General features: G+C 50.0%; 3 protein-coding genes and 1 pseudogene across 4 annotated transcripts in view; 3 read left to right on the top strand and 1 right to left on the bottom strand.

Annotated features, from left to right (window-relative positions):
• Window positions 1-18,528, top strand: part of POMT2 (protein O-mannosyltransferase 2) — a 47,739-nt gene extending 29,211 nt beyond the window's left edge. The window contains exons 10-21 of the mRNA XM_025391801.1: window positions 2,178-2,244; window positions 4,736-4,805; window positions 6,736-6,814; window positions 7,901-8,052; window positions 8,492-8,583; window positions 9,653-9,729; window positions 13,080-13,151; window positions 13,454-13,513; window positions 13,606-13,711; window positions 14,671-14,811; window positions 14,988-15,102; window positions 15,993-18,528. Of these exons, the coding sequence (XP_025247586.1) occupies window positions 2,178-2,244; window positions 4,736-4,805; window positions 6,736-6,814; window positions 7,901-8,052; window positions 8,492-8,583; window positions 9,653-9,729; window positions 13,080-13,151; window positions 13,454-13,513; window positions 13,606-13,711; window positions 14,671-14,811; window positions 14,988-15,102; window positions 15,993-16,098 (1,137 nt within the window). The 3' untranslated portion in view covers window positions 16,099-18,528. The remainder of the gene's footprint in view (window positions 1-2,177; window positions 2,245-4,735; window positions 4,806-6,735; window positions 6,815-7,900; window positions 8,053-8,491; window positions 8,584-9,652; window positions 9,730-13,079; window positions 13,152-13,453; window positions 13,514-13,605; window positions 13,712-14,670; window positions 14,812-14,987; window positions 15,103-15,992) is intronic.
• Window positions 18,529-21,899: 3,371 nt separating this feature from the next.
• Window positions 21,900-27,602, top strand: NGB (neuroglobin). The gene is made up of 4 exons (XM_025392438.1): window positions 21,900-22,351; window positions 23,759-23,870; window positions 24,499-24,618; window positions 26,414-27,602. Exons 1-4 carry the CDS (start codon window positions 22,263-22,265, stop codon window positions 26,546-26,548), a joined length of 456 nt encoding a protein of 151 aa, XP_025248223.1. The 5' UTR covers window positions 21,900-22,262; the 3' UTR covers window positions 26,549-27,602.
• Window positions 27,603-33,560: 5,958 nt separating this feature from the next.
• TMEM63C (transmembrane protein 63C) lies at window positions 33,561-117,731 on the bottom strand. 2 transcript variants are annotated; one of them, XM_025391471.1, is made up of 26 exons: window positions 117,608-117,731; window positions 94,720-94,879; window positions 78,199-78,258; window positions 77,046-77,108; window positions 71,542-71,704; window positions 70,920-70,999; window positions 70,387-70,468; window positions 64,853-64,890; window positions 61,759-61,901; window positions 60,016-60,064; window positions 57,209-57,317; window positions 55,296-55,369; window positions 54,573-54,653; window positions 54,339-54,462; window positions 53,453-53,586; window positions 51,603-51,725; window positions 51,013-51,166; window positions 49,293-49,399; window positions 47,721-47,807; window positions 47,073-47,138; window positions 45,221-45,383; window positions 44,858-44,963; window positions 44,271-44,438; window positions 41,482-41,591; window positions 40,022-40,093; window positions 34,649-36,516 (listed from the first exon to the last, which is right to left on the bottom strand). In XM_025391471.1, exons 5-26 carry the CDS (start codon window positions 71,689-71,691, stop codon window positions 36,316-36,318), a joined length of 2,421 nt encoding a protein of 806 aa, XP_025247256.1. In that variant the 5' UTR covers window positions 71,692-71,704; window positions 77,046-77,108; window positions 78,199-78,258; window positions 94,720-94,879; window positions 117,608-117,731; the 3' UTR covers window positions 34,649-36,315. The 2 variants fall into 2 exon arrangements, with proteins under 2 accessions (XP_025247255.1, XP_025247256.1); XM_025391470.1 differs by lacking the exons at window positions 78,199-78,258; window positions 94,720-94,879; window positions 117,608-117,731 and adding an exon at window positions 110,373-110,508 and having other exon boundaries at window positions 33,561-36,516.
• Window positions 117,732-119,792: 2,061 nt separating this feature from the next.
• Window positions 119,793-120,466, top strand: LOC112628415 (annotated as a pseudogene).
• Window positions 120,467-141,387: the final 20,921 nt, after the last annotated feature.

Below are 141,387 nucleotides of genomic sequence, written 5' to 3'. Positions count from 1 at the left end.
TATTTGTATTAACTTAAACATATCTAAACATGGAAATGGTGTAGTAAAAATATGGTATTATAATCTTATGGGACAACCATCATATATGCAGTTGGTTGTTGACCAAAATGTCTTTATGTGGCATATGACTATAAATTGGTCATATTTTGTCCAGTTGGGGTTATAAAAACTCATTTGTAAGAGTTCTCTACTTGTTTACATAATTGGCATAATTGGATGTATCTAGTCTCTATCCTGGGAGCATTTATTTAGCTGCCCTGGTTTGAATTCTGTCTCCCCAACTCATGAGCTGTGTGACCTTGCGCAAATTACTTAACGTCAGTTTCCTTGTAAGTAATGTGGGGATAACCGTACTACGGCATAGAGCTGTAATGATGGTTAAATGAGAGAAGACTTGCCCAGGCAGGAGCAGTGGCTCACGCCTGTAATCCCAGCACTGTGGGAGGCCAAGGTGGGCGGATCTTGTACAAGGTCAGGAGATCGAGGCCATCCTGGCTAACGTGGCAAAACCCCATCTCTACTAAAAAAAAAAAAAAAAAAAAAAAATCAGCCCAGCACAGTGCCTCGCGCCTGTAATCCCAGCACTTTGGGAGGCCAAGGCGGGCAGATCACGAGGTCAGGAGATCGAGACCATCCTGGCTAACACGGTGAAACCCCGTCTCTACTAAAAGTACAAAAAATTAGCCAGGTGTGGTGGCAGGCGCCTGTAGTCCCAGCTACTCAGGAGGCTGAGGCAGGAGAATGACATGAACCCAGGAGGCAGAGCTTGCAGTGAGCCAAGATTGTGCCACTGTACTCCAGCCTGGGCAACAGGGCGAGACTCCATCTCAAAAAAAAAAAAAAAAAAAAAGACTTGCCCAATGCTTAGAACAGTGCCTGGTAATAAATGGTAGCCATTTTCAGCATCAGCATTTCATGAGTCTTCTCCCATGTTGCTAAAAAAATGCTCTGAAACATTTTTTATGGCTGTATAATATTCTATCCCAGGACATACTATCATGTTAACTATTTTTCTGTTATTAGACAATCATACTGTTTCCAGATTTTTTGTATAAAATGTGAGTTAAGGCCGGGCGCGGTGGCTCAAGCCTGTAATCCCAGCACTTTGGGAGGCCGAGGCGGGTGGATCACAAGGTCAGGAGATCGAGACTATCCTGGCTAACATGGTGAAACCCCGTCTCTACTAAAAATACAAAAAAACCTAGCCGGGCGCGGTAGCGGGCGCCTGTAGTCCCAGCTACTCGGGAGGCTGAGGCGGGAGAATGGCGTGAACCCGGGGGGCGGAGCTTGCAGTGAGCCGAGATCGCGCCACTGCACTCCAGCCTGGGAGACACAGTGAGACTCCGTCTCAAAAAAAAAAAAAAAAAAAAAAAAAAAAAAAAAAAAAAAAAAAAAATGTGAGTTAAATTCTAGGAGAGGATATCTGTGGAGCTTTTTAGTTTCATTTGGCCACATTATAGAAAATATAATAGCATGAATTTTTCATTTAGAAAGTTTGAGGCATGATCTTAATTACTTTTTTTTTTTCTAGATGGAGTCTTGCTCTGTTGCCCAGGCTGTAGTGCAGTGGTGTGATCTTGGCTCACTGCAACCTCCACCTCCTGGGTTCAAGCGATTCTCTTGCCTTAACCTCCCGAGTAGTAGGGATTACAGGCGTATACCACACCCAGCTAATTTTTGTATTTTTAGTGAAGACGGGGTTTTACCATGTTGGCCAGGCTGATCTCAAACTCCTGACCTCAGGTGATATGCCCACCCCGGCTTCTCAAAGTGCTGGGATTACAGGCATGAGCCACCACACCCGGCTTTAATTACTTTGAAAATGCACTTAAATACTCATTTTGTTTTTGTGCTGAAGTCGATTATATAAGGCCTCATGGTTCCTCCCTCTAGAAGGCTGGATAGAACTTTTAGGACAAGATGCAGAAAGATACAAAGAGACAAAAAGGCTCTTGTGGGACAAGGCCTCTAAATGCAGAAGGAAGGAGAGAATTTCACTCACCAATGCTACATCTGAGCCCCGTTGGGAAACATGACCCCTCAGGTTGGTGGCTAGGGATTCTGAAATTGGCTTAAGCAATGTTGGTTTGATGTTGATTGTTCTTGGCCAGCTGTGCTGATAGTGATGGTATTCTCCCTCCTGCCTCCTCTTCCCTCCGCCCCCACCCCCTACCCAGGTCACCACCTATTTGCACAAGGACTACAACAACCTGTGGATTATCAAGAAACATAACACAAATTCAGGTAATGTGGTCAGAGACTGATGCTTCTTGTGCTGTTACTCTCTCTGAGCCCTCCTTAAGATTTCTCATGCCTGCAAAAGAATGATCCTGAGATGGGCTTTGCTAACCATCTTTGACACCTTTACTTATCTCAATTATCCTTTTGATTATTATTTATTAAGCACCTACTGTGTTCCAAGCACTGTTGTTGGCATAGGGGATAAGCATTGAACAAAACAGGTAAGAACTTGCTCTTAGAGCTGTCATTTTGAAGACAGATAGCAGAGCCCAGATTTAATCCAAGTAGAGGTTACTTGAGCATGCCACTGGGGGCTGGTGAGTGGCCCCAGCTGAGGGCACCTGGCTGCTGCTCTCATTTCTGACATAGAGCACACCAAACATTGCACACTGTAGCATGTGGTGCGGCTCAAGTTGTCTTGATAAGATAGAATTCTGCCCACTGCTCAGCCCTGGCCTGAGTCAGTCAGTTGGAGATCTGAGGGGCTACTAGTCCTGTGACTGGAATTTGTCTAGACTAATTCCTGGGATGTGACTGAATGCCTGCTGATATGTTCCCAACTGGCCTGGGTGAAGTAACTCTGCAGCACACCTATCGGGCTCTCAGGGCTTTATGACAAGAGTAAGACTGGAGCCAGATCTTCCTTTCTTTGGTCAGACAGCTAGCTACCTGCAGGCTGTGCCTCTGCTGCAGCTGAGGAGAGAACAGAGGGCATCTAACACTCACCTTCTGAGCCTGTCATCTCTGCTGATGGTCTTGTGCCACAGGTATCTCTGTGACTCCTCAGCAAATCCCACCTGGCTTAGCCTATCCCAGCTTAGCTGCTCCTGGGCCTTTGTGGAGAAATGGGCAGCTACTCACCTAAATCCACCTCCTGTTATTGCCATGTAGGCTAGAAACGTGGTGTATACAACCACTTTGCATTCTGCTCCTTAGTAGGATAAATTATGACACCATTGGGCAGAGTCTGTTTCTATACCTTTATAATGGATATTGATTGATTCAGCAGGCCAAATGTGAGTGTTCTATCGCAGTGAGAAGTTACAAGGGAAGACCAGTTTTACTTCCATTGTGTGGTCATGAACCGAGTCTTTGACATTCCTAGTCTGTTATTCTATTGTGACTTCTGAGTTAAGATGGTTGCATTTCATCGAAATGATTAAGGATTTTGTGGGAGCTTTATAGACTAGGGTCTTTGTGTTCTTGACGGCTATAAATGCCCCTCCCCACCAAATGCATATGAAATAAAGCCTCACTCCCTATTGACTTATTTGATTTGTCATCTTGCTAATTAATGCTTTTAAGAGACCCTAACAGGCAGCATGGAAATGGGCATCTCTTCAGTTGAGTTATCTGATTCTCTCAAGAGCCAGTGATTTGCACTGGCAAATTTATCTTTCCTGACCTTGATCTATTTATAGTGTGTTGGTATCTCACTGTTTGGGACAGAAATTTGCAAGGATCCATTCTGTGTTGCTATGATTACTGCCAGCTCCTTTTCCATGTCATCACCTTTCTAGATCCTGATTGGTCTTGACTTTGAGATGATACAGAAGTAGTCCCTTAATCATTTCGTCATTCTTCGCCTCACATTTAGCAAGTTTATTGCCAAAGACAAGATACTCGCTGGCACAATTGTCAGGGTTTATTTGATTTTGAGGAGAGTTGGGCAAGTGGTCATTTGTATGGAATTACTTTTTAGAAGACTATTATTACTAATAAAGTCTTATTATTCCCAGCTTAAGCTCCAGTGGGGCTTCAGTGCCTATTGGGTAAAGGCCACATTCCCGCCTGGAATATACAGTCTGGCCGCACTCGTTCATAGCCTCATCTGTTCCCACTCTCCCCGACCCCACCCAGCCTTACGGTATGAAACCCATTTGCTGTTCATCAAAGGAGTTTTTCTTCTTCTTCTTCTTCTTTTTTTTTCTTTTTGGAGACAAAGTCTTGCTCTGTCACCCAGGCTGGAATGTAGTGGCACAATCTTGGCTCACTGCAACCTCCGCCTCCCAGGTTCAAGCAATTCTCCTGCCTCAGCCTCTCGAGTGGCTGGGACTACAGGTGTGCGCCACCACGCCTGGCTATTTTTTGTATTTTTAGTAGAGATGGGGTTTCACCATGTTGGCCAGGCTTGTCTCAAATTCCTGACCTCAGGTGATCTGCCTGCCTCAGTCTCCCAAAGGACTAGGATTACAGGCGTGAGCCACTGTGCCCGGCCAGAAGTTTTCTTCTTTCACACTTCTAGTGCCTTTCCCCCGCTTGTCCACCTGACAAAATCCTCCCTTTCCTTTAGGAGACTTTTGAAGCATTGTCTCTGGGACAGCCTTCTCTAGTCCCCCAAGACAATTTAGGGGTCCTTCCTGTCTGGTCTGAGAGTACCTGGTTATACCTCTAGCAGACACTACATGGTACTGTAACCCTTTACCAGTCAGCCCTTGATTAATACTAGCCTCGTAAGTGATTTTGGATATCAATCCTTGTTTATTTTTGGCAGATCCCCTAGACCCTTCCTTCCCAGTGGAGTTTGTAAGACATGGAGACATTATTCGACTAGAACACAAAGAGTAAGTCTATTTGCAGTTTGGATAAATAAATGGTATGGGCACCAAGGGGAGGCAGTTATTTTAAGAAGTAAACAGAAGTTAGATTTTGATAAGGCTCTGGTCAATGGAGCAAGGCTGCAGTGCGAGAATAGGAGAAGCATTTTATGAAGGTGATGAAATTGCAGGCCAGCCTTTGCCCCTGCCTACTGGGGACCTTTCAGTTTCCCATTTCCTAGAGGAAAATTTGAGTTGCCCAAGGCTGCTGCTGCTTTTTTTTTTTTTTTTGAGACAGAGTCTCACTATGTTACCCAGGCTGGCCTCAGAGTCCTGGGCTCAAGCGATCCTCCCGCTTCAGCCTCCCAAATGGTTGCTATTACAGGCATGAGCCATCACACCCGGCTCCCAAAGCTGCTTCTTAAGTGGCTGCCTTTAGAAAGATGTAGGAGTCTGTTTCTGAGAATATGGCAAGCTAGCTTATTTAACCAGTGTTCTCACTGAAAATGACTAAAAATGCTGGAATAATATAAAGACTTCTTAAGAGCATAAAAAGGCTGACAAGATATTAAAGAGTTACCAGGCCAAAACCTAAGTGAAATGAGGAATCCAGAGAAATAAGTGAGACACTGAAGCCACTTTTGCTTTGATCCCACAATCTTGACTTTTGGCTGCCTCCTGAGAGAAGAGGTTTTAAAGTCAAACCTCTAGGCTCACCCAAAGTGGTAAATTTATTAAGTTATCCTTCCCCGTATTTGGAACCCCCAAAGGCTTAGGGTAAGGGTAAATCTGCCCTATGCACCTGTGCCCAGGAAAAATTACTTTAGGACCCAGCTAAGTGTTGGGGGTTGGGTAGTGAACTGTCCTTAGGTCCTGAGAAGTTGGAACTACCATTTGATCCTCACATGAACTTGGGGCTCAAATTCATGTCACCCGGATGATCTCAGAATCTCCAAGCCATGAATTTAAATGAACATGATCCTAGATTGGTCATGTCTCCTAGGTACATGGCTAAAAGCAAATGTAAGCCCTCTTTGGAGAAAGACATTGTCATTCATTCCCATAAATAGTTTTTTAGTGACAATAGTACATGCCCAAAAGTAACAAAGCACACAAGAAAATAGGGCACTGTGTGCAAGAACAAGCTGAAATGACAGAGAGCAGGAGCAGACCCGTAAACATTTCATAGACTGGAATTATCGGATACAAATTTTTAAATATCAAGGGTGTGTGTGTGTGTGTGTGTGTGTGTGTGTAGAGAGACAGAGAGAGAAGCAATTAGCTGTGGTTTTTTTCCGAGTCAGCTGGATTTTGAATACTTAAAATTTTTATTTTATTAAATAAATTTCATTTTGTCATTAATACAAATTTATTGTAATTAAATTTTACTTTTGCAAATTTTCACAAATTTTATAATGAACATTTATTACTCGTTCCAGATAAAAGTGAGAGTTGTTACATAAAACTAAATAAATAAAAGCTAAATTAAACCCCTCTCATCCTCCACAGAAGTCTACTTAAAAAACCTGGTGATGGGAGCAGAAAGAGTAAGTGGCAGTGAGGAGGTTACCTAGCTCAGGCCATGCAGATTACAAGTTTTAATTTTTCCTCTCCTCAAACCTGCCTCCTAAGTCAGGCAAGCTAAGTGCTTCAAAGCTACTAAATGTGTGAAAGTCGCCCCCCACCTCCCTGCCAGCACCTAAAGTTAGCCCCTTTCTTGGCATGCCGTCCAGTGCTCCTACCATCTGTCTCTCCTGGTTTGGGCTCATCTCTTCTCCAGTTCTCATGATATTTCTTGAGAGTAAATAGGAAAAAAGTTCCTGATATGTTGGATTTAATAGTTCAGATTCTAATTTTTCTTATCCTGACAGATGACTCTGAACATCCTTGGTAAAAGAAGAAATGTTGCACATCTTCTTTCTATAGGATAATGACACTTCTCTCTTCTAACTTCTAGAACTTCCCGGAACTTGCACAGTCACTATCATGAGGCCCCCCTGACCCGGAAGCACTATCAGGTCACCGGCTATGGCATAGTAAGTAAGCAACAGGGGTGTGAGCAGGATGTAAAAAGTTATGGGCCTTGGCTCAGGGTTGTGTGGTGGGATATCTCCTCCCCAGAATTCTGGAATGTTCCTGAGGATAAGAGGCTGCACAGGGAGTCTCTTAACATTTGGGAGCTTTTTGGCTAGGCTTGTTGTGGGAAAAGCAGCCTATGAAGTCTGTTTGTCTCCATCTCTCTCCTCACATAATAACCATGCCATTTACATGTTTTGATACTTAATAAATATCAAATATGAATACTATTTGGATCTCTTTTAAAATCACCTTGGACATAGAAAACAAGGACCCACAATATGGCCCCCGACGAACATGTATGTTTATCTTTTGCCAGATCCCAAGTTCTCATTGGCTTTATTTTAAGTATCACTTCCCTGTTCTGCAGCTTTTGTATTTTACCACCTCAAAGAGATGCAGCTAATAGAGTAAAAGCTCTATGAGTACTTATGGCTTTGGGAGTAACTGAAGACAAAAACTACTAGTGGAAAACTGTATACAGATTCTGGCCTTCAGGTGGATTTCCCAGCCCTCTTTCTGTTTGCTTATCCCACATTGTGCTAGGTCAAGACTGTGAATGTTCTGATCTTCTTTGTGGGCATCTTCTGAGAAGAATTAGACATACACGTCTTAATTTCCAAAGTGCGATAGCCAGGCCAGACCTTTCTGGCTTAGATGAGTGAGTACCTAGATGGCCAAGGTAATGGATGCAAATGGCCCAGATCTGTTTCTGTTGGCTCAGAGTGATGTCTTGAGTTTGAGTGAAGGGCAAAGACATCTATTTAGAACTTGAACTGCAGTTCTATGAAGTGAAGAGTTGGACTTCTGGTTCCAGGGGTCATACTACTGTGTTTTGGTTGTAATAGTGACTTTTGGGACAATGCCAGTCACCTGGGATATTTCTTTGGCCGCCTTGTAACCTCGCCCATCTCTATCATTGAGCCCGATTTGGTCTTTGACCTTCATAACATGGTGGCATCTGAAGGTGGCCATTTCGCTTTCTGACATATTTTCTCTAAAGTCCCCTCACTTTCTTTGTATTTTTTTCTTGGTTTTTGTGGCAGAATGGAACAGGGGACTCAAATGATTTCTGGCGGATTGAGGTTGTAAACAGAAAATTTGGAAACCGGATCAAAGTGCTGAGAAGTCGAATTCGCCTCATCCATTTGGTCACAGGTTGTGTCCTGGGCTCCTCGGGAAAGGTTCTGCCCAAGTGGTAAGTCTCTAGGGTTTTGCTGTCCCAATCAAGGGTCCTGATTTTCCTTTCACTCTACAAGGAGTATGCCAGAAGCTTTCGTTTTCCCGTGTTCGCCTCCTGTCTGCTTGTTCTTAGTGGCAGATGGAGGGAGAGTAGGCATCGGGTGTATTATGGAGCACAGAACTCCAGGGCAGCTTTGGTGTTTTATGTGTTCTGATAGTTCAACATTTTCACATCTGGCTGGTGCTAATAACTCTCTGGGTCTATGTCTCTTTCAAAAATGGGACTACTGTATGCTGGACTATCCTAGGATAGTTGTCCAACATGGAACATGAAGAAATAATGGCCACCAGGTGGAAAAGAGAAGGAGCCTGTGGATTTAAGAGCAGAAGACAGTGCTGCTCTCTGGTGGATTTCAGGTCTTCTGAGAGACATCTGTGACTTCTGCTTTTCACAGGGGCTGGGAGCAGTTGGAAGTTACTTGCACCCCATACCTGAAAGAAACCCTCAACTCCATCTGGAATGTGGAGGACCATATCAATCCCAAGTGTGAGTGAGGTCACTTTCTGGGCTGGCTCTGGAGGGAAACATGTATAAGAAACCCTTATCTTAGAAAAGTAAGCGTTTGTAGACTCTGCTATCCCTTCAACTTGCTGCTGTTTGTTCCTTGTTAACACTCTCTTTCTGGAGTTGTCTGTACCTACACAGCATACTCCTTTCCTTCTCATCTACTCCCTCCGTAAACTCCTCTCTGTAAAGTGGCCAGTGGCCATCTGCAGGTCCATCTGTCTCGTCTGCCTCTGGGCTCCTCTCTCCCCTGCACCATGGGCACCTCCCCAGCCTCCAGGCTTGGAGCAAGCTGGTACTTTCCCTTTATGCCTCAGTGTGGAGTCGTTTCCCCGTCCCCCACATATCCAGCCAACGCTTTTATAGAAAGTGACAAGCACAACCCTAATCTGTGCCCCACTCTCTACACCCAAGCTCCAATTTGATATTTCCACTGCATTGTCAGCTTCAACTCAGAAAGTATTTGGATTCATCATCTGTTTTCCTAAACTACCCACCTCAAGCTTATGTGTGCCTTCATTTTGTTCTTCCCACCCAATCTAGCCAAACCCACTAATCAACTAATTCAACAACTCTTGTATCAAGTATGCCAGGAACCATGTGGGGCCCTGTGGACATATTGGTGAGGAGACAGACTTGGTCCTTGTCCCGACAGCAACTGCTCCAGTGGTCCAGAATGATTCATTCCTCATTCCCAGGCCCTTCAAAGGGCCACAGTGACCGGGGGCTGTGCAGCTGTCCCTTATGCCTAATAGGAGAGCAGCATTTGAGCCAGTACCACAGTGAAAAGTGATGGTGCTGAGAGCTGTCGGAGTACCAAGCAGGTGAAGCCTCCTTGTCTGTTTCCTTTGCATTTCTCAGAATGCCTGATGAGTTCTTCATACAGCTAAGTAGATGATCAAGAATTGGGCCAAGCTTTCTTCTGTCTCTTCAACAGTTGTCAACTTGTCAGCAAGGTTGCACTTGTATTCTGGTGGGAATGTGGGTACCATGGACAGACTGAGGAGAGAATGTATGACAAAGGCTTTTCTCCTGCCTTTTTTTCCCCTAGTGCCAAACATCAGCCTGAATGTGCTGCAGCCCAGTTTTCCTGAGATCTTGCTAGAATCCCACATGGTCATGATCCGGGTATGTGTCCCCTTCTCATTTCATGGCATCTCTAAGAGCTTTTGGGCAGCCATGACTTTGGATCACAAGTCAATGCCATGCTACAGATCCATTCCCCCTTGTGGAGGAATTTGAAAGCGTCTTCACTATGGCTTTCCGTGATCCTCAAAGGCATTTCCCTCACCACAGAATGAGGATGGTGGTGATGTTGATGATACCAGTGAATGCTTGTACAGCTCATGCCAGGCACTACGTGAAGCACTGTACATTTATCAACTCATCTGATACTTACTACAATCATGTGGAGGTTGCTGTCATTCCCAGTTACAGGAGAGGGAACTGAGGTACAGAGAGGTCGGGGAACTTGCCCAGGATCACACAGCTAAGTGTAGGAGGGAGATCCAGCCCTCAGAGCCAGGCTGGTAGGCTTTTAGTGTTACTGCTAGTTACCACTACACTCCTCCACCTCTAAGTGATCTGTAAATCTGTCCAAGTGGCAGAGCCCCTGAAAATCATAGTGCTCTTAGTTGAAGATCATGAGATCCTGATAGTTCATTCCATCATACGAAATCAGGATCAGTTAGGATGGATAGCTAATTTGAGTGTGTTGTTTATATGCAGCATGAAATCCCAGCCACAAGCCCACTCATATTCCTGGACAGAAACTGCTTAGGCAGGGCTTGGTTGATTCTTTTTTAAGATTTTCGAAGACATTGTTTGCGCTGTCTATCATTAGTGGCTGACAGCAGTTGTAGCATCAAAGGTTTAAGAAAAATTCAGAGAAGAAATCTTTAAATTGAGGAAATTCTACTCACTAGCTTAAATTTTCCCTGGCTGTCATCCTGCTGTTTAGTGGAAGAGCCCCTTATTCTGGCTTATGGAAAACCTGTGTTCTGCAGGAATAATGTTTAAGAATCACTATCTCAAGCCAGCTCTGTGATTATCCCTCTACCCACAGCACTGCAGGGAGGTGGAGCGCTTGTTATTTTTCCCCTGGTAAGCCACTGTCGAGTGGACTTTCCTGGAAGTGATTATGTAAGCAGTACTCAGGAAATATAGTTGACTTATTTCACCAGATTAAATTTTTAAAATTGAAATTTTGTCATTTTTGCACATTGGGAGGTGATGAGTTGACATTAAGCATCTCTGGGTCACTTCCTCTCTGACTCTCTGCTTGTAGCTGTCACTGTGGCCTGACGGCTTAGCTCTTTTGAACATGTGCCTGTCAGTCAGAATATCATTCTGGGCCTGGGTCAAATTTTAAGACTAAATCTAGGAATTTCATTTTGTCTTTCATCATCTAAGAAGTAGAGTCAGAGAAGAAAAGGGAAATAGGAGAGCTTTCTTATTCGGCCAACAAAGAGTCAGGGAGGGGAAAGAGATGAGAACACTGAGTCCAGACTACAGAAACTGCAGGCGCAGGGCTCTTCTGCCGGCTGAGTAGTGGCCCGGGACCTGGAGGAGAAGGCTGCCTTGCCTGGTGCAGTTGCAGGAATGAGCCCATCCAGATTTCAGCCATAGAGAACAACTTACAAGTACATATGCCTGTGAAGGTTGCAGATTTTTCTTTCCTCTCTCTCTTAGTTTAGCAACAGAGCAGGATTTCTCAGAGTTTAATTTAGTGAATAAGATTCCCTTGGCTTGGTACAGTTCTGACAGGAGTCCTTGGGTTTGGGACCAAACTGTACAATGTGAAGGAACTGGTTTCCCTCAGCAGCTGCTCCAGGGGTCCAGAATGATTCATTCCTCATTCCCAGGTCCTTCAAAGGGCCACAGTGACTCAGGGACTGTGCAGCTGTCCCCTTTGTGTCTGATGTCCCCAGTGCACTTTTGACCTTGGAGGCACAACCTCTCCAGCATGCAGAGGCCTGTAAACTCTTCCCATCCCCTTGACAAACTGGATTCCTAAGGCACTGGGTGGCAGTCCACTGAACTTTCTGGATCTTTCTTAGGCTATCCCAGTGGTTCTCAGTTGAGGGCAATTTTGCCTCTCGGGACTTTTGGCTATGTCTGGAGAAATTTTTGGCTGGGAAACGGAGGGGCTGAGGGTAGGAGTGCTACTGGCATTCAGTGAGTGGAGGCCAGGAATGCTAAACACTCTACAATGCACAGGACAGTCCTCACAACAAAGACTCCTCAGCTCGAAATGTCGGGAGTGCTGAGGCGGAGAAGCTCCGGCCTAAGTCATGGCAGCTGACTCCCCTTCCGGGGAAAGGCCTTTCCAGTCTGTCCCAGTGATGAGGCTGACCCCAGTCCTAGTGGTTAAAATCCCGGATCCTGACCCTACTCCTTCCTGTTTTAGCAAAGACCTGGTTTTCCCTGTAGAGACAGGTTAGCAGATGTTCTTGGCTGCTGGATTAGGGAGGCTGTGTCTGGGTCCTTCAAAGCATGCATTGGGGTTGATTTCTCTCCCAGTAGATGAAATGTGTTCTTAGAGGGGAAAAAAAAAAACCAAACTTATTTTTTATGTATATAGCACAAGTGAGATGTACAGTATAAAGTATTAAAATGTCATGGCGAATGTTTAGGGAAACACTTGTCTAGAAGCGCTCCTGGTAGAGGGGCAGTAGTGGGAAAAAATGGTGGAGAAACACTAGGCTAACGTAACCTCTTCCAAGTCTAGGCATGCATGAGAGTTTCCACTTTTCTATTTGAAATTGGCCCCTGAAGGGAACAAATAAGTAAGCCTTATTTTTAAAAAAATTTTTTAAATTTTTTTTGAGACTGAGTCTTGGTCTTTTTGCCCAGGTTGGAGTGCAATGGTGTGATCTCGGCTCACTGCAACCTCCACCTCTCGGGTTCAAGTGATTCTCCTGCCTCAGCCTCCCGAGTGGCTGGGATTACAGGCACCCACCACTACGCTCAGCTAATTTTTTGTATTTTTTAGTAAAGATGGGGTTTCACCATGTTGGCCAGGCTGGTCTCGAACTCCTGACCTCAGGTGGTCCACCCACCTCGGCCTCCCAAAGTGCTGGGATTACAGGCATGAGCCACTGTGCCTGGCAGTAAGCCTCATTTTATATCCCCTCTCCGATCATTTTCACACCTTGTCCTTGGCTTGGCAGATGGGTATATATTTTGTGCCCATTGGAACAATTTCCTCATTCCCCTTTCCCTTCTTTTTCCCTAGCGTAGAGGGTTGGAATGGACCCCTTATGGGAAATGGAGGCTTGTTTGGGAGAAGTAAAGCAATTGTTGTAGGCAGGCAGACAGTGGCTGCAAATGATCCCTGATTCTTCTCTGCAAGGGAAGGGAAGAAGAGAAGGTTGTGCTCGGCGCTTGGCCCTGTATCAGAGAAACCTGGGCCTCACATTTCTGTCAACCCTCCAGATCTCCATCTTGACTAGCTTTTCTTTGCTACCTTCATGCAGGGGAACAGTGGCCTCAAACCCAAGGACAATGAGTTCACATCCAAACCCTGGCACTGGCCTATCAACTATCAGGTAGGATCCGAGGCTGGGGCTCCTCCCAGGAAATGGAGCCAAGAACGAGACCAGGGAGACGGGTGGAGGTGGGGGTGGGTATGCTAGGGCAGGCAGATCCTGGGATGGGTTGGCCAGAGGCAGGGCTCTGTTTTCTGCCCTAATTCTGACCCTGCCTTCCCAGAGAGCTCATGTAGAATTTGCATAGCCTGAGCCTCATGTCCAGCCTCCCTATCTGTGAAGGAAGACCATCTTCCTCCCCCTAATGGGTGTGGCCAGGGATGGGCTGGACCTGGGTCAGCAGGGTGATCTCCGTTCCACAGGGTCTACGCTTCTCAGGGATCAATGACACAGACTTCCGAGTCTATCTGCTTGGCAACCCGGTGAGTGCCTAAACATTCCTGGCTCAGGCCCTGGAGCACTTGCCCATGGAGAGTGGCTGCGTTCTCATCTGCCCATTCCCATTTCTGCACAGGTGGTTTGGTGGCTGAATCTGTTGAGCATCGCCCTCTACCTCCTCTCAGGGAGCATCATTGCTATAGCCATACAGAGAGGGGCACAGCTGCCAGCGGAGGTTGCAGGTCAGGTCCCCTGGGGCTCTCCCTCCCCTGACCTGGTGGTAGCAGAGCGCCTGCACCCCTGGGGAGGGCCGGCTGCCTGCTGATGGGCCATCCTTTATGTTTACCACCCCACACCTTCCCTTATCCTTTGCTTTTGAAAGCTAACGACCCCCAAGTACCCAGTGCTGTGTTAAACACTTTACTTCCTCCCAACAACCCTAGAGCATTGGCAATTATGACCCCCATTTTATGGATTAGGAAACCAAGGAACCAAGAGATTAAGAAACTTGTCCCAGGATATACAGCTAGTAAGTGATAGAGCTGAGGCTCAAACCTGTGCAGTCTGACTCCACCGCCCTCACTTTTAGCCCCATGCTATGTACACAGCTGCCCATCTTTTCTCTTCTGTCACCTCCTTGTTCCATGGCCCTGTCCTCTCTGGGCTAGAGAGGAGCCTCCAGGGTTATTGGGTTCCCATCCCAGTGCTGTTCTTGGTAACTCTGGCTGCCAGACCATGGGCCACAGCACCTGAGACAGTCACACAGGCCCTTTTGCCTCTGCAGCTGTCTGTCTGAACAGTCATAGTCCCAGACACCCCCTCACTCCATCCTCACCTGTGACCTCACCTTAGCGCTTGTCTGCCGCTGCAAAGATCTGTGTGGCAGCAAAGATGTGGGAGGTGGAAGTAGGGAGTGAAGCTGTCTGCAGGTGTAGAGGGGTTTCTTTAGAGGTTGGGCTGCCTCCTGCTGGTGCTTGGTGTACCTGTCATTGGTGCCCAGGCCTCACTAGGCTGGACCCTGACCAGAGTTCTCAAGCTCCAGCTTCTCTTCTTCCAGTTTCTGTAGCGTGGTTTGGGTTGGTCCAATGAGGTGATGTGACATATTCAAGGTCACACAGCAAGGAAGGGGCAGAGCTGGACCAGAGCCTGGAATCTCTGCCCACTCCTTGTCTTCTGACCGGGCTGTGCTGCTTGGGCCCAGGGTTGTCCCAGGTCCTGCTGCGAGGAGGCGGCCAGGTCCTGCTCGGCTGGACACTCCATTACTTCCCGTTCTTCCTGATGGGCCGGGTCCTCTACTTCCACCACTACTTCCCAGCCATGCTCTTCTCAAGCATGTTGACAGGTCAGTGCCACCCACCTGGACTTGGGAGACAGAGCAGGTGGAGGGGGGGCCACTGTGGGGCAGCAGTGCTGGGAGTGACTCTCTGCTCCTTGACTTGGAGTGGCTCCTTCTTCTGTAGCCCAGAAGTCATCCCCTGCCTGGCTGACTCCAGGTTTCTCTCCTCTCCTCTGCTCTAGGCATTCTGTGGGACACCCTCCTGCGGCTCTGTGCCTGGGGCTTGGCCTCTTGGCCCCTGGCAAGAGGCATACACGTGGTGGGAATCCTGAGCCTGCTCCTGGGAACCGCCTACAGGTGAGCATCCCTGCACCTCACGTGCCCTCCCAGTGCGGGCTTAGTGGTGCCTCAGCCCTGATGCATTCAAGAATCCCCTGTGGTGCTTTTAACAGCACCAGTGCCCATGCCCAGAGGTTCACCCTGGCCCAGGTGGGGCCATGGCTTCCAGAGTCCCCCAGGTGATCCTAATGTGCAGCCAGGTAGGAGAAGCAGGGCTTAATCTGCCTTTTCCCCTTTTGCTGGTGGTTCAGCTTTTGTGCCATCCCAGCACACCTGGAAGGGTACCCCTCTAGTCACAGTGACTCCCTGCCAAAACAGCTCCCAGAGGGGGAGGGTGGGAATGGGGGGCAGGGTACCCCTCTTTAGTCACCATGGCCCCCTGTCGGAACAGCTCTTGGGGTGGGGGGGCACTGGGTGGCAATGGGAGACAGGGTACCCCTCTTTAGTCACTGTGGCCCCCTGCTGGAACAGCTCTTGGCGGGTGGGGTGGGAAGGGTGGGAATGGGGAGTGTGGGGATGAGTGGCTGGAAGGGAGAGTTGTTTGGAAGTCTCCCCGGTTCCCCACTTGGTGCTGGGCCTGTGACCTGCGAGCACGTGCCTGCCTAAGAGGGCTACATTTACATGTTGACAAACACTCCGGGCCAAATAGCCCATAACGAGACCCCTAGAAGGGTTGCCCTCCTGGGCCTCTTGGGAAGAGCCCTTTTCACGATTGTCACTGAGTCAGCATCTACTAAGCTGTCCAGCTACAGTGTGCCCAGCGGGACTCAGACAGACAAGGCCATGAAAGAGAACTGGGCTTGGCGATGGGGAATTTCTCTGGAGCTCCAGCAGGAGGAATGGAATTCAAAGCCCCTCAGCTGAGGCACTGGGGGTGCCAACTGCTTCCTGCTGGTTCTCTCTCACAGCTTCTACCTCTTCCACCCTCTGGCTTACGGGATGGTTGGTCCCCTGGCCCAGGACCCCCAAAGTCCGATGGCAGGACTAAGGTGGCTAGACTCATGGGACTTTTGAGGCCACTGCAAAGATTCCATCCTGGGTCCAGGACTTCCCAGGAGAGCCAGCTGGGGAGCAGTACTGGACCCTTCCAGCTGTGAGGAAGCTGCCTAAGGAGCCTGAAGAATTCTGCCCACCAGGACCCAGCTCTGGGAGTGCAGCGGGAATGGAACCCAGCATTGGAGAGAGCCGGGAGAGAGCCGCAGCTCCGTCCACAGCACCACAGAACCACAGCACCACAGAACCACAGAGAGGACGGCACCTCTCAGGCTGCTCCCTCGTGCACAGCGTGGGGGAGGATGGGTGCCAGAGGGTGGGTGTGGGTGTGTGTGTGTGTATGTGAGGGCACATTGTCCATATCCCTGTGGAATACAGGCCATGTAACTGTGGACAGCTGAGTGTCATAAACTAAAATAGTCCAGGCTACAGTATTTTCTGGTATTTTTTTCATGTTGGATTTCTTTGGTTTTAGTTTGTAAGATCCATCAAAAATTCTCAGACCTCTAAGAGGGCCTTGAGGGCAGAGAATACTGACCTCACCTTGGGATGTCACCAAAGGCAGAGCAGATGGGACTGTCAAAGTTGTGCTGCCCTCCCTCCCACAGATGAATCCAGCGTGGAGAAAGGCGTACCGCCCCGAGCTGGAGGGCCTGGCTCCCACCACGCCCCCAGTGGCTGCAGGTAGCTGGACTTCCTGCCCCTGACGCACAGAGAGCACCGGACTCAGGAGCGTCGGCCTGCCTTAGTCCTTGGTTCCTCGTTTTTTGGGATTGTCACACTGTGAGACTCAGAGGAGGAATGATGTCCTATCCTGGGCTGCTCAGTGTTTCCAGGCCCTGTGTGCCAGAGGCCGGGTCTCTCCAAGTGCATCTGGCCTGGCCTGGAGGGCAAGGCAGATGCATTCTCCTGGCTGCTGGGAGAGCCCTTGGGAACCTTGCTTAGCGCCCAAGGTAGATGAGAGACAGGACAGGGAATCTGCGTGGTGCTGGGGTATGGGGACTCTGGCCTTTCCAAACTAATGTTCCTGTCACCTGCTGAGCTTTCCCAGTGTCACTTCTACAGTCCTCCTCTGCTCACCCCTCCCTCACTCTGTGGGCAGTTCCCTTTCTCTCTGTCACTGCTGCAGCAATGAAGACCCACGGCACCTAGAAATGCATCCCAGCTTCCTGCATCTACCACGCTGCAGCTCGAACGAGAAGCTCAGAGCTGCCCCTTCCACTTCCTCCCCGAAAGGGATGAAGAAAACCCTGTGGTAGAACCAAACCACCCAAGGCCAGCCCTTCAGCCTGCCTCCTCCTTCCTGGTGCATGACAACATATTTCTTTTGTCTCAGAGGACTTTGGTGCTTCAAGATTTAATGATGAATCTGCCACACTCCATTTTCCCCCCTCTGTAGCTCCCAACAACTGTGACAGGGTCAGATCTCTTTAAAGCATCTTCAGGAGATGGTTGCCACGGAGACTGGATATCGGTCCCAGGGACAGGCTGTGCTACCTACTGGGTGGTGGGGAGGGAAGCTTCTGGCCATGCTTGGACATTCAAACCAACCATCATTAATGTTAATAGAGGAAATACAGCAACATCAAAAGCAAGGCAGGTTGGTTAATTAGATCTGGGGCCTGATGACCTCCCTCTCCCACCGCTACAGCCCTTTTGACTTCCCCCAGCAGGAAGCGCTGTCTGCGGCTGAGTCTGGGCTGCTTGCTTAATTGCATTTCTGGCAGGGAAGGAGAGGAGGGATGCAGAAGCTCTGCTCCCTGCTTCCACCTCACCATGTTTCCTCCCCTCCCCTCCCTCCCTCTCCTCCCCACAGGCAGAACTGCTTTCTTCTGAGCCGGGTGGGCTCTCCTGCAGGTAGAATGCAGGGATCTGTGCTTGGCTCTTAGCAAAGCAGGTGGCCCACAGTGACCTCCAGGAGGTGGCTGATTTTCCTTTGTGCCTTCTTGTTTCTCAGTAGGAACTTGGAAGGGAGGAGCTCTGAAGGAGCCAGAGGGGCAGCCACCCCGCATGAGGGTGAGGAAGGAGAAGCCCAGCAGCCTCTACCCATCCCTCCCTCCCAGTTAGGCTGCACTGGGGCCGAACGCTTCCCTGGGCTCCCACTGCCTTCTAAGGAGCCAAGGAGAATTTCCTGCCCACTTTCTCTTCCTCCATGCCCAAACTGGCAGGTGCTTCTCTGGGGGCAAGGTCACATGGGTTGATGTAGCTTTGAGTGCTGAGGTTCTGTTTTCTGCAAGATGCTGGAGAAAGGCTGTCAGGGTGCTTCTCTGAATATGGGCTTTAGCCTTAGCACTGGCAGAAACGTGATGTGTCCCACAAACCGCTGGTAGAGGAAGATGTTCGTCAGTCCAACCTCCATCCAGCTTCTTGAGCCTATTTGGTTTAAAAAAAAAAAAAAAGGCTTCTAATCAGAAGCCACTGACTTTTATAATAAATAGCAGTTGTTTTGAATGCCTTGTTGTCCTTGTACTTAATTGAATCTGACTTGCCCTCTGGCTCCCAGAAAGGCCTCCCTGAGAAGAATGTTTTGAGTGCAGGAACCACCCTGTGTGTCATGTCTGAGGCTGATCTAATTCCAGCAGAGGCCCTGGGCTGGGCAGGTGAGCCTGATTACTCCAGGGGGCATTTGGACCTCCCCACGTATACAGTTATTTGAGTAATGTTGGTTGTCATTTTGGTATATTTAAACTGACTCCAAAATAAATAGGAAGCTGGACCTCTGATTTGTCCTCTTTCAACCTGCTCACACGGCATAGAAAGGAGTGCAAGAAGAGGTACAGCTGTCCCCTTCCCAGACAGCTGAGTGTCCCAGCACTGGAGCAACTTGCCATTCTGCCCGCATCTTGACAGGGGTCTCCTGTTACGAGGAGTGATGCTAAGGATCTGAAGGCAGCAGGAGCTGACCTGAGTGTTGGACAGAGAGTGGGGGAGGGGAGTAGCACTGTGCTGTGGAACTGGGGGGCTTCTGGACTGCCTAGCCACCCTCTGGTGGGGGCTGGTGGGGAGAGAGGGGTATGTGGGTCTTCAGGAGGTGGAACATGCCTACGACAGGCAGGTTAGGAAGGGACCAAGTCGCTCTTCCTTGAGTGGCACAGCTTCGTTTACAAAGTCTCAACACATCTCTGACATTGAATCCTCATAAAGGCCCAGTGAAGTTGATGATGTTTCTGTGCCCGTTCTACCCTTGAGAGATTAAGTGACTTGCCTTAAGGTCTCGCGATGGGTAAATAGTAGAGCCAGGACTCAGTGCCAAGTTGGGGTTTTTCTGCCTCTCTAGTCTGGTCCTGGGACTAGAAGCACCTTCCCAGAACAGCCTGGCAGCCCTAGATACCCGGGAGAGAAGGCCTGAGCACTCAGCCCGAGGTCCCTGAGCAGCACCTTGCCATGGGCCTTCTGCTTAATGCATCGGCAGCGGCTCATCTAGGGCCCAGGTTTTCCAGGCTCTCCCAGGTGCACCCAGATCAGTGTGTGCTGGTAGATGTTTAACAACAGGTGTTCTGGGAGGAAAAACTGGTGTGTATAGCATTTGCCAATTTCCATGGTGTAAATATTCCCAGTATGTTCTTTTTTAAGCTACCAACTTGATGCCACTGAAGGAGAAGTTGGAAAAAGATGCGTACAGTTGGTTCTTGAAAGCCATATAAATGCTGGCTCCAGCACACTGCTGACCCAGACCTGGTGACCATGGCTTGGTCCGAACTATGGTGGGGCTCTTGGCCACAGCCCATTAAAGCAAGGGAGGCATGGAGGCCTACAGGATGGGAAAGAGAGACCTGAGGTCAAATCCTGGCCCCACTGCTTATTACCTATGTGACCTTGGGCTAGTTATTTAACCTCTTTGCCTCTGTTTCCTGAGCTGTAAAACGAGGGTATGATAAATAGCACCTACTTCGTAGAGTTATTGTGAGGATGAAAAGAGGAAATGAAGTAAGGTGCCCAGAACAGTGTCTAGACATAAATGCCAGCTCTGTATTATTAATGATACATGGACCTCAGTGACCAGCACTGGCTCTGGGACAGTACTTGAACTCTCCTCTAGGTTCTTACCTCCTGGGCGGATGACCCACAGGGAGGAGACTCCTGTGACTTTTACCGAGCCCCTCAAATGTGGGCTCAGACCCTTGGTCTCCTGGTGGGGGGAATACATCACTCTCGTCGCTTAGGCCCATTCAGATTCTCAGGCCTTTCTTGAAGGAACCAGGGATAGAGTGCACTTACCTTGGCTTGTCTTACTTAGCACGTATCTCCTGGCTCTAGGAAGACAAAGAGTGAAGCCATGGTTTGAGTGCTGACTCCACTTACTAGCTAGGTCCATTAACCCCTACTACCTCATCAGACTCCAGACCGTGGCCAGAGGAGAGAGGAAGCAAGATGGGTCCTAAGTGTAGACTGCTGGCAAGAAGCGCAAGCTGGGTAGAGTGGAGTATCTTAGACCAGCCAGGTGGCCTGCACAGAGCACTGAGCATCTGGGCACTGAAGAGTGAAGCTCACCAGTGACACATGGCATTGCCCTGTGACCTGTTGCACCTGGCTGCAGGTCCACAAGACCCCAAGCTGGAAGTCTAATCACGTCTTGTCCCTTCAACCCCCATCCCTTTGTGCTCTTGCTTGGAGACCTCCTGGACCTTAGGACACCAGCATTTCCAGGCTGCCTTACAGCCTTGCTCTCCTGCTCCGGCCCAGAGATTTGTGAGGAAATGGGAAATAGAATAGGGGATACCACAAACTCCTGAGTCCTTGGAAGAGGGAGAACAGCTACATGGTTTCCTGGGGCATGGCTGGGAGCAGGAAAGAAGAGTTCTGCTGAGGCACTCAGTTCTGATTCAGGGCCAGAAGGAGACATTTTCAAGACCAGAACTCACCACTCCATGTCTAACACAGGGCTGGGCATGGAGCCCCAGCTGTTCATAACCGGGGACTTGGGAACACCCACCTTCTATCCATGGACCCAAAGGAGGTGGACTAAAAGGCCCCAGAGGCCTGGCCACCCAACCCCCTTGCTGCACAACTGAGGAAACAGGCCCAGAGAGGTGTGGACAGACAGAGGAGATAGGCTTGGAGACCCCTGAGGGAATAATGAGAGAGAAATAAAGGTGAAATGGGCTTGCTCTCCCTAACCTGGGCCACCAGCACTGGGCTGGGCTCTGAGGAACTTCTGCTTTGAAATAGAAGAGTTTAGTTCTAATTGACAGTTGGCCAACTGCACACCCTGAGTGAGGAGCATGGATTCTATCATCTGAACTTCTACTGAAAAATTAAACAGTACTTCTATTTAAAAAAAAAAAAAAAAAAAAAGATTAAAAATCATGGAAGTGGGGAGGGCCCAGGGAGGGGAGAGGTGAAAAATTAAAATTAAAATTAAATCATGGAATGGTAGAATGTTAGAGCTGAACTCCCTCAAGATTCCATCCTGGCCAAGCAGAGCTGGGATTAGAACTTGATCTCAGGGATTTCTAAAGATGGAGTCTCAGAAAAACCCAGGCCTGGCTGGGAATGGCTGTGGTCTTGGCCCTGTCCCTACGGCTGAAAGCCCTGGTGGTCCCCAACGTGTGCTGGTGCCCTAGTCAGACCGAGAACTAGGCCCCTAGGCCGCCTCCCAGGCCTGACCTGCAGGCCAGGTGGGTGGCAAACTCAAATGCCTCCAGCAATGCGTGAGTTGAGGGGCCTGTGGAGAGCGGGCGCACGCAGCGCCTACCTGAGGCGACCAAATTCAACACAGTGCCCTCGGGGCTCAGGAGGAGAAACTGAGGCCTGGAGAGCTTCAGCGATGTCTCTTACGTTCTGCAGGCCGGGCCTTTTGCAAGCCACCAGGTCGTCGCTGGCCAGAGCGGCTGGCGGAGGGAGCGCGCGCCTTACTGGCCTGGAGGGGGCGGGGGCCGCGGCGGCTTTAAAGCGCCCAGCCCGGGCGTCGCGGGGCGGGGCGGCTCTCGCGGCTGCGGGGCGCCGGGCGCAGCGGCCGAGCGGGGTCCCCGGAAGCACAGCTGGGGTGCCTCCACCTACGGCTGGCCGTGCGCCTCTTCTCTCCCGCGCCAGGGAAGGAGCGGCTGCGGCCCCCGCCGGGCGGAGGCACGGGGGGGCGTACGGGGGGCGGAGGGGCCCGTCGCGGAGGAGATGGCGCGGCACGTGAGGTGACGGCGCCCGAGCCCCGAGGGTCCCAGCCACGCGCCCCGCGTCCCCGGGACAGCATGGAGCGCCCAGAGCCCGAGCTGATCCGGCAGAGCTGGCGGGCGGTGAGCCGCAGCCCGCTGGAGCACGGCACCGTCCTGTTCGCCAGGTGAGGGCGGCCCGAGCGCCCGGGGGTGCGGGTGGAGGCTGCCTCGGCGGGAAAGGGGTCACGCGGCAGGACCGGCCCCGAAGGAGGGAAAACTGGCTGCTGCCGGGGCTCTGGGGCGGCTGCCAGATGTGCGCCAGAGGAGCGGGGCGCGGCGACGGATGGCACAGCCCCTCTGCCTCTCTCTCAACCGTGGGCGCCTGTTGCCAACCAGCTCCGCACACCCGGCTCCCAGCGGGGCTCACCGGGCCGGGCGGGGTCTCCTCCCGCGGATCTCCACACATCTGGGCGGGTGGACCTCCGTCCTCGCGCGGGGCCCCCACCCCGCCTTGTGCCTCCTGCGTGTGACTGCAGGGGTGCACCCCGCTGCAGGTATCAGGGTACTGGGGTGCCCCGGGGGCCGGGGAGGGGAGGTGTGCGGGGCGAGCTCCTGCGCCCATGTGTGAGCTGTCTGGCTCCAGGTGTGTGGATTCCTGACAACCAACAAGACAAACCTTTCCGAGGAAAGAGCCAGAGAGCCGCCGGGGAAGGGGTGACAGATGCGGGAGCCTCACCGCAGGGGAGAAGGGTTGGGGGGTGCACAGGCCCCGGGGGGAAGGGAAGGCCAGTCTCCAACCTCAGCTCCCCGTCTCGGTAACCCCTCCGCCATCACCAACCTAGCACTGCTTTCCTCACCGTGGTGTTCCCAATCCTTGGCACCCTCGGGCAGCCCAGAACTTCTGCCCAGGTTTCCGCAAAACCGCCCCCAATACAAAAGGGGAAAAAATTCAGTTACCCGGTGAGACTTCCCAAATGCCAAGGAGAGCCTCTGCTTCTGCCTCCAGACTCCCCCAGCTCACTTTTTTCTCGGGCACCCGCCGTGGCTCCACTACATCCAAGCTGTGTGACTTTAGACGAGTTCTAGCCTCGCCGGGCTTCTGTTTTCTCCTCTGTAAAACTGGGGTAACAGTTGTACCCACTGCTTAGGATGGTGAGGAATACAGTTAAAAGTTAAGCACATGGAAAGTACTCAGCACGGGGTTGGGGGGGGGGGGGAGAGAGAGAGAGAGAGAGAGAGAGAGAGCGCGCGCGAGAGCGAGCGCTCTCCACACAATGTAACTCCAGGTTTCCTGTTTGGGGACATCTTCCTGTCCCAAATCACACCCTTCAGCTATTCATCGAGGGGCTCCTGCGTGCCAGAGGCCCTGGGACACATTTGCCCTTTCTAGGATGCTGCCCAGAGCCAGTAGGTGTGAGGAGGAGGGCACTACCGAAGCTGACTAGGGAGCAGTGCCAGGTGGGAGAGTCTGCTGTGGTTTGCAGCTGAGACCCGGCTCGGCACCCCCGCCCTCTGACTGCAGGACAGCCAGGCTTGCTGGGGCTTGCAGGGGCTCACACCTCAGGGCTAACACCTGGGCCTCACCCCCACAGGCTGTTTGCCCTGGAGCCTGACCTGCTGCCCCTCTTCCAGTACAACTGCCGCCAGTTCTCCAGCCCAGAGGACTGTCTCTCCTCACCTGAGTTCCTGGACCACATCAGGAAGGTGAGAGGGAGGCAGAGCTTCTGTGACCTCTGGGATCCAGCAAAGCACCTCCCTGGTGGAGAATGGGGAAAATGACTTTCTGCCCCAGGCCTAGTTTTACTCCCCTCCTGTTCCCCCAAGCAGGGTATCAGCTCCTTTCCCTCTGGACTGGATTGGTCTGGGACATCAAAATCAGCCTCTTTCCCTACCCTGTGTTCAGAGAGCTGGTCCCAGCCTCTGTCATTGCCTTTGTCCCCTGGCTCCCATAGGTTGTGTTAGCACAGATCCTCGTCATTGGGAACGATCTGCCTTTGAAAACCAGGCTGGGTTTTCTTAGAATCTCATGATTCTCAAAGGGCCTCAGTTTCTCCTTGTCCCGGCAGACAACACTCTCCAGTAGGCGTGTTTAGAGATGTGAATTCCTCAGAGGAGAGAGGCTTCCTTCATGGGTGTAACATTAGTAGTTTGGCCACCATGTATCGTGTGCCCCCTATATGTAGTAGACACAGGCTGCCTTTGACCCCTGATCCTGGAAACTGAGGGTCCTGCTGGCCTCTCTTGCTTTGGGACCCTCATGCCTTGGGCTGTGATTGTGAGAAGATGTGGCTGCTCTGGCCTCTCTGTTTCACTGCTGCCTTGGCCTTGGCAGGTGATGCTCGTGATTGATGCTGCGGTGACCAATGTGGAAGACCTGTCCTCACTGGAGGAGTACCTTGCCAGCCTGGGCAGGAAGCACCGGGCAGTGGGTGTGAAGCTCAGCTCCTTCTCGGTGGGTAAAGGAGCTCTGACTCTCTCCAGAGCTCCTGGCCTGGGGCCACTTCTCTCTCCCAGACTTCCCCTAGCCACCTGTTCTGTCTCCCATTCCCATATCCTTAGATAACCAGGGCTGTGGGCCTGCATCTGTTACCTGCTGTGTGGCCCTGACATGGGCTTGACCTCTCTGAGCTTCCAAGTTCTCTTTTCTGATATGGCTTCTTTTAAAACCATAAAAGTTAAGGAGCCTTTGGGATTAGCTGGTCTGCTTAATTTCCTATTGCTATGTATCAAACAACCCTAGAACTATGACAATGCTTTCCGATTTCTCATGGCTGGGCTCAGCTGGGCAGCTCTTCTGCTCTGCATGGTGTAACTGGAGTTACTTGTGTGTTGTGTTTAGCTGGGAGTTCAACTGAGGCTAGAATGTCCAAGGCCTGTCAGCCTTTGAGCTCTGTCCCTGCGGTTTGTTGTCATTCACTAGTCTAGCTGAGCTTCTTTATAGAATGGAAGCTGAGTTCTGAGAGGGAGTTTTTAGAGGACAGGCCCCAGTGTGCAAGCGCCTATAAAGCCTCTGCTTGCGTCACTCTTGCTAATGTCCCACTGACCAAAGCCACTCACATGGATAAGCCCAGTGTCAATGTGGGAGGACCCTAGTCAAGGGCATGAATCCTTGAGGTGTGGCCCACTGGGGGCAACTGATATGACAGTCTACCAAACAGTCCAGTCACCTTGCCAGATGGTGAGCACCTTGAGGAAGGAGCTGTGTTGGTCTTGTCCTCCTCTCCATCCCCAGCACCAGCACAATGCCTGATCTACCAGGGCTACTGTGGATATTCAGTTAATATTTGTGAGATAAATAAACCTTATTTTATTATGAGTAATAATAGCAAATGAAAGCCATTATCTTTATTTATTTATTTATTTACTTATTTATTTTGGGGACAGAATCTTGCTCTGTCACCCAGGCTGGAGTGCAGTGATGTGATCACAGCTCACTGCAGCCTCAACTTCCCAGGCTCAAGTGATCCTCCCACCTCAGCCTCCCTCATAGCTGGGACTACAGGCATGCACTACCATGCCCAGCTAATTTTTGTAGTTTTTGGTAGAAATGGAGTTTTGCCATGTTTCCCAGGCTGGTCTCAAACTCCTGGGCTCAAGTGGTCTGCCCACCTCGGCCTCCTAAACTGCTGGGATTATAGGTGTGAGCCACTGTGCCTGGCCTGTTATCATTGTAGGCTTCCTGTATACAGATGCTGTGCTAAGAGCTTTTTCTGGATTATCCCATTTAATCATCCCAACAGACCCAGGAGGTGGAGCTTCTACTTTCCCTATATCACTGATGAAGCAGCTGAGGCTCAGAGAGGTTACATAACTTACTCAAGGTCACCCAGCTGATGAAGAGTGGAGTCAGAATCTGCACTCAGGTCTAACTGGCTCCAGAGCCCAGACTCTTAACCCCATCATTGCTGCCTTGCAGATGAGGAAACTCAAGTCAGGGGGCAATGACTTGGTTTGGTCTAAGCTGGAAGGTCTCAGGCAATGTCTTGACCCCACTCATGGGGTGTTTGCAAGACCAAGAGTGGGGTGAAAAATGTGAGGATATAAAGCCTCACATTTAGAGGGAAAGGTGGGCACAATGTGATACCCAAGGATTTGGGTAGGACCCTGCTCAGGAAGCATGGACTCCGTGCAGGAGGAAAAAAAGGCCCAAGAGCCCTAATCAACCCTAGGCCTCAGTTTTCTCACCTGTGGAATGGACCAGTGCCTTCCTGCCTTTGGAAGTGACAAGGTGCCTCTTGCCTCTGCAGACAGTGGGTGAATCTCTGCTCTACATGCTGGAGAAGTGTCTGGGCCCTGCCTTCACACCAGCCACACGGGCCGCCTGGAGCCAGCTCTACGGGGCTGTGGTGCAGGCCATGAGTCGAGGCTGGGACAGCGAGTAAGAGGCGACCCTGCCCAGTGGCCCCCATCTGTTTGTGTCTGTCTGTTGGTCTGTATCTGTTGTAGCCCAGGCTCTCCAAGCTTCCCTGCATCTTGGTCCTTGTCCCCTTGGCCACACTGGAGAGGTGCTGGGGCAGGGCTGGGTCTCAGTCTCCCAGAGTCCAACTGCAGGAGTGGCTTTTCCTCCAGGAAGGGGCTTCTGGGTGTACCCTCATCCCCAATAGCCTCTTTCCTGCCTTTTTTTTTTTTTTTTTTTTTACTTTTTTGGCACTCCCTCTGGCCCTGTGAGGAATGTTTTGGTGGCAGAGGTGGGATGGAGCTGGAAAGGTATGGGGGTGGGAGGGGATGGGGCTCTTCTGTCTGTCCTGCTTCTTCAGGTGAGTGCAGGCCAAGGCAGGGGTGAGATGGCTGAGCTTCCAGCGCTTTCTATCTTACTTGCCCAGTCCCTTCACTGCTTTCCTGCCCCAAGATGGCTTGCTTTTCACAAATAAAGAGAAAGGCAACTTTAGCCTTCTTGGTGGAATCCCAGGCGTGGGAGCAGAATCAGAACTGCCAGGGAAGGGAAGGGGGACCTGGGTCTCAATAGGGCTCATCTCAGTCATGCAGGCTGTGCAGATGCCCTGACAGGGTTGGTTTCCTTTGGCATCATTCCCTTTCCCTCGTTCAGTACTTCTGCCAGGAACTCCCTGACTATTCCGCTGCTGCGGGAACCCAGCTAGCTGGCCAGGTGGGGAGGGGCTGGGGACTGGCCAGGAAGGAGGGGTGACTTCATCCCAGAGAGACCCAAGTTCCCCCAGCCCTTCATCACCAACCCGCTCCTGCAGGAGTGAGTCTTACCTCCCCGGCCCTCCTTTCTGGCTTAGCCTGCAGCGACTGTGAGGCCACAGCTTCTCAGATTCACTGCCCGCTGTGTGCTGGTACTCAGGCAGCTGGAGAGAAGGCAGCTGCGGAGGCCCTTGCCCTCACCCCAGCCGTCTGCACTTTTACCGTTTGCTCTGTGCTGTCTGTGATCCTATAAACTCATGAGAAATAAACTGGTACTGTGTGCCTCTCTGACCCTTGGGCCTGGTCTTTTCTTGGGTCTTGGCCTGTGCCAGATGAAGCTGCAGGGCAGCGGATCTCAAGGCGGGATGGGAGGATGGAGTCAAGGAGGCCAAGGCCTGGGAGGAAGCTCTGGGAAGCCAGTGGCAGACATCTGTGGGATCTGTGGCCCAAACTGGCTGGCAGGTCACAAACCCAGCTCTTCTTCCTCCTGGGCACACAGCTGGATGTCATGCAGCCACCCTTGCAGTTAGGTGGGGTGTGTGACTGGGCTCTGGCCGCTGGACCATGCAGATGTGTGTGCCACTCCCAGGCCTGGTCCCCCAAAACTCCTGCATGCTCCTCCATGCTCTGTCATCCTTCTGCTGGTGTGATACAGACCTCACAGAGACCATGAGGGCTACGTGTTAAACATGGCAGAGCCACAGGTGAAAGGAGTCCTAACCCTGAATCGCTGCTTGGAGGAAGGTGTCCATTAATCAGAATCACCCATTTTGAGTTTTATATGAAAGAGACAAATTTCTCTTGTGCTTATGCCATTATACATTTTGGGGTTAGTTAAACCCATACCCAGACTGATCCATGGTCTGAAGCAGGTCATTGGTCATGGGCTTGGGACCCCACAGGCTGTGGGCTAGAAAGCCAGCCAGGGATGTAGGGAGGAGGAACTGCATTGAGTGGGCATGATAGGAGCAGGTTTGGGGTTACCTCCACGTGTTCCAGCCTCAGCAGTGGATCCAGAGCCCACGCATGGCTGCAAGGCCTGTGCCTGGGCTGGCTGTCCTCACCCTAGGCTTCCAGTTTCTCAGTTGACACTGAATGTAGCAGATGCCCATGGGGCCTTGCCAGCTCCCAGATGGGGCCTCGTTTTCTTTAAGCTCAGATGCCAGGCCTGCCAGGCTATGTGATGGCAGGCACTGGGTCTGCAGCATGTTAGGAACTCCTTGCCCTCTGTGGTGCCCAAAGCATTTTCTGGAGCCCTACAGGCTCCAATGAGGCAGGGCCTCATCTGCTGCATGACCTATTAATGGGTCAGGCTCAGGTGTCCATGTCTGGCCCACAGCTCTTGAGGTGGCCTGGCTTTGGAAAGATCTAATGCCCTCCTCTGACTTGTGTCTGAGTCATCCTAAGCATGGGTGCTTTCACCTTTTCTGAAAGCCACTCTTCTACTTAGGCGTGAGTGCGTGTGTGCATGGGCATGCACTGGTGTGTGTACACGTGTGTGTGTGTACGTGTGTGTATGCACACACGTGTCTGTATCAGGGGAGAATATCCCTTACCTCCTCCTCTGCTCAAGGGCTCAGCCCTCTCTCTCTCCTACATCCCTCCTCTGTCAGCTCATATCTCCCCTCCTATACAAAGAACAGCCCCTCACTTCCTTTCCTCTCCAGCTACCCTTTTGGTTCTTTACTTCCTTCGATAGCAAAACCCTTCTAAAGAGTAGTCTTTCCTTGCTGTTTTCATCTCCTCACTTCTTATGGGAGGATGGGAACCTGCTTCAACCAGGCTTTGTCCCTATTTTCAATCTACTACAGTCAAGGTCACCAACCACCCCCATCTTGCCAAATGTAGGGTCACATCTTAGTCCTTATCTTCCTCTCCTGCTCAGCAGCACTTGAAAAAGTTGGTCATGCCTTTAGTTTTACACTTTTTATTATGGAAAAATGTTAACATACACAAGAATCAAGAGATGAGGGCATCTCCGTGTACCCCAACTGCACCCCCCCCACCACCATTTTTTGTGTTTTTTTGTTTTTGCTGGAGAGTTTTTAAGCAAATTCAAGACTTCATGTTCTTTTACCTGTAAATTATTCCATGTGAATTTCTAGCTGGCACTTTATTTCACATATGAACCCACGCCACCAATATATCTAACAAGACGAACAGTATCTCCTCATCACCACCTAATTCCAATTCCCTGATGGCCCACATTCATCCACATGTAGATTTCCCAGACATCTCTCTGCAGTTGGTTTGTTCAACTCAGGATGCACACTTTGCATTTGATTGTGTCTCTTCACTCCTTCACTTTGGCCCAGCCCCTCTTGCCATTTCCCCTCACCATTGCTGTGTGGGAGAAGCGGGTCATTTGTCTAATGGTCTATCCAGCATTCTCCACTTGGCTGAAGCTGCTTCGTGGCATCTTTTGACTTTACTCCTCTTTACACCACATTTACTCTCAAGCGTGGTTAGAGCTGGGGACGCCGTCCTTCCTTTTTGAGTCCCTCCTGGTTTTCCTTGCCGGTTCTCCTCCTTTATCTTTGTGCTGGCTCAGCCCTCAGACCTCCTCACCTGCACCTGCTCCCATCAAAGTCTCAGCCAGTCCCATGCTTTAATCACCACCCAGGTGCTGATGACTGAAATGAACACCTCCAGCCTGACTCCTGTATCCAGCCACCTCCTTGACATCCCCACATGGCATCTCAACCGGAACACACTCAAGATGGAACTCTTGGGGTTTCCCTTGGCCTTTTTCTTCCCAGCTTTCTCCACCTCAGAAATCAGTGTTTGCTGAGTTCTTCACACTAAAGAACTGGGAGTCATCCTTGCATTCCTGCTTTCCCTCAGACCCCACATCTAATCATCCATGAATCCTTGACCTGTGTTCCAAATTTAACTGCTTCTTTATTCACTCCCTATCCTGGTGCAAGCTACCATATTCTCTCTCCTGCATGCCTCCGACACAGTCCCAACTAGGCTTTTTTTTTTTTTTTTTTTTGAGACAGGATCTCACTCTGTTGCCCAGGCTGAAGTGTGGTGGCATGATCATTGCTCACTGCAGCCTTGAACTCCTGGTTTCAAGGAATCCTCCTGCCTCAGTCTCCCGAGTAGCTGGGACTCCAGGTGCATGCCACTATGCCCCAGCTAATTTTTAAAATTTTTGTGGGGATAGGGTCTTGCTTTGTTGCCCAGGCTGGTCTCAAGCTCCTGGCCCCAAGTAATCCTCTCACCTCAGCCTCCCAAAGTGCTGGGATTACAGGTGTGCACCACCACACCTGTCCTCAACTGGGCTTTCTGCTTCTACTTGTCCCACCCTCGTGACAGTGACCATTTCAGCACAAGGGTTACATGAGTGGTTGCCAGGGGCTGATGGGGAGGAGAGAATGAGGAATTATTGTTTATGGGTATACAGTCTCAGTTTTGCAAGATAAAGAGTTGTGGAGGATGGCTGGTGGTGATGGTTGCACATTATGAATGTATTTCATGCCACTGAACAGGACAGTTACAAATGGTTAAGATGGTGGATGGGTGCGGTGGCTCACGCCTGTAATCCTAGCACTTTGGGAGGCCAAGGTGGGTGGATTGCTTGAAGCCAGGAGTTCGAGACCAGCCTGGCCAATATGGTGAAACCCCGTCTCTACTAAAAATACAAAAATGGTGGTGGCGTGTGCCTGTAATCCCAGCTACTCGGGAGGCTGAGGCAGGAGAATTGCTTGAACCTGGGAAGCGGAGGTTGCAGTGCAATGAGATCATGCCATTGCACTCCAACCTGGGCAACAGAGCAAGACTCTGTCTCAACAACAACAACAACAACAAACAAACAAAAAACCCATCAATGGTTAAGAGGGTGAATACGATTATGTGTACTTTACCACCACCACCACCACAACAAAAAAACCTGGAAAACAAATACCTAAGGGGGTCATCCTCCTCCCCAGAATCCTCCCGGAGTTTCTCAGGTGATGAGTGACACTTGGGAGTCCCAGCGTAGCCTGCACAGCCCATTGCCCACTCAAACCTCGCCCCACCCTCTCCTCCCCTCGCTCACTCTGCCTGGTTCTTTGGGCCCTGCATGTGTGCCCACAGACCCTTTGCTGGCTCTCATGTCTCACCCCCACAGAGCTTGTGCTGGCCCCCCTAGTGGAAAGCATCCCCTCCCCGCCTCCAGGCACCCCCCACCCTTATCCAGCTCTGTCTCTCCCTGACACCCCATTATGTCGGCCTATTTGTTGACTGCAGTTGTCATGTTCTATTGCACAGAAATGGGCAGGCGGTCATGGAAACCACTGGGGCTCTGTGTTTGGAGGGGAGGGAAGAGGGACTGTCTTCGAACCCTCGCTGAAGGTGACAAGGTAGCCAGAAGTCCCCCGACACCTGGTGTGTGGCCCTCGGGCCCACACGGTAGTCATACTTATTGCAAAAGAAGATAATGATGGCAGAAGCGTGCCTGAGCTAGGGAGTTGTCATTTCTAAGCTGGCAATGGTGAGATGCTGCGGCCACCCAGGGCATGTGGTGCCTGAGGCTGGGACTATTTTCCTTATCCACTCACCCCTCCCTGCACACTGGAATCACCTGGGGGACTTTTGTAAAATACAGGGTACTGGGCCCCACCCGAGAAATTGTGGTTTGTTTAGGGATGGGGCCTGGACATTGAGAGTGACTCCCATTTGTGGCTGAGATGGAGAACCTTGGAAATTGAGGCTGAGAGCTGCCGGGCTGCCGCTTGTCCAGGCCGAGGGCCTGGCAGATGTTCTGAAAGCAGCCTCTGTTGAGAAAGCCTAGAAACCTGTCTCCCCATAGACCAGGCTCTCCTCGCCTCCCCAAGGCCTTCCACAGAGCAGACCTAGAAATCTGGAATCGGCCAGCAAGGAGGTTCCTCAGGACAGAAGTGAGCGGCCCCAGGCTTCCCTGGCGGGCCCCATGCGGCCCCAGGCTTGGTTTCTGGGCAGAGGCACGGGGCACTCTCAGGCCCCGCTGCTTCCTCCCTGCACAGCGCTCGGTCACGTGCTCCAATCCTATCTTGGGCACAGCCCAGTGGCGCCACCTCCTGGGGCTCCCTCTTGCCTTGCCCCAGTCCCGTCCCCAGCCCAAGTAAATCCACCTGCAGGCCTCCAGTCCCTCCTTGCCTGCTGAGTGGAGAGAGGATCGACCAATGCTAACCTCCCTGGAGGACGTTCCATCCCTGGGGCAACCGCCCTCCCTCTTCAGCTTCTTTTTCCGTCTCTTTCTCAGTCTCTGCCTGAGAAAGGCCCCTGACAGGTTTGCTGAACCAGTGTCCCAGGCCTGCCATCTGGGGACCCTGGAGCTGCCGGCCCCTGGGAGGGGACCATGAGAGGCCGCAGCAGGGCGCAGCCCCTCCCGTCCAGTCAGGGAGTCTTCATGGCTTCTCTCCTGAGAAGCAGCCCTTGTGGATTTCAAGGGCTGACTTGACTTGGAAAATAATTGTTTTGAGGGGGAGAGGGGACAAGTGGACAGGTCTTGATCCCATGCCCAGGCCCACACCATGGTGGACTTTGAGTCAATGGCCACTGATGGACTGTGGAAGCTTGCGGAGAGGACCCAGCAAGGGAGATGCGAGAAACAGTCCTTAGGCAGCCACCCCGAGACTGTCATCCTCTGTCCCCATAGGAAGCACTATGGGAGGAAGTCTCCCCCTACCCAACACCCACACAAGATTCCCATCCTCTGCCCCCAAACCTGCTCTGCTCAGTCACGAAGCAGAACAGTCCGCCTCATGTCCTCCCAGCCCTACTGTCTGGATGAGGTGGCCAGCCTGGGTGATACAGCTGCTGGAAGGAGGGACAGAACGGGTCTCCTGACCCTGAGATGTGTCTCCCAGGGCAGGGAACTGTTGTCTGCTTGCCACCACAGCTATAACAGCCTTTGCTAACGGGTGTTTCTTATCCCACCTGGCTGCGCCACACACTTCCCTCGTGTCAACCTCTCCCCCACCCAACCTCTCCTCTGCCTCCCCCATCCCCGAAGTCCCCCACCCTCATCCTCTTACAGACCTGAGCCCTGTCTGCCGCTCTTCCTGGGGCCTCAGCTGAAATCTGTGTGTTTTGAAGTCTGGCCGCTAGCCTAGCCCATGGGCCCACTCATGGGGCTCAGCACTCACCAGGGACTTCTACTGCCTCTCGGGGCTACTCTGCTGGCTTCCTGGGTAGCTCAAGGACCAGAAAGTTCTCCCCACTGCACAGCGGAGAAAGGCCAGGCTGGCCCAGATGCAGAGGCAGAGGCAGGGGCCGGAAGAGGCTGGGAGGACTTGTTTATTCAAGGCACGGTCATAGCATTAACAAGAAGGTTCAGCATTCTGGCACATTCCTTTAGTGGTGGTGGCCAAGGTTAGCCCACACCCCCCCACCCCACTGGGGGCCCCAGATGACGCAACGCTGCTGATAGGCACTTTGCTTCCGGGGCAGTGGAGGGTCAGGCAGGTGGGCATGGGGCCACTGGAGGCCTGAGGAGGGCCCCTCCTGGAGGCTCTAGGCAATACCGGTTCCCAGGCGGCAGCTCCTTCCAGAAAGGATTAAGTCGGGGGGTGATTTGGAGGACGGAGTGGGGTGGGGCAGCTGGGAAGTGGCTGGCGGAGGAGTGGGATGGCAGTAGGTGGAGGGAGGGGGGCAATGGACGAGGCAGGTGTGGGCTGAGGCAGGAGGTGCCTGAGAGGGCCTGGATGTGGTGGTGGGGAGGCTAAAGGATGCCCCGCTCCACCACCCTGCAGTGACCATGGGAGGTCCAGATGGAGCCAACTGCCATGAGGCTTTGCTGGTTCCCCTAAGAGTGGACTATGGAACCTTCTCCTTCTCCACATGCTCACCACCTTCTCTCAGAGCCGGGCTACACTGGACCCAGGTTCAGAGGGAGAAGCCCCCAGCCACCCACCACATTGTCTGCCAGGACCTTTCCCATATGTGGCTTCCACAGTCTGGCAGGGGCTTCAGGGGCTGGGGGCAGGCTCCAGCAAGCTGTGACCAGTGAAGGAGAGACCCCAGGCCAGCTTCTGGAGTGTCCCACGCCCCATACACCAAATACACACGATGAGGTCGGGCAGGGTCGGAGCTGGCCACCTCCCCACCATGTGCCAAGCTCCTGCTGGGCCTGACTGCTGCGCTGTAACAGTGTCCTTTCCCCTTGCTGGTTGGTGAAATGCCAGTGGGGAGGGGCCTGTGGGACCTGGGTGTGTAGGGCCTGGGCTAGGATCATGTCCCCCTTAGTCCTAGCCGGACAAGGAATGGGAAAGACAGCCTCTCTCCAGCCAACCCAAGCTCTCTGGAAAGACAGCCCCATGCCAAAATGTGGGCCACGCCCTGGGGGTGCAGCAGTTTCTGCCCATGGAGCACAATTTCTCACCTGCGGTGACGCTTGGAGCGTCTGGGGCTGGGATGGGGCAAAGGTGGGGCAGGGACAAGGCCTAGGTGATCTGAGTTCAGGGCAGCCCTGTGACTGGGGCCTGGTGCAGGTGCTCAGGTGAGATGAGCCCACCTTCAGTAGGTTGGTGCAGGGACCCAGATCTTTGGAGGAGGGGGCTGAAGACGGCCCTGGAGAGCACACAGACCCCATTCAGCTTGGCTTGTTCTGGTTCACTGAGGCCCCCACTGGTCCTTCTCATGTCCTCCCTGGCTGGGCTACATGGTGGTCCCAGTGAGAGCCCATCCCAGAGGCAGAGGCCGGTTCCCCCCAGCTATGGCCAAGGTGCTGAATGTCGCCATCACTGTTTGGAATTCAGCTCCCCCAGGTCTCAGGTGGTGGCAGCCCTGGGAGGGCAGCCTTGCTTCTCCAGAAAGGGCTTCTCCCTGGAGCATGTGACCCTCCCCTCCACCCCACCCCTGGCAGGCCTGGGGCGACATCATGATTGAAGCATCTGCAGTGTCTGGACCAGGCCCACACTGGAGGTCGCTTGGGTGGTCTTCAAGGCAGGGTGCAGGGGCAGTCCCGAGAAGGGAGGAAGGGTCCTACTTGGGACTCAGGTGAAGGTCAGTCCTTCAGTTTGAAGCATGGGGTTCTTACCCTAATGTACTGCCCATCTTGACCAAGCTGGGGGCCCAGGCACTCAGTTGGGTAGGAGGCAGGAGACTCTTTTAAGTGGCCACATCTTTGGCTTTGGGGGGTCTTCTCTTTAGACCCTGGGTCTTGGGGAGGTATAGCTGGTTTCCCACCACCCAGAGTTTTGGGGAGAAAGCCCCCTTCCATGAATTCGGCCCCTGTCTCACCCCACTTTGTGTTACCCAGCAAGGACTAACCAAGGTTTCCTTCTGAAAAATGCACACAAGTCTCATTTGATGAGCCCTGAGTGGTCGCGCTCTAGCTACCCTCGTAAGAATAGAAAGGAGAAGGGCCTCTGCCCTGCTGCTCCTGGGGACATCTGATGAGGGCAGAGGAGCAGGAAGGGGCTGAGTTACCTCTTCTCAGGTCTGCGCTTTCAGTTGGTTCTTCCTCGGGTGGGTGCAGAAACTTTCTGTTTACAGATCCCCACGCAGGGAACCCCGTGATGAGGTGGTCCTCTGTGTCCTGTCAATGTGCCCCGTGCACGTACCTTTGCCTCCTCAGACTGCAGGGGAGGAATGGGCCGGGGCTGGGAGAAGGAGCAGCCGCAGAAGCTCCTTGGAAGGGTAGCTGATGCAGAGTGGTGATGACCCCAGAGAGCCTTCGGCGGCCTCTTTCTGCCTCCTCCCTTAGGAACACCTTCTCCATCGTGGTCCCAGGAAGGGACCCCAGCGTTCAGTCTCTGTGCTGGCGCTCCAGCCACCTCTTTCAAGACATGGGCTTCCCTGTATCCTCCATCCCTTCCCAGGTTCCCTCAGCACTGCCGAGCACCCCCAGTTCCAGCTGGGCAGCAGGTCAGGGCGCCCGTATGGCCCATGGCTGGGGTGGCAGATGTCTCCACTGGGGGCTTCTCAAAGTCTGCAGGAGGTAGTGGGGAGGTCCAGGCCACCCTCCTGCCTCCCCTTGCCAGGCCCTCCCCTGGCTCCTCAACAAGTCGCCAGTGGAGGCCTCAGGTCCCAGTCAGTGGTACTGGTTCTGGCCCTCCAGTTCCAGCCCTTCCTGGAACTGGGCCGAGTCTAGCTCCCTTGCAAAGCCCCTCAGACCACTCTCTTCTTCTCCCTCTTCCGGCTGGTTGTTCATGGTGCCATAGGTGTGCCTGGCTGGGGAGGAGGCGGGGGTCAGGTTCAACTCCGGTTCTTGCAGCACGGTGGCCACATATAGCTGCTTGGGATAGAGACAGGGGACAGGAGCAAGGTCACGTCCGGAGCAAGGCCCTGGGCACACCCTCTCCCCCATGCCCCACCCCCATCGCCTCTGTCTCCTCCAAACCTTGGAGCCTGCCTTCTTCCCCAGCAGCCTGGGTCCTGTCTGCCCCACCTACCTAATTTTTCTTGATCATTTAATGAGCATCCAGGTGCTCCCAGGGCTGCTTTAGTGGCAAGACTCCCCACTCCTAGTCCACTGCTCCTTTAGAACATGTTCCATTCACTCTCGGTTCCAAGTCAAGCCGCATCCAGGGAAGGTGACATGAGGCTCCCCTCAGCTGGGGTCGGAGAGACCCCCTTTCCTGAGCTAGTGTACTTTCTAATATAGCTTCAGCGGCACATTCAGAACACCCCTGGGGTCTGTCACTGGTTGGCCTGTCCTCAAGATGTGGAACTGCAGCCGGGCTCGGTGGCTCACGCCTGTAATCCCAGCACTTTGGGAGGCCGAGGTGGGTGGATCATGAGGTCAGGAGATCGAGACCATCCTGGCTAACACAGTGAAACCCCGTCTCTACTAAAAATACAAAAAATTAACCAGGCGTGATGGCGGCACCTGTAGTCCCAGCTACTCGGGCGGCTGAGGCAGGAGAATGGCGTGAACCTGGGAGGCAGAGGTTGCAGTGAGCCAAGACCGCGCCACTGTACTCCAACCTGGGCGACAGAGCAAGACTCTGTCTCAAAAAAAAAAGAAAAAAAGAAGAAAAAGATGTGGAACTGCTAGCAGAGACTTTGGTCATATGACCTGTCACACCCAGGAATGATCCCCATGCCTGGGACGGCAGCAGACTAGAAAAACACAGGACATACTAGGAAAAAGAGCAATTGTCATCCTCTGAAGTGGCTCTTAAACCATCTCTTTACTTTGAAAACAGGTAATTAGGGAATGGAATGAAACCATCCCCGTAGGAGTTTATTTCAGTGAAACCAAACAGCCCTGGTCAAAGGAATGGTTTTCCTACAAAAGAATCTAGACATTTGCATGGCACCCAGGTAAACCATCTAGATGACCTTTTGGTCATAAAGGGGAAAATGTCAACTGAACCATAGAAAAATCCTTCTGTCATTTCCCTAATTAGAGGGTCATGATGGCATCATTAATGAATGGGAATTAACAGGATGTTACATCTTGAGTATACATTGCAACACTACCTGCAATGTGTTCTAGCCCCATGTTGAACTTGAATCTATCAAGCCATCAGATCTAAATTCCAGTGTTCAGGGAATACAGGAGATCATGGAACCTGTCCTAAGACATCATGAACAGCCAGAAAAATCCAGGTGGAATATTCTGCAGGACTGCTGGCTTGGTCTCTCCAGTCATTTAAAAGGCACTGTGCTAAAATAAAAGGGACATGAAAACCTGATCATGCTAGATTTGATACTGGGTTGGACAAGTTCTAAAAGATACTTCTGGCACAATTAGGGAAATTTGAATATGGGCTGGGTGCTCAAAGAGATCAAAAATTGATATATATGGAAAGGGATTGTTAACTAAAAATGCAGGTTACAAGCCAGGCGCGGTGGCTCACGCCTGTAATCCCAGCATTCTGGGAGGCCGAGGCAGGTGGATCAGCTGAGGTCAGGCGTTCGAGACCAGCCTGGCCAACATGGTAAAACCCCGTCTCTACTAAAAATACAAAATTAGCTAGGTGTGGTGGTGTATGCCTGTAATCCCAGCGACTTGGGAGGCTGAGACAGGAGAATCGCATTAACCTGGGAGACGGAGGTTGCAGTGAGCCAAGATGGTGCCACTTCACTCCAGCCTGAGCAACACAGCAAGACTGTCCCCCCTCAACAAAAAAAGGTTATAAAACAGTATGTGCAGTACTATTTCATTTTAGCAAAACTATGTAAATCATACATAATTATCTGGAAGAGATACACAGTATATAAATATCTGGAAGAATATACACTACCAGCGGTCATCTCTGGGCGGTGGGAATATGGACTTTTTATTTTCTTATTTCTGCTTATCCTTTCCCCCTATAATGATGTGCAATGTTCACATAGCCCTGTTGTAATAAGGCAGGATTTAAAAAATAAATCCTAGTCGTGTTTTTTAAAAGCATAAGCTTTAGAGTCAGATGGACCTGGTTCGAACTTCGTCCTGACACTTCCTTGCTTGGTGCCCTGGAGTCTATATTGACGGAACTTCTGAGCCCCCATTTTGGGATGAAAACCCCTACTGTGTGGGTTTATCAAAAGATTAAGAGCGAAAACAGCAAAGCACCAGGCTCATAAGAAGATTTCAAAAACTTATTGCTAACACTATTCCAAGAGGGGTCCTTTCGGAAGGGTCCCAAGAAAAGAGAGACTTTCTTGCTTTGAAATCCTTGTCGTCTCTTCATTACCGAAGCACCCTCTCCTGTCCCCGCTCAGAGATAATCTGTGCCTGTATACGGGGTTTTTCAAAGTGAGGCAAACGTGACACCCCGGTGACTTGTATACGGGGTTTTTCAAAGCAAGGCAAATCTGGCACCCCAGTGACTTCTGTCCATTTGCTGGTGTTTTGTCTGTGCTTGTGTCACTGTGCACTCACACCCAGCTCTGCCCACAACTAAAGAAAGCCTTGTCTCCCATAGGGCCCTGCCGCCCACGCCGTGTACCCACTGTGCCGAAAACTGTCTTGAGTCCCCCAAGCTCTGGTCTGTCTTCCAGGCCTTTGCACAGGCTGCTCCTCTTCCTTGAAAACTCTTGCCCCACACCCTATTTCACCTGGCACCCCGTATGCCCATTCCTGGGGTCAGATTCGATGCTGCCTCCTCTGGGATGCTTTCGCCAAGTGCCAGCCTGGCACCCTTCTTCAGAGCTCCTCCCAGGAGCCCTGGCCTTGGGGCACGGGCTGACCCCAGTACCCACCTCAGTGCGTTCATTGGTGGCTCTGCAGCTGAATTTGTGGCAGGGATGTGGGTGGGTGCTCATGCCCATTCCCCTCCAGGCTGAGCCACCGTGTGAGAGCCAGCACCCCGCCTGCGGGCCCTGCACTCTGAGCCAGCCTCTCTGCATGCAGACAGGCTCGCTCATTCGGCGTCCCTGCCTTACCAGCAGTGCAGACTTCTAATAGTTCCCTGAAGCTCTGTCTGTGTCGCTCTGCCTGCCCCTGTGCCTCAGGGGCAGCCTTTGGTCCTGAGGCCAATCCTCAGCAGGCCCCCCTGTGTCTACATGACTGAGGTCGCTGTGGTCTTGGCCTCCCTGACCAAGTACTTCCTCTCTGGTTGCCTTCTAGACAATGACGAGTACATGGTGGCTCTTCTCTTTTTCTCACTCTTCATCCAGGGCCACGGCAGCATTTGGACCTGGACCAAGTCCTGCTCCATTAGAGGAGGGAGCCCAGGGGTCCCCTATCTCCTCCCCCGTACCCAGAGTGGGCAGCAAATGCTGGCATCCCCCACGATGCCACTGGAGTAGACCACCCCTGCAAGCACCGCCCTCCCGACCTGTCCCTGGGACTCAGGACTCACGAGGGAGGTGGGCGTGGAGGAGGTGCTGCTCGGCTCCATGTCAAACACCGTCTGGATCTCCTCCTCTTCGGGCTGCAGCAGGGAGAGGTGGTGGGTTACAGGATGGAGGCCTGCTCTTTGCCCCTCCCCCCACACCCAGAGGAACCTCAACTCCACACCTGGGCTTCTCGCCACCTTGGAACTCAACTCATCTTCTGTCTTTCCAGACCTTCAGTCTGGCAAGACTGAGGCCCGGGGGACAGAGAGAGGGCTGGGATGCAAGGGAGTCCCTTCTGGAATGTTCTATTCCCAAGGGCCATTATGGGAGGAAGTAAGCAGAGCTGGAATTGAAGTTCAAAGACAAGCCTGCTTTGACTCCAAGAGAAGCCTTGACTTCAGCACTGTCGTCTTTCCTCCTGGGGCTTCCCCTCTAATTTGGAAAGTGTCCTACACCAACACAGCCTAGGTTCCTGGCCATCCTCCTTCTCTAGCATGGACACCTGGCCAACCCAATCACATAATGCTGCTGTATTAGAAAGACAGAGCCAGCGGGGTCATTCACAAGACCCTTCACTAGTGTGGTGCTCCAGCCAGGCGTGGAAAAGGAAGGCTGGGCAGAGAGGACAGTGGGCGCCTGTGCCCAGAGCCCTGGACACAGAGACACCAGCAGCAAAGAGATCCGTCTCCGAGCCCCTCCTCAGGCTCAGCAGGGTGTCAGTCCTTAAAATCAGCTTTCTTTTCTTTATATACATTCATTTAAAAAGGAAATGATTCACTTTTATAAACAGAAAATTGTATTTCAGTTGCCATAAGCAGAAAGTTAATGTTAAATACGTAACCATGAAAAATGAAAAATTACATTGTGATCCACTGGAAATCATTCCAGTGCCCCAGGATAGATATCCATTCTGGGAAATGCTGAGCTAGAACATACAGTTGTTGGCATGGCTCTAAAAGGGCATGGATTGGCTCCCTTCTCCTAATGATTAGGCTGGACCCACTGCCAACAACCAAAGGAATCATGTGGGGCAGGGGCCACCTCCAAACACGGCCGCCTCAAGTTCAATAGCCTGGGGTCTTAAAGGAGAGAAAAGGACAATCCCCCCTTTTTTGAATCATCATCAACTCCCCCGCCAACCTCCTTTGCTCCATCCTGTCTCTTGACTTCCAGTCCTTGGAGGCTCACAGCTCAGTGACTGCACTGGACCCACATCACAGGAAGGAGGGGCCAGCAGCTTGCAGTTTGGAGGTGTCAGAGGGCAGAAAAGGAGAGGACAGCTGTCTTCTGGATGGGGGCCAGAGCCTAAGCTAGTGCAAGGCATGCACGCATGCACACTGGGCTCCACGCTCTACGTCAGAGAGAAAGGCGAGACCCTTTCGTCCTGTGGTGCTATGGGAGCCCAGGCATGGAGGGTATCCTACAGCTGTATCCCCCAAGGGACCAGGAGAACCAGTGGAGGAGGGGCAGCCTGGCAACTCACCTCGTAGTCGGCAACCATCCGAAGCTTCCCCAGAAAAATGCCAGCAAAGGCAATTAACATGGCAATGAGGAGGGTGGACAGGGAAAACATGGTGATGGCATGGAGAGAACCTGCCAAGGAGAAGAAAAGGCCATGGGCAGGAGTCTGCCAGCTGAAATGCCACCCCAACTGGCAGATGCCCAGGGACCGTCACAGCACCACTGCAAGGGCTTTGACCTTGCCAGTCCTCCTCTGATAACAACTGGCATCAAGGAGTCTGACACAATAACATCATCCCTTTGTTCCGTTTGATTTGAGCAGTTTAGAATTTGGCATCTATGGAGTCCATGGAAAAATGTTTTAATTGACTTCAGTACCCACTTCAGTGCCCATAAAAATGTGTCTTTCCTGATCTGCTGGTCACCTCCAACACCACGGTCCCTGGGAAGTACCTTGGAGTGACCATTTCTGCCAGTGCCCCCAACACCATCTCTGACCTACACCTTTCCCTGCAAGCCCTTTTGAAGTGAGGATGCTCAGTTATCTGTGCTGATGGCACAGAGAGGGAATCTAGAAGGTAAAAGTCATCTACATTGCATTTGGGAATATTTGGTTCCTTTTTTACGGCAGCAGTTTTCTAACTAGGTAAATATTTTTTAAATTATGCGTTACAGCCAAAAATCACTGCTTAATGATGCTTACTGCAGTGTTTTTATAGTAGCAAAAAGTGGCAAACCTCAATATCCAATCATGGAGAACTGACTAAAACTGGTCGACTTTCATGCAACCGCTGAAAGGCACCTACGTGTTCAGTCTTTTAACAACCTAGGGAATTGCTCAGAACATCATGTTCAGTACAAAACCTCAGGGTACAGGACTGAATGTTACAATATGGACGATCGCAGTTTTGTAAAGTAACAATAGACCAACAGCTCCCTCTCTACCATCCTGCGCCCAAAGCGCATGCCTGAAAGTGGGGGCTGGGAACAAGAGACATCAGGTTCTGGGTGAGATGTTGGGTCATTTGCATGTTGGTCTTTGTATTTTTTCTGTTTTTGATAATAAACATGCAGTCCTTTATTCTTAGAAAAAAACATTATGGAAAAAAATGAAGTCTTTGAGGTGGCAGGGAAAGGTTAGCGGGATAAGCAACTGGGGGTGACGGCAAATGGGTAAACCACATCAATGACTGAGAGTCGACCGTACAGATGCCACCATGACAGGGAAAGAAAAGAAAACACCGCCTCGGATTGCCTGAGCTCAGGAGTTTGAGACCAGCCTGGGCAACATGGTGAAACTCTGTCTCTACTAAAATACAAAAAATTAGCGGGGCGTGGTGGCGGGCGCCTGTAGTCCCAGCTACTCAGGAGGCTGAGGCAGGAGAATAGCTTGAACCCAGGAGGTGGAGGTTGCAGTAGATCGAGATCAGGCCACTGTACTCCAGCCTGGGCGACAGAGCAAGACTCCGTCTCTAAAAAAAAAAAAAAAAAAAAAAGGAACAAAACACCGCGTTTCCCTTCTCCCACCACTGAGAAGGTTAAGGTCAAGTATCTGAGGGAAGGGCAGTGGGGCTGGGGGTTGCTGGGGGGCACAGGTGCCTCTGACGGGAGAAAGCTGAGGGATTTCTAATCTGTGGCCTGCAGGGACTGCTTCTGGGAGGGTGTCTCTGAGCTCCCCTGGGCAGGAACAGTAGCTGTGTATAGCTAAAGAGTGAAGAAAAAGCTAGCCCCTACTGCAGGCTCGGGTTCCTCTTCCAGGTTTTTGGCAACTCATAAAGTCAGGCATCTACCACTGGGCGCCGGTGGCTCACACTTATAATCCCAGCACTTTGGGAGGCCTAGGCGGGTGGATCGCTTGAGCCCAGGAATTTGAGACCAGACTGGGCAACATAGTGAGTCCTCATCTCTACAAAATTAAAATTAGCCAGTCATGATGGCTCACGCCTGTAGTCCCAGCTACTGGGGAAGTGGCAGAATTGCTTGAGCCCAGGAGGTCAAAGCTGTAGTGAGCCATGATTGTGCCACTGCACTTCAGCCTAGACAACAGAGCAAGATTCTGATTCAAAAAAAAAATTAAGGCCGGACGCGGTACCTCAAGCCTGTAATCCCAGCACTTTGGGAGGCCGAGGCGGGTGGATCACGAGGTCAGGAGATCGAGACTATCCTGGCTAACGCAGTGAAACCCCGTCTCTACTAAAAATTAAAAAAAACTAGCCGGGCAAGGTGGTGGGTGCCTGTAGTCCCAGCTACTCGGGAGGCTGAGGCAGGAGAATGGCGTGAACCCGGGAGGCGGAGCTTGCAGTGAGCTGAGATCCGGCCACTGCACTCCAGCCTGGGCGACAGAGCAAGGCTCCATCTCAAAAAAGAAAATAAATAAGTAAATAAATAAATAAATAAATAAATAAATAAATAAAATTAAATTAAATTAAATTAAATTAAATTAAAAAACAAAACAAAAAACCAGGCATCTTATGGGATCCCAGAGGAAATGTCATGGGAACTGAGCCTCCCAATAGCTGATATTCTATTTCCTGCCCGTCTGGACTTAGAAAGAAGGAATATGAGGTTTCCTGCCCTGAGCCCTGGAAACCCAAATCCACACATGGGGACCGTGTTGGCCCAGGGCCTCCTCTTAGCCTTGAAGCTCTGCTGAGACTCTAATGCAGGCCCTTTAGGCCCAGAGAAGTCACTGGGTGTGGCCAGGTCTGGCGAGCAGTATCTTGCTTTTCTCCTGAACAGGGTCAGTGTTAAGGGACTCGCAGAGCAGTGGGGCAGGCGGATGTGGGGTCTCCAGGCAGGCTCGGTACCTACCTAACCGCAGGAGAGAGAAGAACAGCATCCAGAACAGACCCAAGAGTGGCGCAAAGATGGCCTGGGAGACGGCAGCCATGTGGATCTGCTCATTCAGTTTGGTGGGTGCGAAGGAGTAGTACATGTTATAGCGATCCGTCAAGTGCTTCATGCACAGGTAGAGCAGCCCTGGGGGGCCAAAGGTGGAAACTTATTCAGTGGCCCCTTCGAGTTTGGACCTTTGCAGCTCCAGTGTCTCCATAGGCCTGAGAAGCCAGATCCAGGGCTGTCAGAGTCAGCCTGACTCTGGATGGATTGGGGGAGCTCTGTGGTGCTCACCTCCGGGGCCAGCAGCTTTGCTTGAGCCCCCAGAACTGATTCTTTCAGCTAGGTGAAGAGTCATTCACTCATGCATTCATTCAACAAACATCCCTCGTCGGCAGCCATCCAACCTCAGCTCCTCCGTACCCCCGGCTTGGCCCCGGTCCTGACACCTCCCCCCCACAGGTCTCCTCATGCTTCAGGAGGTGGACTGATGTTGTGGGGCTCAATTCCTCCTCCCCATCTGCGGGTGTGCAGCCCTTGGGCATGCCTTGGAGATAACTCACCAAAAGGCACAATGATGGGGCAAGTGATGCTGTACGCCATCACCACACTGAACACGTTCATCATCCACGCATACTCGCGCCCAAACTGGAAGTCTATGGCCTGGTTCTGGGGCAGAAGGCAGGCGTCACCCTGAGGTGGCCCAGTCCCCTTGGCTTCACTACTTCTGTGGCTCCTCATCAGCCTGCTGGCAGCTCAGGCCTGGAGGCAGCCTCCTTTCCAACCCTGTAGACCAAGGTGCCCCACCGCCACCCATTCACACCGTCCCTCCCACCTCAGCCCCCTTGGTGCTTCTAGCAGGCTCTATCCCTGACACCCTCCCAAAGGAAACTGAGGGCTGTGCTCAGCAAAGGGCCAGCCTGTACCTTTCTGATGTTGACTCTCTCTGGCTCTGATCTAGAGAAGAAGAGGCGGGTGCTGTAGCAGAAGAGTGACCCCAGACGCAGCAGCTCCATGCCTGTGCCAAGTAAAGCTGCCGTGATGACATAGTTGACAAAGAAGGCGCCGTTGTCTGGCAGGAACACACACCTGGGCAGTGAGGGAGAGGGAAGGCAGCAACAGAAGCCATGGGGAGAGGGAGAGATGTTAACAGGGAAGAGAGAGAGGAGAGCAGCAGAGGAAATGGGAGTCAGGATGGAGATACAGATACAGACAAGGAGAATAACATTTGCTCTCTTTCTTTTTCTCTGCCTCTCTCCTATAATATATATTCCCCCAACCCAAGTAAGTTAACAAGCAGTCCTCTGAGCAGGGAGGGGCAGGGACCACATAAAGCATGGGTGTGTTAGGGGATTGCATTGACTTGATCCAAAGCAAGGGTGTCTGAGCCAGGTCCAAAGACTCTGGAGAATCCATGAGTGGGTTTCTGGGGGGTCTGTAAACTAGGATGGGAAAGAATAACATCTTTATTTTCACTAATCTCTAACTGAAATTTAGCAGTTTCTTGCATTAAGAATGTGGGCAATATGGCAGGGCATGGTGGCTCACACCTGTAATCCCAGCACTTTGGGAGGCTGAGGTGGGCAGATCACCTGAGGTCAGGAGTTTGAGACTAGCCCAGCCAACATGGTGAAACCTCATCTCTACTAAAAAATACCCTGAAGGATTCTGGTCCTTGCCTTATAGAGCAAGTTATGGAAGTCTGCATGTCATTTGCAACATATCTTTGAAAACCGGGATTCTCAACACTTCTTACCACTAAAACAAAAAAATTGAAATTGGCAGAATGTCCCACATGGTCTGCATGTTGCTTTGTCAACGATCCCCCCTAGTTTAATGTTCTTCTTCCAATAAGTAATATCAGTTTTAATACTGATGTTTTTAAGACAGTAAAATGTAACTTTAGCTTTCTTATATAAAAAATGCAATATTGGTTGGGCGTGGTGGCTCAAGCCTGTAATCCAGCATTTTAGGAGGTTGAGGCGGGCAGATCACTTGAGGCCAGGAGTTTGAGACCAGCCTGGCCAACATGATAAAACCCCATCTCTACTAAAAATACAAAAATTAGCTGGGCATGGTGGCAGGTGCCTGTAATCCCAGCTACTCAGCAGGCTGAGGTGGGAGAATCGCTTGAACCCGAGAGGTGGAGGTTGTAGTGAGCCGAGATTGCGCCACTGCACTCTAGCCTGGGTGACAGAATGAGACATGGTCTCAAAAAAAAAAAAAAAAAAAAAAAAAAGGGGGCAATATCTTGTTATTGACGTGTTTATAAAGACTATGTCAAAATTTTGATTTTTAAAATATCTTGGTAACTATAATTCAGTATAATCGGTTTTCTTTGTAATCCATGTATTTTGTGCACATAAAGACATCATTCAGAGTACATGTAAAACTGGCAGAATCAGAATAAGCGCTGTGGATTGGACCAGTGTCAATTTCCTGGTTTTGATATTGCACTATAGGTATGCACAACGCTTCCATTGGGGAAAACTGGATAAAGGGCTCATGGAACACCCACCCCCATACAGTTTTGGGGCAACTTCCTGCGAATATACAATTATTTCAAAGATATCATTCTGGGAAGGGGTCCCTGGGCTTAACTAGATTGCCAGAGGGATCCCAGCACAGGAAAGATAACGAGTCTGCCCAGTGAGGGTGTTCACAAGCATTTGTCTACACTTCTGTGAGCAAATTCAGGTGGTGGACTCAGGGAAGAGCACATATACCCACTCCAGTTTGCATACACAGCAGCCCTGGTGGACATGTGGGAGTACTCACTGGAACCTGATGGAGGCCTGCTCTAGATAGTAGATGTCAAAGAGCCAGCGGAGAAAGACATCCAAACTAGAAGCAAAAACAAGGCAAGTCTGTTAGTTAGCAAACCTGTGAGCTAAGGCTGAGGGTTCAACCATCCTCCCTTGCCCAGTCTCCAAAGAAAGACTCTTGCTTTATTCCAGCTGGCCAGTCCACACTTCCCCTCTTTCTTCTTAGTGCTGGGCTGTCCTGGCCCTGAACCCTTTGGCCTTTCAGCTCCAGGCCACGTTCTCCAGCCAACCTGGGCCAGTTTGCAAAACTGTGAGCAAACATTTCTCTCACAGTATTCACTCACTTCTCTCATAGTACTCTCTCCCTCTTCTGAATTTCTACTGCTCTTTGGCTGTGTTGTTCCCATGTGGGGCTGTCAGGCAGCTGGTAAGCACGCCTGTGTCCCCAGCCAGATGACAAGCTCTATGTGGGCCAAGCTCACGGCTGACACGTTAGTGTTTGCAGGAAGCCTGGCTCGCGCTACACCCATGACAGGCACGGGGCTATCATTTGAGGAGTGGGTTTGCAGCAACCATGGGCAGGTCTACAGTATCTGAAAGAGGAGGTCTTAACTCTAAGACAGCCTGGCTAATAGAGGAGGGATAATTGGAATTAAGGTACCTGGTCAGTCCCATAGAGGGCAGAATGACCACCATGAACACCAGAAAGATGTAGCACTTGTGCACCATGACAAGATTCTGACTTGATCTAGAAGGAAACAGACAGATATTCATCAATGGACGTGGCCTAATAAGAACCAAAGGCCTAACTATGTAACAGAGAGAAAGAGAAACACTGATATGGTTTGACTCTGTGTCCCCACCCAAATCTCATCTTGCAGCTCCCATAATTCCCACGTGTTGTGGGAGGGACTCATTGGGAGAAGATTGAATTATGGGGGGTGGGTCTTTCCCTTGCTGTTCTCACGATAGCAAATAAGTCTTGTGAGATCTGATGGTATTATAAGGAGGAGTTTCCCTGCCCAAGCTCTCTTTGTCTGCTGCCATCCACGTAACACGTGCTTGCTCCTCCTTGCCTGCCGCCATGATTGTGAGGCTTCCCCAGCCACATGGAACTGTAAGTCCAATAAACCCTTTTTCCTATATTAATTACCCAGTCTCAGGTATGTCTTTATCAGCAGAGTGCAAATGGACTAATACAGAGTCCAATGAAACCTCTTTCTTTTATAAATTGTCCAGTCTCGGGTATGTCTTTATCAGCAGTGTGAAAACTGACTAATACAGACATATGCAGAGTAGAGATCTGGGCTGGGAAATTCGTTTAATCGTGCATACTGATGCCATCTCCATATACCACTGTGAGCTGTGCTGCATCTGGGGGCAGCCGGAAAGAACAGCATGATCAACTAGTGATGTCTGTGCTGGGTACAGGAAGGGATGGGAAGGCACAGATCTGCCATATAGTTGATGTCTCTGTGTTAAAGAGACATTACCAAGAATACTCAAAATCCCTGCAGAGTTTCAGTCATCAATGTAAGTCTTGTTCTCGGCCAGAGGAAAAGGCCAGGAAGGATTTCCATTAGGACACACCTTTTGGCTGCTGCCTGGTGGAATGGTAGGAACTTTTGGTGTGGAAAGTAACTTTTGAGATGCATGCAGCTTTCAAGCCAAAGTACTGCCACCTGCCCATGGCATGGCAAATACTTTCTACCCAGTGAGCTGCCACCATAGAACCATCAAGGCTAACAAATGGGAAAGCTCCTGATTGGGTAAAAGGTTGGCATGGTGTGGGTCATATGTGATGACAGTCACAGTGAGTGTGTGGGCCCCTCTGTGTGGCCACAGCATTCTACTGACATTCCCACACAAGTCTTTCCTCCTATGCCTTCTGCGTGGAATGCCTGGGACTGCCTAGCTCATGCCTACAGCTCCATGCTTTCAGGATATGGCTGGGGGCTGAGGGAGAAGCCCAAGGAGGGCTTGGTTTTGGCCCCACGCTCTTAGACAGTGGCTCTATCTCAGCATCCCAGGGGCCCAGAGACAACGCAGACCCTCCTTCCAAAGACAGAACATCTGTTGGTCTTTGGGGATGGTTTCAGGTATCAAAATCATCCCTTATCAATCATCCTTCTTAGGCTAGAGGGGAGGCCCAAGCACCAGGCTAGCGGGGAAGCCAAGGCAGGGGAAGAGGCTGCAGAACCCACAGGGCTAGGAGAGGAGGCCCCCAGGTCACCTGGTCCAGTGGGCCTCCAGGAAGGCGGAGAAGTAGACAATCAGAGGCAGTATCACTGTGAAGCCCCAGAGCATCACAGAGGGGAAGAACTGGGTCACAATTGGGCTCTGCAGGGGGAGAGGGGAGGATGGCAGGAGAGACGTCAATGCAAGCATCCCCTTCCCCCTGCCTCTTCTCCTCCCACTCACTCTCAGGGCTGGCTTGCTCTCCTGGAGGCTGCAAGGGGCCTGGCCCTTCTCACTGGCCTTCCTGGCCAGGCAGAGGCTGACACCCAAGGTCAAGTGGTCTAGGTCACTGGAGGAGCAGCCTGAGCTTTCCTGAGTGACTTCCTCCTAAGGCCAGAGCTAGCTGAGAGATGACATTGCCTTTGCTGTGATGACATGTGAGTGGGTGAGGAGGGGAGGATGGAGGAGTCCCCAGGGAGAACTGTGGTCCTGGGGTTGGATGGGATCTGGGGCCTATTACAAAGTTTGCAAAGGAGAACAAAAATCAGCAGCAGAAGTGGTGCGGCTCGACTTGTGTGTGTATGTGCGCATGTGCGTGCATGTGTGCATGTATGCATACACACGTGTTTTTTTGTTTGTTTTTGTTTTTTTTCAAGACGGAGTCTCGCTCTGTTGCCCAGGCTGGAGTGCAGTGGCGCGATCTCGGCTCACTGCAAGCTCCGCCTCCCGGGTTCACGCCATTCTCCTGCCTCAGCCTCCTGAGTAGCTGGGACTACAGGCGCCCGCCACCACGCCCGGCTAATTTTTTTTGTATTTTTAGTAGAAACGGGGTTTCACCGTGTTGTCCAGGATGGTCTCGATCTCCTGACTTCGTGATCCGCCTGTCTCGGCCTCCCAAAGTGCTGGGATTACAGACGTGAGCCACCGCACCCGGCCTCACGTGTGTTGACTGTATGTGCATGTGGGCATGCACACGTGTGTTGACTCTGTGAGTGTGTGCATGTGTGCGTGTGTGCATGCGCGTGTGTGCATGCACGTGTGTTGACTTTGTGTGTGTGTGCATGTGCACGTGCACATGTGTGTTGTTGGAAATGAGGATGGGGAGAATATGGAAGAAGAGACCTTCCAGGCTCATCTTCACAGTCTTGAGCCTAAAGAATTTGGAAATAGGCTAGGCTCCCTCTGACCTGCACCATCAATAGAAGGTATCCCCTAACTTCAGAGATGGTTCCTCCAGGGCTGAGCGATCCCAGCCTAGAGTGCAGGTGTCTGGAGATGAGGGAGGTGGAGGCAGATCTGGAGTTCCCACTTCTCTGAGAGGGCTGCGTTGGGACTTACCTCACTCTTCCTCACCCTCAACCATACTACACAAACCAGGAGCCTGCTGCCCTGAACAACTTGTGGAAAGCAGAGCCACTCACATTTGCCACACCCTCTGGACTCCAAGCTGGCCTGGGATGACCCCATTCATGAAGACCTCTGAGCCCATGTTGACAGGACGACACCCCCTCCAACTCACCCCAGGACCTGCCTGTGGACTCTCCACTCTCCCTTCCTGTTCTAGCCCTGGTCCCTAAAACTGGCAGTCACCCACCTTCATCCCTTTAGAACAAATCAAGCCCTACCCCACCATTTGCACCACGGCCACCTCCACAATGTTCGCACTGTATGGGCTCCACAGCCGCATCCCAGGGGGCCCCCCCCATTCCATCCTCGCCTGAATTCTTCCTTGATCTCCCTGGGGCCCCCAGGCCTGGCCTGAGCAGAGGAGGCACCTGCAGCTTCTCGATGGGGCGGGTGACGTTGTACATGTCGATAGTGTTCATGATGATGGCAGGCGTGGTGAGGAAGAAGAAGAGGAAGAAGAGGAAGGTGTTGATTGCGATAAAGCGGGCCCACCAAAAGAAGCGGCGGACAGACAGGTGTTTCCTGGGGAGGGATGAAAGAAGGAGGCACACTTAGAGACATCAGTTCTTAGAGGCCACGTGCTGTTTGCTGCAGGCCAGCTGTGGACCCAGGCTGGCCTGGTCTAATCCAGCCTCCTGGGCCCAGACCTGCATGCAGTGGGCCCCTGGACCGCCCCCTGTCACACTGTTTGTAAAGGATCCGGTGCATATAGCCAAAAAAAAAAAATGGACCTGAGTTCCTTCTGCAGGAAAAACCTTTTTGCTAAGGGTTGGATGCCTCCCACATTTGTGGGAATGAATCTAGTGGTACACACGAGTTGTGGTGCTTAGGAAAGCATGGAACTTAGTCCCCTTGGAGTCTCTGTCGGGCAATCACATGGGGAGAGAAGGCCCTGTCCTGCTGCCTTCTTCAGTCTCAGAGGAGCTCAGAGGAGAGGGGAGGGATGGAAAAGGCTTACCAAATAATGTCTTTGGGGTGTGGAGCCATAGTGACCCTCCAGTAATAGGATTTGACGATGGTGGTCACTGAGGACTGCTGGGGTTGCACACCACAATGGATATATTTGTAATCCTTACGGACGCTGCAGAGAGGGGAGAAGAGGAGGAGACGTGGGTCTGGGGGTGGGGGATGGGTTTAGGAGGGTCTCATGCCAGGGGCTCAGGGTCACTATGGTGGTCCTACAGATGGGGGCTCACCCCCTTCCTGGGGATTCTTGAAGCCTTGGCTATGTCTTCAGGACCTTACAGGTAGACAGTTCCTAAGGCCCAGTGTCTGGAGGAAAGGGCTTTTGAGGGTGCCTTGACTGCCCAGGAAGGGCAGGGGTGCCATGTGGTTCTGTTTCTGCCTTTCCCCTTAACAGCAGTGACAGCACATAGACACACTCTTTCTTTGAGATTTGATAAGGGAGGTACTACTTTTAGCCTCATCTTAATATCAATAGCTACTAATTATTGAGTTCTGTGTGCTTGATACTGTGCTAATTGATGACCAGTATCATTTCCAATGCACAGATGACTAAATCAAGGGGCCTAGAGATGTGACCAAAGAGGAGCAGGTGCTGGAGCCCCACCTCTGGCTTGCTAGCTCATATTCCGCTGTAATTAAGCCTCAGATCCTCTCTACCAAATGATGATGTCTTAAAGAATGAACAATGTTACCTTAGGTAGGTGTATTGCTTTAAACAACACAGAAATGGAATAGAAGGCATATCACTTGTCAACCCTCCGGGAGGTGAACAGGGCAGATATCAGTAACTAAATTTTCCAGATAACAAGTTGAGAGTGTAAGGAAGTTGCAAAATTGTGCACCATTGTTTGTGAGCAAAATCTAGGCAGTTCTCTTCCTTTGTAGGGGTGGGGTGGGTGGGAACAATGTGCTGTACAGGATCAGTCTCCCCCAGAAAGAAGAGCCCACCCGCTCCCCACAATTCTTAAGAGATAAATTCTGGAGCTCCTTTAGGGCTTTGGCCCAGTCCTAAGGATCCTTCTGGAACATTCCAGAGTGGACTGAATTCATTCCTTGTCAATGCATGGGCTGCCAGAGGCTGGGGCGGAAAAGAGAGGGGACTGTAGAGCTATGAATTAGGGGAGGCCTGCAGCAGCAGAAGGGCAAGCAGAGCTTCTCTATCCTGATGCTCTCTTATGGTGAGGAGGGAGTGACGTGTGTGTTGGCTGGGCGCGGTGGCTCACACCTGTAATCCCAGCACTTTGGGAGACTGAGGTAGGCAGATCACCTGAGGTCAGGAGTTCAAGACCAGCCCAGCCAACATGGTGAAACCCCATCTCTACTAAAAATACAAAAATTAGCTGGGCTTGGTGGCGGGCACCTGTAATTCCAGCGACTTGGGAGGCTGAGGCGGGAGAATCGCTTGAACCTGGGAGGCAGAGGTTGCAGTGAGCCAAGATTGTGCCACTGCTCTCCAGCCAGGGTGACAGAGCAAGACTCTGTCTCAAAAAAAAAAAAAAAAAAAAAAGAAAGAAAGAAAGAAAAAGAAAAAGGGATGTCATTCTTGTCAAGGACAGAAGAGGAACCATGAGGTCAAAGTCTTCTGGGGCCACCTCTGTGCTGAAGCAAGGACAGGGAGTGAGAAGCCCTGGCCTGGGCACCCCTCGAGACCGGCTGGGCCCCAGCAGCTAGGAGAAGCAGGTATGGCCATCTCATCCTACTGGAGAGCCAGAGGGCAGCTGCCTGTGAGGAGCATGGAGGGCCCAGGGGAGGCAGAAGGGGAAACTGGAGGGGGAGAGGGACGAGAGTGCCGAGAAGCAGGGGTGTTCTTGGGGCTGAGTGGGGTGCCTGCCTGGTGCTCACCGCTTGGCCATCCTGGAGTCCTGGAAGGTGACGAAGATCAGGTCCAGGCGCTTGAGCGGCACACGGTTGAGCTCGGCGTTGAACTCGTCCGTTAGCTGCTCCTCTAGCTCGCTGTAATACTGCTCTGCATCCACCTGGGGTGGCAGGCAGCCCTCAGGGCTGGGGCCAGAGCCCCAGTAAGGCCTCCCTGGTCACGAGGTTCCTCCCCACTCAAGCCTCCCTGGATTGTGGTGGCCTTGAAGCACCTCAAGGAGCCCAGGACCCTGGCTGGCCTCCAAAGTCCCACCTCTAGAACAAGAAGAGGCGATGACTGCCTTTCACCCCTGCCCTTAGATCTGGGGAAAGTGAGGCATAGCTAGGGGTACCCAGGGGCTTTCAGGCTTGGGGTGGACCCCAGAGAGGTGAGATAATGTGTTTGCCGCATTTCCACAAGAGAGGGTGATTCTTTTCCTGGGATGGCAGAAGTTCGGTGTGGTCCTGAAGCAGGTGTCTGAGTCTTGACGCCTTCTTTGAGCCACAGTGGTCAGGTGATAAGACAGGCTGCTGCCTTCAAATGTTTCTGTCCTATCTCTTTGGGAGCCTGAGGCCTGGCAGCCTCGTGTAGCCTGCTGTGTTTTCTCTGGTCCTTCTCTCTCATTCTCCCATCCAAGACCAGAAAGGAGACAAGAGCAAGCTTCCCTGCATTGTTCTGAAGGTGGTCTCCAGAAAGGCTCCCATCTCAACAGAGAGGCAGGACATGGTGGATGGGGAGGGAGGAGCTGGGTGGGGAGCACTGGAGCAGACCTGAATGGGGCCTGGGGCCCAACAGTGTGGGTGAAGGCACAGATCCTAGAGCCCCAGGACCCTACCGCTCCCTTGCTGTGCTCCCGATGCTCAAGCCAGTTACCTCCTTGAAGCAGGTCCAGCACTTGCAGAAGCACAGGCGGGCGCAGGGGTGGATCCTGATCATCACCTTCCCAGTCTTCTTGGCCTTGGCTGTGTAGAAGAGCCGGCCCCGCATGGCGTGGCGCCTGCCAGCGGTGGGCAACGGGAGAAGGACCTGCAGGTCAGGGACCAGCAGAGCCCCACCCTCCCCTTTTACCCCCACCCCGGGCACCAAAAGGCCCCGCTGCAGCCTCACCTCTGATCGTCCAAGTCGATCAGGTTCCTGACGTCGTAGCAGAAGTGGACTCTGGTCACGACACTGCCTGGATAGGCCTCGCTGCAGCCACAAACATGGGTGCTGAGTTGGCCTGTGGGGTGGGGATGTGCTGCCCCTAGCCCCTGCCCAGCATGTCGGCCCCCAGGGCTGGGGGGCTCAGCTGCCTGGTGTTCCTGGATGGGAGACTCCATCTCTGCTTCTAAAGCTGAACCTCAGGGTTTGAACCTTGGTGATCTGAGAGCTGTCAAATCCTTCCTACATAACTCAGAACAGGGCCAAAGGGTGGAGCTCCACCCGAGGGGAACCCAGGAGAGAGCTGTTCACGAAGAGAGAGTCAGCTCAGTGAACAGTGTCCTTGGGGTTAGGAACTTGGGGTCACAAAAGATGTCTCCAGATGATCTGCTCTAAATAGCTGTGATCCAGGGTTCCCTGTGCCCAGTAGTTGGAGCAACAGCAGAAAGGAAAACTCCCATCACCCCTATCACAGCCATGCAGGAAGTCCCTGACTTCAGAAACCCTGCTCCAGCTCCAGTGGCCCTCCCCATTCTGCAAAGCTTTTCAGATCCTGAGCTCAGTCCAGGGAGAGCCACCCTGGGGTGTCCCAGTCCCACCATCCTGCACCAACTCACTACCCACTTGAGGACCCAGGCAGGGTTACGGGGAGGAAGCCATCCACGCCTCGGCCCACCCCAACCCACTTACTGAAAATGCTTAATGATGATTTCTGGGTCTTCAATGTCCTTGGGCACATAGGTGATCATTAGCGTCCTTGTGACCTGGGTGGGAATAATCAATGAAGAAAGAAGACTGTGCTTGCATAGGAATTCCAGACACCTGAGTCTTTTGGTGGCCCGGAGTCTCCTGGGAGCAGGCCTGCTCCCAGCAGGCTGCTGATGCCAGTGTCTCCTTGCTGAGACAGCCAAGAAAGCCAAAGCCAAGCTGGGACACTGTGGGCCAAAACAGTGCCAGCTTCGTTAGCCCACAGTGGCCCAGCTGAGCCAGGCAGCTCTGAGGTTGGACCATTGTGCTTCTGTTCTCCTCTGTGCCCAGCTGTGGGTGCCCTGCCACAGACCACTGTGGTGAAGGGAGGAAGGGCTGGAAGCCGCCATCAGGCTGGGGTGGAGGATCAGAGCTCCATGATTGGAAAGAGCTGCCTGAGCGACCCCACAGTGATTTCTGCTCTCCCTGTAGCTTCCACTACTCCAGCATAAAGCCTCACATCGCTAGAGAAATCCCTCACATGAGACTGGGTGGGGGAGCTGGGAAGTAAACAAGACTCTGGGGAGAAGATAGGGAAGCTTCTCACGAACTTCACATTTTATTCTGTGAATGGGAAATATCTTCCTGGGTCGTCACCGTTAAGATGACAGTCTGATAAACTGCGCTGCAAGAATCAGGGGTCTTGAAAGAGGCTTCTGGTAACAATAAGGAAAGCTGAAGTAGCAGAGACCAGACTGGTCAAGGGTGACCAAGCCTCCACGCCTGGCAGGCTGAAGCATTTGGGTTCACTTTTCAGGGAATGTGGATTCGCACTCTGGGGTGGGTTCAAGTGAATCAGGCCTTTTGAATGGATGGCTTGGAAGGAGCTGACTCCACACCACTGAACCATTGAAAGGCTGAGGACGGGAGCCAAGGATGCTCATCCTCGCTGTTGCCCCTCCCCACCAGAGCATGGGTACTGGTCCAGATGGGTGGCACTGCTGGTGCCTGCCCGTGGCCCCCCGTCAGTCATCTCTGCACATCAAAGCCTGCGGCATGCTGCAAACACAGCGACTGCTCTTTCCCGGCCTTGGGGCATGTTCAGCTTTTGTGCAGGGCAAGCAGTGGAGGAGTTAAAGCCCCCAAGTGCAACCCTCAATGAATGGTGGACAGGGAGCTGGTGGAAAATACCCCGATTGCTCACCTCCAGGAAAATTCTGGGGCATGTGTTCTACACCAACTCCCAGAATTCCCAGGTCATAAAGCTCCAGCTGCCTCCAGTGGTAAGCTGCCCCTCTATGCTCCCGTTTTTTTGGTTGCCTTTGCATCCTCACTCCCTTACTGGCCTTTCCTGGGATCACCTCCCATAAACAAGTGCTACTCAATCCAAGTCTCAGGGTCTGCTTGGATGGGGTCACCCAAACTGAGACGGTGGGGAAACACAGGTGGTCTCTGACCTCAGAGAGATTGCAGAAGGGCAAGGCATGGCCCTAGCAGGAGTGGGCAGGGCCAGGTACACTAAGTAGCAGCAGTTCAGCAGGGCCCTGACCACTTAGCATGGAGGCCCCCGCTGGTCCACTGGGCCTTGTTAATCCTTTAGTTTTCGGATGGTGGGAAGTCCAAGAGTCCCTGGGGAGGGGCGGGGCAGCAGAGGGGCAGGGATAGGAGGTACCTGGGCAGCAGCTATTTACCAACCAGTCTGAAAGTTCATTGGGGGTGATAGGGTGGAGGAGGGTGGAGGAGGGTGAGAGGTGGGGGCCAGATAATTGTTACTAGGGCTGAAGGGAGGAAGCTTGGCCCCTGCTCAGGTGAAACCGCCCCCTCCCATCTGCCACAGTCTCCCTGGACCCTCTGAGGGCTTCTCTGAGGGCTGGGAGTGGTCAGCCCAGTGGGGAGCAGCTTTGTAGGCCACTTACCTTTTGGCTATTCCTGGGCGCAAACCTCAGGCAGTGATGAGCCATGAACACAAAGTTGGTGATGAAGTAGAAGAAGGACAGCAGGCTGTGCAGCCACAGGAGCTTGCTCCTACAGGGAGGCAGGCAGCAGCAGTGAGGTCAGCCTGCGAGCTCCCCAGAGCCCACTGCACACAGACCCCTGGGCCTCCTCCTGCCATCAGTCTCCTGGGGCCTCCCAACCTATCACAATCTCCTCAGACCCCAACCCATCGCAGTCTCCCGGGACTACCCCCATCCATCACAGTCTCCCCACACCCCCACCCATCACACTCTCCCCACACCCCCACCCATCACACTCTCCCCACACCCCCATGCATCACAGTCTCCCCAGACCCCACCCATCACAGTCTCCCCAGACCCCATCCATCACAGTCTCCCCATATACCCCCACCCATCACAGTCTCCCCAGACCCCCCACCCATCACTGTCTCCCCACACCTCCACCCATCACAGTCTCCCCAGACCCCCCACCCATCACAGTCTCCCCACACCTCCACCCATCACAGTCTCCCCAGACCCCCACCCATCACAGTCTCCCCAGACCTCCACCCATCACAGTCTCCCTCACCCCCCACCCATCACAGTCTCCCCAGACCCCCCCACCCATCACAGTCTCCCCAGACCCCCACCAATCACTGTCTCCCCAGACCCCTCCACCCATCACAGTCTCCCCAGACCCCCACCCACTGCAGTCCCCCTGGACACCTCCCCCACCCATCACAGTCTCCTAGGGCTCCCTGCTCCCTCCCACCCATCACAGTTTCCCCGGACCCCCCATCCCACCCATTGCAGTCTCCCTGGACCCCCCAGCCGGTCATGGTCACAGTCTCCTTGGACCCGTTCCACCAGTCACAGTCTCCTGGGACAGCCCCACCCATCTCAGGCTCCCTGGACACCTCCCCCGACCCATCACAGTCTCCCAAGTCTCCCTCCCAGCCATCACAGTCTCCCCAAATATCTCCCCATCCATTGCAGTCTTCTCAGACCCTCCCCTCCCACCGATCACAATCTCCCAGGACCCCCCTCTCCCAGCCCACATGCAGTCTCTCCAGGAACATCTTCTTGGAGTCCAGACACTCAGGTGCCTTGGAAGGGGCATCAGTGGTGAGAAGGGGTCTTGCTCCAGCTCATGAGCGGGATGTGTATTGAGTGTTTACTCTGAGCCAGATCCAGGTGGGACTTAGTGCATGGTGTGCATTTTCTCACTAGACTCAACCACACACATAGCCATGCATGTGGTTATCTTCACTTCACTCAAAGGGAAATGAGGGTGAGAGAGGGTTGGTGACCCACCCAAGGTCACCATAGCAGTGGTGCACTGGGAGGTGAGCCCAGAGCTGCTGAAGAACTTAAGATTCATCACTGTAACACCATCCTGCCAGCTGCTGTGGCTCAGGCCCCCATGGTTGCCCAGCAGACCAAGTGAGGAAGAACCTGGGTTACCTGCAGGCCTTGGGGAAGGAGAGCCAGATGGTTTGCAGCACCGCCCCTGGGGTAGGAGAGTCATGGCACTTGGGCCATGTTTGCCATCCCTGCTTTCAACTCACGTGATGCCATCTCAAAGCATCTGGCTAGGATTGCTACTCAGAAATAGGGCCCACCTTATTCCACATGGTTAGAGGGGAGAAAGGTCACCTTGCTTCAAAAGGTGCCTGGCACCTCACACGCCATTGCCATCTGCTAGATGCCTCCACCCTCAGTTTCCATAGAGGGGCAAGGCTACTTGGTCTCTACAGAACGCTCCAGCTCTCTGCCAGGATGGATTCATGGAGACTGATGGCTTTTTGCTGTACTACTAGAATTCACTTTTTGTTGGGAAGATGTAGGTACCTCGGGCCAGCAATGGGCCTTGGGAAGGAGCCAATATCCCTGCTCTGGTTGGCATCCCCAGGGGAGGATATGGTGAAAGCAGAGATGAGAGGATGTCATAGCCCCTTTTTGCTGATTTCAGAGCTTGGGTTAAGCCAGTCTGCTCCAAGGTGTATTGCAGGAGAGCAGGGGCAGAGGGACAGGGGTGGGAGGAGGCGAGATGGGGCAGGGGTGTGTGAACCCCACTCACACTGGCTGGAACTGCTTCTGCAGCTTTGTCAGGAATCAGCCAAGCTGGCCTAGACACCTAGCCATGGCACGGCCCAACAGGGCCGCATTTGCCTCGGGGTAAATTGATATGCCACCAGCCAGGTCGGCTGATGTTGGAATCCACAGGTTCCTGGCCTGTGAGGGGAAGGAGCTTAGAGAGTATGTTCACCAGCCCTTCCCCAGTGATGGACATGGATAAGGACTGAAGCTCAGTGTTGGGGGCATACTGCTTCAGACCCAGGGCCAGTTAATGGCAGAGGGGGGACATGAGTCTGCTGTGGGACTCTGAGGGGGACTGTCAGGCCCGTGATTCACTCAGGTGTATGACGGCTGACTGGAGCCTATTGGTGGCAGGAAAACAATCTTCAATCTCTTTCAGCACAGGGCCTCTGCCTCTTGGGATCTGGCTACACGAAGCAAATAGGACCATTTCTCCACGTCTTCATGAGTGGCCAGTTTGGGCAGCTCCACTCATGACAGATGAGGACACAGGGTCTCATCTCACACCAAGAGTCCTGCCCCACCGAGAGGATGCAGCTTCCGGCATCTCACTCAGGACCCGGTTCCCAGGGAAACCAGGCCGTTCTTATCAGCAAAATGGTGCCCATGTTACAAACTGACATGTGAGACCTCCTCTCCACACCAACACCCCCAGCCAATGGAATGGGCGCTTCAGATCAGGTACCTACTCTGTGGAGACATTGACAATGGTGGTCCGAGCAAAGTGACTGCTCCAGTCTGAAAGAGAAAGAAGTTGCTGGCTCCTCAGTTGCTGTGGGGCACCAGAGCTCAAGGTTCCTGGACGAATGCCTGGGGTCTGGAGATGCTTGCCTTTGTCCTCCTCTTCCTTCCGGTTCCCCAGAGCTTGTCCCCAACTTTTAACAAAAACATCAGAGGCCTCTTTTCCCTGGCACTGCTGACTGGGGCTCTCGGGAGGAAAGCGTGCACACTTCTTTGTGTGGTATCTCCAGGGCACGATTGGCGCATAATGGACACCCAGTGAATGCTTGTTGAAGGTACCAGCCATCCAGCCATGAGCAGAATGATGACATTAGCAACACTATTACCACTGGCAATGTCCAGAAAAGGCAACACTGCCTTATTCAGAGGAAATCCTTCTGGCTAGGTGTATTAGTTTGACGGTTCGGACACTCCCTTGTAAAATGTGTCTAAAAATCCTGTATGATATTATCACTGCCAACATACCAGCTCTCAGGATAAGACAAGACAAGGACTCAGATGTTACTCTAGTAGTGGAATTTGGTGGTATGGACACTGTGTGCTAAACTGAATTCAGGTCTACCTCTGGCCAAGGACAAACAGGTAGAAACCTGAGGAATCAAGGTAAAGCTGGTTTCCACTGGGGCATTTAAGGTGCTATTCTGCACCACCCAGTTGTGCAGTCTTCACACAGCTCCGTTCAGCTTCATGATTCTAAGTGAAATACTACCTGCTATTCATTGAGCATCTACTACGTCTATCAAGCACTGTGTAGGTATGTGATCTCCCAATCCCTAAGACAGCTGAGGAAAGTGAAGCTCGGGAGACTGATTTGCCATATACAAGGTTAAATCACATGTTAGCGGCCAGGCGCGGTGGCTCATGCCTGTAATCTCAGCACTTTGGGAGGCTGAGGCGGGCGGATCACTGGAGGTCAGGAGTTTGAGACCAGCCTGACCAACATGGTGAAACCCCGTCTCTACTAAAAATACAAAAATTAGCCAGGTGTGGGGGCAAGTGCCTGTAATCCCAGCTACTCGGGAGGCTGAGGCAGGAGAATCACTTGAACCCAGGAGGCAGAGGTTGCAGTGAGCTGAGATTATGCCATTGCACTCCAGCCTGGGCGACAATAGCAAAACTCTGTCTCAATAAATAAATAAATAAATAAATAAATAAAATAACATATTAACTAGGCAAAGGTATTTTCTGGGGTGCAGGTGTAGGTAAACATTGTGGAGTCCTGATTTTTCTGTTTTGGAAGCCCAGGTCTCATCCACAATGCTGTTCTGTCTGAAGGGCTTACCCTCTTCCAGTGAGTGGGAGCAGAGATCCCACAAGACAAATTCTGCACTTACAGTGTTATGTCCAACAGAATGGGTTCAGGGATCTTTGCAGTGGGTCACATGTCACAAAAGGATCCCCAGGAACATCCAGCCAGAGTGGGGCCGTGAATGAACACTCAATTCCCAACTGAATTAATACTATGTGCCTGCTGTGTGCCAGGCCCTGGGCCAAACCTGTGACAAAGGAGGAATCGTCTCCAGTCTCCACCTGAGAGAAGTGAAGCATGGCTTGTCCAGGTTCACACAACAACAAACTCCAAGAGGCAGGATTAAAATAGATGTCTAGACCCTCAACCCCAGCCCTGACTGGCTTGCCTGGCTGCCTCTCAGGTCCAGCGGCTGCCCTGGGGCCCACTGAGCTCTGCCTACCCAGAACGGATCCAGTATAGTTGATGGGCAAAATGATGCCCAGGGAGGGGATGCAGATGATGAGCACGAAGATGATGAGGTGGTACTGGAACACGATGTAGATGCGTGCGTCGTCCCCACACTTGTTAATCAGATCCTCGTCCCTGGAAGAGACACATAGACAAGGACATGCCTCGGGAGCCAGTGTGGCCACCACTTGTTGCAGGGAGGTAGAGGGAAGGACAGCAAATGATCACCGCCTCCCCAAGTTTTTTTTTTTTTTTTTAAATATTGCCCTATATCTCAAAGCCTCTGTTATCCCTAAAGTATACCTTAACTGAATTTCACAGACATATCAAAGATAGGGGCTCTGTTACAGATACACACTCAGGAATCCAGAAACACTCTTGAAATAGAGCATTCATTCATCCTTTTATTACTTCTTCAAACATTTTGAGTGGTTGCTATGGTGCAGCCATACCACCAGACAAAGCATTCGTGGTATTGAAAGGCAGCCTATTAGGAAGAAAGGAACACCTGAAACCCATGATGAGATAACAAGCTATCGCTCCACACTGCCATATTTGCCAAAGTTGGAAAGTTGGACAACACTAAGTGTTGGTGAGAGTGTGGGGCATTGGGAGCTCTCCTGTTCTCACGGGTGTATACACTGGCCCAGTTACACTGGAGAACAGTTGATATTATCTACTGAAATGGAAATCAGGCACATTCTATGACCTAGCGATTCCAATCCTAGGTTTACACCGAACAGAAATGCAAGACGGGTACCCAGAGACATGTATAAAAATTTCATAGATGCATTACTTGTAACATCCTCAAACTGGAAACAACTTACATGTCTATCAAGGTGAAATGGACATGAGAACTGTGATATATAAATGATGAAATACTATACAGCAGTGGTCCCCAACTTTTTTGGCACCAGGGACCAGTTTTGTGGAAGACAATTTTTTCAATTGTTTCTGTGGTCACTGCCCCAGTTCAGGTCACCAGCACCTCCCACCTCGACCATTGGAATAGCCTCCTTAACTGCTCACCTTGACTTTGGACTTTCTCTAAGGCCATTCACTCTCCACACTTCTGCCTAAACACATATATCATTTTGACTTTCCTGCTTGAAAATACTAATTGACTCCCTGCTATCTCTAGATGAAAGCCCAAGATTCTCAGTATGCCAGTCAAGATCCCAGCTGAGGCCCAACGCGGTGGCTCATGCCTGTAATCCCAGCACTTTGAAATACTGAGGCAGGTGGACCACCTCAGGTCAGGAGTTCGAGGCCAGCCTGGCCAACATGGTGAAACCCTGTCTTTACTAAAAATACAAAAATTAGCAGGGCATGGTGGCGCGTGCCTGTAATCCCAGCTACTCAGGAGGCTGAGGTAGGAGAATTGCTTGAACCCAGGAGGCGGAGGTTGCAGTGAACTGAGACTGTGCCACTGCACTCCAACCTGGGCAACACAGAGAGACTCTGCGTCAAAAAAAAACCCCAACTGATACTTCCAGCCCAATCTTTTACCCTCCCCTGCCACACTTACCATGAAATCTTGCTTCTAACCACACCAGATTTACCATGTCTGGGTACACCCTACTCATCTCTGCAACAAACTGGCTCACACAGTCCTTTACTTTTTTTTTTTTGTTTGTTTTGTTTTCTGAGATGGAGTCTCGCTCTGTCACCCAGGCTGGAATGCAGTGGCATGATCTCGGCTCACTGCAAGCTCCGCCTCCCGGGTTCACACGATTCTCCTGCCTCAGCCTCCCGAGTAGCTGGGACTACAGGTGCATGCTACCACGTCCAGCTAATTTTTTGTATTTTTAATAGAGATGGGGTTTCACCGTGTTAGTCAGGATGGTCTCGATCTCCTGACCTCGTGATCCGCCCACTTTGGCCTCCCAAAGTGCTGGGATTACAGGCGTGAGCCACCGCGCCCAGCCACAGTCTTTTACTTCTGATGTGCCCTCCACATCCCGCGTCGCGCCTGTTGAAACTCTTCCTGTCCTCTAATGCTTAGCTCAAAACTGTACTTTTCCAGTTGGAATTCCTTTATCTCTTCCCCAGATGCCCTCTGCACGGCAATTATAACCCTCCCATTCTGAATTCTACGAAGGGAGTCTTGTTCACCTTTATTTCTCCAACCAGATCACATGCGTTTGTGCATGGGGACTCTGCTTGACTTACTGCTGCTCAGTAAACGCATTAAACTGTCTTCTATGACACTGCTCTCAAGGGGTGCTGGATGCACGGTGCAATGCCCTGCCTTCCTGCTTTCCCAGATGCTGAGTCCCTGACAGAGGGGCCTCCATGATAGGAGTCTTTGGGTAAGGGTGGGGTGGAGGGGTTTAAAGGACGGGCAGGATAGGACAGATGGAGCACACTGAGGGAGAGCCCGTGAGTATGTGGGGTCTGAGGTGGAGGAAGAGCTGTGTGCACACATGCTCGTGTGTGTGCGTGTATGTATGAGTGTGCACGTGTGTATGCCTATGCAGTGGGAACACAGAGTTCTGGTAAGTGTCTGCGCTGCTGAAGCGTCTGGCTGGTGTTGAGGAATCAGGAGAAAATAGGTAACTTGAGGTCGGCTTGCAGGAGAAAACGGGTGACTTGGGATCTGCTGTTTTGCAAAGTGGGGTCTGGCATTCAAGAAACCCAGAAGGTGAGGTGGGCAAGGGCTGCCCCTCTGCTCTCCAGGCACTGAGGCCGAGAGAGGCCTGCCCTTCCGCCGGATGTGTTTGCTTGGGCAGAAGGGCGAACACATGATACGCTGAATGATGTTCACAGAAATCAAGCAGATAGCACAAAGGAAGGATTTCTTTTTCCTCGTGTGGAGTTCACAGAAGCATTTCTATAAGCATGTGAGTAATGATTCAGCTATTAAAAGTGGTCCTTCCCTGAGGGGCAGTGGGCTGTGCCCAGTTCCCACTTCACCAATTGTCACCCAGGAAAGCATCCTTCACCGGTGATGGGCCGAGGTGGTGGGGAGGGTATGGAGCTCAGGCCCTGTCATCCCAGGCTGGGGGCTGCTAACTTTTCCAGGAGCCTCCACCCCCCATCCCCAAGGCAACACGGTCACAAGCGCACAGAGCCCGGGCACTTACTTCATGGTTATGCTGTTGAAGAACCAGGAACAGAAGCCCTGGGGGGAAAGGAGAGAAACTGTGAGAAAACTCAGGCCCCGGCCTACCCTGCCCAGCTCTGGGAACCCAGGCGGCCGGGTCATCTGAGGCAGCCGCGGCAGTGTCCGGGGCCTCCTTCCCGGGAAAAAGAGTCTGAAGGCTCAGTTGGGAACCAGTGACTGTGGAGGGAGAAGCTTCCTTGGAAATGAGGGGACATCTCTGCCTTCCTGTTACAGGAAATGGGGTTCAGAAGGTGACTCTTGAACTGGAGGGGGAGAAGTGACTCCTTCTGGGGTGAACATCTGTCGCTCTCTGTCCGTCCTTCATGCTTCCTTCCGGAGATGCCCTTCCCTGGATGCGTGTGGTCCAGTGGGCTCCTACTCTTACTCTGTCCAAGTGGGAATTTGCCTCCAGTGACTGACTGGCCAATGGGAACTTTACCCAAGCGGGGCCAATTAAAATTTCCTTAAGGAAGCCAGGCATGGTGGCTCACACTCTTAATCTCAGCAGCTCAAGAGGCTGAGGCAGGTGGATCACTTGAGCCCAGGAGTTTGAGTCCAGCCTGGGCAACACAGCAAGACCCCACTTATTAAAATTAAAAAAAAAAAAAAATCCCTTAAGGAGATTGATGTGGGTGTTGCAAGGGAGAAGGTCTCTTTCCCTCTGAATTCCTGCACCTCGGTAAACATCATGAAGCCTGGAGTGGTTTGGTGGCATCTTTGATGCCATGCGCTGAGGGTACTGTCCTGTTGATACCTTTCTCTTGGGGTCTTGCTGTCTTGAGTTTCTGGGTGGTGGGGAAAGGTGGCCTCAGCCATGGGGAGACTGGTGGGGGACTAGGGAGAGTCGTCTTTGGAAAGGTGTGTAAGAGCGGGGGCTAGGGCCTGCAACTCTAGAAGCTGCCAGCTCTGGTAGCTGGTGAAGTTACCCTGGTGCCTGCTTCTTTCTGGGATTCCAGAGGACTTAGCAAAGCCTTGCACAAGGTTACAGCTCTAGAATGGCTCCGTTTGGGTCATGTGCACTTCTGTGAACTGGGCAGACCTCTTGATTGATGGTCCTCTGGAACCACACGGACTGGGGAAGAGGTGTTTCCCAAAAGGAAGCAACTATCAGCCAACCTGACACAGGGAAGGGGCCTTAGAAGGTGGGCCTTATGCCAAGGGGAGCAAAGGACATCTGTTTCTTTTTTGCCTTTCCTCGTTGCTTCCTTTTGAGAAGGCACAAAAGAAACAGCGGTCCCTTGCTCCCCTTGGCATAAGTCCCACCTTCTAAGGCCCCTTCCCTGTGTTGGGTTGGCTGATGGTGACAATGGCCAATCGGTGGGTGTTCACGGCAGGATATTCCTCCAGCTACATCCTGGGGAACTAAATTAAGGATAAAGGTTCAGGTGTGAGTCAGAGCAATGAAGGCGAATAGCATGCTGGTGGCAGCAGCAGTGGGGAGCATCCCCAGAGAGGGGTAACTAGCAAGGCAGAGCTGGGCCAAGAGAGGTCCAGTCACCCCTCCTGCATGGAGAGTCTGTCTCCACAGCCCAGCTGGGCAAACAGGGTGCGACTGACTAAGGGAACAAGTAGCTTTCTTTTTTTTTTTTTTTTTTTTTTTTTTTTTTGAGACGGAGTCTTGCTCTGTCTCCCAGGCTGGAGTGCAGTGGCGTGATCTCTGCTCACTGCAAGTTCCGCCGCCTCCCGGGTTCCCGCCATTCTCCTGCCTCAGCCTCCCGAGCAGCTGGGACTACAGGCGCCCGCCACCATGCCCGGCTAATTTTTTTGTATTTTTTAGTAGAGACGGGGTTTCACCTGTTTACCAGGATGGTCTCGATCTCCTGACCTCGTGATCCGCCCGCCTCGGCCTCCCAAAGTGCTGGGATTACAGGTGTGAGCCACCATGCCCGGCCACAAGTAGCTTTCTTGATGGTCCCTCATGATTAGGCACCACTGGGGACACACCTTCCTGGGAATGTGTTTCTGCCCCTTCCACTACAGGTGCACAGGTGTATACTAGAATAGACAGAGGATGGGTCATCCACCAAAGGGCAGAGGTCATGAGTAGAAGCATGGCCATGAATATCCTGTATGGGTATTTCTCTGTGTGTGTGTCTGTCTTGTGTGTGTATGCACGCGCACGCGTGCACACACACACACACACACACACTCCCTCCCCTGAGTACCCACTGTGGCTCTGAAGGCATAAACCATTCAGAAAGTTCAGCAGCTGAACAGCCACATGAGAGGCAGACACAGGGCCGCAGTTCCCAGGAGCCAGCTCAGCTGACGTGACAGAGTGACAGCTGTCAGTTCACTTCGCCTGTCTGAGCTCCCGCCACCTGGGGGTAACAATGCATGACCCAAATTGCTCAGGGAACCATGGTGAGACCCATTTTCTTCACCCACACCACCTGGCCCTGGCTGATGTCTCCCCATCCTGGCTGGACACTGTGGGGGCCACCTCACTGAACTCTCTTTCCCCATTTAATTTATGCCCTCTTCAGTTTGTCCCCCTCACTGCTGCCATAGGGATTTATCTTCTAGACTTTTAAAAATAAAACTTTTTTTTTTGTCATTGTAATAAGAAAAAAAATCAAAGTGATGTTTCTAAAAGTAAAGCTGCGAGCCACATTGCAAGGTAGGTGTTGCTGCCCTTTTTCTACCTAGGAAGCCTCCAAGACATGAAGTCACTTGTCTGAGGCTCTGCACTTTGGAGAGGGCAGATCCTAGCAAGTGAAGGACCCAGCCTCTCGAGGATGACAATGGAAGGAACGTGGCTCCGCTTACTTAGCACAGCTGACAAATACGCATCAGATGCTAAGTACACGGCAGGCCGGATTGGACGTGGGGTGCAGTGATGAGCAAATCCAAGTTCAGGGCCTGTGGAAAGCAGACACACTAGACTGATCTTGCAGATGAGGGATCGTTACAGACAGGTTAAAAATGTTAAACAAAAGGAATGCATTTTCTGTGGCTATATAACAAGAGATCTGGACCCAGGAAGGGTGGTCAGGGCTCCCTGGGGAAGTATGCTTCAGCTGAAATCTCAACAACAGGTGAGCGACTCCGAGAAGGGCCACTGGGGAAGGGGGAGAGGGAAGAGCCTGGGAAAGGACTGGTGGAGGGAAGCAGGCGGCCCTATTGAGAAACTAAAAGGTGGACCCATGTGGCGGGGATAGGGGAGTTGGCAGGAGTAAGGGAGGATGGATCAAACTACCAGGACACGGCACAGCATCTATAATTGAGTCCACGGGCCCTGGGAAGACAGTGAAGGTCTCTGCAGCAGAAAATATGTCCCCAGGCAGGGGAATCTCTCTGGATGCAGGTGGAAAATGGATAAGGGCCCTAGAGTGTGGACTTAAAGGGATCAGTTAGAGCTACTGCAGTTGTCCAGGCAAAAGGTTGATGGAGGCCTGGACCAGGCAATGGTAGGAGGGAAGGAGAGAAAGAAAGTGGGGAAGGTCAAAGCAACACAATGTGGAGACACATTGGCCATGCTCGGGGGCCTGGGTAAGAGGGAGAGGAGGCCCTGGGGAGGATGGTGGGAGGTCTGAGACTAAGGTCACAGGAACAGGTGGGTGTGGTGGGATATCATGAAATGTTTTGGACAAATGGAACCCCAAATGACCACAATATCCATGTGGACGTATTTTGAAAGACATTGAATAAAGCAGGCTGGGGCCCAGTGAGAGGATTAGCTGGAGACAGGAATTTAAAAGTTTATGCATAGAGATGGCAAAGGAAGTTGTCAGTGTGGGCGTCACTGCCCAGGAGTCAGGGCGAGGGGAAGGGTATGGGATCAGCTGGTTGAGGAGACTCCCAGTGTAGAAGAGAAGCCTGCAAAGGAGACACAGTAGGAGCAGACAGAGAGCTAGAAGGAAAAACCAAAGAATGTGATGTCACCTATGCAAGGGAGAACACCTGTGCAAGAGAGAAAGATGGTCTACGGGGTCGGACGTTTCGGAGAACGCAGGCAAGATGTGAACTGAGAAAAGTACATTGGATTTAGTGGCGGGGCGAACCACTGCTGACCTTCAGGGTTGTCTGGGTTGAGTGATGGACAGGAGCTCACATTTGAGGAGGTTGAGGCGTCAGTGGGAGAGGAGGCGTGGGTGGGAGGGGAGGTGTGTGAGAGGGTGGGGAGGTGAGAGTGGGAGGCGTGAGTGGGAGGCATGAGTGGGAAAGGAGGCGTGAATGGGAGGGGGGCATGAGTGGGAGGGGAGGCGTGAGTGGGAGGCGAGAGGGGGCGGGGAGGCGTGAGTGGGAGGCGAGAGGGGGAGGGGAGGCGTGAGTGGGAGGCATGAGTGGGAGAGGAGGCGTGAGTGGGAGGGGAGGCGTGAGTGGGAGGCATGAGTGGGAGGTGAGGCGTGAGTGGGAGGTGAGGCGTGAGTGGGAGGTGAGGCGTGATTGGGAGGCGAGAGAGGGAGGGGAGGTGGGACATAAGTTGGAGGCAGGGCTCGTGAGTGGCAGGGGAGGCATGAGTGGGAGGGGACATGAGTGGGAGGCCGGGCGTGAGTGGTGGGGAGGCATGAGTGGGAGGTGGGGTGTGAGTGAGAGAGGAGGCGTGAGTGGGAGGGGAGGGGTGAGTGGGAGGGGGCGTGAGTGGGTGGGGAGGCCAGAGTGGGAGGGGAGGCATGAGTGGGAAGGGAGGCGAGAGTGGGAGGGGAGGTGTGAATGGGAGGCGGGGCGTGAGTGGGAGGCGGGGCGTGAGTGAGAGGCCGGGTGCGAGTGAAAGGTGAGGAAGTGGTGACAGCGGCATGGGCCACTGTCAGAAGTTCAGCTGTGTGTGGGGGTGGGGAGGGAGGACGTTCTCAGGGCGCCCTCTCAAAGTATTCAGGGCCCCAGTGAAATGTCACCACTGCCCAAGACCATCCCTGACCTCCCCTGTGCCGCAGATCCCCCTCGTTCTCCACTGTGCCTTATCACCAGTCTATGTGCGTCTGTCTGCTCGTCTCCCCTGCCCGGGGCAGACAGCACCATGAGGCAGGACTTGGCCCCCAGCTCCCAGTCCAGTGAATGGCAGACAGCCGGTGCTTCCCAGCAAGTGGCTGAAGGTATGCATGAGTGGGGTGGAGGGCTGGTCTTCGCCAAGGAAGCGGAGGAAGCAGCAGACTGCGCTCCACTAAACAAGGCTGGGGAGCCTGAGGCTGAGGGAATCCCTGCCAGATGACTAGAATCTTCTATGTGAAATGGGAGGTGAGGCCTTGACTCAGAGTCAGAGGCGGGGACATGGGCAGGACAGGACTGTGAGAAGGGTTGGAGATTTGAGCAGAGAAATCAAATTAATGTTAAAAATCTCTCTAAGATGTTTTAATTAGTTAACACTTACTTGGCACCCTAGTAGTAGGTATGGTCAATATCTCCATCTTTCAGGTGGGGAAACTGAGTCTGGGGGAGGCTGAGGAATTTGGAAGTGGTTGAGCCCGGCTGATTGCAAAGCCCCAGGGTCTGAGCCGTACTTCTCCCTGTGCACACCACGCCCGCCTGCCCAGCGCCGGGACTCCCCTCGCCTAGACCGCTACCAGCACTCACCTTGTCTCTGCGTTCCATCTCCAAGGAGGTCTCCGAGGGAGATGTCTTCTCGCTCTGCTCCCCATAGATCAGCGAGGTCAGGCTGCCAGCCAGGGACGGGGCAGGGAGGTAAGAAAGGAAAGAAAAGGTCCCAGCTGCCTGCCCTGTTCCCTCTCCACTCCCTGGCTGAGAGCTGCCCTCTGCTCTGCAAGGGGCAGGCATGCCTCAGCTCCTTTGCTGAGCACACAGCTCTGGGCATAGACAGCAATCGCCCCTGTGCCAGGTGCACCAGGCATCCTGGGAGTCCAGTCACGTGATCCAGAAAGTCTAAGACCAGAGAAAAACATGGCCTTGTGCCCAGGGATGGCTGCCCTCCAGGTCCGCTTCTTGCAGGGAGGGCAGAGCAGGGGCAGAGGCCACCTGCTGGCGAGACACCTGCTGCAGCTTGGGCACTGGGCAGAGCCGCGTCCTGACCATGGCAGCAGGATCTCCCAAAGGGGGCAGCAGGTTCTCCCCAAGGGGGCAACAGCTCACCCATCTCAACCCCTCCTCACCTGTCATTGTGTATCAGCAGAGCCAGGCGCCCATAGTCCCACGCAGCTTTCCGGAGGAAGGAGTAAACCACAAGGACGAGCTACAGGCCAGGAAAAGCAATGTGGGGTGGGAGAGTTCATGGATCCCTTCCCCTTGGCTGGCCCCCCGCATTCCCTTGGGGGAGACCCTGTCCCTAAGGTCCCCAGGGAGCTCCTCCACTAGAAGGTGAGCTCTGTTGGAGTAGGGGCCATTCCTTTCAACTCTGGGTTGCCAGTGCCCAGCAGCTGCTGGGTACAGAGTGGAGGCTCAGAGTTCGCTGAATAAAGGAGCTGGTGGTATGTTCAGAACTATGGGACCAGAATGTGCCTTGAAGACCTCAGCAGTGAGAAACAGGCGGGAGGCCAGGTGGACCTTTGGACAATGATGCATGGAAGAGAATCCCAGGAATTCTGCCTGTTCCTCCAGCCTCTTCTCTCCGAGGCCCACCTACCCGGGCCACCCTAGGCAGGACTGACATTCAGGTAGTTCATATCACTGTGGTTGTTGTCCATCTGGACAACTGGGTCCCCCACTGTATCACCTGTGAAAGTTCAACCTTGTCTGAGGCTTTACTGTCTGCCTCCTGCAGTACCCAGGACTCACCACCCACAGGGCGATGTTGAGGCACAGCACGGTGGGGACACCCCCGAAGGGCTGCCCCTGGAGGACGGTGCTCCGAGACTGGAAGCATTCGTCCACTGTCATGTTCTTTAACCTTCCCCCTGTACTCAGTTCCTCCGGTGAGGCAGACATCCTGGGAGGTTCCCTGGGGAACAGAGGGCGTCCAGGTCAGACACAAAGATTCCCTTGCATTTTGCAAAACACAGAAGCCTGATGGGGAGTTGTGGATGGGCACCGAGTGCCTTGGCCAGGCTGGGTCACTCCATACCCAAGACAGGAAGGTGAGCCCACGAGACGGCACACAGCCCTGTCCTGCAAGAGAACAGCTGCCTCACACCCAGGGCCGGATGACAGACTGGCTCCGGTTTCCTGGGAGAGTTCTTATTTTGTACCACTGGATCTCTGGAACGAGAGCTGTAAAGTGCACATCCAAATGGGTCTTTCCAGTTCTACCTTGGGAAGTTTTTCTTGTATATAAATGAACAAATCTCACAAAGGTGGGTCAGACCCCAGCGTGGAAATGTTCATGTTGGAGGTCAAAACCACTGTGTTCACGGAACGCCCGTGCAGATAGGGCTCAGTCACAACCATCTCTGCATTCAACAATCTCTGATCCAGTCACCATCCAGCCATGGTAAGGGCCATAGCTCTTAGGGGATGCAGTGCCTGGCACGTGCAGTGACTCAAGAAAGGCCCCTGTCTTTTTTTTTTTTTTTTTAACTTCTGTGGGTACATAGTAGTTGTATATATTTATGGAGTACTTGAGATGTTTGATACACGCATGCAATGAGATATAAGCACATCAGGATAAATGAGGTATCCATCCTTTTGAGCATTTATCCTTTGGGTTACAAACAATCCAATTATACTCTGTTAGTTGCTTTAAGGTGTACAATTAAATTATTTTTGACTATAGTCACCCTGCTGTGCTAGTAAATACTAAGTCTTATTCATTCTGGTTTTTGGTACATATTAAGCATCCCCACTCCCCACCACCCCCATACCCTTCTTAGCGTCTGGTAACCATCCTTCTACTCTCTATCGCCATGAATTCAATTGTTTTAATTTTTTGCTCCCACAAATAACTGGGAATATGTGGAGTTTGTTATTTCTATGCCTGGCTTAGAAAGGTCTCTGTCTTGCAGGCATTTGAACTAGGGAGACCAGCACCTGCCCAGGGACCTGAGCCAACTCCGCGAGCCTGAACATTCTGGTGAGACATCAGTGCAGAGCCTGCCATCCCTGGCATCCCATTCCTCAGGCATGGATAAGAGTGGGAAGGGCGAGTGAAAATGGGAGGTGTTCGGTAGCTACTTGAACTTATCTGCAAGGTGGTTCTTCTCTCAAAAGACCATTCATTTTGCCTTCAGACCTCACCCCTACCTGGAAACCCCTCACTTCCATTCAAGCAAAGTAGAATCATTCATCCATTCATTGATGGATTTGAGTATTTGGTGAGCTTTATGCTAGACAAACGCACCAGTGAACAAGATAAATAAAAACCCCTCCCTTGTGGGATTCCCCTGGGGAGACAAAGTGGAGGGATGCAGGTGAGGTTAGAATTGTAAAGGGGTGATTAGGGAAGGCCTCGCTGAGAAAATGATATTTGAGCAAGGACTTGAGGGAGTGAAGCATGCAGCTGCGGGGGAAGAGCACTTTAAGCGGAGGAGAGACCCTGGGCTTGGAGCTTGCCCGGAGAGCTGGGGAAGCAAGCAGATCAGTGGGCTGCACAGGGCAGGGTGAAGGGCATGGGGAGTGAGCCATGGAGTGAATTAAAACGACTTTTTTTTTTTTTTTTTTTTTAAAGAGAGAGAGAGACTTGCTCTGTCACCCAGGCTGGAGTGCGGTGGCACGGTCCTAGCTCACTGTAGCCCCCAATTCCTGGGCTCAAGCAATATTAAAGAGTAGCTGGGACTACACGTGCATGCCACCACACCAGGCTAATTCTTAACATTTTTTGATAGAAACAAGTGTCTCACTGTGTTGCCCAGGCTGGTCTCAAACTCCTGACCTCAAGTGATTCTCCTGCCTTGGCTTCCCAAAGTGCTGGGATTACAGGCATGAGCCGCTGAACCTAGCCCACAATAACTTGCTTTAATGAGAACTCTTTGATCCTCATATGGAGACTAGGTGAGGGAGCAGGAGGGGTGAACAAGCAGAGAAGCAGACGTGGAGAGCTCAGCCAGGGTCCGAGCAGGAGACAATGGTAGCCTGGACTGGGATGGGTGCAGTGGAGGTGGGAGATGTGCTCAGATTTTGGAAATATTCTGAATGTGGAACCAACAAGATTTGCCAGCAGATTAGACAGGGGATGTAAAAGAGTGAAAGGAGTCGAGGATGACTCTCAGGTTTTTGGCCTGAGTCACTGAAAGATAGAGTTGCTGTTATGGAATGGGAGAGGCAGAAAGTGCAGGATGGAAATGGACAGTGGAGGGGGAGTGGGTGCAGGGGTGCGACCAGGAGTTGAGTTTGGAACATGCTAAGGGGAGATGGGGAACAGAGAGTTGGAGAGGTGAGTCTGCAGTTCAGAAGAGACGGGAGACATAAATTTGAGACAAAAGCCACCAGCATAGCGACAACTCTTGGAGGAAAAGCCCTGAATTACAGAAGAGAATGTAGCAGGAGGAGAGATCCAAGGTGGGAGCCTTGGGTGCGCCAATATCTACAGGGCAGGGGAGGAGAAAACAGAAGGACACTGAGAAGCATCAGCCAGGGAGGAAGGAGGAAAAGCAGGAGAGGGTGGTGTCCTGGGTTGAATGAAGACAATGTTTCCAGGAGGAGGGAGGAACCAGTGTTGATGTGGTCAAGAAAGATGACAACTGTGAATGATCCATGGCGTCTCTCTCTCTCTCTCCTTCCTTTCTCTCTCTCTCTCCTTCCTTTCTCTCTCTCTCTCCTTCCTCTCTCTCTCTCTTTCCTTTCTCTCTCTATCTCCTTCCTTTCTCTCTCTCTCTCTCTCTCTCTTTCACTTGAGGCACGAGCCACTGCACCTGGCCAAATTAGCCATGGTTTAAGCCATGTGCAAGTGGCCAGACTGGAATAGGCTCCAGAGAGAATGACAGGAGAGGAATTGGAGCCAGTGAGCAAAAACAGCTCTCTGGAAGAGTAATTGGAGGTGAAAGTGGTTGAGATGGGAGAAATAACACATTGTATAGTGGTGGGAGTGATTCAGTAGAAGAAGTAGGAGGAGGGGGGGACTGCTGGAGCAAAGTGAGACTGTGAGAGGGTTGGGAACTAGTGCACAGTGGAGATGTTTGCTGAGAGCCAGGCTGTTGGCTGGGTGAGCGTGAGGGAAGGCAGCACACATGCCCAGGTGCTGGCTGGTCCCAGGGGTGGCAGCAGGAGCCAGTGACTGTTCTGTCCTTACTGCTTCTAGTTTCTTTTTTTTTTTTTTTTTTTGAGACAGAGTCTCACTTTGTTGCTCAGGCTGCAGTGCAGTGGTGCCATCTTGGCTCACGGCAACCTCTGCCTCCAGGGTTCAAGCAATTCTGCTACCTCAGCCTCCTGAGTAGCTGGGACTACAGGTGCCCACCGCCACACCTGGCTAAATTTTGTATTTTTAGTAGAAATGGGATTTCGCCATATTGGCCAGGCTGGTCTTGAACTCCTGATCTCAGGTGACCCACCCACCTCGGCCTCCCAAAGAGCTGGGATTACAGGCATGGGCCCCCATGCCCAGCTTTGCTTCAAGTTTCTCAGTAAAAGAAGGAATGAGGTCTCAGCACAGTGTGAGGTGGTGGTGGTGGGCGGATGTTGGATGTTTGGGGACAGGAAAAAAAGGTAGAAATAGAAGTCTAGGGGAACGAGAGAGGATGGATTAGGGAAATGGAGCAGGATTGCCAGGCAACAGTGGGGCCCATGGAGGCTCATGATCTTGAATTGATGAGAGCAGTCAGACTTGCTATGCTGGATTCACCTGTATGGTTGCAGGTGTGGAAGACTTAGTTGGGGTAGAGGTTTCCCCAAGCAAGTATGAGCATAAGACAAGAGGGCTGATGGTGTAGCACGTGAATAATTGTAATGATTTGCCATGGAATTTGAGCCAGGAGAGAAATAAGATGCAAGATGGGTGAGGACCAGGGAAAGGTACTAGAGTTCCAAGGGGAGATAGAATTGTGGATGACTAGTGGGTGCACAGCAGAGGGAGTTGCACTCAGAAAGTGGGATCTTGGGATGTTTGGTGCTGAGATGAAAGAGATTCCAGCTATTGGTGGTGATCGGGTCTCGGGCATGACCATGGGAGCGAGCAGTTGAGTATCAGAAGGATCATCTTTGTGGAGATGTGGACATAGACATCAGCAAGAATGAAGACAGGAAAAGCACTGGGGAGACAGTCAGGGGGGAAGGGGAGAGTAGCCTGGGGGACTCCTTAATGACTAACAAGATGTCTAGGCTGACATCTGTGGGTCCAAGACAGGGGGCTTTAGAAAGCAGGGAGGAAGAGTCTCAATGTTGCCAAGGGGAACAAGAAAGACATGTCTCCATCCCCAGACCAGTGGTGTTGGTGGGGAAGCAGGAACCACCCTCTGAGAGGGTGGTAAGGGAAGCTGGGCTGGGGAGTCTCCCAGTCAGAAGGTGAGGAGACTGAGGAGCTGGGGATGCTTCTGAGGATTATGGGTTCTGCGACCCCGAATCTCAGGTCTAATGCTCGCTCATCGCTCATCGGGTGACCTTGAGCAAGGCACTTATGGTCTCCATGCCTCACTTTACTCCTCTGTAAAGTGGAAATGGCAACAGCCATTAGTACCCACTTCACAGGGCTCTTAAGAGGAGTGAGTTAGGATGTGTTCATCTTGTAGAACAATGCCTGGAACACGGAGCATCACATAAATATTTGCAAAATGAAGAATGGAGACCCAGGGGGCACCATGGAAAGGTTCCAGGAGTTGGAGAGGGCTGAGAGATGGGGATGGAGCAGGAATGAAGGTAAAGGGATTGAAGCAGGGGATGGGAGGTGGCCTGGGAGTCTGGGCTGCTTGCGCTCACTCACAGAACCTGCGATGGAGGGCCTGAGAGTAGCCCTGGAAAAGGAAGGGGTGCACAGAACTCTTCCCACTCCCACCCTCTAGATTAGCATCTAGCAGGATCCGGGAGTCTCTTGCTTGTCTTTCTCAGTTTCCCTAATTCCTGCTCCATCGAGCTCTGCCTAGGCCACCCAAGGTTTCCTTATTTCTACCCCAGCTGGCTAATTAACTCACTCACTAGCACGTTTAGCCAAATGCAAACTCGTAATAGTTACATCGAACACAGTACACTTTAATGGCATGCCTTCTGCCAAAGCATCAGAGTAGCGGCCAATGGCATTTCTAGGGTCTCTTGGAGGAAGGAGCTGGCATCTGAGCTACCTCGGGCTCTAGGTCAGCTACGGCAGGAGGCTGCAGTTCTGCTGGTGGTCACTGGGAGGAGCCCGCGCTAAGGAAGCGGGCAGGGGAAGGTGAAGGAAAGGCGATCCTGCAGGTGGAGAGGCCTGGGGAGACTTTTCCCACCTGAGTCACTTCTCCAGTGAAGGTCCACGTCAGGCCCAGAGGCTCCACTCAGCTACGGGGCTGCTGCAAAAGAACAAAATGCGGTGGAGAGACTACAAGACTTACAGACCCAGGAACTCCCTTGCCGGCAGCACCCTCCTTCAGGGCCCCTTTGGTCATCTTTATGCTCAAATGCACACCCTTTATTAGAGCTCTGCTTTGCAAATAGTTTCTCCTGGTCTATTGCTTTTCTTTTCATTTTCTTGATGGTATCTTTTGAAGTACAGAAGTTTTGAATTTTGACAAAGTGACCAAGCTGAGATGTGAAGGGGGTGTAGGAGTTAGTCCTGTGCAATGGGAAAGCCTGGGCAGAGGCACCCATATTGGCAAAGACCCAGAGGGAAGGCTGAATATAATGTTTTGAGGAAGTGAAAATGAATGGCAGTGGCTACAGTGCAGAATAGATCACTATTGGCCCATTCATTCATTCACTCAACAAGAATACATTGAGTATCTATTTCCCCTGGAAGTACAAACATGAGGTCCTCTCTAGGGAGCTCACATCCCAGCCTTTGGGGTTAGGGAGAGGACTGCTGTTGGGCGGCTTGGACCAGGTGGCCCTTCTGCCTGGGAGGACCCCTAGTTACAAGGCCCCAGCCACTAAGCTTGGAGTGGGGCAGAAGGTGGGGAATTCCATCAAGCAGGTTGGTCAGATGCAGGTTTTCAGCTCAACCTGACTGTTCAACCTGCAGGGCAGTGAGGGAGGAAAAGAAAGGAGACAAGATCCTCACCCTCTCCCACCTCACCACCCTCCTCAGCTTTCCCAGGCAGCAAGCAGAGGCAGTAATGAGGGAGGCTGTTGCTGTGGAAACCTAGAGCAGCACCAAGCCTTTTCTCCTCATCCCTTCACCCTCCCTGGACCTTACTTCTTTCTGGAGGGAGACCTAGCTCTTGGGTGCAAAGAAGGCAGGCAGAAAATCCAGATTTTGGCTTACTGGAGACTAAAGCATCAGCACTGGAAAGAATGAAGCTAGAAACTCTGGGATGCCAACAGAAAACACAGCAGGGCCACCAGCTTAGACATCACTTTCACAGCATGGGACAAAGGCTGCCTGAGGCAATGGGAAGGATCAGGCTCTCTGAAGCCACTGACTGTACTTAATCCCAGATCCACATTTGCTAGCTTTGTGACCAGGGGCAGTGACTTCATCTCTCTCAGCCTCAGTTCCCATATCTGGAAAATGGGTATAATAACAGTATTGCCTCGCAGGGTTATTGCAAAGGGGAAGGAAGATAGTTCACACAAATCCACTTGTACAATGCTTGAGAAATATGACTGCTTAATTAGCCAGCGCTGCTGTCCCCTTCATCATCAGCTTATTTGTCAGGCTATGGTGAGAGGCCCAGACTGCACAGTCCCCACACTCCTCCTTCCAGCCTCTCTGTTCTGGGGCAGGCAAGAGGAGAGATATGAGGATGGAAAGGTCCATCCACTATCCCTCAGACTGCAGCTGGTAGGTGGTGGTTGTTTCTGTCCTTCCTGTGCATAAGAAACAAATGTCAGCCTTGCTTTGTGGGCCAAAGAGGGGCAGTGGGAGATGATGTGAATGCTGGTTGATGAGTCAGGGTTTCAGGTCCCCTCCTAGCTGCACATCTTATCTGATGGGAAAGTGTGTGGCTCTCTTCCTGTCCCATTTCTCTTCCATCCTGGGTTCCTATGCCAAAAGCTGGCAGCTCAGCTGTTCTAGGCTTGGGCAAAGTTGTCCTTGGCAACTGGGCAAAGGCTTCAAAAAGAGCTAGCTTTGCCTTTCTGTCTGCCCCATCCTACTGCTCACTCCCAGGCCTCCAGACCTAGCCTGCTTTCATCCACTGCTGCCCTAACTAGCAAAGCCAGCACTTTGCTTCCCACTTCCCCTTCCAGATGAGTTAGACATCTCAAGGCCAAAGCCAAATCTCAGGGATGACCCCAGAGTTAGGATGGTCCAGGAGAGCCTAGGGAGGGATGAATTTTATTAATAGCTATCATTTACAGAGCAAGTAATATGGGCTAAATATTTTCTATTTAAGTACTAGCTCATTTAATTCTCATAAGTACCCTAGGGTATGAGAATCATCCCTAAAGGCAAGATAAAATTAAGGCCCAGAGAGGTTAAACAACTGGCTCGAGGTAATGGCCCAGAGAGGTTAACTGGCCCGAGGTCACAATGCTAGTGAGTGGCAGAGCTGGCCCTGAATCCAGACTATTTGTGACCCTCTGCTTTGCTGGCCCTGAGCCTCTGCTGCTCTGGACATGCTGAGCAGGGGGCAGAGGAAGGGGATGACCTTGCTCAGACTTTAGTCCAGTGACAGCAGCTTCCCTAGCCTTTAGGGTAATGCAGCGGAGAGCAGAGTGGGCTGAGCCAGGAACCCAGGCTGGATCTGCAGCCACTGAGCCTGCATTTCCCAGCACAGCCCAGGGCCCAGTCTGCTCCACCATCCCCATGAGTTCTCAGGAACTGGTCCATAGGGCATGTGTTTTGGTTTGGATTAGAGAATCACTATAGCCACAAGCCATGTCCTAGGAAAAGATGCTACGGATGGGGAGCCACCCCCACCTTCTCCCCTGACCCCATGACCCCCAGAGTGCACAAAGCCACAGCTCCTGCCCTGCCCTCTTACCATTTAGCCTTCCCAGTAGTTTCAATAATTAATCACCTTTTTGTAAACAACAGGTAAGATTATCTCCCATGGTTCTGGACTTAAACAAACAAGCTGGGATTCCTGGTCCTGGGCATCACCTCCCACCTCCCCTTCTTCCTTCTTCTCCAGGTCTCCTGTCCTGCCCCCATCACCTCTTGCCCCTTCTCACTGAAGGCCCCCCTCTCAGCGAGGTTCACTCTCACAGCTAGGGGGCTGGGTACTATTGGAGGAGGTGTGGAGAGAAGGAGGGTGTGTCACTGGAATGAAGGGCTCTGGTTCACATCCTTTACCACTGACATGTCCGCTGGCCATAAATCTTTCCTAAATATCAGTAAGCCCTTCCCTGCTCCATACCATCCTCAAACTCCTCAAATCTTCATGACAAAGAGTGGTTTGCTCAGCTTTACACATAGAGAAATTGAGTCTCCAGCAGACATGGAGATTTGCTTAAGGCTGGGGAAAATGGTGGATTGGGGATAGAACTGGGGTTTTTGGCTCCCCACTCACTGCTTTCAGTGACTCCTTAGCCTGGGAGGGGGTCACTGGAATCACCTAGAAGGTGTTTAGTAAATCTAGATACTCATGTTCCACCCCAGACATTAAGCATGAGGATCTCCAGTCAATTATTGTGTGCAGCCAAGACATAAAAGCACCAGACTGAGATTTCCAGGGTTATTTGCACCTAGAGAAGGAGTTCTTGATGACCCCAAAAGTTTTCTCACTCTTCCTAAATAAGGAGAGAGGGTGGGGAGATGTGGGGGTAAAGGATGATACCTCACTGCCTCTTAAACCATGTCACAGCGTGGCAGTTCATGAGGCTGGTCCTTATATTCTCCTCCCATGCAATCTCTTCCCCCTCCCCAAGCTGGTCGCAAATCTGTGGAGAGTTGGCTGAAAATCTACAGAGGCCCACACCACCTCTTCACTGGAAGTTCCAGGCTCTAGTATTCCTCCCGTTACCCCAGAGGCCACTGGCCTGGCTACTTCCTCAGGGTACTCTCTGTTCTGCCCCACCAGCCCCCTTATTCAGAGTTGCTTGCCCCACCCCTACACAGGAGGCACTTCTTCCTGGACTTTGGTGAGCCTTGGTCTCATCAGCATTTAAAGCCCCTGAGTCCAGCTTATATTCTACTCCTCTGAACCTTCTTTCAGATGACCAGCCCTGTCTGCACCTTGTTCCCACCCTCTTCACACAGCTGGCCTTGCAACCACTGCCTGGGACTATCCTCTCACTTTTCCACGCACATGAGCAGCCAGCTCCCCAACAAATCCATGGGCTCTTTGATAGTAGGACCATGTCTTTCTCTTATATTTTCCATGGTTCTCCCAAAGACCATCACATAGTCGGCCTCAATGAGACAGAAGGCCCTTTACCCAGAGACACACTCAGGGGTAGGAAAGAATAAAATGTAGGTGGTTTGCACACATTTGCACACTGCACAGAGTACATGAGTCCCAAATTTTTGCCCCCACATAGCGCACATTGGTTACCAAGTTTCCCTCCCCAAGTCACTGCAGGGAGCGGAAGGAGCATACAGCTGCAGGTAAGGAGACTGGGTGTGAATCTGGCTCTACTGTTTAGCAGCTGCTATTTAACCTCTTGCTATTCAGTTTTTTTCTTGAAGATCATATCTGTCCTGCATATACCAGGGTGGTTATGAGGGTTAGTTAAAGGAGATAGTGCATGGAGACTCTTTCTGTAAACTGTGCCACAAACATAAGTTGTTGCTTTTGCTGTCCTCTTCATAGGATCGAAGCCAGCCTTCCCTTAGAGGTCCCCAAACATCCCCTCCGCCACAGTGGCTCCTGAAGCCTCAGCACGTGGTGAGAGGATTGGAGTTCCACCTTGCCATTGGGCCCATGATGTAAGCAGGGCAATGATACCGTCGCTCCTGGCTGGGTCCAGCAGGGCTCTCAGTACCATGGACAGCACCATGCTGGGCAAAGGCATTTCTGCTTCTGCTGCTCTCTGCCAGGGCTCGTGGGCAGGGCCAGGCAATTCTTGCTGGTGCCTCAGCCCAAGAATAAGAATAACAGCTAACACTTATTGAGTGAGTTCTATGTGCCAGGCCCTGTGCCAAGTCTCTTCAGGTGTCGACTGGGTTAAACCTATCAGGTTGCATGTGGGACACGGTTGATGCCCTCAGCATCCATTCCCACCTCTGTGCCTTCCTATCTTGCAGAAGCTGGAAAGTTAAACGCTACATTACCAACACTCCCTTGCAGCTGGGGTTCTGGATACAGATTAGAGCCCATCAATTAGACATGCTGGAGATAGATTTACAAGGCTGAAGGGAGGAGAGGGAGGAAGAGGCCATCTCCCTGATACTCAGGCAGCGTTCTGCTGACAAGCCATGTCAAGGACAGGAAGGGAGTCTCTGCAGGAAGTTCAATGCCCAGTCTCTGGCTCCCAGGGAGGGGGTGGTGTGAGAGGCAATTGTGGTAAAAGCTGCAGCAGTTTTCTTATCCCTGGGTAGCAGGTGAAAGGATGTGAACTCCATGGCTCCAGTAATGGCCCTCCTGACTTGGAGAGAAGTAATTTGTCTGGAGGAACAGTTCTGCTCTGTTCTGAAGACCCAGTTTCTAATTTTTCCAGTGACTTCAACACCCTGCGGTTCCCTGTGTGAATCAAGCTGACTACAGCCTCGTGTCCCAGTCCTGGTTTTACTTGAGATTCCTAGAGTGTTTTTTGTTTCCTATACAAAGACCAGGCAGGTTATATTATTATCCCATCTTATGAATGAGGAGTTTCAGGCCCAGAGAGGTTAAGAGACTTGCCCAGATCAGGGAGCTAGTACCGTGAAGTTAGGGCCTGAGCTGGGGGGCTGGTTCCCCAGCCCCCTCCTGATCACTTTGCTGTGTGCCACCCTCAAGGCAGAGAACACTGATTCCAACAAGCAGGAATGAAGCTGCTAGGCTCAAGACAGAAGTACATCGAAAAAAGGAAAGGCTGACAGGGAATACTGGGACCACACTCCAGGTTCACGTGGGTGTAGCCCCTGAGGAGGCCTCAGGAGAAGAAAGGGGCAGGAGAGGATATGGGCATTTGTGATGGGCCAGGCCTTCTTATGACTATCCCACTGAACATTGTTGATTCCTCACAAGCAACCTGAGAGGTAGCAGCCTAAGAAGTAAAAATCAGTATCCCCATTTTATATAGAGAGAAACTGAGACTCATAGAGGTTAAGTAACGGCCTAAAGTTACACAGCTGGAGAGAGACAGAGGCAGGATTGGAATCTAAGTGTCTGGCTCCACTACATCATGCAGCCTCTGAAGGCACAATTCCAGGAGGACTGTATTTCTGGGGTACAGAAGGATGGCCTCGGCCGGGCGCGGTGGCTCAAGCCTGTAATCCCAGCACTTTGGGAGGCCAAGACGGGCGGATCACGAGGTCAGGAGATCGAGACCATCCTGGCTAGCACAGTGAAACCCCGTCTCTACTAAAAAAAAAAAAAAAAAAAAAAAAAACAGAAGGATGGCCTCCCACATCTGTACTACATTTAAGGGACTCTCAACTAAAGAGAAGGACCAGGCAGCTTCTATTATTATCCCATCTTATAAATGAGGAATTTCAGGCCCAGAAGGTTAAGAAACTTATCCTCTTAACACCTCTGCGGGTGGCAGAGGGAGCTGGGATGCCGTCGGGAGAGAAGGTGGCCGCTTGGACCCAGGCTGGAAGCTGAGAGTGTTGGCTTCCCCACCCCATCCATCTCACCTCTGGTACCCCCCCCAGAGATGCCTCTCCTTGGCAGGAAGTTTCTTTTCCTTGTCCTCCAGACCCTGGACCACAACCCATGTCTTTCTGCCCATGCCCCTGAGTCCATGAGCAGCCATGACAGTGCCCCTGTGGGGCTGGAGACAGAAGGCAGAGGCAGCTGTGGGGATGTCACAGTCACCCAGCTCCCTGGGAACTGGGCAATGACTCAGGGAGACACGGGGAGGAGGACAGGTGACTCCGTGCCTATGTTAAAAAGGTAAAATAGGAAATAAAAACAGCAGGACACAATGCTGCTAAATGAAATGATCTGGATTCTAAAAAGAAAAATAAAAGAAAAAAACTAAATTATATCACATTCTTTTAATAGTCCTTAACATTTTTTTCTGAGTTTGAAAAACTATTTAATATGAATATGTATTGTTGTTTCTAATTAGAAAAAGATCATATATTAAAAGGAAGGCTTGAGATTGACAGGCATCCATGTAACCAGCTTTCCTCCCGCATCAAATCCCTCTTCCCTTCCTCAAATGCCCTCATTCTGATCAGCTCCCACTCAGACTTGTTGACAGGGAGGAGAGGGTGGAGGGACTGAGCTCTCACGGTGACATGGAGCCCAGTGGTTCCTGTGCAGGCTGCCTACTCAGAAGAGTCAAAGCCTGAATCCAATGCCATCTCCTCTCCCTCCCCTGTCAGGATCTGGCTGGGCCACATGCAGGCAGATCAAGACTTGACCTTGCACCATCGAAGCCAAGGTGGCCACCAGGTCCCTGGGTGTCTGCCTGGAAGCCAGAGGCAAGCTCTCATCCCTGCTCCACCCCAGGTCAGTGGCTCCTCCTGATAGCAGTGGTACTGTGCTGACTACAGCATCAAGTCCCAGGGGCAGAGACCAGGAAGGGGACTTGGAGGCCTCCCCAGCACAGCTCTTACTAGGGCAGGCAGGAGCAGCCTCCCCAGCCCCCTGCCCCAGCCCTCCCACCTCCCTACCCCAACTCAATGGATCAGTGGAAGATGGTGGCCACTGTGGCCCCTCTAGTCATTTTTTGGGGTGGTCTAAACCTAGACTCCTATAGGGAAGGGAACAAAAGAGAAATGGTAGCCTCCAGGAGGTGGGGGGTGGGGTCCTGAATGGGCCTGGTCCCTAGACTACCTCTGAGCCTGACGGAGGGCCTATGTGCACTCTCCTCCAGGTGACAAAGTATGTTTACAAAGTCATCATCTCACCTGGCCCCCACAGTCCTGCCAGAGGAGAGGTACCAACTGTCCCCATTTACAAAGGAGGATGCTGAGGCCCAGAGTGGGTGCACAGCCTGCCCAGGCTCACACAACTAGCAGCTGAGCAGCAGGGGTGGAGATCTAAAGCCAAGGCCCGAGCTTTTGCACAGCTCCCTGCTCCTTCTGACATCTGAGCTCTCGGGTCCTGTCCTGCTCCAGGGCAGAGGCTGGGACTAGGGGAGGCCCTCTTGGTCCCAGGAGCCTCTCCAGTCTCACCTCCCCCAGTTCCCCACGAGGAGTCTCAGCTCCAGCCAAAGGAAGGCCCCTTGCCCATCAAAGGCCTTGGTTGTCTCTGCCCCCTCCATTCCTCCCCTCTGTGGAGGACCTTGATTCTTGCCCAACAGAAGTGCTCCATTGGCAAGGCCCAGTTCAACTTGCTTTCTTCAGGCAGCCTTCTGGGTACACCCCCAGGTCTTGGTGATCTCACCCTCCCTTCCATCCTACTGTTCTCACTTACTCTTTCCTGAGTTCTCACCCGGGTAGGGGTTGCTAAAGAGGATGAGATGTGTTCCTACCCTCCTCAAGCTCATTCTAGAAGGGGAATGAGAAAGGCCTTGGCTGAAAGGCAGTGACAACGCGGTGTGAGAAGGGCTGGCAAATGCACCGAACCCAGTCTGCAGTGCCCAGGGAGGCCTCCTGGACCAAGCTGTTATGGAATCAGCTAGAAGGGCTTTCTTCGCTCTCCTTAACTTTGCCACCAAGGCCTGGGTGTGCTGCCCTTCCTAGTGTTCTGGCTTCATCATGTCAAACTTCCCCCTCACTTCCATCTCTAGCCTCCGAGGTTGTTCCCTCGGTGTCTGGAGCATTGCCATCTTCCCTCCTGCCACAAGGCCTTTGTATATGCCAGTCCCACCACCTGGAAGGTTCTCCCTCCCATTACTTGAGTCATTCTCCTCCTGGTTAATCTCAGCTCCATTTTTGCTTCCTTAGGGAAGAGCTCAGGCCAGGCCCAGCTCCCCAAGTCCCATACCTCCAAGCATCTTGGGAGGCAGGCATCATGCGTGCAGTAAATGTGGCTTTCTAGTACTAGACTCTCTGGGCCCAAGTTCTGCCTCTGCTACTTACTAGCCCCATGTCTTTGGGCAAGCTTCTTAACCTCCCTGTGCCTCAGTTTCCTTATCTGTAAAATGGAGATGTTAATAGCACATGCCTTATTGGGTGGATGTGAGGTTTAAGAGAGCCAACTCACATGAAACATTAGAGCAGTGCCTAGCACACTGCAATGGCTCAATAAAGTTAAGTGTAATTTTCCTTGTTGTACCTAGTACATTCGATGTTGTTTACGGGATGACGTAACAGATGGCTGACTCCCCACACCTCCCCGCAAAGGGAAGCTCCTTGACAACAGAGCCCTTGGCTGTGTTTGCTGATTATTTCCTCTGCTGTGCTGGATAGGGTTGAGTGCTTTACAAATATTTGCAGAAGAAAGGAAAGATTGGCAGTGGGTTGGGGTAGGACTCATTGGCCCCCATGATGTCAAACCCAGAGTGTTTTGGCTGGAGGAGATCTTACAAATCATCTAACTTAAGCCCTCCTTCCACAGAGGGACAAAAGGAGCATTTCCCTGGTCTAGTCCCAGAGGGCTGAGCAGCCCTTGCCCACCTCTGTCTCCCCCTAGGGCTTTGCTCAAAGACTGGCATGGCAAATCTCAGACTGGGGCATCTGTTGCTGTTTTGATTTTTTAAAAAATGTGGTGCATCTCATATTTGAGTGTTGTGGAACAAATACATTCACCACAACTGGGTGAAGCTGCAGGATCCAGTTCAACCCTGAGTTACTGCTGCAATTCTCGTCTCTGTGGCAACAAGTCCCCACTGAGTCTTCAGCCAGCAAGGCTGGGCAATGGCTCAGCTCAGCTCCTGCAGGGCCCCTGGGCTAAGATGCTGGCAGGCAGGCAGCATGGTTCTCCCTCCAGCCTCTCCCCTGACTGCTTCCTCCGTAGGAGTCTGGAGGGGGCAGGAAGGAGCAGAGGGAGGTGAAGCAGCCATAGGGATACAGCAGCAGAGGCCCCAACCCCAGAGTCAGCTCCAGCTAGAGCTGGGTTGAAGGCTGCCAGTGGGGAGGTGCCCATTAGCAGGAACAGCCTATTGGGGCCATCCACCCCACCTCCTGCTGCTGCCAGGATGGGCTCTGATCAACCAAAGCTCTGCAGCCAGTCCCACTCAGATCCAACCAGCTGTTGACAATTTATTACTGTCTAGACAGAGCCGGCCTTCACTGAACACTTGCTCTGGGCCGGCCCCGAGCTAGGCACTGAAGAGGCAGGGATCCATAACATATGGCCTGTCCTCAGCAAGCACACAGTCAGGTGGAGGAGACCCAAGTGGTGTGAAAGCAGCCAGAATAAACGACAAGTGGTGCGTGGCCAGGCAGGAAAAGCAAGATGCAGACGGCACATGGAGAATGCTGCCTCCTGCGTGTCTCTGTTTCCTCTAGAAGGATGCACAAGAAACTGTTGCCAGTGCTTGTCTTCCGGGCGGGGAACCAGGTGGCGAGGAAGCAGGGTGAGCAAGCCTTACCTTTCACTCTGTTCTCTTTATTGCTTTTTTTTTTTTTTTTCTGAGATGGTGTTTCACTCTTTTGCCCAGGCTGGAGTGAAGTGGCAGGATCTCGGCTCACTGCAACCTCCACCCCCCGGTTTCAAGCGATTCTCCTGCCTCAGCCTCCTGAGTAGCTGGGACTACAGGCGTGCACCACCACGCCCGGCTAATTTTTGTAATTTTAGTAGAGACAGGGTTTCACTATGTTGGCCAGGCTGGTCTCTAACTCCTGACCTCAGGTGATCCACCCACCTCGGCCTCCCAAAGTGCTGGGATTACAGGCATGAGCCACCACGCCCAGCGTCTTTACTGCTTTTTGAATTTGTACTATATGCATACCTAACCATTTCGAACAAAACAACAAAACCACACTGAAAAGCAGCATCACCAGGTAAATGTTGTAATAAGGATGTAGGCTACTCAGTGCTGGACACCCAGAGAGGAGGAGTGGATAGCTCTGACACTCAGGGGCTCTCTCTCCTCTCAGGAGCTCAGCGCTCCATGTGCCAGGTAGAGGAGTGTGTGTGTGTGTGTGTGTGTGTGTGCGCGCGCGCGCGCGCCTGTCTGCCTCTGTAGCTGTGTGTTTGGGATGTGTAGAGCTACTGGGCTGAAGAGTTTCCTTCCAAAATGCATGTCCACGTGGAATCACAGAATGTGACCTTGTTTGGAAGTAGGGTCTTTGCAGATGTAATTAGTTAAAATGAGGTCACACATGATGAGGGTGGCCCCTGAATCCAACAACTGCTGTCCTTAGATGAAGCCATGAGAAGACAAAGGGAGAGACTGGCGTGAGGCAGCTACAAGCCAAGGAATGCCAAGAACTGCTAACAACCCCCAGGAGCTAGGAAGAGGCAAGTAAGGATCCTCCCCTAGGTCCTGCAGAGGGAGCACGGCCTTGCTGATCCCCTGATTTCAGACTTCTGGCCTCTAGGACTGGAAGAGAATAACTTTCTGTGGTTCTCTTCTGTGGTAATTTGTTGCAGAGTCCTAGGAAGCCAATACAGTGGGTCTATGAATTGGTGCTTGTGTGTTTTGAGGTGTGTGTGTCCATGTGTTTGTGTGTGTATCTGAGTATGTTTTGAGGGGTATTTGGTTGTGCTTGGGAATGTGTTTGTGATTATAATCTGGGTTTTAGATGCTTGTGTTTTGGGTTGCATGCATATTTATGTGTTCATAGGTGTGCATATTGAGTTGTATACACTTGTGGGTTTTGGGGCTTGTGTGAATGTATGTGATTTTAGCCAATGATCTCTAGGGTCTTCCTTAGCCGTGTCTGCCCTGGGGCCCCGCTGCAGGCAGCACGTAGAAGGGATGCTGGGCAATGGCAGCGGGGATGGAATGAACTCAAGGCCAGGTGGGAGCAGCATCCTGTCTGGTCTAGGACCACCTGGGAGAGGACAGAGGCATCTCAACTGTCCCCATCGCACCTGCCCTGTCAGTACAATGATCTAAGCCTCGGGAGTGGGGGTCCAGTAGGAGCCATGTCCTGGGGGCCTAGCCCCAGGGGCCTTCTTGGAAGCCCTCAGCAGGGGAGAGACCCCCTCACCCCCAGAGACACACTACCTCCTCTCCTCTTTGGTGTTAGTTTACGGGAAAGTGAACGCACACCCTTGAAACATTACAGCAATGGGTCTCACACTTTGGTGGGTCACAATCAGCAGCAGGGCTTGTTACACCACAGATCGCTGGGCTCCACCCTAGGGTTTCTGCTACAGCAGGTCTTGGGTAGCGCCTGAGAATGTGTATCTCCAACAAGTCCCTGAAGGATGCTGATACCGCTGGGCCAGGGACCTCACATTGAGAGTCACTATCCTAGACCACAGAACAAGAGAGGGAGGCTCCTCTTCAGCCTCCTCATTCGACCCCCTAGACTTTGGTGTGGGCAACGGCGAGTTTGAGGACAGGCCCTGGGAAAGTCAGGCTCAAGCTGATTCTTTCAGCCTCACTGCCTCTGCCAGCTGCCCACCCATCACTCACAAAATAATTTATTCAGCAAATTACGGTCCAGGCTCTGTTCCCTGAACTCGAGGTGCCTACAGGCAAGACACAAGGCTCTAGTGGGTACACAGACCCCTAAGGAGACCATAACAAGACCACATAGCTGTATTCTGGAGCTCTGTTCAAGGAGTACTGGGAGCACAGCGGAGGAGCTCCTGCCTCAGAACTGGAGAATCCCGGAAGGCTGCCTGGAGGTGCCAGCCGAGGCAGCTCTTAAAATATGGATACCTTCTCTTTGCTGTGGATGTGACCACAGAACACTTCCCACTTGGTTTTCTCTCGACTACCTTGCTCTTAGCCAGCCTATTGGGAACATTTTATGAACGCTTTATTAAACTGTCACCAAAAAACAAACAAACAAAAAAAAACAAACAAAAAAAAAACAGCACTAGATCAATTGAACTGAGTACTTATGACCCTTATTACCTGCCAGGGGCTGTGCTAAGACTCTGGAAGCACAAGAGCACCTCTGTCCTCGCATCACCACCAAGATGGGAACCACTGTTCTTAGTGAGATTTGAACCTAGCCAGTTGGCCTCAAGGCATCACATTCCTAGCCTGAGGACACATGGGCCTCCTACCCTGTGGAGAACAGGGCAGAACGGTCCAGGAGGAGACCTTGGCATGCATAAAAGCCAGCCGAGAGGCAGATGGGGAGCGGGGGCAGGACAAGATGTGAGCCTAGTTCAGGTCCCCTGGATGGAAATGCACCACCCCTCAGGGGCAGCAGAGCCGGGACGGGGACCAGGTTGAAGCCTGTTTCTGGGCTCTGGCACCATCTGTTTAAATAGGGCTGGAGTCACATTGGCTGCCTCGTGTGCTCTCTGAGTACAGCTGGTCCAGTGATGGGTGGGAGGCAGATAGCAGAGGATGTGGGTCTGGCTCACAGGGCCTCACAGGGCCTGGGGGCCATGAGGAGCCTGAGAATCCCTGCTACACTAGTGGGAGCTCTCTATTCACAGGTTTGTTTGTGATGAAGGTTAGCCCTGCAGGGAGGCTGTGCTGAGAGGCTGAGGGGTGCTGGCTGGCACAACCTCCATGACTCACGGTGGCCCCACATCTTAGCTCCCTAGCAGTCTCCATGTGGCTCTGGGGATCACCATAGCCTCCTTAACTAGAGTACAAGCTCCAGGGCAGGAGCCAGCCTCCTCTGACCTTGCTCCTGCCCTTTGGGTAGGGGATCAGGAAAGCCACAATGATCCAGGCTGAATGAGGACTTGAATGGTGACCTGAAGCCAGATGATGGAAAAAGAGAAAGTGAACTGCAGCTGCAGCAAGAGGTATTTCAGTTAGACACAAGGAAGCACTGGCCTGGGAGACTGAAGGGAGTACTAGCTATTTCTGGGGGAAGAGAGGGATCCCTCCTTCTGTCTGCGACAATCTGCCTCTCTGGAAAAAGTACAGTGGGGATTTCTCTCTCCTCGTCCCTCACCAGCTCCTCCATCATCTCTCACCTACATTTTAGTCTCCTCTCTCCTTTCCTGCCTGCCTCCACTTCTGCCTTCGTTGCCTGAGTGGGCCTGGCTTGTCACAGTGTCGCTGGAAGCCTTTGAGCAGGGACACAGTTCAGCCAGCGTTCACTGAGTCCCACACCTGCTGGAGGTGAAGGAGCCCAGGCCCTGCCCAGAGCACTTCCAGCCAGGTAGAGACACAAGACAGGAAAACCAGTACCTACACCCAAGGCAGAGTAAGAGCCACACGCTGAGAAAGGAACAAGCCAAGTTGTAGGGCTCAGAGACCACAGCCCCAGGGGTCAGGGAAGGCCTCGGAGAGGTGGCATTTGGAGGGTGGGTGAGATATCTATACTGACAGAAACCAGTGGGATCAAGGATAGTCCGGGCAGAGGGACAAATGAGAGGAAGTGGGAAACAGTGGACTGTTCCAGAAATGACAGGCAGACTAGCTTGGCTGAAGAAGTGGGGTGAGAAGGGTCTGGTGAGATAACAGGCAAGTTGGGACCAGATCATGAGGCCCTGAATCTCAGTTGAATGATTTGCACTTGATTGTATAGGCAGTGGGAAGCTATTGAAGGTCTCGGAGAAAGGGCATGACATTATCTGGGCTGGGACTAGAAGAGCTTCTAGATTTTGCTCCTATCCCAGGATCTCATGAAAGGCACTTGGCCTTGATTCTGAGCCCCCGGGCCTCTCAGGAATCCCCAAGGGGAGCAAACAATCTGTGTGTCTCAAATGTTGCCTTTCCAGTGAGGTCTGTCCTGACCATCCTATTTAATAACACAGCTCCTCTGGCACTCCTGATTGCCTTCCCTTTCCTTCTCTGTGTTTTTCCCCCCATTGCATTTATCTCCTTCTAACATACATCATCCATAATACGCTGTTTATTATCTGCTCCATTTGAATGAAAGCCCCCTGAGGGCAGGGTCATGTCTGTTTTACTTGCTGCTGCCTAGTCCAGTGCCTGGAATCCCAATAGATTTGTTCATTTTTCAAGTGGATAAAGAGAAAAATACCATCTTGCAGGAACCAGCATGCTCTGATTTGCCCCCTTCCTGTCCCTTTACTGCTGGCTTTCTGGGCTTGGCAGCACTGAGCCTCCAAGTGGAAAAATCTCTGAGAAAACCAGGCAGAGCTGCGCTGCTTCCCTCCCGCACTTCCCACCCTTGCCAGGAGTCTGGAAACATTTGAACTGTTTCCTGCTTCTGCCAAAACCACCACTATTTTCCTTTATCTCAGCGCGGAGGCCAGGCGAGGACAATTTCCCCACCTAAGGAAAGCTGGAAGTCAGGACTGAAACAGCTCCACTCGGCAACCTGGAGAACAACTTTGATGGTCTGATCAGAATCGCTGCAAATTCCCAAGTGCCCACTCCATGCATGCAGTGGCTCTGGGCATTTTGCACCATTTTGCCGTCACCCCGACTCTACGAAGCAGGTGTTATCTTCCCCATTTCACAGATGGGAAAATAGAGAAGTTCATTGACACGGTTGAGGTCTCTCCACCAGATGAGGAGGCTGGTCTCAAACGCTGTTCTGTCCTGCCCCAGCCCAGGGCTTGTTCCTCCATAGTGTGTGGCCTCTCTTCCACCATAGGGGCTGAGATGCAGGATGGAGCTAGCTGAGTTCTCTGTCCAAGATGCCAGATCATAGGCAGTCTCTGCTGGCCTCAGGCTTCCCACTTGAGCCATGGGAGCCAAGATTTTGGCCACAGCCCCACGATGAATGAGGACCATGATGTCAAGTCTGCTGCCTGGCCTGAACTCATCAGAGAGTACACATTATAACTGCGGTCACTGTCTGTCTGGGCAATGGCCAAGTGTCCTCTCTTGACTCTGATGTGGACCAAGGCTGGAGCCCAAAATAGGGCTCACTGCATTTGCAGACCCAGTGGATCCAAGGGAAACTATCCCTAGCCTTGTGTGTGGATCCAGGGCCCCATATCCAGGTCTGCTCCTGGCCAGGCTATGGTTGGGGAGGTAGAAGAGCTTGGATCAAACCCCCAGATGTTGGCTGTAGGCGACTGCACTTCCATTCCTTAGGGACTCAGTTCACCCACCCTGAGGATAGAAACCCTCTCCCAACAAACATTACTGATTCCTTATTACATGCAAGGCAAACAATATCTGTCTCTGCCTTCAAGCCCTTAAAGTGAAGTTAGAGCATAGTCATTAACTAGGCAATGGGGAGCCACGGATGGTTGTAGAGCCAGGGACTTGGATGTCTGCACTGTGCCTTAGGGAGGTTGACCAGGCAGCAGACTATGGCTGGGAGAGAACAGACTTTTGCAATGATCAGATCTAATGTGTTAAGCACTTATTGGGTGCTAGATGTTGTTTCAAGCACTTTACAGATATTACCATAGTTAATCTTCACCCTAGCGTACTATTGTTAACCCTATTTTGCAGATGAAGAGACAGAAATACATAGAGATGACGAGGCCAGTAGGTGATTGAGCTGGGATGTGAACCCATCTGGCTCCACCGCTGCCTCTTCTAGTAATCTTTTTTTTTTTTTTTTTTTTTTGAGACGGAGTCTCCCTCTGTCGCCCAGGCTGGAGTGCAGTGGCGCGATCTCCGCTCACTGCAAGCTCCCCATCCCGGCGATCTCCGCTCACTGCAAGCTCCGCCTCCCGGGTTCACGCCATTCTCCTGCCTCAGCTTCTCAAGTAGCTGGGACTACAGGTGCCCACCACCGCGCCCAGCTAATTTTTTGTATTTTTAGTAGAGACGGGGTTTCACTGTGTTAGCCAGGATGGTCCTGATCTCCTGACCTCGTGATCCGCCCGCCTCGGCCTCCCAAAGTGCTGGGATTACAGGCATGAGCCACCACGCCTGGCCCCTCTTCTAGTAATCTTGAACAACAGTCTGGCATAGGGCTGGGGCCTGGGAATGGCCAGAGGAACAGAAGTGACACACTGCCTGTAGCTAAGGTTCCCTGCGCTGGAGGGCTCTCCCAAGAAAGGACTAGGAAATTATAAAGGGGACGTAAAGAACTATATCTAAGATTACTTTTGTCAATAACAGCAACAATCACGATGTTCTTGGCCAACACCCCATGCAGGATAATATCTTCTTTCATGTAAGAGAGATTTGAGACACTCTCAAATAGAGAAGTCTTATCACAGTTAGAGCTTCCTCTGGAAAGCTTCCCGGACTCTCTAATCCTTCCTCAAAGATTTATTTATTAATGTATTTACTTACTTAAATAGGGAAGAAAGCCTCACTTAGATGCTAACCTAGCTTCAATACCTTCTAGCTTGGAACGTCCAGCCACTGTCAATGTTCCTTTTGCAAAGGGGGAAGGAGTTGCTGGAGGTAACTGGGAAGGTGGAAGGAGAGGAAGAGGAGTGTGGGGCACAGGCTGGACTGAGGGGCAAAGGGAGGCCAATGAGCCCAGGAAGGGCTGTCCAAAGCCAAAGGGCTTCCCACGCTGTTTTGACAAGATTACACCTGATTCCTCTGAGATGTTCAACCACAACATTGGAAACTACACTATTGATATAAGTAATGCTTGAGAAGTAAAAAGAGATTGCGGTTGGATTCTACCTCTAAGATCCCCAGCTCTAGTAGTCTATGAAGATACCATCTGTCTTAATCCTTTCCTAGAGGAAAAAGTGTCAAGAGTCAGGGAACTCTTGGAAGAGCCATGCCTGGCTGGATTCTGGGCTTGCCCCAAACCAGAGTCAGCTGGGCAAGAACCACCGGGGGCCCAGCTAGCAGCTCAGCCCCAGGGGAATTTCTAGGGGACAGAGGACATCCTAACCAAAACCAGAGCATCTTCCGCCCCTTCCCAGACCTCATGGGCAGGGTCACCTGGGACAGCGCCCTTCGGAATGGGGTTAGGCCGTTCCTGCCCCTCTCTTGGCAGGTTGTGGGTTTAGGAGGGCTTAGGGAGGGCCTTTGCCCAAGTGCTGGCTGGAGAGCTGCAGGCCATGGGGCGGCCAGGATGGCCACATTTCCTAGGCTCAAGGTGGGGAGCTGGTGCTAGGGCTTAGCCCTGATGGGTGATGGGATGATGCCAGGGGCACCTACCTGGAACAGCAGCTGAGGTTTGGGGCTCAGGCCCCCCGTGGCCCCTGGGCTGTTATAGGACCTTCCCTCCTCTTGATCAGTCCCCAGGAAAAGGTGCTTCTGAGTGGCTCAGCCGTGTCCCCGCTTGATTCCTGACCCTGAGGGAGGCTCCTCCAAGGATCTATGGCACAGGGACAACAGAACCCTTTCAGGGCAGGTGGGCGTGCATCCCAGTCCTCCCTGGCCTCCTTGCAGCTCCTCCCCAAGCCCAAGCTGGCCAAGCCCCTCCCAGCTCCAATGTGCTTGTCAGTATCTCCCACAAGGCCTGCCTTGGGGAGCTCCAATGGAGTGAGGGGTACTCCGGAAGCATCCACGACCCCCAGCCTGCCCCAGTTCCAAATCCAGGCCAGCCAGTGCCCACGCCTGGGTGGGTGAGCTAGGGGCTACCATTCAACCCAGCAGAGCATGAGCTGTGAGGAGGGGGCCATGGGGAGAGCACTGCACTGGGAGCCCAGGCACCAGCTGTCACTTCCCCTGCTAAGCTAGAGCACCCCATTTTCCCTTGCTGGTGTGGGGGTGTTCAGCCTAGATGCACAGACGCCAGCAGGGCTGAGCTGGGGGAGGTCAAAGGGGTCACAGACATCACCCACTTCAGAATCATCTGCGGGAGGAGGGGGAGGCCTTGCTGAAACGCAGGTGGAAGGGCCCTGCCTTGACCCACTGAACCTGAATCTCCAGGAAGGTGTTTGGGAACCTACATTTTAACAAGTTCCCCACATGGGTACCCATGAAGTAAGACTCAGTGGACGATACACTGGGAAAGGGCAGACAAGTCCAAGGATGATTTTATAATCCACATAAAGGGATCATCGGTCCGTTTCCTGAAAGCAGCATCACAGGAGCCTGGTCTCTGCAGTCAGGCTAGCCAGGGAGCCCCAGCAGCTTGCTAAACCCTCTCTAGCTCTCATTTTCCTCACGGACAAAATAAAGATTGGCTGTGATCTCTTGGGCCCGCCCACATCTGAAATTGTGAATGCAAGAAGAGGTGAACCACTGAGAAACGAATTTAAAAACAAAGCTCAGGGTGAGACATTTTAACTGGTATTATCCCCCTTATAATTTGTTTCTTCTTAAATATTCTTGTTTTGTTTTGTTTGAGATGGGGTCTCACTCTGTTGCCCAGGCTGGTCTTCAATGCCTGGGCTCAAATGGTCCTCCTGCCTCCTCCTCCTAGGTAGTTAGGATTACAGGCACATGCCACCCTGCCCGGCTTTAAGTATGCTCTTTAAATTCTGAAAATAACATGCTTAGGGGAAAAAAATCAAACCATTCAAAATAATACACAATGAAAATGAAATCTAGGCTGGGTATGGTGGCTCACACCTGTAATCCTGGCACTTTGGGAGGCCAAGGTGGGAGGTTCACTTGAGCCTACAAGTTAGAGACCAGCCTTGGAAACACGGCCAAAACCCAGTTCCACAAAAAGTACAAAAAAAACCCACCAAATTAGCTGGGTGTGGTGATGTCCGCCTGTAGTCCCAGCTACTCGGGAAGCTGAGGTGGGAGGATTGCTTAAACCCAGCAGGTCGAGGCTGCAGTGAGTCATGATAGCACCACTGCACCCCAGCATGTGTGACAGAGCAAGACCCTGTCTCCAAAAACAAAAAAAAGAAAGAAAAAAGAAACATGGCATGGATGGATGTAGGGACATCTCAGACCTATATCCCACTCTCCAACATAAATATCGTCATTTCCTAAATTTTCCTGAGAAGTTTTTCCAGAAATATGAACATACATACACACACACACACAGACACACACACGTCTATCTATGCCTGCATCTTTATTTTAAACCCAACCAGGAACATATTCCCTGTACTTACATTTGCTTTGCTAATTAACATACATCACACATCTCTGCATACCACACAGACAGATTCCTCCATTCTTTTAATAGCTCCTAGTGTTCCACTGAACCAATGCACTACAATTTCTGTGAATCTGTCCTTGTTGATTGATATTTAGGTTATTTCTACATTTTTTGCTGCACAAGCAAAGCTGTAATGAACATCTTTGTTTTTTCTTGTTTGTTTTGAGACAGCGTCATACTCTGTAATGAATATCTTTGTTTTTTCTTGTTTGTTTGTTTTGAGACAGCGTCATACTCTGTTGCCCAGGCTGGAGTGCAGTGGTACAACCCCAGCTCACTGCGGCCTCAACTTCCTGGGCTCAAGCGATCCTTCTACCTCCGCCTCTCAAGTAGCTGGAACCACAGGCACCCACCACCATGCCCGGCTAATTTTTTTTTTTTTAAAAAATGGAGTTTCACTCTTGTTGCTCAGGCTGGAGTGCAATGGCGCCATCTCAGCTCACTGCCACCTCTGCCTCCAGGTTCAAGCGATTCTCCTGCCTCAGCTTCCCAAGTAGCTGGAATTACAGGGATGCGCCACCAAGCCCGGCTAATTTTGTATTTTCAGTAGAGACGGGGTTTCTCCATGTTGGTCACGCTGCTCTAGAACTCCCAGCCTCAGGTGATCCGCTCGCCTCGACCTCCCAAAGTGCTGGGATTACAGGCATGAGCCACCGCACCCGGCCTAAATTTTTTTTTTTTAATTTTTGTAGAGATGAAGTCTCACTTTGTTGCCTAGGCTGGTCTTAAACTCCTGGGCTCAGGTGATCTGCCTGCCTCAGCCTCCCAAAGTGCTGGGATTACAGCCGTGAGCCATCTCGCCCAGCCTACATCTTTGACTCTATATCTTTGTGCACATGTATGATGCCAGCTAGAGGATATCCCTGGGTCAAAACTTACGTGAACCTAACATTCTGACAGATATTGCCAAATTGTCCTCCAATGAGGGTGAACCAGTTTTCTCTGCCCCAGAAACTCATGAGTGCCTGTTTTTCTCCACCCTCACACAGTGTGCATGATCAGACTGTTGGATTTTTACAGTGAGTTTAAAAATGGTATCTTGTTTCAATTTGTAATTCAGTTGTCAAAAAAGACAGACATGTTTTCATGTTTATTGACTGATTGGCCTTTGCACTTATTTTTCTGTGACTTGTCTGCATCCATCCTTTCTAATTTCTTATTGATTTTTAAAGAAGTTTTTCTAAATTAAGGCAACTGACTTCTTGTCATGTGTATTGCAAATTGTCATTCATCTCTTTTTGACTTTATTTATAGCATCCTTGGGACTTGCTTAAAAAGCCTTTCCCATTTGAGAATCATGAAAGTATTTGCCCATATTTTCCACTTGTATTCTTTTTTTTTTTTTTTTTTTTTTTTGAGACGGAGTCTCGCTCTGTCGACCAGGCTGGAGTGCAGTGGCGCGATCTCGGCTCACTGCAAGCTCCGCCTCCCGGGTTTACGCCATTCTCCTGCCTCAGCCTCCCGAGTAGCTGGGACTACAGGCGCCCGCCACCTCACCTGGCTAGTTTTTTCGTATTTTTTAGTAGAGACGGGGTTTCACCATGTTAGCCAGGATGGTCTCAATCTCCTGACCTCGTGATCCGCCCGTCTCGGCCTCCCAAAGTGCTGGGATTACAGGCTTGAGCCACCGCGCCCGGCCTCCACTTGTATTCTTGCAGGTTTCTTTTTTTTTCTTTTTTTTTTCTAAAGTTCAGCTTTTTATTGAACACGTTATAAAAGAGATTTAGTCAAAAAGACCAAAGGCCATGTCATCATCAGAGTCCTCGGATTCTTCTTCCTTTGCTTCCACTTTCTTCTCCTCAGCTGGAGCAGCAGCAGTGGAGGGGGCAGGACCTCCTGCCGGTGCAGCACCAGCTGCTGGAGCAGGTCCACCAGCCCCTACATTGCAGATGAGGCTCCCAATGTTGACATTAGCCAGGGCCTTTGCAAACAAGCCAGGCCTAAAAGGTTCAACATTTACACCGGCTGCTTTAATGAGGGCCTTGATCTTATACTCCGTGACAGACACCTCATCGTCGTGCAGAATGAGGGCCGAGTAGATGCAGGCGAGCTCGGAGACGGAGGCCACAGCGCGGGCAAGTGTGGGGCTGGCGCTGCCGGACGCGGTGCTAGTCACCGGATGAAGTGAGGGCCTCACCCCAACGCAGCCTTAACTTCCTCGGAAGGACGGAGCACCTTCGCGGCAGCTGAGGAAAAGGACTTGAAGGTTTCTTTCTCCTTTTCTTCTTCTTCTCCTTCCTCCTGTTGTTGTGGTGGTTGTTGTTCCTCCTCCTCGTCCTCCTCCTCCTCTTCCTCTTCTTCCTCCTCTTCCTCCTCTTCTTCCTCCTCCTTCGTCTTTGTCTTATTCTTTTTTGAGGCAGGGCCCCACTCTGTTGCCCAGGCTAGAGTACTTATGTGACACAATCATAGCTCACTGCAGCCTTGAACTCCTGGGCTCAAGTGATTCTCCTGCCTCAGCCTCCCAAGTAGCTGCGACTGCAGGCACGCACCACCACACCTGGCTTTCTTCTTTCTTTTTAAAATATATTTGCCACCTCCAGAATTTATTTTGATGCAGGGATTGTGGTAGGGCTCAACTTTATTATTTTTTTCAAGGGGCTACACAGTTGTCCCAAAGTCATGTTTGAATAATCCATTTCCTGCTCCCCTACCCAACAATCCTCCCTCTAAATTCAAAGTTCCAATTTGACTATGAAGGAGGATGGATACAAAGAGCATAAACTCAGAGTCGAGTGCTTGGTTCAAATTTCCACTCTACTGGACCTGGGATACGCTGCCTACCCTTTCTGTGCCTCAGGTTCCTCATCTAAAAATGGAGATAACAATAACGCCATCTGCATGGAGTTACTGTGAGGATTAAATGAGTTATTACAGGTAAGGGGTGTAGAAAGAGGCAGCTAATATATGCTGCCCACAAGAGGTTCAACCTTAGATGTAAAGGCTCACATAAGTGGACCGTGAAAGGATGGAAAAAGTCATTCCATGCACATGGTAACCAAAAGAGAGCAAGGATGGCAGTATTTGTATCCGTCAAAAGCTGCCACAAAAGACAAAGGAGGCTATTACATAATGATAAAGGGTCAATTCACCAGGAACATATAACAATTACAAATACATATGCACCTAACAGCAGAGCACCCAAATATATGAAGCAATATTGACAAAACTGAAGGGAGAAATAGACAACACTGCAGTAATAATTGGAGATTTCAGTACTCCTTTCAATAATGGATAGAACAACCAGACAGAAGATCAATAAGAAAATGGAGAACTAGGCAGGACACGGTGGCTCACACCTGTAATCCCAGCACTGTGGGAGGCTGAGGCAGGTGGATTACCTGAGGTCGGGAGTTCAAGACCAGCCTGACCAACATGGAGAAACCCCATCTCTACTAAAAATACAAAATTAGCCAGGTGTGGTGGCGCATGCTTGTAATCCCAGCTACTCGGGAGGCTGAGGCAGGAGAATCACTTGAACCCAAGAGGTGGAGGTTGCGGTAAGCCGAGATCATGCCATTGCACTCCAGTCTGGGAAATAAGAGCGAAACAAGAAAGAAATAAAAAGAGAAAGAGAGAGAGAGAGAGAGAGAGAAAGACAGAAAGAGAGAAAGGAAGGAAGGAAGGAAGGAAGGAAGGAAGGAAGGAAGGAAGGAAGGAAGGAAGGAAGGAAGGAAGGAAGGAAGGAANAGGAAGGAAGGAAGGAAGGAAGGAAGGAAGGAAGGAAGGAAGGAAGGAAGGAAGGAAAAAGAAAAGAAAGAAAGAAAGAAAGAGAAAGGAAGGAAGGAAGGAAGGAGAGAAAAGAAAATGGAGAACTTGAACAACACTATAGACCAATTGGACCTAATAGACATATGCAAAAAACTCCTTCAAACAGCAGCAGAATATACATTATCTCAAGCACATACGGAACATTCTCCAGGACAGATCACCCCTTAGGCTACAGGTAAAGAACAGGACAGCGGCCACTACTATATGGTGGTGTTTACTATTATTATTATTGCATATTAAGTGTGCTTTGTTTATCAATCTGGGAAGCAGTTCCATCATTTGACAAATGTCTACTACTATGTGTCAGGCCCTGTTCCAAGTGCCAGGGAACCAAGAATGAAGTAGTCTTAAGAGCTGCTCCTGCCACCTCTGGTTAGACTTAGTACTGGTTATTTTAGCACTTTTACTGATATTTTAAATTTCTTCCATTATATTTAAAAAGTTAAAGTCTGTTTATATACAGACAAGCTATATATTTTTGTTTCTAATAGTTATTACCAATCATGTTGGTATATTCTTTTATTATTTGTAGTTTTTTTTCAGTTGACAATCTTGTTCCTTTTTCTCCAGGTCATCAATCTTATCGTCTACAATTTTGATACATTTAGCACTTTTTTAACTTATATTTTCAAAATTTGTGTTGGCATGTACTCCTAGAGTAGTATTAAAGAATTACAGTCATGGGGGTCATTCTTTCCTTGTGTGTTTATGTCTGAATACACACACACACACGCACACACAGGCATACACAAAATCATGTTAAGCAATATCCATCTATTCCTATGACATAGGAGTTAAAATCAGAGACATGTTGAATTTTATCGAATGCATTTTAGACATTTTTGGCACTTATGAAGTTGCTTGTATGATTTTTTATTTCTTTCGAGCTATTAGTTTGTTCAATTACATTAACAGTTTTTCTACTATGGAATCTATATTTCTGGAATATAGCCCCACTTGCTTGTGGTATGTTCATTTTTGTAACATAATGCTGTGTGAGTCCATTTGTTGCTATTTATGAATTTTGCACTACTATTCATAAGATTGTTTAGTCATTTTTCTCCTTTTGTGCTGTCTTTGACAAGATTTGGTATCCATGCTGTTCGTACTTCATAGAATAATTTAGAATCTCTCCTTCTCTGTGATTTGGTGTAGTTGGTGCAGTTTAAATAACATTGGCATTATCTGTGCCTTGGAGATTTGATAGAAACTAGAAGTAATCTGAACCTTAATTTTCTTGGAGGAGAATTTTATGAAAACTCAGTTTCTTCAGTGATTATTGGTCTGTTGGGATTTTCTACCTCTCCTGATGTCAAAATGATGATTTACATTTTCCCAGAAAATCATCAGTTTCAGCTGGTTTTCAAGTGGATTTACATATGGCCAAACACAGTACCAATAATGATAATAATAATAATAATAATAACAACAACAACAACAATAACAATAATTCTTTCTATTTTCTCTGTATCAGCGGCTATTTCCCCATTTTAATGTTCAATTTTGTATATTTGCCTCAATCCTCTCCTAACCCCCATTAGATTATCTCATCTCTAAAAAATCATAAAATGACACATGATTTTTCCCCCAGGACTCTATTTACTATGTACACAACTCAGAAATAGAACAGCTGAAATCAGAGAAGGGGATGAGAGGGCAGCCGAGGCACAGCTTGATACAAAGTCAGTCAACAAACATTTCGGACGTGCAAAGAGCCGGCACAGGTATTCCCTGGCTTTAAGCCCCCACGGCTGCTTTTCCCAACTCCCCCACCCCAGTGAAACCTGCCAGTTCCCCGAGTCCTTCACACCCAGCTATCACCTCCTCTTGGACCCTTTCCTGACTCCCCAGGGAGATGTCGGCACCTTTCCATAGACATCTTAGATTACTTTTCTTCAACTTCGAACAATTCATTTAAACCAATTGAATTAACAAATGTAAACATTCTGTCATTTTTGCTTCAGCTATTCTTTGTTAAATGAAGTGTTACTGACAGGTTAGAAGCCCTTCCTTTTCCTCTTTCAGTCTCAGCTCCTACTCTCTCCAAAGCACTACAAGCATCAGCTTGGTAGGCATTGTAAGAGAAATTAGTAAATCCATAAATCATAGCTAGTACTGTTTTGTGATTTTTGTGAAAATTAAATCTTCAGCCAGGCACAGTGGCTCACACCTGTAATCCCAGCATGTTTGGAGGCCCACGTGGGTGGATCACTTGAGCCCAGGAATTGAGACCAGGCTGGGAAACGTAGCAAAAACTCATCTCTACAAAAATACAAAAAAAAAATTAGCCGGGTGTGGTGGTGTGCACCTACAGTCCCAGCTACTCGGGAGGCTGAGGTGGAAGGATCGCTTGAGCCTGAGAGGTGGAGGCAGCAATGAGTCAAGATCGCACCACTCCACTCTGGGCAACAGAGTAAGGCCCTGTCTCAAAAAAAAAAAAAAAAGAAAGAAAGAAAATTAAAGTTTCACTAATGGTATTATTTTGAAATTTCCTTTTTTTACAACACTGTTTTTGAAATTTATTCATGTTAATACAGAATGTATCCGTATGTGTATGTACATATATATCAGCTTTGCTACGGTATAATTTATACAAAATAAAATTCCCCAATTACACATAGTTTAACTGCTGCATAGTATCACAGTTTTTTTTGTTTTTTTTTTTTTTTGAGACGGAGTCACGCTCTGTCGCCCAGGCTGGAATGCAGTGGCCGGATCTCAGCTCACTGCAAGCTCCGCCTGCCGGGTTTACGCCATTCTCCTGCCTCAGCCTCCCAAGTAGCTGGGACTACAGGCGCCCGCCACCTGGCCCGGCTAGTTTTTTGTATTTTTTAGTAGAGACGGGGTTTCACCATGTTAGCCAGGATGGTCTCGATCTCCTGACCTCGTGATCCGCCCGTCTCGGCCTCCCAAAGTGCTGGGATTACAGGCTTGAGCCACCGCGCTCGGCCACAGTATCACAGTTTTATTCATTATTCTATTATTGCAGATATTGAGGTTGAGGTCTCTCTTTTTTTTTTTTTCTGTTTGGTTGCCCATGCTGTAGTGCAGTGGCGTGATCATGGCTCACTGAAACCTCAAACTCCTGGGCTCAAGCAATCCTCCCACCTCAGCCTCCCAAGTAGCTGGGTCTACAGGTATACACCACCCTACCTGGCTAATTTTTTTTTTAGTAGATACAGGGTCTTGCTATGTTGCCAGGGCTGGTCTTAAACTCCTGGGCTCAAGCAATCCTCCCACCTGGGCCTCCCAAAGTGCTGGGATTACAGGTGTGAGCCACAGAGTCCAGCCAAGACCTCTTTTTTTTGCATTTCAAGCATTGCTGCCCTAGATACCCTTAGAGCTGTTTCCTTGAACACATGTGTGAGTTTCTCTAGGTAATATATACCTAGATGTGAAACCATTGGTCATGAAGCATATACACATTCAGCTTTACTAGCATTCTTGCCAGAATGTCTCACAGAGCTTTGTATTGCTATTTTCACAGAATGTTATGATGTTTTTCAAGCTATTGTCATTAAGCCATTTCCTTGTTTACCCATCCCCTTCCCCATGAATTACTGAAGGGTCTCTGTGTGACTGGCACTCAAGGAACACTAGAAAAGTGAAAGGATGAGCTCACTCTCTAGCAGAAGAGAGAGACAATGTGTTAAGGGCATTCAAGGCTGTTAAGATCTCATCTGGCTGAGATCCAGGGAGGGCTTCATCAAGGAGGTAGCATTTGAATTGGGCTTTGAAGGGCAGGAAGATGAACAGATGAGGATAGAGATAAGGACCAGGACTGGGATGGGGAGAGGCAGTGGCTCAGACAGTCCAGGGCATGTTTGATTTGCCACAGCAATGGTTCTTAGCCGAGCTGGGGTGAGATGGGGCAGAAAAGCCAGGCATGTGTATTTTGTAAAAACTTCAAGGGCATCTGACACATCTCCCCTCCCCACACACAAATAACCCCTGAGTGGGAGCAGAGCATGTGGGAAGGGAGCCTCACTGGAAAAGGCAGGTTGGGCTTAGTCCAAGATGAGCCTTCAATGGCAGCCTCTGGGTCAGAGCTGGGTTCAAAGGTAACTCCCAGGGGAAGTGGGCAGAGTCACAGGGACACCAGGACCTGGGATAGGACTGAGTCGGAAAGCCTGCCCTTCCCACTCACTTCCCCTCCTCTGTCCCTGTCTCTGGGAACAGATCACGGCTGTGATGGTCTGGGTTCCCTCCCCAGACACACAAGAGGGCACTGGGACTGGGGCTCCTTCTGCTCCTCCACTTGGTAGCTCTGTGATCCAGGCCAGGGGCTTCCTGTCCCTTCCTCCCTGGCCGCTCCATGCAGCACAAGCTGTATGCATGTGCCTGGGCCAGGGCCCCAAGGAGCCCCTCCATGGAGTGTGAGGCCTGGGCCTGGCTAGGCCAAGTCCCCTTCCTTTGCCTTGGCTCAGCCCCTTGGAATCTAGGTGGGGGCCGGGTGGGAATCCTAGCCTTCCACCTTCCCTGCTCCCGTGACACGAGATGTCCTTCAGCAGAACCTGGTTCTGGGCTCCCTGCCCAGAGTGGAGGGGAAGGGGAGAAACGCACGACCTTCTCTTCCAAGTCCTTTTGTCTCAAGCAACTTCAGCAAAACCACCAACCAGCCCCAGCAGTAAGAGGTGAGCTCAGGATGTGTCAGCTGTGCTTGGGAGGACAGCGCACAGATGGCTCCCCTGGACACAGACTGGCCACGGCCCCAGGTTGGGTTCTGCTGCTTTGGTGTGTGAGTGTGGTTGTGGCTGTCACAACCTGTCAAGCCACAGCTTTCTAATCTACTGAGCGGGTGACTCAGATTTGCTTTCTCTCCTAAGGCGTGGAGAGGATTAAAGAGTAATGACAGGGAATGTGAGGCCGCTGAGTGGCTCCAGGGCCTCAAGCCAGGCTCATCGTTCAGGCTGTTGTTCTGCTGCCTGAGAAGGTCTCCCCAAGCCAGGCCTAGCTGACACTCCTGGGCACATGAGGCCCCAGCCAAGGAGGGATCCCTGGTCCAGCAACAGCTTGTTCATTGTATGGAAGGACACTCCCTGCCCACACCACACAGACAGACACACACACACACACACACACACACACACACCCCTTTGGTTCTAAGAAGATTCCCCCTCTGCCAGGTCCTCAGGGATGTGAGAAGCCTTTTTGTTTTTTTGTTTTGTTTTGTTTTGTTTTTTGAGACAGGGTCTTGCTCTGTCATCTGGGCTGGAGTGCAGTGGTGTGATCAGAGCTCACTGCAGCCTCAACCTCCTGGCCTCAAGTTATCCTCCTACCTCAGCCTCCTGAGTAGCTGGGACTACAGGCCTGGCTAATTTTTTCACTTGTTTGTAGAGACAGGGTCTTTCTATATTGCCCAGGCTGGTCTTGAACTGCTGGGCTCAAGCAATCCTCCCTCCTAGGCCTCCCAAAGTCTGGGATTATAGGCATGAGCCACCATGCATGGCCTGAAGCCTTTTTGAAGGAGACAGTTCAGTTTTAACAGTGCCTGGAGCAGTCGACATTGTTGGACATTGTTTGGTGTCATCAAAAAAGCATGGTCTGGCTGGGCATGTTGGCTCACTCCTGTAATCCCAGCACTTTGGGAGGCTGAGATGGGCAGATCACCTGAGGTCAGGAGTTCGAGACCAGCCTGGCCAACATGGTGAAATCCTGTCTCTACCAAAAATACAAATAAATTAGCCGGATGTGTTGGTGCACACCTGTAATCCCAGCTACTCGGGAGGCTGAGACAGGAGAATCGCTTGAACCTGGGAGGCGGAGGTTGCAGTGAGCCGAGATAGTGCCACTGCACTCCAGAGTGGGCAACAGAATGAGACTCTGTTTCAGAAAAAAACAACAACAAAAAAAACATGGTTGCCATCCCAGAGGTCCCTGGACAGCTGGCCACTCAGCAGGCAGAGGGATGAACAAATGGAAAGAAGGGGACTCCTGGTTACCAAGCACCATGCTGGGCACCTTTCTGCTTCCTCCCATTCATCCTCCCAATGGCTCTGTGTGGAGGGAATTGCTTCACCATGTTGCAAATGGAAGACTCACGGAAGTGAAGTGAGCAGGTAATGAAACAGGTGGGAACGCAGCTCCCAAGTGCTCCCCCAGGCAGTGAGTCCATATGTGACAGGTCCTCTGTGCTTCCATGCCCCCCCGCCATCAAAGCAGGATTGATTTCCCCACAGGGCCCTGTGTCTATGTTCCATTGCCCTCTGTAGCGTTTCTAGCCTATGGCCAAATCACTGCCACTCAGATACCCCAAGGCAATGAGGCCTCAACACCCAAAACCCAACAGACAGCCAGTATCCCAGCAGACCACACACAGCTTCATCTTGCCCACCTATCTCTCCAAAGACCTTAGGGTCACTTTCTCTTCTGCCGCGACTCCATGGCCTGAGGCCAGCATGCCCCTGGCTGGGCACAACTCTGAGAAGACCCAGCCAGAGTGGTGAGGAGAAGGCTTCTGTCTTCAGGACCTTGCTTGGCCAGGCCACTTAGTAATGGGGAGGGGACAGTTTGGTTTCCTGTTGGAAGCCGGCCTGGTCTTTCTGCCTCTGATCCTCTAAGGACACCAGAGGCCCTGGCTTGGCAGGAATGAAGGTCTACAGGCACAGGGCTGGGCATGACTCACTTACCTCCAGCCCAGCTCTTCCCATCTCATCTTCAGGGTGCTCGTGTCAAACGGCAGAGTGGAAGGCTGTGAAAAGCAGAAGGTGGGAGCCCAGGACACTTGGGTCCTAGTCCCGCCTTTCTAAGCAGATCTAGGCTTTGGTTTCCCTTTGGGAAGCATTCCTAATGACTAGAAGGAGGGAGGAGGTGACAATGAGGCACCCCTTCCCCGCCCACTCTGCCTCTGCATGTCTCAGCACCAGTCCCAGGGGTGCTGGCAAGGAATGTGGCAGCTTGAGTACATATCCTGCCCTAGAAACACAGAACATGGAGTACTGGCCACACGTTGTTCTTCTTAAGAGCCACCCTCGGTTGGGCCTGAGCAATGCAGACAGATCTAGAGCAAGGACACACCATACTTCATGAGCTGCCCACATTCTCATCTCAGCTCCTGCTGTAACCCTACCTTGCAGGAGTTGCACCAGCCAACTCATGGGCAAGAATGTGGAGTTCCATTTACACCACCCATGCTGATGTGTAAGCTGTGAAAACCACTGCTCTCCCACGAGAGGAAAGAAGAGTGAGCATCGGGGCCCCACCTCAGGCAAAACAGGGCACTAAAAGCTGCTGATCTCACTGGAAGCTGAGCACTTCCGCTGAGCACTTTCATTACAGCCTTTCCCAGTGTGAGCCTGCCCATGGCCTGAGCACCACGTGGGTTCCTGCAAACTGGACGCTCTGTGCAAACAGCTCCCAGCACTTTATGCCCATTATCTTTATGGTTCTTCCACCCGCCACTTCCCGGGAAGAATCAGAGCAGAGTTCGTGGGATTTGAGAGTCGAGCCAGTGGAGAAGGTACAGGCCTGTAGGAAGCTCCACTGTGCCACTAGACACCCTCATTTTACAGGGGTGAACATCCTGTTAAATATGTTAAATGTAATGGGCAGCTGGGGATAGGGGAAGGAAACTCCTCAAGGCCCCAAGCACTACTTGAAGTGGGCTGGGGAGGGCTGACCTGCCTTCCCAGCCTAGAAGGGTGCTCTAGGCTGGCCACAGAGGGAGAGGGCATCCTCTGAAGAAGAAACAACCATGTTTCCGCCATCGAGGCAGGAAACAGATGGCTTCCACCTAGACCAGAGACCCCAGGAATAATACTTCCCATCTGTAACAAACACTTGACAAGTTTCCAAAGCCCTCCCACCCGTCTGGAGAAGGTGTTTTCATGTCTAGCTATCAGGTAGAGAAGTTGAGGGCAGAGTGCCAGCCAATAGAGGCGCTTGGTCCAGGCTCTCTGCTCTTTAAGTCTGGTTCTCACCAGGAAGCCTCTCTGAGGCCTGACCCTTTCTCTGCTAGCTGGGAGGGACACATATCGTGTAGTTTCCCTCCAGTATGGTAGGCCCTCTCCTCTCTGGCACTATACAGTCATCCCACAAGCAGCTGGCTCCCATCTGGTTTACTGGGAACCCCATTCCTTCCCACAGGGTCACCCCAGCAGCTCCTGGTGGTCATCATGCAACCCAAGGCTCCTGTGAAGCCAGCAGGGGCCAGCTTCAGGGGTGCTGTGCTCAGAGGGTGTCTGAAAAGGAGCAATTCATGAGCCAGGCACATGGCAACTCCTTTCACTTGGGGCAAACAGGTGCTGGCCCAAACCCCCCATCCAGAGATGCTCTCAGGGAGATAACTGAAGTCCCTCTACCTGTGGATCCCCACTCCCCAGCCAGCTATGCTCACAGCTGTTGGCACTTGGGCAGGAGGGATGCCTGTTTTTGGCTCCGACAGGCCTACAGAAATTGTGTACCCCTGTGGGGGCATGATGGGAAGGTAACCAAGGGACTTCATTTCCCCTCTTCAAGCTGCTTCCTTCCCAAGAAACTAAAAAACATATCTTGAAGAAGGAGAAAATGCCGGTGCTGTCCCCTGTCATCGACCTCCACACCCGTCAGGAGGCCCTTCGCAGCCTCAGCTTCTCAGTGCTGGGACTGTGGGGTGCAAAGAGAAGACAGGAAGAGGCCCCTCCAGTCTGCCCTTTGGTGGCTGGGGAGTCAGGAGACCTGCATGTAGGTAAGAGACCTGCAGAACTCACTCCACCCTCCGTGCCTCAGTTTCCTCATCTGGCTCCAGCTCTAAAATGTCACTCTCTCCTTGCCTCAGTTTCCCTCCAGGGAAAGTCATCTGTCCCCGGGAGAAGAAAAAGGTGAATTCACTTCTGAGGGGAAAGTTCACTTCTGAGGGCAATAGATGGAATGTAGCCCATTTCTCCCAGGGACAGGGGCCAGAGAGAGAACAAGGATGAGGTGATCACAGAGGGTGGTGCTAAGAGATGGACCCTTCTTGAGGGAAACCACGTCTTCTTGGAGTGCTGCAGGCTGTTGAAGGAGAAAGTTCATCTCCTTGTGCCCCTCAGCACGGGCCTTCTCCTCAAAGCCAACTCTCATTCTTTCCTTGAACCCAGAAGAAGGGCACAGGCTCACACCCCCTCTGCTCAGATGAGTGTTTTTCATGAGCAATTTTCTGCTGTCCCAGACAATCTAATTCCTGCTTACACCCATGATACCCTGGAGCCCCATGCAGAAGTTGCAACTCCTGGCATTCTCAGGGATGAGGAAATGTGGTGCTGAGGTCGGGGGAGGCCCCAGGGTCTAGAGAGGAAGAAGGGCCCCTGCCCCTCCAGAGAGCATTCGGTGAAGGCAGTGCCTGGGAGGCCAGCTCTGTAGGGCCTGCTCAGTGACCTTGGTCAAGCCACAACACCCCTGGGCCTCAGTTTCCCCAGGGCCTTCATCCAAACACAATGTTTCTCTCTCAAGGCCAGGGCGAGTAGGGAGGCAAGAGCCTTTCTTTGGAAGCACATGGGGAAAGGGTGGCATTGTTCCCCTGGGGGACCAGGAGCCCAGCCAGCCTGGCAGCAGCGCAGCAGTGACGTTGTCATAACCCATAACGGCGGAGCAGATTGCCCCCTCCCGTCCCAGCCCAGAGAGTGGGCGGCAGAGCCCCGGGGAATCCCTGGGTGGGGGAGAGGGTAGCCCAGAGCGGTAACTCCCACCTGGCTGTCAGGCAGGAGGCCGGGGACCCCGCAAGCAAACCTCCTACCCACCTCCATCCCCCCACCCCAGTGAAGACCGGTCTACTAACGCCAAGCCCTCCCGGGTGGGCGGCTCAGGCCACCCTTTCCTGGGTACAAGCTAGAGACAGCCAGCGTGGCAAGGGATTGTGGCGCAGTCTCCCCTACCCCCATCCCTCCCAATGCAAGGTCTCAGAAAGCACAGAAACAAGCAATCCTTCCCCGCCCCCTCCCCGTGCGGGACCTAGATCCTGCGCCCCTTCTTCCCGGCCCGACCAGCCCGGGTCACTGCACCCGCGTAGCGTGCTCACCACATCTGCGTCCTCAGCACCGCGGCCCCAGCCCCAGGCGCGGCGCTCAGGCAGCCAGGCTGCGGTGACAAGCTCCACGCTCCCCACCTGGGAGGAGACTGCCAGCGGGTCCTCCTCTTTGCCGGCCGGGCGAAGCCAGCACCACCTGGCAAGGGAGTGTCAGCAAATTCCCTTCTGCATCACCACGAGAGAGGCATCCCGGCTCCTCCCAAGCAGGGGCCAACCTTGGCCCCGCCCCAAGGCTCCTCTGACCTGCAGGGGAACCCGGGCTGGCGGATCCTACGCGAAGACCCAGGCTCCGCCTCAGAGACCCTGTGGCTACCAGGAACCATCTGCAAATTACCATCTTAAACGCACAAGGCTGCCGGTCCCTGGTTCCAGCTTGCTTCAGCTCCCCTGATGCACTGGGCCTCGGCAGCTCTTTGCCACCTCCTCTCGCCCTCCCTGAGGCCTGTCCCCTTTCCCAGTCTCCTTAGTCCATCAGCCAGAAGCAAGAAAAGCCACCCCACTCCCACAAAGGTAGCCCTCTGCCCCGCCCAAGGACCCGGTCCTGGCACCAGCCCAGTGGCTGGTACCCAGCTGCTACCCAGACTCCTTCTTCCCCAACAAAGGAGCCATCTACAATTGGCCACAGCCCCACTCGGGAGGCCCAAGGGAGTGGGCTGGGTCATTTCCAGTTTGCGGTGGGCCACACTCCTGCAGGTCTCAGAGTTTCATCAAAGTCCTGACCACTCTGCTATGTAGACACTGGTTTTGACCCTGAGGACAGGTGCCAGCGTTTGCAACCCCCAAAGATCAGTGTGCAAAACAAGGGGCAGTAGTAAACAGCCTCTCCCTCCCAGGCAGGAGCCTAGGCACATTCATGTCATAGACATTATCTGCACTCGCAGTACCAGATAATGGGAGACAGCTAATGGGAGAGGAGCCACTGCCCAGTGCTCTCTGAAAGTGACGCCCTTTCACCAGTTAGCGCTGTTAGCAATATAAGAAGGCCACAGAGGAAGCCGTGTGAACACAAGGTCATGAGGTGCCAGAGGATGGGCTCAAAGGCTGGTTATGCTTTCATGGGTTGATTTCCCCATAACCAGTAGCAGAGCACCCCCTTCCACACAACCCTGCCAGACTGGCACACCCTGGTCATCTCCCTCTTCCTCTGACCCCCTGGTTCTCATGACCCAGCCACCCCAGGAAGACCCAAGGGTGAGCCACATAGACACATTCCGTCAAAGTCTATCCATTATGCAGTCAGTCACCCACTCATTCCATTTTTTTTTTTTCTTCGAGACAGAGTCTCGTTCTGTCGCCCAGGCTGGAGTGCAGTGGCTCGATCTCGGCTCACTGCAAGCTCTGCCTCCCAGGTTCACGCCATTCTCCTGCCTCAGCCTCCCGAGTAGCTGGGACTACGCCCGCCACCACGCCTGGCTAATTTTTTGTGTTTTTAGTAGAGATGGGGTTTCACCGTGTTAGCCAGAATCGTCTTGATCTCCTGACCTCATGATCTGCCCACCTCAGCCTCCCAAAGTGCTGGGATTACAGGCATGAGCCACCGTGCCCGGCCCACTCATTCTTTTATCTTTTTCATTCACGGGACAGGAAGGCTTTTGACCATCTATTCTTCAGTGGCAACAGGGCATCAGGGTCTAGGTTCCAGCCCTTGCTTAGTGGCTATCATGCTGTGCAACCTTGGGTAGCTCACTTGATCTCTCTTTGTTTTTCCCTCTCATCTGTAATTCTGAGAGGGCTGGGCTAGTTGGAGTCTCAGACCCCTCTGCCGTGACACTTGTATTCTCCTCTTCTAGGATAAAGACCGGCGGGTACAAAGACAAACCAGATCAATACAAGAATAGCGCTGGGAATGCTAGCTGCCTGCGTTTCAGTCCCAGCTGGGCCACCTAAATATGGGACTTAACCTCTCTGTGCTTCATTTTTTTTTTTTTTTTGCATATGGAAAATGGGAAAAAACAATAATCATAAGCTTAAAGGGTGATTGAGGATTAAATGAAATATCGTATACAAAATAAATGCTCTGCAAAGATTCATTGTTGTTGCTGTAGTTATGCTATTCATAGTCTGGTGGGACAGCATGAATTCTCAACAGAAGCGGTTTGTCTGTTCCTTCTCTGCTTCATCATCACAGCAGCTGTTAAACCCATACCCAACCCCATCCACGTCCTAGAGGAGAAACCTGATAAACATCAACGACATGCCATAAAGAGAGGCCAGGTGCGGTGGCTCATGCCTGTAATCCTAACAGTTTGGGAGGCTGAGGTGGGCAGATGACTTGAGGTCGGGAGTTCGAGACCAGCCTGGCCAACATGATGAAACCCAGTCTCAACTATAAATACAAAAATTAGTCAGGCGTGGTGGCAGGCACCTGTAATCCCAGCTACTTAGGAGGCTGAGGCAGGAGAATCACTTGAACCCAGGAGGTGGAGGTTGCAGGGAGCTGAGATCGCACCACTGCACTCCAGCCTGGGCGACAGAGTGAGACTCCGTCTCGGGAAAAAAAAAAAGAAAGATGCAGTAAAGGGGAACAGAAGCCAGGTGTGGTGGCTCACACCTGTAAACCCAGCTACTTGGGAGGCTGAGGCAGTAGGATTTCTTGAGGCCAGGAGGTTGGGATCAGCCTGGGCAATATAGAGAGACCTACATCACAAAGGAGAGGAGATGAGAAGAGAGGAGAGGGAGGAGAGGAGAGGAGAGGGGAGGGGAGGGGAGAGGAGAGAGGAGGGAGGAGAGAAGGCCCCCTGATTGGCCTGCCCTCTCAGGCAGCGGCCCTGACTCTGACACCAGGTGAGGTCCGGGAGAAGGTCAGCCCAGCTGGTGTCCTGCCTGCGTGGCCACCCTGGTCCAGGACAGGACTTCCAGACCAGATGACCTCAGTTTCCCCACTTCCAGCCTCCACGTGTTCTGACCCCCTCAAAGACATGGAGGCAGGGAGAAAGGGGTCTCTCAGCCCATCAGGGTGGCAGGGCCCATGCTGAGGACCGAGGGAGGACACGGCCCGAGGCATTGTTCATTTCAGTTCAAAATGTCCACCTGGGCTTGCATTAGCTTAGCTCCTGGAGGACGCGCTGGCTGCTGGGTCCGGAGGGGCTGCAGAGGTGGGGACTCGAGCACCACAACTNAGGGGAGGGGAGACGGGAGGGGAGAGGGGAGGGGAGGGAAGGGGAGAGGAGAGGGGAGGGGAGAGGGGAGGGGAGGAGAGGGGAGGGAAGGGGAGAGGGGAGGAGATGGGAAAAGAAAGAAAGAAAGAGAGAGAGAAAGAAAGAAGGAAGGAAAGAAGAAAAGAAAGGAAGGAAGGAGGGAAGGAAGGAAGGAAGAGAAGAAGAACCCATGGAAGGGAGGAGAACCCATGAAGATGCCAGGTGGGCTGTGTGGTGGGGAAAGAGATGACCCCATTGTCCCAACCAACCACCTAGATGAGTGTCAGGCTTGTAGAAGGTTCTCAGTAAAAGTGTATGGGTATGAATAACTGAGGCTTTCGAAAGAAAGGCCCTTCTGGCCTGTGACACTGAAAACACTTATGATGCTTTTACTTGTGTATTGGGGTGGGAGTGCCTTTGGCCTGAGTTGTCAAATCTGAAAGATTATGCCTGTTATTGTCTTCATGACTGCATTGTTAACCTCCAATGTCTGGTCTGGGAACATAATCCAGAACAATATAAAATAAACAAAAGGACTCTGAGTAACCCTCACAGTGAGCTGAGATCACACAACTGCACTCCAGCCTGGGCGACAGAACGAGACTCCGTCTCAAAAAAAAAAAAAGAGAGAGAGAGAGAGAGAGGTACAGAAAAGGGGGATGGAAGCCAGATGCGGAGGCTCACACCTGTAATCCCAGCTACTCGGGAGGCTGAGGCAGGAGGATTTATTGAGGCCAGGAGGTTAAGACCAGCCTGGGCAATATAGAGAGATCTACATCAGAAAGGAGAGGAGAGGAGGGGAGGGGAGGGAAGGGAAGAGGAGGGGAGGGGAGGGAAGAGGAGGGGAGGGGAGGGGCGGGGCTTTTTCTGCAGATCGCCTTGTGTCTTCAATCGGAGCCCACCTTTACTTACTCCACACAAAATTTCAACAGATCCAGTGTGCCAGAGACTGCTAAGAGCCCCTTTTCTTTCCCTCTTCCTTTTTGCAGTAGAGCTCCCAAGGGTAAAACCTGGATTTACGGCTTCCCTACTAGAGACCACATATCCCAGAACCCCTCGCAGCCAGGTGGAGGTATGAACTAAGTCCTAGCCAGTGAGATATGAGTGGAAGTAATAGGTTTAATTTCTGGGCCACATTCTTAAAAGGAAGCTGGCTGTTCTCTACTTCCTCTTTCCGCTTTATGAAGACTGGGATGTGGACATGGGGTAGAGGAGAGGGCAGCTTTGATGATGCTGACCAGGACAACCCCCTAGAGACAGGGCATCAAGGCAGGAAGAACTTGAGTCACCAGATGACCTGGAGAAGTGCCCTAGAATGCTGACCACCTTGCATTTTTCCCATGGGAGAGCAATAACCTTGTAAAGTCACTATTATCTGGTCTCTGTTGCAGCAGCTGAACCAATAGCCTAAAGGAGAAGCCACTTTCCTGATTTTCAAACCCACAGCAGATGAGCAGGAGCATGTTAGAAGGAAAAAGGACTAATAAGAAAGCAAGTACAGTGAAAAGGGCAAAAGTCAACAGCAAGAGAAGAGAGAACAATGATAAACAAACAAACAAAACAAAACAAAACAAAAACTTGACCAGGCGCGGTGGCTCACGCCTGTAATCCCAGCACTTTGGGAGGCTGAGGCAGGCGGATCACAAGGTCAAGAGATCAAGACCATCCTGGCCTACATGATGAAACCCTGTCTCTGCTAAAAATACAAAAATTAGCTAGGCATGGTGGCGTGCACCTGTAGTCCCAGCTACTTGGGAGGCTGAGGCAGGAGAATCGCTTGAACCCAGGAGGCAGAGGTTGTAGTGAACCGAGATCACACCACTGCACTCCAGCCTGGTGACAGAGTGAGACTTCGTCTAAAACAAAACAAAACAAAACAAACAAACAAAAACCCCACAAAGCTTAGGAGTTTGGAGTCACTTAGCATAAGGTCATTCCAATAGACCTTGAAGGCATCATTGTATCATAAGGTAGTAGTGGAAACATGCTTAGAACAACCATCCTGCATCACTAGAAGAAGTCATTGACCAAATCCTTTATTTTAAAGGAAAGCAACTGTGTATTTAGAAAGTATTCCCAATCAAAAGTGGTTAAAATGGAATAAAGCTTGTATATTTGGGGGAGAAACCTTCAGCATCTGGAAAACTCAGTCATCCAAAATTACACCTTTCCTCAATGATGAGAAATCAGAGATTTAGATTAATTTATATTTACCTTCTCCCTCATTAGATTATGAATTCTTTTAAGGTCAGATTATGTCTCCTTTTTCTTTTAATTTTTAATATTGAACACTGTGCCTTGACTCAATAAATACTTTCTAATGGCTTTGGGGGTGAAGTCTATGTTACCTCGGATGACAGAGCCTAGGATGGTCCCACTAGCTGATTTGGAACACAGATGCTCCTCGACTTAGGACGATGACATTACATCCTGATGAACCCATCATAATTGGAGAATAGCATAAGTTGAAAATGCATTTAACCCACCTGATAGGGTTTGGCTGTGTCCCCACTCAAATATCTTGAATTGTAATTCCCATAATCCCCAAGTGTCATGGGAGGGACCTGGTGAGAGGTAATTGAGTCATGCCGTTCTTGTGATAATGAGAGTTCTCACGAGATCTGATGGTTTTATAAGGGGCTTTTCCCCTTTTGCTCAGCACTTCTCTTTCTGCTGCCATGTGAAGAAGGATGCGTTTGCTTCCCCTTTCACCATGATTGTAAGTTTCCTGAAACCTCCCCAGCCATGTGGAACTATGAGTCAATTAAACCTCTTTACAAATTATCGGGTCTCAGGTATGTCTTTATTAGCAGCATGAGGACGGACAAACACACCACCTAATCTACCAAACATCATAGCTTAAGCTAACCTACCTTAAATGCGCTCAGAATACTGATATTAGCCTATAGTTGGGCAAAATCATCTATCACAAACCCTATTGTATAATAAAATGTTGAATATTTAACACTTTGTTATAAAATGGGCTTTGTGTTAGATGATTTTATTTATTGAATACTGAAAGTGAAAAACATAATGGTTGTATGGATACTTGAAGTATGATTTCTGCTGAATGCATATTGCTTTTGCACCATTTTAAAGTCAAAAATTGTAAGTAGAGTCGTTGTAAGTTGGACTGCCTGTATTGATCAGTGAAATTGTCTGAGATCTTAAACTAGCCCAGTGAACAACTGCAGGGACCCAACCCTCATAGTTTTATTGAGCCTATGGTGGGCCTGGGAACTTGCCTCTGTTATCTAGAAATAATTTCATCATACACACTCAAGCTCACAAAGACCTACACACACAAGAATGCTCATTGCAGAATTGTTTGTAATTGCAAAAACAACAATAACAAAAAAAACCCTCATAACTGTGCACAGCCTACATAAATGTACATGGGTTTTCTGTAGCACCCAGGTGAGATGTTCAGGAAAAATCAAAATGAGAGAGAAAAGGCAGGAAGTGAAAGCCACACACCAGTGTCCCTATCACCCTAAGGCCTGATATTGGGTGACGCTGCTAGGCAGAGGGTAAGCAGGGGTCCATGGGCTTGGAGATGATGGGAGTCAGACCACAGATTTTACTACAGGACCCAGAATATAAACATATGCCACTGACAGGGACAGTATTTTCAAGGCAAAGCCAATACACTGTTTATACTTTAAGTAGCAAGCCACATACTCTAGGGTATCCCTGATCCTAAGAGCCAAATAAAAACTCTCTAAGAAAGTGGATTCATTTTGGGAGCTCAGCTCCTATCACATGCTCTAATCTGCCTTTCCAGACAGAAGGGAATTTGATTTCCTGTGCAGAAAGTAGCAGGAAAATGTATTGGAATGGAAAACCATTTTTCCAGTGCCCTCTGCCTAACCAGACACAGGGTTGTGGTTTTCTAGAGAGAAGAAGACTTCAGGCTTAGGTCTAGACACACAGCACTGTCCCTACTTGGAAGCTGGTGTTCCCCAGTGGAGGAGTCAGGCCCTATGATCACTCAGCCCTGCCACAGAAGAGAATCCAGGCCTCCCTTCTTCTGGGACAACCCTGGCCTCTCTGCCCTCTCTTACCCCTGGCCTCAGACTGGGCCCCACTCACCAAGGCCCCGGTGGGTAATCTTAGCCAGCAGCAATCTCTTTTACTAGTACTTCTCCCCTGGAAGAAGAGAAATTCACAGCTGGTAGGAGGTCATTGTTATCCACCGCCACTATCACTTAATGATATTGGAAACTTCTGGGCGGGTGAGGTCAGAAGCAGGTGTTGATGACATCACAAAAGAAACACCACTGTGTTGTATTGGAACTCTGGGGTTCTGGTATCATTTCTTCACCCAGGATTGAGCTCAACTGAACATTTTCAGACAGATCTGGGGGTTGAAGCCTGCATAGCCTCACCTCAATTCTATCTTGAGCCTGGCTGATGCCCTGCAGAATTAGATCCGTAAAGAATAACTGCCGGCCGGGCGTGCTGGCTCACGCCTGTAATCCCAGCACTTTGGGAGGCAGAGGCAGGCAGATCACGAGGTCAGGAGTTCAAGGCCAGCCTGGCCAAGTTGGTGAAACCCCGTCTCTACTAAAAATACAAAAATTAGCTTGGCACAGTAGCGGATGCCTGCAATCCCAACTACTCGGGAGGCTGAGGCAGGAGAACCGCTTGAACTCGGGAGGCAGAGGTTGCAGGGAGCCAAGACCGCACCACTGCTCTCTAGCCTGGGTGATAGAGCAAGACTCTGTCTCAAAAAAAAAAAACACATGGGTCCTTGCACTGATATTTTATTGAGGCTATAGAACTCCCCTGCTCCCCCAAACTGATACTCATGAGGCAGAAATATGAGTTTCTTCTAGGCCACGAAGTGAAGATCTCCTCTTCAGGGCCTCATGTCCAGGCTCTTGAAATCAGCTCTGTTGTACCCCTTCCCCTGGGTGTTGGTATCTGTTTTCAGTAATGAACCTTTTCTTTGTTGTATAAGCTTTATCAACTTTGTGAAATATAATACATATACAGAGAAGCATATACCATACAACAACGAGCACTACAATGAATAATTATAGAGCAAACTCTTGTGTAGCGACACTGTTTAATAAATGTTCGATAAATGAACATTATCACCAGAAGTTTCCCTGTATTGGTTCCCAATCCACTCCTTTCTTTTCCAGTCCCTTCCCTGCACAGAGATAGCCCTATCTTGACTTCAGTCTTTCCTTGCATTGCTTTGTACTTTTACCACCTGATTATTCATTCCTAATCAATATGGTTTGCTTTGGTCTGTGTTTTAAGTGTACATTAATAGAATTAGAGTATAAATATACTTTTATGTTGGGCTGTTAGAACTCAACATTGGTTTTTTTTTGTTTTTTGTGTTGTTTTCTTTTTTTGAGATGGAGTTTCACTCATGTCGCCCAGGGTAGAATGCAATGGCACAATCTCGGCTCACTGCAACCTCTGCCTCCCAGGTTGAAGTGATTCTCCTGCGTCGGCCCCCCAGGTAGCTGGGATTACAGGCACGTGCCACCACTCCCAGTTAAGTTTTGTATTTTCAGTAGAGACGGGGTTTCACCATGTTGGCCAGGCTGGTCTCAAACTCCTGACCTTAGGTGATCTGCCTGCCTCAGCCTCCCACAGTGCTGGGATTATAGGCATGAGTCACCACGCCCGGCTTCAACATTGTATTTTTAAGATTTATCCACACTGTGGTATGCAGTTGGAGTTTATCCATTTTCATTACTCTATTGTTTGACTATGTCATAAACTAATCCTTCCTGGTTTGTTTGGCATTTGTTTTTATTTCCAGTTTTTTATTAGTGAGTGCTATGATTTGAATGTTTTTCGTCTCCTCCAAAATTAATTAATTAATTGAAATATATAGGCTGGGTGTGGTGGCTCACTCCTATAATCCCAGCAGTTTGAGAAGCTGAGGCCAGCAGATTGCTTGAACCTAGGAGTTTGAGATCAGCCTGGGCAACATAGTGAGACTCCATCTGTTAAAAAATACAAAAATTAGCTGGGCATGGTGGTGTGCACCTGCAGTCCTAGCTACTCTGGAAGCTGAGGTGAGAGGATTGCTTGAGCCTGGGAGGCAGTGGTTGTAGTGAGCCAAGATTATGCCACTGCACTCTAGCCTGGGTGACAGAGTGAGACCCTGTCTCAAAAAAAAAGAAAGGAAAGAAAAAGATGGTAAATCAAGAAATCAATCATTTTAAACTGTTACACAGCATAGAAATAGAAGTAAAATGTCCATATTATTTTATATAAAGCCCACATAACACTGAAATAATACACGACAATGACTTCCCACAAAAATTATTTCTTAAAAAATTATTTGGTTGACAGGGTCTTAAGATGGCTGCCAGGCGGCTGCTTCCTGACAGAAGAAAAGATATCGAGTGGGCTGGTACCTCCTGGCCTAAATGAAAGTGATGTTGAGTCAAACTCTGAAGATGAAGCTACATTGGAGAGCTCTAGGCTTAACTTACAGGAAGATAAAGAGGATGGGAACCTCAGAAAAGCAGAAATCATAGATTTCACAACAGATGAAGCAAAAAGTGAAACAGAGTCAAATGTAAATGCCTAAGAGGAGTGTCCTTCTGGAATTCCCTTAGATACGCGGAATTGAACAGTCCTCAAATGCAGTCCAGTGGAAGGAGCTTCCTCAGTATTTTGGAGTCAATGATAGGTTTGACCCCTCTGTTAAAAGGAAAACTGTTGAGAAGGCCTCAAAAAGAGGATAGAGCAGGCTGTGGAGGAGTGGAATATTGAGAAGGCTGAGGATCTCAGCAACCAGCTAGCTACTCGAGAGCTTGGTGTAAAAATTGCCAAAGCGGTTGTCTGCCACAATTTTGTAAAAGCCAAAAATGGAGACTAAAAATTCACAGGACTGCCCGAAAAAAGAAGAAACTCACGTGGGGGTTTGAAGCAAAGAAGAGATGGGCAACCAAAAGCAACGTGGGATATATGTAACTTGCCAGAATGCTTGAAGACATTTGTAGACTCAAATGCTCAATTTACCGAGAACGTTTTCCTGCCTATGTTAAATGTCAGAAAATTGATAGCACTAGAAAAGAAATAAGCATAAAATTTGGGAGTTTGATTATCAGCTCTTTTCAATCTTTCTCTAAGGACTTTGTCCTATTGAAGTGAACAAAACGAAGCATTCTGTTATTTTTATAAGAAATGTAAGAAAAAATATAGAAAAACAGAAAGGATTTTGTTTATTTGTATAAACCCACAGTATAAAATCAGTTTTGCGGCCAGTTGCTGTGGCTAATGTCTGTAATTCCAGCACTTTGGGAAGCCAAGGTGGGCGGATCCCTTGAGTCCAGGAGTTCGAGACCAGCCTGGCCGGCATGGTGAAACTTCATCAGCCGGGTGTGGTGCCACATGCCTATAGTCTCAGCCACCTGGGAAGCTGAGGCAGCAGAATGACTTGAACCCGGAAGGTAGAGGTTGCAGTAAGCTGAGATCGCGCCCTTGCACTCCAGCCTGGGCGACAGACGAGACAGACTCTGTCTCAAAAAAAAAAAAAAAAAAAAATCAGTTTTGCTGCTTTTCATTTATTTGGTTTAGCATAACCAGTGAGCTTCTTGTACTTTCTTTTTTTTTGAGACAGAGTCTCACTCCCTGTGTCACCCAGGCTAGAGTGTGGTAGCATGGTCTTGGCTCACTGCAACCACTGTTCCCTGGGTTCAAGTGATTCTCTGATTCTCATGCCTCAGCCTCCCGAGAAGCTGGGATTACAGGCAAGCACCACCATGCCTGGCTAATTTCTTTTTGTATTTTTAGTAGAGTCAGGGTTTTGCCATGTGGGTTAGGCTGGTCTTGAACTCCTGGCCTTATATGATCCACCTGCCTCGGCCTCCCAAAGTGCTATAATTACAGGCATAAGCGATCATGCCGGCCTTGTACTTCCTTATCTGTACCCAGCGTAACTACACATTTACTGGAGCTGTTTTTTTAAGATTGATAATTGTTTATAACGGATTAGTCATAAGTGCCAAAAAGTCTCAGTTGATACTGTCTTTACAAATGATGACTTGACCTTAATGTCATAAAAGTAGTTACTAATTTTTTTACTGAAGGCAGTAGACTTGATATTTCAGAATTGCATAGTACAAGCAATTTATTAATTTTTGTGTACTTTCAGATAAACTATTACAATAAAGAAAGGTGACAAATGTTAAAAAAAAAAAAAAATTCCATCATGGTTACTGCCTGAGCAAGTTGGAGCTGTGGGTGAGGGTTTCCTGGAATGGGGACAAGTTGGTTCCAGATGGTTTTGATACACCTCATTCTGCAACCCTCCTTTTCATACTCCAGCCCTATAAGAAACACATGGTTTGGAAGTGGTACTAGGAAAACTTCCTCTTCTCTTCTTCAGACTTGTTTCCTTACTTCTTTACTACTTTGGTCAGTATAACGTGGCAGCTGCCTCTGAGGGGTCAGTCATTCTCCTTCAGTTCACTCACAGATTATGAGCCAGGTAATCTATTAAAACCCTCTAAATGTTCTTTGTTCATCCAGAATCCCTTTCTAGGAAGATGTCTCTTCTTGCACTTTGTGAGATTCTATTCAAAATAAGGATTTTGAAAAGCTCTGATATATTCATGGGAATCTAGAGAACAAGTGCATGCTCAAGAAAAACATGAGAAAACCCTAAGCTCTCACCTCTGCATGACCTTCAGTCTCTATGCAAGAAGAAATTGAAGACAAAGGCAGAGTTGTAAACTGCCTAACTGAACTCTGAAGGCATGTCCCAACAGCACACACAGGCTTATCTATAAAGACTGGGAAATTTTACTGTTTTTTTGTCCCAGGTGTTTAAGGAAATCTCTTGTCCAATCACTAGCTGATCATTAAGCTAATGGAACAGAGACTTCTGTGACCATACACACAGACACACACACACACACACGCACACACAAAGAGTTTTCAAAATTAGTTCAGAAAAGGCACTAAACAAACAAACAGCAACAATTACAACAGGCAGGAACAACGAACCCAAGAAAAATCTGATTTCCAGAGTTGCCAAATTATAATATTCAAAAGGTTCAGTTTTCTACAAAAATTACGAGGCATGGAAAAAACACAAGAAAGTATGGCCCCTACAGAAGAAAACTGACAATTGATAGAAATTATTCCTGAGGAAGCCCAGACATTGGGCTTACTTTTAAGAGACTTTAATTCAACCATTTAAAATATGCTCAAAAAGCTAAAGGAAACCATGTACAAAGAACTAAAGAAAACCATGAGAATATCTCACAAATAGAGAATATCAATAAAAATATCAAACTTATAAAAAAGAGCCAAATATAAATTCTAGTGCTTAAAAGTATTACTGAAAGGACAATTTTATTAGAGAGACTCAACAGCAGATTTGAGCAGGCAGAAGAAAGAATCAGTGAACTTGAAGATAAGTCACTGAGATTACTCAGTCGGAGGAGCATAAAAAAGAAAGATATAGAATAACGAGCAGACTTTTAAAAGACATCACCAAGTATACCACAACATATGCATAATGGGAGTTCCAGAGGAGGTAGGGGAGTCTAATAGAAAGAATACTTGAAAGAAATAATGGGCAAAAACTTTCCAAATTTGATGGAAAACATTAGTCTATACATCTAAGAAACTCCAAGTAGTATAAACTCAAAGAGGTCCACATTGAAACATGTTATAATTAAACTGTTCAAAGATAAAGACAAAGATAGAATCTTGAAAGCAGCAAAAGAGAAGCAGTTTAACACATAGAAGTAATGCTTAATAAGATTAACAGCTTATTTCTCACTAGAAACCATGGAGGTAAGGAGGCAATGGGATAGACCATTAAAAGGACTGAAAGAAAAATAGCTGTCAGCCAAGAATGCTATATCCAGCAAAACTATCCCTCTGGAATGAAATAGAAATTAAGAAATTTCCAAATAAAAACAGAGAGTTTGTCAATAGTGCCCTATAAGAAATGTTAAAAGGAGTCTCTCATGCTGAAATGAAAGGACAGTAGGCAGTAATTTGATTCCACATAAAGAAATAGAGAATACTGGTAAAGGTAAATATAAAAGTCAATATTAATGTATTTTTGGTCTGTATCTCTTATTTTTTTCCCATATTATTTGAAAGGCAACTATATAAGTAAAAATTGATGATATATATCTATGATAGGCACAAATGTGTAAAGATGGAATTTGTGACAAGAGCAACATAAAGATGGGGGTAGAACTATATAGTAATGAAGTTCTTATACTGAAACAGTATTAATCTAAACTAGATTGTTATAAATTAAATGTTAATTTTAATCCTCAGGACAACCACTATGAAAATAACTAAAAAATATATAGTAAAAGAAAAGATGAGGAAATTAAATAGTTTATTAGAAAATATCAGCCAGGCATGGTAGCTCATGCCTGTAATCCCAGTACTTTGGGAGGCTGAGGCGGGTGAATCATTTGAGCCCAGGAATTCAAGACCTGCCTAGGCAATAAGGCAAAATTCCATCTCTACAAAAATACAGAAATTAAGCTGGCATGGTGGTGTGCACCTGTAGTCTCAGCTACTTGGGAGGTTGAAGCAGGAGGATCACCTGAGCCTGGGAAGTGGAGGTGTCAGTGAGCCAAGATTGTGCCACTGCACTTTAGCCTGGGTGACAGAGCAAGACCCTATTGCAAATAAAGTAAAATAAAATAAAATAAAAAATATATTTAACACTAAAGAAGGCAGTAATAAAGGAAATAAGGAACAAAAATGGTATGAAACACAGAAAACAAATAGCAAAACAGCAGAAGTAAGTACTTCCTTAATTACTTTAAATGTAAATGAATTAAACTTTCCAGTCAAAAGGCAGATATTAGCAGATGAGTTTTTTAAAATGATGTAACTATGTGCTATCTACAGGTGATTCACTTTACATTCAAAGATACAAATAGGCTGAAAATGAAAGGATGGAAAAAAAGTATACCACGAAAACAGTAACCAAAGGGAGTGGGGGTGGCTATACTAATATTGGAAGCAATAGACTTTAAGACAAAAATTGTTACAAGAGACAAAGAATGACATTATATAATGGTAACAGGGATACTCCATCAAGAAACATAACAATTATAAAGATATATGCACCCAACAACAGAGCCCCAAAATATATGAAGCAAAACCTGAAATAATTAGAGAAATAGACAATTAATAACAGTTGTAGATTTTAATATTCCACTTTAAATAATAGATAGAACAACTACACAGAAGATCATCAAGGAGGCCAAGTGTGGTGGCTCACACCTGTAATCTTAGCACTTTGGGAGGCCGAGGCAGGCGGATCACCTGAGGTCAGGAGTTCAAGACCAGCCTAGCCAACATGGTGAAACCCTGTCTCTACTAAAAATACAAAAATTAACTGGGTGTGGTGGCAGGTGCCTGTAATCCAGCTACTCGGGAGGCTGAGTCAGGAGAATCACTTGAACCCAGGAAGTAAGGGTTGCAGTGAGATGAGATTGTGCCATTGCACCTCAGCCTCGGCAACAAGAGTGAAAACTCCATCTCAAAAAGAAAAATTAAAAAAAAAAAGGTCATAAGGATATAGAAGACTTGAAGAGTACTATAAACAAACTAGACCTAACAGATATTTATGGAGCACTCCACTCAACAATGACAAAATACACATTCTTCTCAAGTGCACATAGAACATTCTCCAGTATAAATCAGAACACAAAATAAGTCTCAATAAATTTTAAAAGATTAAAATCATAACAAAGTATGTTTTCTGACCACAATGGAATAAAACTAGAAATCAATAACAGAAAGAAACCTGAGAAACTCATAAATATGTGGAAATTAAATAACACACCCTTAAATAACCAATGGGTCAAAGAATAAATTGCAAGGTAAATTAGAAAATATTTTGAGATCTATGAAAACTATAATACAACATGCAAAAACTTATGGGATTTAGTAAAAGCAGTGCTTAGAGGGAAATTTATAGTTGTAAATGTCAACATAAAAAAAAAACAAAGGTTGCAAGTGAATAACATATCCTTTTACCTTAAGAAACTGGAAAAAGAAGAACAAACTGAATCCAAAACAAGAAGAAAGAAGGAAATAATAAAGATTAGGGTGGAGACAAATGAAATAGAGAACAGAAAACAATAGAGAGAATGAGCAAAACCAAAAGTTAGTGTTTTGAAAACATCAACAAAATTTTTAAAAATCAACAAAATTGATGAATCTTTATCTGGACTGAATAAGAAAAAAAAAGAGAAGACCCAAATTACTAAAATTAGGAATGAAAGTACAAACATTAATAATGACCTTATAAAAATAATAATTTTAAAAGATTATAAGAGAATACTATGAACAACTGTATCCCAACAAATTACACAACCTAGATGAAATGGACAAATTCCTAGACAAATAAGCTACCAAAACTTATTTAAGAAGAAATAGAAAACATAAATAGATCAATAACAAGAAAGGAGATTGAATCAGTAACTAAAATTTTAAAAGAAAACTTCAAAGAAAAACACAGGATCAGATGGCTTCACTAGCAAATTCTACCAAGTGTTTAAACAGTTAACACTATTTTTTCCTCAAACGCCTCCCCTAAAAAGAAAAGGATGGAACCCTTCTGAACTCATTCTGTGAGGCCAGTATTATCCTAGTACCAAAGCCAAAGATATCACAAGACAAGAAAACAAGAAACCAACATCCCTTATGAATATAGATGCAAAAATTCTTAACAAAATACTAGCAAACCAAATCCAGCAGCATATTTAAAGGATTATATACCATGACCAAGTGGGATTTATCTCCAGAATGCAAGGATGGTTCAACAGACGAAAATCAATCAGTGTACTACACTATATTAAAAGATTAAAAGAAAAAACACATAATCATCTCAATTGATGCAGAAAAAACATTTAACAAAATCCAATACTCTTTCCTGATTAAAAAAAAAAAAACACATAACACTCAACAAACTAGAAAAGAACTTCTCCAACCTTATAAAGGGCATTATATTAGCCTGTGTGGGCTGCCATAAGAAAATACTACACACTGGTTGACTTAAACAACAGACATTTATTTTATTGCAGTTCTATAGGCTAGAAGTCCAAAATCAAAGTCAGGGTTTATTTCTGGTGAGGCCTTTCTGGCTTCTAGATGGCTGCCTTCCCACTGTGTCCTCACATGGCCTTTTCTTTGTGCTCATGTGAAGACAGAGATATCTCTAGTGTCTCCTCCTCTTCTTTCTTTTTCTTTTTTTTTTAAGACAAGGTCTCATTCTGTTGCCCAGGCCAGAATGCAGTGGTGTGATCATGGCTCATTGTAGCCTCAACCTCTTGGGTTCAAATGACCCTCCCACTTAAGCCTTCTGAGCAGCTGGGACTACAGGTGCATGCCACCACACATGGCTAATTATTTTTAAAATTTCACTCTGTCATCCAGGCTAGCGTGCAGTGGTGTGATCTTGGCTCACTGCAACCTCTGCCTTCTGGGTTCAGGGGATTCTCATGCCTCAACCTCCCAAGTAGCTGGAACTATAGGTGCATGCCACTATGCCCAGCTAATTTTTTGTATTTTTAGTAGAGACATGGTTTCACATGTTGGCCAGGCTGGTCTTGAACTCCTGACCTCAGGTGATCGGCCCACCTTGGCATCCCAAAGTGCTGGGATTGCAGGAGTGAGCCACTGAGCCAGGCCAAGGCCCTCTCTTTATGATCTCATTTAACCTTTATTACCTCCTAAATATGTCCTGTCTCCAAATACAATCACGTTGTGGGTTAGAGCTTCAATATGTGAATTTGGGAGGGATACAGTTCAGTCGAAAACAGGCATCTATGAAAAACCCACAGCTCACATCCTACTTAATTATAAAAGATTGAAAACCTTCCCTCTACAGTTAGGAATAAGGTAAGGATGTCAGCTCTTGTCACTTCTGTTCAACAATGCATTGACAATTCTTCTAGGGTAATTAGTCAATAAATAAATAAAAGACAATCAGATTGGAAAGGAAAAAGTAAACCTGTCTCTATTTGCAGATCACATACTCTTATATATAGAAACCCTTAAAGAATCTACAAGAAAACACTATTAGAGCTAATAAACAAGTTTAGTGAAGTTTTAGTGTACACGAATCAGTTGTAATTCCATACACTAGCAATGAACAATCTAAAAATAAAATTAAGAATTTCATTAACAGTAGCATTGAAAAACATAAAATAATTGGGAACAAATTTTACCAAGTAAGTATAAGATTTGTACACTGAGGCTGGGCGTGGTGGCTCATGCCTGTAGTCCTGGCACTTTGGGAGGCCGAGGCGGGAGGATCACCTGAGGTCAGCTACTCAGGAGACTGAGGCAGGAGAGTTGCTTGAACCCAGGAGGCAGAAGTTGCAGTGAGCCGAGATTGCACCACTGCGCTCCAGCCTGGGCAACAAGAGCGAGACTCCATCTAAAAAAAAAAAAAGGAAAAAAAAAGATTTGTACACTGAAAACTACAGTTGAAAAAAAATTTTTTTAACAAAAATAAATAAAAGACATCCCATATTCATGAATTGGAAGACTTTCTCTGTTTTTTTTTTGTTTGTTTATTTTGTTTTTTTTGAGACAAGGTCTCTCTCTGTTGCCTAAGTTGGAGTACAATGGCTTGGTCATGTCTCACTTCAGCCTCAACCTCCTGAGCACAAGTGATCCTCCTACCTCAGCCTCCCAAGTAGCTGGGACCACCACACCTGGCTAATTTTTGTATTTTTTGTAGAGATGGGGTTTCACTATGTTTCCTAGTCTGAATCTTAGTATTTTTAAGATGACAATACTCCTCAAAATGATCTACAGATTCAGTGCAACCTCTATCAGAATTCCAACTGACTTCTTTGTAGATATATACAAGCTAATTCTAAAATTTATATGGAATTATAAGACATCTGAATGCTGATCACAGTCCTGAAAAAAAAAAAAAAAAACAGCGTTGAAGGACTGACATTTCTCAATTTCAAAATGTACCACAAAGCTTCAGTAATTGGAACAATGTGGTACTGGTATAATCTCAATTCTGTTTCTATATGAAACAGAATTGAGAACCCAGAAATAAACCCATACATCTATGGTCAGTTTTCAACAAAGGTGACAAGATCATTTGATGGTGGAAAGAATAGTCTTGTCAACAAATAGTCCTGAAATAATTCAATATTTATATGCAAAAGAAAGAATTAATTTGGATCCCCTACTTCATACCATATCAAAAAATTAACTCAGAGCCTATCAGAGTCCTAAATGTAAGAGACCGAAAACACTGAGACTTTTAGAAGGAAACATAGGTGTAAATCTTTGTGACTTTGAATTAGACAAGGTTTCTTAAATACGACACCAGAAGTACAGGAAATGAAAGAAAAGTTGATATATTGAATTTCACCAAAATTTAAAACTTTTTGCATCAAAGGACACTCTCAGGAGAGACAACCCACAGAATGGAATAAAATATTTGCAAATCACATATTAGATACGGGACTAGTATCCAGAAAAAAATACATGTATATATTTTTTTCTTTTTCTTTCTTTTTTTTTTTTTTTGAGACGGAGCCTCGCTCTGTCGCCCAGGCTGGAGTGCAGTGGCGCCACTTCGGTCACTGCAAGCTCCACCTCCCAAGTTCATGCCATTCTCCTGCCTCAGCCTCCTGAGTAGCTGGGACTACAGGCACCCACCACCATGCCCAGCTAATTTTTTGTATTTTTAGTAGAGATGGGGTTTCACTGTGTTAGCCAGGATGGTCTCGATCTCTTGACCTCGTGATCCACCCGCCTCGGCCTCCCAAAGTGCTGGGATTACAGGCAAGAGCCACCGTGCCCGGCCGTATCCAGAATATATTTTTTTAAAACACTTACAATTCAGCAATAAAAAAAGACAACCCAGTTTTTAAAAACAAGCAAAGGACTTGAATAGATGTTTTCCCAAAGAAGATATATAAGTGGCTAATAAGCACATGAAGATATGCTCAGCATCGTTAGTCATTAGGGAAACAGAAATCAAAACCACAATGAGATGCTACTTCACACCCTCTAGGATGGACACAAAATGGAAAATAACAGGCATTGGTGAGGATGTAAAGAAATTGAAACCTTTATACATTGCTGATAGGAATGTAAAATGGTGCAGTCACTGTAGAAAATAGTTTCGCGGTTCTCCAAAGAGTTAAATATAGCAGTACATATGTCCCAGCAATTTCACTCCTAGATATATATGCGAGAAAATTGAAAACATGTTCAAACAAAATGTGTACATGAATGTTCACAGCAACGTTATTCATAATAGCCAAAAAGCGGAAACAACTCAAATATCTATCAACGAATCAATGAATAAACAAAATGTGATGTATCTATACAATGAACTATTATTCAGCCATAAAAACGAATGAAGTACTGATATGTTCTATGACATGGATGAATCTTGAAAACATTCTAAGTGAAAGAGGCCAGATACAACAGGCCCCATATTGTATGATTCTGTCTATACAAAATGTCCAGAATAGGTAAATCCATAGAGGTAGAAAGTAGGTTGTTCACTAGCAGGAGCAGAGTGTTGGGGGGTGGTCATGGTGGCGGTGAGACTGATGGAGGGACTGAACTGACTGCTTCATGGGTATACGGTTTTCTTTTTGGGGTGATGAAAGCGTTCTGTAATTATTGGTGATGGTTGCACAACTCTGTGCACACAAAAAAACACTGAAATTTTAAAAATGGTTTAAGGCCAGGCGCGGTGGCTCACGCCTATAATCCCAGCAATTTGGGAGGCCGAGGCGGGCAGATCACCTGAGGCCAGGAGTTTGAGACCAGCCTGGTCAACATGGCGAAACCCCATCTCTACTAAAATACAAAAAAATTAGCCGGGTGTGGTGGCACGTGCCTGTAATCCCAACTACTCGGGAGGCTGAGGCAGGAGAATCGTTTGAACTCAGGAGGCAGAGGTTGCAGTGAGCCGAGATCGCGCCATTGCACTCCAGTCTGGGTGACAAGGGCAAGACGCCGTCTCAAAAAAAAAAAAGTGGTTTAAATGGTGACTTTTATGTTAATTTTGTCTGAACAACAACAACAACAACAAAACACACCTGGAGCGGATTTCTGTGTATATGGGCAATAGGAATCCAATTTCAATTTTTACCTGCAGAACTCCATTAATATTTATTTAAAAGACTGTCCTTTCCTGACTGCTCTGCAGCGCCACCTCTGTCACAAGTCAAGTGTCTGAATAAGTGGGGTCTGTTTCTGGGCTCTCTGTTCTTCTGGCCTATTTGTCTATGCCTGAAACCACCATTACTGTAAGTTTACTGTAAACTTAAAATCTGAGAGAGCAAGTTCTCCTACCTTATTCAGCTTCTAGAGTATCTTGTCCTTTTTTAAGTCTTTGTATTTAGAATCGGCTTGTCCAGTTCTAAAAACAAACCTGATGATACCTTGGCTCAGATTGGATTAAATCTATAAATAATTTGGGGTGAATTGATATCCTTAAATTATTAAATCTTCCAGTTCAAGAATACGGTGTATTTGTATACCAAGAATATGGTAAAGTTTTATAATTTTTTCTATGAAGGTCTTGCATAGCGCTTAAAAAAATTATTTCTAAATTCAAATATGTTTATATTATATAAATTATACACTGAATTTTTTTTCATTTTCAAATTATCTGTTGCTGCTGTATAGGATGTAATTGATTTTTATTTTTATTAATTTATTTTATTTATTTATTTGAGACAGGGTCTCACTCCCATCGCCCAGTCTGGAGTACAGTGGTGCGATCTTGGCTCACTGTAGCCTCAACTTCCCAGGCTCAAGTGATCCTCCCACCTCAGCCTCCCAAGCAGCTGGGACAACAGGTGCATGCCACCTTGCCCAGCTAATTTTTTTGTATTTTTTGTAGAGACTGGGTCTTACTATGTTGCCCAGGCTGGTTGGTTTTTATACACTGATTGTTTAATTCAGCAACTTTGCTAAACTCTCTTATTAATTCTTAGTAATACTAATAATTCTTAGATTATTTTGGATTAAAAGAATTTAGCCATTATTTTTAAAAAAAAGTTCATGCTCCCCAAGTCTAATTACATGTGTATTATTCCAGTTGATATTGTCACCCATTATGTAGGCTCTGTTCCTTTCATCAGGTTTTCTCTCTGGTTTCCTTGAAGCCTCTTCAGACATCATCTACACCCTGGCAGAGTACACAAAAGCCCTTCACGGGGACTCAAATCACTGTAAAGTAATTCAACTTTCCTATCAGATTTATTTATATATTTAAAATATTAAAAAGAGTGCCCGTGCATAGTCAATGCCAGGGTTCAGGAGAGTGGTTACCTCTTGAAGGAAGGTAGGAGGAGGGGATTAGGAAGTACATCAAAGATAATTTAATGTTTTCTTTCTTACGCTGGTGGCAAGAGCATGGATTTTATTTTTATTTTTATAACCGTGAGCCATAAGAGCATGGATTTTTGGTGTGTTATTGTTTATATATTTTTGTTTGTTTTAAATATTTCATTTTTCAAAAGACACAAAGACATGAATCTCTACATGTTGGAATCTCTGAAAGTAAAAATGAAAGAACTGAAATAAGATGTTTGGGAATTGAAATAGGATATCAGGAAACCATCAGGATCTAGCCTTGGGCTCCCTGACACCGCTTCTCCTGTCCTTCCAAGATACTCCCTTGGTCCTTGCATGCTCCTCCGTATACTGGAACAGCCTAAGGGACTCTTGGTGGAGTGGGCAGGAATAGAGGCTGTGGACACCCATGGGTCTGATTCCTCTAAGTTGGCCCTACCCACTTTTGAGCATATATTACCCATGGGTCTGATGCCTCTAAGTTGGCCCTACCCACTTTTGAGCATATATGACTTTACTGCCAGCATATTATTAGTTGTAGGAAAATATAGCTAACTACTAAGTGCCTTTAGGCTACAGTGAGACGACTTTTTCCTTGCCTTCAATTCCCTTTTGGCCGAGCAATGCTTAATATTCTCAGGTCTGTCCACTGTTTCCTTTCAGATCTTTCTGTCTTAAGCAGGAATCCTCCCTCTCTCCGATGCCTCACATTGTGATGAGCTGGAGAGCCAGCTACCTCCTTGCCCCAGGAACTTCCTTACTAGCCTAGCCCCCTGCCAAGGCATTCCAAATAATAACAACAGTAACAGTAATCGCTAACATTTGTTATACCTCACACACATTAACGCGTGTATCTATCTACGTGGATAGATAGACACAGGTCGATACTATTATTATAGTTCTCAGTTAATCTTCAAAATATCACAGGTAAGGGAGACATCATTATTATAATTTGTAACGCTGTATAGATGAGGAAACCGAGGTTCAATAACTTGGCCAAGACCACATGCGCAGGAAGAGGCTTGGCAAAGACTGGAACCCAGTCTTTCTCTCTCTAGATGCTGTATTTCTTGTGGATGGTCAGAAGTGCCTGGCCAATCCATAGAAGAGTGAGAAACAATAAATCATCATTGATTTAAGCCATTGGTTTTCTTGGGTGGTTTGTTACAAGGCAGTATGTACCTGAAACAGATGCTGAATATTAGATTGTAGATTAATATTTTCAACATGAAGATATGTTTACAACATATTAAGTGAAAAAAAGGAGGTTATAAAACAGTGCATGCAACACGAGTTCATTGTTGCAAAAAACAAAAGCAGATGATCTGAATCTATTCAATTCCCATTTGGGGATAGTGAGTGTTTAGATGTTGAGGGATGCTTGTATTTGCAGGAGGATGCTGATTCATTTCGATCCTATTGCCTGGAAGCTGATGACCGGAACCTAAAGCGGGTTAATGTGTGTGGAGCATCTTCCACTCTAAAGAGAGGTGAAAACCACCGTGCACCTCCTGGGGCCTCAACAGGCTCCAGAACCAGCTCTCTACTCCCACCATCGCCAGAAACCCTCCTCCTCTTTATGAGCAGATGAGGTCAGAACAGTCATTCAAAGGCAAGACCGCCTAAATAATTTTTGGACCCCAGTGTGAAATGAAAACAAGTTGCCCCTAATTCAAAAATTATAAAACTTCAAGACAGAAGAGCATTGAACCAACTGCCAGCACTTCTGGCCTGAGGCCTCATGGAAGTGCACAGACCGCACGCCCCTGAAACTGCCCTTGTTCCCAAGCTAGGGTAGGGGCTCTGCTTCCCCCTCTGCTTTCTGGAAGTAGCGGTGAGCTCCTGGAGACTTGCTCACAGAAAGTGGGGTGCCTGTAAAGGAAGAGGCTGGCATCCCATGGTCCAAGGGAGGCAGGAAAGGGAAGGAGAGTGGACAGAGGCAGCCGCACAGAGTCAGCAGCAGTGGAGGGGCTTGCATGCCCTGTTCGGTCAGGTAAGGGTGCATGAGTTTCTCCATGAACACTGGGGAGGTGGCTGGGGAGGAATCTCAATGGTGGACCTCTGGAGGGTAGAGCTGAGAGGGAAGACATCTAGCCACAGTAACCCTCTCCCTAGACAACTCCACCACATACCCCACTTGGAAGCCTGCCCGCAGAAGGCATTGCCCATCAGGCAGTGGTGGCCAAGAGAACAAGATCTGTGGCTGCTCCACTGCACCTCTCATCCCCCAACCCATCACACACCAACCTCAAATCCTGGAAATGAAAGGACTCCATGCCGGAGGGGAAGAAGAGAAACCCCTGCCCCCTGTTCCTAGCCTTGCTTGACGCTGGTGGACATGGGGCGGGGGCAGTCATCCTATAATTACACATGATTTTCTTTTAATTTTTAGAGATAGGGTCTTGCCCTGTCACTCAGGTTGGAGTGCAGTGGCGCAATCAAAACTCACCGAAGCCTGGAACTCCTGGGCTCATGCAATCCTCCTGCCTCAGCCTACCAAGTAGTTGGGACTACAGGCTACACACCACGACACCTGGCTAATGTTTTATTTTGATTTTCTTGTAGAGACAGAGTCTCACTATGTTGCTTAGGCTGGTCTCAAACTCCTGGCCTTAAGAAATACTCTGTGTTGGGCTCCCAAAGTGCTGGATTTACAGGTGTGAGCCACCGTGCCTAGCCGAACATGATATTTAACTTTTATTCTATTTTATTTTATTTTATTTGAGACAGGGTCTCACTCTGCTGCCTAGGCTGGAGTACAATGGCACAATCATGGCTCACTGCAGCCTCAACCTCCTGGGCTCAAGCAATCTTCCAACCTCAGCCTGTAGCTGGGACTACAGGTGCATGCCACCACACCTGGTAAATTTTTTTATTTTTTGTAGAGATGGGGTTTCACCATGTTGCTCAGGCTGGTCTCAAACTCCTGAGCTCAAGCGATCCACCGGCCTTGGCCTCCCAAAGTGCTGGAATTATAGGCATGAGCAACTGCACCTGACCTTAACTGTTTTTTATTGTTGTTGAGACGGAGTCTCCCACTGTAGCCCAGGTTGGAGTGCAGTGGCATGATCTCAGCTCACCGCAACCTCTGCCTCCCGGGTTCAAGCAGTTCTCCTACCTCAGTTCCCTAAGTTTCTGGGATTACAGGTGGGCGCCACCACGCTCAGCTAATATTTTTATTTATTTATTTATTTATTTATTTTCAATTATTTGTTTATTTTTTAGATGGACTGTCACTCTGTCACCCAGGCTGGAATGCAATGGTGTGATCTTGGCTCACTGCAACCTCTGCCTTCCGGGTTCAAGCGATTCTTCTGCCTCAGCCTCCCGAGTAGCTGGGACTCAGGCCTGTGCCACCATGCCTGGCTAAACTGTTTTTGTATTTTTAGTAAAGACGGGGTTTCACCATATTGGCTAGGCTGGTCTCGAACTCCTGACCTTGTGATTCGCCTGCCTCAGCCTCCCAAAGTGCTGGGATTACAGACATGAGCCACCATGCCCGGCCAATATTTTTATTTTTAGTAGACACGGGGGGTTCACCATGTTGGCCAGGCTGGTCTCGAACTCCTGACCTCAGGTGATCTGCCCGCCTCGGCCTAATACTGGGATTAAAGACATGAGCCACCGCGCCCCTGGCCTTAACTTTTAAATTGAACTAGACTAACCCGGATTTTTAGTAACTGGAGGTGACCAGAAAGCTAGAAATCTGCCAGGAATATTGTTCAGGGTCAGAAAAGGAGATTTGACAAAGCGTGGTTGAAGGCTGTGATTAGAGACGAAGCAGAAATGTTTCTTGTTTAAATCCTGTTAAATTCAGACTTTTCCAAAAGCCAGGTCCATGTGAATAGAAATACATTCAGAAGGGATTAGAGCAGGGCATTAGGCACCCGTTGGGTGTTGGGATTTTGTACTAAGACAAAAAGTGGCTTTTGATGAAAGAAGATGTGCTACCCTCCATCCAGCCTGTCCCCTGAGTCTCCATCTCCTCTGGACCCCTGCCAGTGATGGGCAGCCCCTACCCAGTGGCATGCAGCCTCACTCATGCCTGTTCCGTGCAGCTCAGGATCCAGTCTCATAAATGTCTGTTGCATCAAAACATCACTGCAGAGTCGGGAAAGCTTTTGTGTCTCCCTGGAGAAGCCAGGTGGGGGTGATCTGCAGGGATCTGGTGCCAGCAGGGTGGTGAGTGTGCAGGTGGAGTTGGAGAGGGGCAGACAGGGTGCCCAGCTCGTCCTCGTGTTGTTTGGGGAAACCCCTCCTTCCTGGGTCATCCGGGAGGGTTGGTCACCCTGTCAGCGGGATTTGGACTGACAGAGGAGAGGCATGGGGTGAGGACAGAGCGAGGCTGGAGAGACCACAGCTGGGAACGGCCTCGAAGGAGAGAGTGCCACCTCTCCTTTGTCTCCACGGCTTTCACATCTTGTGGGGAACAAAGCCTCTCTCTGCTGGGCGGGGCTCCTTTTCCCTAAACCAGGAGGTGTGTGAGCATGTGAGCATATGTGAGTGTGTACGTGTGGTGTGAGTGTGTGTGATATATGTGATGTGTGTGTGCATGTGTGATGTGTGTGTGATGTGTGATATGTGTATGATGTGTGATGTGTGTGATGTGTGATGTGTCTGTGTGATGTGTGTGATATGTGATGAGTGTGTGTATGTGATGTGTGTGTGATATGTGATGTGTGTGTGTGAGATGTGTGATGTGTGTGTGTGATGTGTGTGTGCATGTGTGCGTGTGTGTGATGTGCGGTGCTGGAGCACACCCTCCCTCCCTCACTTCCTCACTTCCTCCCTCTCTCGCTCCGGCGGGGATGACTCAGCAGGGAAGCCGGGCCTGCTCCTCACTCTGGCTCTGGTGCAGCTGCTGCCCACTCCCTGTCCCCTGTTTTCCCTCCTGGTGGCAGCCACACTGGCTGGTCCCAATCGCAAGAGCCAGGGACTTCCTGGGCTGAGGCCCCTGTGATCTCTCCTCGGTGGTCTTGAGGAGGGGGCTGACCAGCCTCCCCTGGTCGCACAGGCCCCTCACTCCCTCCCTCCCCATTCCAGCTGCTTTTCCTCTCCCCAGCTAACACTGATGGGGGTTCCCGTGTGCCAGGCACTGCGGCAGGACGTCATTTATCCTCACCCTGTGAAGCCAGCGCTCTGACTGTTGTCATCCACAGACTGAGAACGCGAGGGATGAGAGGCCAAGTCACTGGGCCAGCCACTCATTCACATGCAGTTCTGACAGATATGCACACCCACGTGGGCTAAAGAGTACAGGCAGGGACACTCATGAAAGAACCCCAGGGAGCAAGCTGGGCGTGGGGGCTCACGCCTGTCATCCCAGCCACTTTGGGAGGCTGAGGTGGCTGGACCGCTTGAGGTCAGGAGTTCGAGACCAGACTGACCAACATGGTGAAACCCTGTCTCTACTAAAAATACAAAAATTAGCTGGACGTGGTGGTGCATGCCGTAATCCCAGCTACTCAGGAGGCTGAGGCAGGAGAATCGCTTGAATCCAGGAGGCGGAGATTGCAGTGAGCTGAGATTGTGCCACTGCACTCCAGCCTGGGCTACAAAGTGAGACTCCATCTCAAAAAAAAAAAGAAGTATCCAGGGCGTGGTGGTGGGTGCCTGTAATCCCAGCTACTCGGGAGGCTGAGGCAGGAGACTCTCTTGAACCCAGGAAATGGAGGTTGTAGTGAGCCAAGATTGTGCTGCTGCATTCCAGCCGAGGTGACAGAATGAGACTCCTCAAAAAAAAAAGACGCCAGGTAGCAGCAACAAAGTGAAGTGAACAGCTGGAAACAATCTGGTCAGTCAATAGGACACATCACAGGAGTTATAGCGCATCTGCATGATGGGGGACCACACACTCATTAAAAAGGACCAGGAAGCTGGGCAGGTGGCACACACCTGTAGTCCCAGCTACACAGGAGGCTGAGGTGGGAGGATGGCTGGAGCCTGAGCTGGAGACTGCAGGGCTTGAGGACTGGGCCTATTGATAGCCACTGTACTCCAGCCTGGGCAACATAGTGAGAGCCTGTCTCTACAAAATAATAATAAATCAATAAAAAGGAGGAGCTCTATGTGTGCATGCATATCGAGCAATTGCCAAGGTATATCATCAACAAAGAAAGAAGAATGTTCACGCCTATAATCCCAGCACTTTGGGAGGCCAAGGCGGGTGGATCACTTGAGCCCAGGAGTTCAAGACCAGCCCGGCAACATGGCGAAATTCTGTCTCTACTAAAAATACAAAAAAATCAGCCAGGTGTGGTAGCGTGCATCTGTAGTCCCAGCTACTCAGGAGGCTGAGGTGGGAGAATTGCTTCAGCTCAGGAGCTAGAGGTGCAGGGAGTCAAGATTGCGCCCCTGCACTCCAGTCTGGGTGACAGAATGAGACACTATCTCAGAAAAATAAAAAGAAAGCAGAGTGCAAAGCAGTGTGCTAGTGTAGCTAGGGGGCTACTGTGTATGTGTGTGTCTGTGCACCCATGCACATACATGCCTGCTTATGTCTCTATAGAGGCTCTTATCTGCAGACCAACTCTGGAGGAGGATACTAGTAATCAGTGGCAATGGTTGTCCCTGGGAAGGGGAACAAGAGACTGGGAACTGGGGTGGTAGTGGAGGAACTGCACTTAGAACACCTTTATATGTTTGTAATATCAGATAGTGCCTTCTGAAAATGAGAAACCATTGTTTAAAAACTGTAATGCAGCTGGGCGCAGTGGCTCATGCCTTTCATCCCAGCACTTTGGGAGGCCAAGGTCCATGAATCACTTGAGGTCAGAAGTTCGAGACCAGTCTGGTTAACATGGTGAAACTCTGTCTCTACTCAAAATACAAAACTTAGCGGGGCTTGGTGGTGTGTGCCTGTAATCCCAGCTACTCGGGAGGCTGAGGCATGCGAATCACTTGAATCTGGGAGGCAGAGATTGCAGTGAGCTGAGATTGTGTCACTGCACTCCAGCCTGGGCAACAAGAGCGAAACTCCGTCTATAAAAAAGAAAACCTATAACGCAATATGTAAAAGAAAACTCCACGTTTGCCTGACTTCAAAGTCCAAACCCTTAACCTTAAGAGTGGACTGCCAGAGGAATTTGGACTAAGGTGTGCAGGTGAGTACTTGTGTGCAGGTGCATGCATGTGTCTGTGTGAGTGTGCATCTGTGCATGTGTCAGTACAGGTGTGCTTGTGTGTATGAGTGGGCACGTAGGAGCAAGTGTATGCATATAAACTTTCAGGAATCCAGCTTCTGTTCCCCAAGTCCTCTTTCCAGGAGGTGAGCCATGACAAACTTACCCCCAAACTGTCCTCCCACGCTCTGCCCTTCTCTCTGTCTCGGACAGATTGTTGAATGGAACCACAGGGGAGGGGAGCGAGGGAAGTGTGAATGGGCTGCCCAGACAGGCCTCCTAGCATAGGACTCCACTCCGTGGAGCCAGCTCTGTTAGGGAAGAAGATGCCCTTCCCCTTTCCCTTTCTCTTTCTCTCCCCTCCTCGCCACTCCCACCCAGGCCCCAAAAGTTCTCAGCACTACCCTGATCTAGCAGACTGTGGGCGGGATGGGGGAAGACAGGACTGGAGCTGAGCAGGCCGGGCACCAAGGGGAGGAGGTGGGGAACTGAAGGCTGCCTTTGCTGAGTAAAGGGATGATTTTTCTGGGCTTGGAGAGCGAGCAGAGCCAGGGTGCCTGGAGATCAAGTTTGGGGGTGATGGGGAAACTGCCTGGGGAGTATGGGGACAGATAGGGCAAGTGGAGCACGCGGTGGTGCCTATAGCTCTTGGTCTCACATGACCCCCTTAAAACACAGGCCAGGGTATATGGTTTGCTGCTAATTTTACCAGCAGGGTCAGATTTTCCCTCCCTGCTCCAAAATTATCTCTGAAAAGATGGTGGGGACAGCCAATGCCGTGCACATTCTCTTGCCCCCAAATTTATCCTCCCACATCTGGTAGCCTGCTTGAAATTCCACCCTCAGAATCCCGCATGGGGTTCCAGTCCCAGGTCTGCCACCTACAAGCTGGGTGACCTGGACCAACTACCAGCTACCAACTACCTAGCAGCTCTCAGGCTCAGGGCTTGCTCTGTCAAATGCAGATGAGGTTGCAGGGCTGGTGGGAGGTTCCGTGGAAAAACACCTGCAAGACTCGATCAGTGTTAATGCCCCATTCCCCCTCCACACCTATTGTGTCTGCGGGCTCCAGACCCAATCTTACAGGAAGAGGTAATGAGCAGGGAAAGGAGTATTTTAAAGGGTGGGAGCAGAGAATAAGTTGAGAGGCCTCAGCTCCTGAAAGGTGTCTCCTAAGCAGGAAAGAGAAGGCGGTGGCAGGTCAGGAAAATACATTTAGCAGCATCATAGAAATCTCTGCCCAGCTCACCAAGGCAACCGCCGCCTGTCCCTGCTGTGCAGCTGCCGCCGTCGCGGGGCCTCCCCCTCATTTCTCCCCTAGCTTTAACTTTAGCCAGATTCCACTCTAGGAAGGGAGGAGGCAGGGATGGGCGCACGGGGGACTTTGTCTCAGTGCTGTGGGAGGGGATGCTATAGATGGACCGGGAGGGATAGGACTGGAGGCAGCTGAGCACATCAGGAGTTATAGGATGAGGGTTGGCAATGATGATAAGTACAACAGAACACAAATGTCATTTATATGCAGAGAGGAAATTACCCCATTACGGTATTTGTATAATTCTTGTTCTGTGGTGTTATGGTTATTAGGTTATTTTCCTTTAATTCATGCTGGGGAGCCTGCTAGGTAGAGATGTTCCCTGTAGGAGGGAGATGTCCCCGTATAGGCAAGATGTAGTAGAGAATTCTCATGGTTCCTCAATTCCCATTCTCCTCTTCTTCTCTAGGAATTAGACCTACAATATTTAGACAAGCACAGGGCCACCTGGAATAAAGACTCATCTGCTGACCTTCTTTGCATCTAGATATGGTCATGTTGCTAAATTCTAACCAATGGGAGACAAAGAGAAGTATCGCAAGTAATTTCCAGGGGGTATCCTATGAGGAAGAAGGTATGCCCTTGCTCATACCTTTTTTCCTACTTCCTGGTAGTGGAATGTTGAATCAATGGCTGGAGCATGAGAAGCTATTTTGGGCCATGAGGTAAAGGCTGCATACTAAGAATTGAGGACGAAATGATATAAAAGGAGGCTGGGCCCTGATGTGATGAAGGACTTTGCCAGCCCTGAGCTGACACCTCCATCATGAAGATGAAGACCACATCTGAGGGATGACCGAACAGGGAACTGGAAAGAACCTGGGTCCCTCCTGGCACTGTAGAGTGGCCATATTAGCTCTGGAATGCCTGTCTCTGAACTTCATTTACATTAGAAGCAACTGCATGTCTAGCTCATTTAAGCCACTGCTATTTTGGAGTTCTTGTTCCCTCACAGCTGTATCAAATCGTAAGTGAAATCCACAACAAGTTTGTTCTAGGCTTCCCTGACCCACATGAGAGAGGCAACGAAGAGCCCAGCTAAGCTTCTCTTCTGCACCTTGGAGTGATCTACAATAGTGGGGGCCAAGGATAGTCTCCAGTCATTA

The sequence above is a fragment of the Theropithecus gelada genome, chromosome 7b (assembly GCF_003255815.1).
Source record: "Theropithecus gelada isolate Dixy chromosome 7b, Tgel_1.0, whole genome shotgun sequence".
NCBI lineage: Eukaryota > Metazoa > Chordata > Mammalia > Primates > Cercopithecidae > Theropithecus > Theropithecus gelada.
This window is presented reverse-complemented; position numbering and strand designations above follow the sequence as displayed.

Coding starts and splice junctions, on each gene's coding strand:
- NGB (XM_025392438.1), top strand. CDS start 22,263: ATGGAGCGCCCAGAGCCCGAGCTGATCCGGCAGAGCTGGCGGGCGGTG. Junction 22,352..23,758: donor GGCACCGTCCTGTTCGCCAG/GTGAGGGCGGCC, acceptor TCACCCCCACAG/GCTGTTTGCCCTGGAGCCTG. Junction 24,619..26,413: donor TGAAGCTCAGCTCCTTCTCG/GTGGGTAAAGGA, acceptor TTGCCTCTGCAG/ACAGTGGGTGAATCTCTGCT.
- TMEM63C (XM_025391471.1), bottom strand. CDS start 71,691: ATGTCTGCCTCACCGGAGGAACTGAGTACAGGGGGAAGGTTAAAGAAC. Junction 54,654..55,295: donor ATCATCATTAAGCATTTTCA/GTAAGTGGGTTG, acceptor TTGTGGCTGCAG/CGAGGCCTATCCAGGCAGTG. Junction 45,384..47,072: donor CAGGCCTCCATCAGGTTCCA/GTGAGTACTCCC, acceptor CTCACTGCCCAG/GTGTGTGTTCCTGCCAGACA.